The sequence below is a fragment of the Phyllobates terribilis genome, unplaced genomic scaffold (assembly GCF_046119375.1).
Source record: "Phyllobates terribilis strain yellow unplaced genomic scaffold, ASM4611937v1 Scaffold_280__1_contigs__length_2496652, whole genome shotgun sequence".
NCBI lineage: Eukaryota > Metazoa > Chordata > Amphibia > Anura > Dendrobatidae > Phyllobates > Phyllobates terribilis.
Genome location: NW_027363040.1, coordinates 1,135,245 through 1,279,423, shown reverse-complemented (window position 1 = coordinate 1,279,423; position 144,179 = coordinate 1,135,245). Strand labels below are relative to the sequence as shown.

The 144,179-nt window shown below is 44.3% G+C and overlaps 3 protein-coding genes and 1 pseudogene across 3 annotated transcripts; all 4 read left to right on the top strand.

Moving 5' to 3' along the window:
* The first annotated feature begins 35,177 nt into the window (after positions 1-35,177).
* LOC141220308 (oocyte zinc finger protein XlCOF29-like) lies at positions 35,178-42,236 on the top strand. Its single transcript, XM_073666262.1, has 3 exons — positions 35,178-35,238; positions 41,733-41,882; positions 42,012-42,236. The coding sequence occupies exons 2-3, from the start codon at positions 41,790-41,792 to the stop codon at positions 42,234-42,236; spliced, it is 318 nt and encodes a 105-aa protein (XP_073522363.1). The 5' UTR covers positions 35,178-35,238; positions 41,733-41,789.
* A 14-nt stretch (positions 42,237-42,250) lies between these two features.
* Positions 42,251-55,747, top strand: LOC141220317 (uncharacterized). The gene is made up of 4 exons (XM_073666269.1): positions 42,251-42,398; positions 42,482-42,579; positions 42,778-42,868; positions 53,956-55,747. Exons 1-4 carry the CDS (start codon positions 42,266-42,268, stop codon positions 55,401-55,403), a joined length of 1,770 nt encoding a protein of 589 aa, XP_073522370.1. The 5' UTR covers positions 42,251-42,265; the 3' UTR covers positions 55,404-55,747.
* Positions 55,748-56,251: 504 nt separating this feature from the next.
* LOC141220307 (oocyte zinc finger protein XlCOF7.1-like) lies at positions 56,252-90,673 on the top strand. The gene is made up of 6 exons (XM_073666261.1): positions 56,252-56,278; positions 89,532-89,681; positions 89,811-89,990; positions 90,073-90,196; positions 90,280-90,377; positions 90,575-90,673. The coding sequence occupies exons 1-6, from the start codon at positions 56,252-56,254 to the stop codon at positions 90,671-90,673; spliced, it is 678 nt and encodes a 225-aa protein (XP_073522362.1).
* A 3,028-nt stretch (positions 90,674-93,701) lies between these two features.
* On the top strand, positions 93,702-139,723 carry LOC141220319 (uncharacterized; annotated as a pseudogene).
* Positions 139,724-144,179: the final 4,456 nt, after the last annotated feature.

Genomic DNA, 144,179 nt, shown 5'->3' with positions numbered 1-144,179 from the left:
TGAGCTTCCTGAGCTAGCTGCGTTACCAGCGCTTCTGGAACTACTACTTGCCAAGTAACATCAAACTCCCGAGGTAGTTGGATTCTTCGGCATAGCAAGCCATCCTTCAGGAAGAGCCTCTCCCACAGGCCCAGGATTTGTAGGGTAGTTGAAAGTGAAGCGGCCCTGGCTTCTTGGTCGGGTCTTTGACCCAGGGCGACCCATTCTCTCAGCTTTGCCAGCTCAGGTTCGGATTGTTGCAGATGTATCCACTCATCTCTTGAGCGGCAAAGAATTTGAGTGTGCCTCGGCTCCCCCCGGGTCTCCTGGGCGTCAACCATGGCAGCGGCGAACTGGCTGAAATCCAGAATTTCGTCACCTTCAAGCTGCTCATCTCTGTCCCTCTTCGGCCCTGCTTGAGTGACCCGGGACAGGGCAACTGCGTGAGTGTTCAGGGCCTTGGACCGATAGGCGATTTTATACTGGTATTTGGACATCCTTGCGACCCACCGCTGCTCTAACGCACCCAGCTTGGCGTTCTCCAAGTGGGCCAATGGGTTGTTGTCTGTCCGCACTTGCATTTCTGACCCCGACAAGTACTCTGCAAATTTCTCGGTCATGGCCCACACCAGTGCTAGTAGCTCCAGCTTGAACGAACTGTAATTGTCCTGATTCTTCTCCGCATCTTGGAGTGACCTACTTGCATACGCGATCACCCGCTCTTTTCCTCCTTGCACTTGAGCCAGTACTGCTCCCAGTCCATGCAAGCTTTCATCAGTGTACAACACGAAAGGCTGCGAAAAGTCAGCGTAGGCCAGAATTGGGGCATCCGTCAGTGCCATTTTCAATGCTCGGAATGCCTCTTCTTGTCATGGGCCCCACTGAATGGGCTGCCGCTTGGCTCCCCCAGCCGTTCCTCTCAGCAATTCATTGAGCAGAATTGCAATCTTAGCGAAGTCTTTAATGAATCTGCGGTAGTATTCAGCAAGCCCCAGGAATGCCCTCAGTTCTCTTAGATTGGCGGGTGTGGGCCACTTCTGCTACTTTCTCCGCAGTGGGTTGCACTCCCGCACTGGACACAGTGTGCCCTAGATATTCAATTTCTCGCTTGAAGAGACGACACTTACGAGGTTTAATTTTCAGGCCGTGCCTTTGCAGCCGTTTCAACACTTGTTCCAGTCAGCGGAGATGATCTTCAAACGTAGCGGAATAGATAATTATATCATCCAGATATATTAAGGTGGCTTCAAAGTTGAGGTCCCCCAAGCATCTCTCCATCAGTCTTTGGAAGGTTCCTGGTGCATTTGTTAGCCCGAACGGCATCCGATTGAACTCAAACAAACCCATAGGGAGGACAAAAGCTGTTTTCGGACGATCCTTCTCAGCTACTGGGACCTGCCAATAGCCACTGGCAAGGTTAAGGGAAGAGAAGAACTTGGCGCTTCCTAGTGCAGACAGAGACTCTTTAATTCGGGGGAGTGGATAGGAGTCCCGCACTGTACATGCATTCAGCTTCCGATAGTCTACACAGGGTACCATCCTTCTTCTGGACCAGCACGATGGGAGCCTCCCAAGGATTCTGACTTTCGCGGATCACACCGTTCCTCAACATGTGGGCCAACAGTTCTTTCACCTCCTGATACATTTGAGGTGGGATCTGCCGATATCTCTCTCGAATGGGAGCAGTATTTCCGGTGGGTATTTCGTGCTGAATGTCCCAAGTGCACCGAAAATCATCTTCATGTTGTGCAAACACTCTCTGATACCGCTGTAGAAGTTGTTCGATCAGCCTGACTTGTTCAGCAGAAAACTCAGTAAGATTAGCCTCCATTTTCTGCAAGAGATGGCGCCCAGCCAACGGTTCTCTTCTATTCTCTTGGCTGTTGAGGGACACCTCCAGGGTCACGGATCTCCTTCCACCGGTGCCAGCCCTATAGCATCCGCTCTGGTAAGGGCCTCTGGCATTATGCAAACTTGCTCCACCTCTTGTCGGGGCAACAACTGCAAACTCGTGCCACTTAGATTGATGCAGCACACGGGCACTCGACCCTGCTGCACAGTTGCCAGGGTCCGAGCAACCAGGAGCCCAGAGGGTGCTTCCTCTCCCTCCATTGGTTCAATCTGAATGTCCACGCCCTCTAAGGACACATGTGCCAGTACCGGCAAAGTGAGTATACTCTGTCCCACTGTCAATGTCTTTGTGGCTTCGGGCAGTATCGATACCTTACCAAGGTACTGCGAGGCGGCAGGCAATTTTTGAATTTGACTGACTCACACGAGATGCTGGAATACTCTCTTGTTAGCTGGGTTATGAGTGGTGCGGGTCCAGTTGTTTTTGTTAGAGCCTTCAGCCAGGAACTGCTCGACCTCCTTCAGCACATTCATGCCCAGGGTTACAATGGGCCCATCGCCTCCGGGCCCTGTGGTCAGTACTATCCCTTTCCGACTGAGGTCCTTCCCGCATGCCCGGACAGACATCCATACTACTCCCGCTACTGGGATAGGTAGTTGATTAGCCGCCACCAGTTTGACAGTGGGTTCCCGCCAGGAACGAGTAACTTCAGGAAAGTGACTTTGGAAATACGTATCAGGCATAGTGGTCACTTGAGACCCAGTGTCCATAAGACAGCAGATCCGCTGCCCATTAAATTCAGCCCAGATAATGGGCCTCTCGGAGACAATGTCTTCAGAGCTCCCTCTTCCACTCAATGAAGCTCAAGACCCCACGGTATGCTCCACAACCGTGGGGCATCTTAGTTTAACGGCTGCCCCCGCCTCCTCCTTTCTCGGTTTGGATAGTCTTTGGAGATATGCCCCCTACCACCGCAGGTCCAACACTCTGGCCCTCGTTCTACCAATAGGTCAGGTACATGACGTGCTGGGGCCTGGTAGGAACGTCTTTCTCGCTCTGATCTCCGCCCATGTGGGGCAGTGGGATCCATCGGTAAGGAGGCAGCGGGGGCCTTTCTAATAGTATTCAGCTCACCCCGAATATCTCGAATTTCCTGACGTATCTCCCGTACCCAATCGGGCTCTTTGTTGGTGAATCCAGGGGCAATTGCCTCATGACTTCTAACTGTGGCTTTGAGAACAGGAACTTCTTTCTCCAGGACTCTAGCTTCAGCCCCTACCTCCAGGAAGCCCAGATCAGGGCTCAAACGCAGCCGCTCCTTCAAGATCTGCCTCAGGGAAGGGTCTTTCAAGCCAGCAATCAGTTGGTCACGCAACACTTCATCCAATGGTCCCAGTCCTCGGTTCCCATCTTGAGCCTTCTTAGTGATATGGGCCGTCACTTCTTGTAATGCATTAACATATTGATTAATGGTCTCATTTTCCCCTTGGACCCACTGAAATAAGCGTAGGCGCAACTGACTCAAGTTTGTGGTGTCACCGTGCATGTCCTCTAGAATTTTTATCACTTTGTCCACGGTGTCACGGTCCCCAGGTGGGCGGTACATCACAGTTTTCCGGGCCTCTCCATCAAGGGTTAGGAGGGCCAGTTCCGCTTGGGCTAGGGGATCAAGGGGATACATACGTAGCATACTTCTCAGTCTTTCTACTCAGTCCCACAGTGACATGCCATCCCCTGTAAACTTGGGAAGATGGCTGAGAAAGGCCCCCAGGGGTATATGGCTCCGGCCAGACACAGCCACAGACTGCTCCGCTATCTCTGCGTCTGAATGTTGCATCCTGCCGACTACGCCAAATGTAATGCAGGTGCCGGAATGCAACGCTCAGAGACACAAGGCGAGGGCAGTCAGAGATAAATATAAAGTTTATATATATATATATATATATATATATATATATATATATATATAATTTATAACAGGTATTCTGAACAAGGAATTGGCAACAAGGATAATGAACAGTAATTTGAAATATTAGCAAAATACGAAGTCTCTCAAAGTAATGTGGTGCACCCAATCATGGGAGACACCACGTGAGTTCTTTAACTCTGTATATGGCCCTAGCGGGGGTCACCGGTTATTCCCGCTAGGCCGAAAGTCTTTTCCGGACAAAGTCAATTAAATCAAGTTTAGCTTCTTTGGCCCCAACGGTTCCCCTCCCAACCTGAGTACCTAAACCCAATTGGCCCCGGTACTGTGAATGAACAGTAGAAGTGACGGCCCTGTTCACGTATGCAGCTCCTCTGCTTTCACTGGCGTGACTTTCCTGGCTCAGCAGTCTCTCAACTCCTGTACGTTGGAGGCAATTTCTCAACCCGTGAATGGGGGAATCCAGACCTCGTCTGTCGGCGGGTGACATCGGGTTCCGCGAACTCGCTCATCACCGCAAGCAGGTTCCGACTGTCCTCAGTAGGCACAACACTCGGGTCACAGCTGTGAGCGATCCGGAGCTCATCCACCGGTGCCCGGCTGTGGCACCTCACAGGCCTCTGGCTTAGGCCTGCCACGCGGGGCTTCTCAGCATGCTGGGAGCACGTCTGCTCCTCTCTGCTGCTTGGCGCCAAAAGACCCTCAGGCTTGGCGCGCTGGCCTCTTGTATCTCGGAACTCCTTCCTGGAAGTCACCTGACTCGGTCCAGTGTCTAAATCTGCTCCTCCTTCAACTTCCCTTGTACATCTTGGTTCCGCATGACTGTGCCTGACCAGCAGATGGCAATCTCTTTCCATCTTTGAAGCATCCTGTAAAAATCCTCTTAAAGGCTCTTTTGCCTCCATTGCATGTACGTCAGGGACAAAAGCAGAAAGTTGTAAAATAATAAAAATACCATTGCTGATTGGGTTTCTGGGTGATTCTTACTGAAGCAGTGGCCAACTTAGCCAGTGATTGGAAGTATGGAGGAGATGTCTAAGTCAGCAATTCAACTTGTGTTACAGTCCATAAGAGACTAGAGAATACAACATCTACACCTTCTATCTCCTGATATATTTCCCTTATTGTCTCCAGTAATTGTATTAATACACAGAATTCTTTATGATTTTACATTGGCTCTTCTTCTCATTCAGGTCTCTACAATATCGGATCCTCTCAGTGAAGATCTATATTAATAGAATTTTTCTGAATCACCTATCAAGGATGGATATGGACAGAGACAAGATGGCGGAGAGGATATTACACCTCACCCTAGAGATCCTCTTCCGGCTTACTGGAGAGGTGAGAGATTCTGATGACGTCACATTACATCATTCTTATCTATGGGAATAACAGATGGACAGAACTGGAGAGGTGAGGACTCTGGAAATGTCTGTAGTGAGATTTATTAATGTGTCTCTCCATAACCAGGATTACACAGTAGTGAAGAAGACCTCTAGTGAGCGCCGTCAGGACCCTGTGTCTGAGCGATGGGGGAAACCCCTGAGCCCAATCATGGGACCTCCACCTCACCCCCTGATACATGAGGACATCAATGACCAGAAGATCCTAGAATTCACCTTCAAGATGATTGAGCTGCTGACTGGAGAGGTGACACTGCTGGGAATGCTGGGACATTATACAGTAACGCTAGGAAGGGATTGGGGGATGACTGTATCATTGTATGTGTCAGGTTCCTATAAGGTGTCAGGATGTCGCTGTCTATTTCTCCATGGAGGAGTGGGAGTATTTAGAAGGACACAAAGATCTGTACAAGGACGTCATGATGGAGGTTCCCCAGCCCCTCACATCACCAGGTAATAGACAGGACTAAATGCACAACCTGCAATGACCACACTGCCACCTCAACAACACCGGAGCTACTGCATCCCCCCCAGCCTACTGTCTCCTCCCCATTCCTGTAGAATGTAAGCCCGCTAAGGCAGGGTCCTCTTCCCTCCGTACCAGTCTATCATTGTTAGTTTGTTTACTGTAAGTGATATTTTTATTTGGTATGTAACCCCTTCTTATGTACAGCACCATGGAATCAATGGCTCTATATAAATTATTAAAAATAATAATACACACGGCCTATAGTTATCTGTATATAAAGAATGAATTCAGTCCCTGTATGTGTTTCCAGATCTATCCAGTAAGAGGACAACACCAGAGAGATGTCCCCGTCCTCTTCTTCCACAGGACTGTAAACAAGAAGATCCCATTGTTCCTCAGGATCATCAGGTAGATGGAGAGAAGGTGTCATGAGATCTCCCCTATGATGTGTAGACGGCTGTGTAGGTCTTGTGCTCAGTCTTGTTTTATCCACCAGTATTATATGTTTTATACTTGTGTAATGAGAACGGTGGAGATGGCAGGATTAGAGCTGATCATAGATGGGACTCCTCCATCTGTCTGTCACCTTTACAATATTTGTTTCAGGGTGAAGATCTGACCCATATTAATACTACAGAGACATATGTGAGGGGTGATGAGCGGTGTAAAGAGGAGATTCCTACATATGACTACCCAGGTGAGTAGTGACCACTAAATGTTGAGAAGTCACAGATTCTTCTCAGTCACCGGCTGTGGCTGCTTTATCAGTGGTGTAGTCCGTTGTGTCACAATCGTGTGATCACCATTTTGCCTCTAGACCACAACATTTTCTTTCATCCAAAAATGTTCACATTACTTTGTGTAATTGTAAAAGACCTTTTCTGTAGAACTTACAACCTGGAGGATCCACCTACCCCCTGGGATTAGATGATGCTGACCCTTACCTGCCCAGATCTGTAAACTATAAAGCCAAATGACAGCGTACGTAGAATGTGCTGACAAGTGAGAAAATCACTTGAAGAAAAATATTATGATGGACCTCTAAGAGAAAGCGGAGGGTAATGATGCTGTTGGCTTCCTAGATCCCTGATATCTTATTGGATGAATCTACCTTCTCTCCCTTCTGTGCTGCTGAATGTGCTCATATGGTCCCTACAAGACCAGGTCCAGTCTTTCTGACCAAATTTCACTTTTATGATCAACATTAAATGTGCAATGAGGACCAAGTGTGAATTTCTGTACAATAACAGCACAGTTTCCCTTTATTCTGACTTTTCAATTTCTTTTAAAACCAACTAACTTCAAACAGGATTGTGATAAATTTCATAAAAAAAACATTACACCTGTGCCATGATATATCTCTAAGCTGTGCGTGGCTGATGGCTGTAATATACATTTATTCACGCCTGCAGGAGATGTGGTGGCATGGCTCAAGCCCTGGTTTCATGGATTCACTCCACGTCATAAATTCCATTATGTTTTCAATCCTAAGGAGTTCAGATTACTGAACAATCTCTCCTGAAATGGGGGCACTAATACTTTCTCTACTCTCCTGCTCAGGAGTCATAGTAGCTCCAATGGTCCACCATAAATGAGTGTGACTCCGGTTTAGATCTGAAGTTCTCTCCCCTGATACATACATTGTTGTTAGGGATGTAACATATCTTTTATTCTGTATTTTTTTCCAGGTTCATTTTGTATGATAACTTTATTGTGGTGGGAAGAAAGACAGCGAAGATGAGTAGTAATGGCATAAAACAGCAAAATTTTATTAGTCGATTAAAAGTGTACAATAATGATACAAAAGATATATAAATACATGTAAATGTAAAGACAATAGGTGAATATTGGATCAAAAGAAGAAAAACCCCCGTAGCGTCTTCAAAACCCTTCATACATATATGTTCCAGTGTACAATAGGTACAGACGAAATCCACAGGAAATAGAGTAGAGAGGAAGGAGAGAGTAGAGGGGAAAGAACAGATGAGAGGACGCGGGGAGGGTGGAACCAAGAAGAGAGTCAATCAGATGGAAATGATGAGATAACCCTAAATTGTAATTCCCAAGTGGGAGACCATAGTAGCAGATAAGTCAGGGCACTCACCGAGCTGATTGATAACTCTCACCAATGTGGAGTGCACAAAGAGGCAGTCAATGGACATCCACTAGGGGCCTCGACGCGCGTTTCGCGTTTAGCTTTATCAAGAGGCACATAATGCATGGTGGATAAGGACCTAAATATATAGGACCTTAGGGAGTCATGTGAGTGATCATGTGATCGCTTTAATATGGCTGCTGCGAAGGCCGGCCATTTGGGCGCATGTGCCGGGGTCACGGCGACCTCAGCAGTTGCGCGCCGTCCATCATGGTACGCGCACATACCGGAAGTGTCTACTGACAACATCCGGGGGTGCGTCGTTGCCATAGAGATGGACGCGCGCGGGTGACGGCCGCGATTCACCCAGCGCATGCGCACTGCAGGCCATCGTAGCAACGCCACAGTGTGTCCCATAAGAGGCCGCAGAATGTGAGTAATGCGACCAATGACAAAAAATGAAGAAATACAGACAGCATAAGAAAAAAGGGGAGGGGTATACAGAGACAGGAATGTACAATAAGAAGAATGATTGCTATGAGTATAGATTGGACACAATATATAATCAGACATAAAAGTTATATATAAAAAAAGAATTTTTTTAAATACAGAGAAGTAATACAAAACAATCTTCTTAAGGGGAAATCCCAGTTCCAGCTCCGTCATCATGTAGAGGTGATACACAGAACGACTGATCCAATCAAAGACATATAGAGTGCTGGGAAAACAGTAATAAGGAACCCTAAAAATAGAAAGAAATACAGAAAATAAATTTCAGAACACACAACAATTAAAAATCCATAAAACCAAAAGAGAGGATGTTTAACCCCTAGGAAAAAACCTCTAGGGGGAAAGAAAGGACACCATCAAGAGAATGCCAAGAGTGTGCAAAGCAGTCATCAAAGCAAACGGTGGCTACTTTGAAGAACCTAGAATATAAGACATATTTTCAGTTGTTTCACACTTTTTTGTTAAGTATATAATTCCACATGTGTTAATTCCTAGTTTTGATGCCTTCAGTGTGAATGTACAATTTTCATAGTCATGAAAATACAGAAAAATCTTTAAATGAGAAGGTGTGTCCATACTTTTGGTCTGTACTGTACCTTTTCCGGTTGTCTCACTGCGCTGGCTCTCACCATCCTGCCCTGTGCCTCACAATCAGTGTCCCAAGCCAGTAGCCTCGGGTCTTGTCGGGTGACCTGCAGTCCCCTGGACCCTATGCGGCCACCTTTTCGGCGATGTAATTGTGGTTGTTAGCTGCAGCACCTTGAAAATGCAGCAGTTTCCGGTTATCTAGCTGAGCCTGGTTGTTCTCCACTAGTTTAGGGGCCGGTCCCCTCTCTGCGGCCTGATCCCTCCATGTCCGTATAGATTCGGGCACACGGGTGGCATCCGCACTCGCCGTGCCCCTGGGATCTCCTCACTTCCTCTTGGAGCCCTCCTCACCGCTCCTCTATTCTCTTCAGTCTCTCCTCCTGGGCCTCTCAGACTGGGCCCTGCTCATTTCTCCACTCCTCTGAGCAGAGCTCCTCCCAACTCTCTCTCCTCTGAACTGGACTGACTGAACTCCTTCTAGATGGTTCCCCTTCTTCTTATACTCCTTCTCTCGGTGCTCCCTTGATCTTCTTCCTCCTCCCATACTCACTACATGGTTCCACACTCCAGCTAGGGACCAGGGACTGTGCTCTCCCTTAGGAGCAATCTCGCCCTTCCCTACTGAAGTGGAGTGTATTGGATGCGAGTGTGTGGGTCCCAGGTAGTACTCCCTCCTTAACTGAGAGTGGGGTACCACACCTCTGGGTGAGATGCAGTACCTCTGTGGCAACTGAACCCGCAGGGGCGCCACAGAAGCCATGTTGATTCTCAAGAGCCTTTGAGAATCTAATAATGTGGAATTTTTATTGGTATCATTTTTGCCTACTGTAAGAGGGACGCCGGACATGTCCTTGAGGGGAGATATGTGTCGCTGAGGTTGGCAGCTTCAGTGATGTTAAACCGGGAAAGCATGCTCCAGCACACATAGTGCTGAGAGTTTTAATAGGGCGTATCAGGGCCGTTTTTTTCGAGCAGTCATAAGAGATGGGGGGGGATTTGGCTACTCACATATCCCCACCCCAGGGCGTGTGTATAAAATGGAGACCAAGTGTCTCATTCAGTGTCTGTGGCTGGAAGTGTGGAGACCTCCAGAGTGTTTGAGGGTAAAAAGACACTGACTGTGAGCGGGTGAACCCGCCATATTGGATGGACTGTTCCCTTTCTGTTTTGTTACACTGTGCCGGACAAGGTTTTCTTTTGCTTACTTCTGGAAGTGCGGTTTATGCAGCATAATAAACCTGCCTTGGACATTTTTAAAGAGACAGTGTCCCGTGCCTACCTCTAACGTGGCTAAGTGAGTACCGAACCCTACACTACATAGCATGGTTTGATGGCTTCTTATTCCATATTTTGGAGGCAGAATGAACAATCAGTTGGACACCACGCTCTACTGGTTCATCCTGTGAGGTTTTCTATTAGACTGTGAACTGTCATTCTGTCAATAACTTCTCATTTCTACAGACATTTTAAGTACAATTAACACAAGAATCCCATAGAAAAATAAATAAAGATTGCATACCACTTCTAAATCAATCTAAACACACACATCCCTGGGCTACATGCTAGTCCGGGAAAATGAAGAGATATATGCTCAAGTTTAAATATTCCTCAATTTTTTAGATTTGTGTTTAATAAAATTGATTTTGAAACGTGAGCATGTATCTCTTCATTTCCCTGGACTAGCATGTAGCCCAGGAATGTGTGTGTTCAGACATTTTAAGTAGAAATGTTCAAAAATATAAATTTCAATGATATTTTATTCAAAATTAATAATTTTTTCTTTCTTGGCAGATGACTGTACCGGGAGATCAGAGGGACAGGAGATCTTTAAATCTGATGATCTTGAGATCCCACATGATGCAATTGAAGTGAATGCCATTACTCCAGATATACCATCATCCCTTCACAGCAAAGATCTGTCATCTGATCCTATGAAACAGGTTCTGTCTTCTGATTCATTACCAACTACTAAGGAAAATCAAAATAAAATAAGCAGTAAAAAACGAACTGCTCCTAAAGCAAAGAAGCCATTTTCACGTTCAGAAAATGGAAATAGTTTTACCCTCGAAAAGTTTATTCTTAAACATCAAAAAATACACACAGCGGACAATAGATTTTTTTGTTCCAAATGTGGAAAATGTTTTAACCAGAAATCAGTTTTTGTTGATCACCAGAGAACTCACACAGGGGAGAAGCCTTTTTCCTATTCTTTTTTTTTAATCCAATATATTTTTATTGAGATTTTTTCATTAGGTTTTTTTTTTAACAAAACAAGAAACCAGTACATACAATAATAAAATAACATACCATAGGGATGACATACATGCATCTCTCCTATATATCCTGTCAGATTGCCCATTACCGTCTGATACAATATGAGATACTAATAATTTATCTATATAATTTTCCTAGAGAAGAATGGATAGAGACAGAAAGAAGATGGCGGAGAGGATAATGCATCTCACCCTAGAGATCCTCTTCCGGCTTACTGGAGAGGTGAGAGATTCTGATAACGTCACATTACATCATTCTTATCTATGGGAATAACAGATGGACAGAACTGGAGAGGTGAGGACTCTGGAAATGTCTGGAGTGAGATTTATGAATGTGTCTCTCCATAACCAGGATTACACAGTAGTGAAGAAGACCTCTAGTGAGCGCTGTCAGGACCATATGTCTGAGGGATGGAGAAGACCCCTGAGCCCAATCACGGGGCCTCCATCTCACCCCCTGATACATGAGGACATCAATGACCAGAAGATCCTAGAACTCACCTACAAGATGATTGAGCTGCTGACTGGAGAGGTGACACTGCTGGGAATGCTGGGACATTTATACAGTAACGCTATGGAGGGATCGAGGGGATGACTGTATCATTGTATGTGTCAGGTTCCTATAAGGTGTCAGGATGTCGCCGTCTATTTTTCCATGGAGGAGTGGGAGTATTTAGAAGGACTCAAAGATCTGTACAAGGACGTCATGGTGGAGGTTCCCCAGCCCCTCACATCACCAGGTAATAGACAGGACTAAATACACACGGCCTATAATTATCTGTATGTAAAGAATGAATTCAGCCCCTGTATGTGTTTCCTCCAGATCTATCCAGTAAGAGGACAACACCAGAGAGATGTCCCCGTCCTCCTCTTCCACAGGACTGTAAACAAGAAGATCCCAATGTTCCTCGGGATCATCAGGTAGATGGAGAGAAGGTGTCATGAGATCTCCCCTATGATGTGTAGATGGCTGTGAAGGTCTTGTGCTCAGTCTTGTATTATCCACCAGTATTATATGTTTTATACTTGTGTAATGAGAACGGCGGAGATGGCAGGATTAGAGCTGATCATAGATGTGACTTCTCCATCTGTCTGTGACTTTTACAATATTTGTTTCAGGGTGAAGATCTGACCCATATTAATACTACAGAGACATATGTGAGAGGTGATGAGCGGTGTAAAGAGGAGATTCCTACATATGACTACCCAGGTGAGTAGTAACCATTAAATGCAGAGAAGTCACAGATTCTTCTCCGTCACCGGCTGTGGCTGCTTTATCGGTGGTGTAGTCTGGTTGTGTCACAATTGTGTGATCACCATTTTACCTCTAGACCATAACATTTTCCTCCATCCAAAAATGTTCAAATTACTTTTTGTAATTGTGAAAGACCTTTTCTGTAGGACTTACAATCTGGAGGATCCACCTACCCCCTGGGATTAGGAGACGCTGACCGTTACCTGCCCAGATCTGTACACTACAAAGCCAAATGGCAGCGTACGTAGAATGTGCTGACAAGTGAGAAAATCAGTTGAAGAGAAAGCGGAGGGTAATGATGCTGTTGGCTTCCTAGATCCCTGATATCTTATTGGATGAATCTACCTTCTCCCCCTTCTGTGCTGCTGAATGTGCTCATATGGTCCCTACAAGACCAGGTCCAGTCTGTGGCCAAACTTCACTTTTATTTTAGACAGCATTAAATGTGCAGTGAGGGCCAAATGTGAATTTCTGTACAATAACAACAGAGTTTCCCTTTATCCTGACTTTTCAGTTTCTTTTCAAACCAACTAACTTCAAACAGGATTGTGATAAACTATACAGAAAACATTACTCCTGTGCCATGATATATCTCTAAGCTGTGCGTGGCTGATGGCTGTAATATACATTTATTCACGCCTGCAGGAGATGTGTTGGCTCCAGCCCTGGTTTCATGGATTCACTTCACGTCATAAATTCCATTATGTTTTCAATCCTAAGGAATTCAGATTACTGCACAATCTCTCCTGAAATGGAGGCGCTAATACTTTCTCTACTCTTCTGCTCAGGAGTCATAGTAGCTCCAATGGTCCATCATAAATGAGTGTGACTCCAGTTTAGTGTTGGATTTCTCCCTTCATACATACGTTGTTGTTGGGGATGTTACATGTTTTTATATTGTTTCTTTTTTTACAAGTTCATTCTGTATGATAGTTTGATTGTGGTGGGATCGGCCGGCCTCACTTATGTGCGTCTGTAAGTCTTAAAAGAAAAGGTCTTCCTTGCCACTGCCAAATGCCCAAGATCTAAATTTAATCTAAGCTCTGCACTATTATAATAAGTTATTTTTGAACGTCTAATATTTCTTCTTGAAACTCATCTGATAGAAAATATTGTCCCTTATGATAGTTTAGATTGCAAAGAGCCACCGAGCCCCATACTCTAATTACCCCAGAGAGGTTTCACCACTAGTTACTTATTTTTTACTGAAGAAGACTGTTAAGTTTGATCATTTCAGGAGATGTTATTGTCTATAGTCACAGTTTTGCCCATCACCCTTTAACCCCTCTACATAAATCTGGACTTCTACAAAATCAGAAGACACAAGAGTAGTCAGTAAACGGTTCGGGGTCACAACAGGAAACAAATACACAAGCCGGGAGCTGAGCACAGAGGACTGAACCAGAGGAGAACAAGGCTGTATCTGGCAGCTTCCGGCAATATGCTTCCAGCTTTAGTAGGGTGTGGTGCTTTCCAAATGGCTGAAGCAGGGAGCAGATTACTCCAGCTGGACAGCACACACCCATACTGCCAGACTGGATGGTACTACTGGTCCCAGGCATCCTAATCTTAGTGGCTGGACAAAGCCTGCGTCGCCCAGAGCTTCTAATTCTGATGTATCCTCCATCACCAGCGCCGCCTGCAGATTGGATGAGGCGGCACTTGGGGACAGAAGCATAAGAGAAACCTAGGCACTCAGGTAATGGATTTTAGCAAAAGAAATTTTAATTGCAGTCCATAGCAAAAATAACGTTTTGGGCTATGCGACCTTCATTAGTGCACGCCAGACACCAGCAGTGGATACCGCGGTCTTGTCTGTCATTTCTCCTTATCTTCTGGTCCCAAGGAATCACGTGCCTGAGACACTGCGTCCTCACCCTCCTTCTCTATTTCATTCCCAGCAAGTGGTACACTGATGAAGGTCGTATTGACCGAAACGTTATTTTTGCTGTGGACTGCAATTAAAATTTAATTTGCTAAAATCCATTACCTGAGTACCGAGGTTTCTCTTATACTATATACGGTTTTGGACCCTACTCGTGCACCCTGGTCCAGTTGTGCTGCGTTTTCTACCACTATTGGTAACAGAAGCAGACGTCACAGGAGCCGATCCCAGAAAACAATCGAACACAACTTTGTCAGAAGCCTTAATATGACAAAATAACAGAAAACCAGAGCAGTAGAAATCCCCGTAAAGTGACTCCATTTTGGAGATTATAACCCGTCAGTGAATTTAATCTATAGGAGTAGGGACTATTTTGACTCCACAGGCGCTTTCCGGAAATTAGCACGCAGTGGATGTTGGAGAATGAATCTTGTACATTTGCCATTTTATTACCCAACACATAGTGCCCAGATTGTGCTCCAGGAGACACACACCGTAAATTAAGTGGGTTCTTCTCACTATAGTAATGCCAAATACATGGATGCTAAATGTGGTTTGGGCACACTGCAAGGCTCAGAAGCGAGGGGGAGATCTGACTTTGGGAGAGCAGATATTGCTGGATTGGGTTATGGAAGCCATGTTGCATTTCTAGAGTCTTTGAGCCACTAATAATGTGGAAACCTCTGCTTTTCCACTGACAGATGATGGACCTGAGTGGGGACTTGTTTTTTGTGAGATGAGTAGAAGTTTTTATTGGTATTATTTTTGCCTACATATCATTGTTTGGTGGCTTTTTATTCCATATTTTTGGGGGAAGAATGAACAAACAGTTGGACACCACGCTCTACTAAATCATCCAATTAAGTTTTTTATTAGACTGTGAACTGTCATTGTCTTGGTGAATAATTCAATTTTTTTTACATAACTTCTTATTTTTACAGTTTAAGTAGAAATGCTCAAAAATATAAAACTCAAGGATATTTTATTCAAAAATAATAATTGGCTTTATTCTTAACAGATTACTGTACCAGGAGATCAGAGGGACAGCTGACATCTTCAATTTTTAAATCAGATGATCTTGAGATCCCACGGGATGCAATTGAAGTGAATGACATTACTCCAAATATACCATCATCCCTTAACAATGAAGATCTGTCATCTGATCCTATGAAACAGGTCCTGTCTTCTGATTCATTACCAACTACTAAGGAAAATCAATGTCACAAAATAAGCATTAAAAAACAAATTGTTCCTAATGCAACGAAGCCATTTTCACTTTCAGAATATGGAAATAGCTTTTCCCGCGAAAAGTCTACTCTTAAACATCAAAAAATACTCATAGCAGAGAATAGATTTTCTTGTTTCAAGTGTGAGAATAGTTTTAACACGAAATCATCTCTTGTTAGACACCAGAGAACTCACACAGGGGAGAAACCTTTTTCCTGTTCAGAATGTGGAAAATGTTTTAACTATAAACTGAATCTTATTATGCACCAAAGAACTCACACAGGGGAGAAGCCTTATTCATGTTCAGAATGTGTGAAATGTTTTAACAATAAATCAGATTTTGTTAAGCACCAGAGAACCCACACAGGGGAGAAGCCTTTTTCATGTTCAGAATGTGGGAAATGTTTTAACCAAAAATCTAATCTTGTTACACACCAGAAAATTCACACAGGGGAGAAGCCTTTTTCCTGTTCAGAGTGTGGGAAATGTTTTAACCATAAACTGAATCTTATTATACACCAAAGAACTCACACAGGGGAGAAGCCTTTTTCCTGTTCAGAATGTGGAAAATGTTTTAACCAGCAATCATCTCTTGTTAGACACCAGAGAACTCACACAGGGGAGAAGCCTTTTTCCTGTTCAGAATGTGGAAAATGCTTTGTGAAGAAATCATCTCTTCTTAGTCACCAGAGTAATCACACAGGGGAGAAGCCTTTTTCATGTTCTTAATGTGGGAAATGTTTTACATGGAAATTAACTCTTAATAAACTTCTGCTTAATAAACATCAGAGTGTCAAAATTCCTACGCTCAGTGTGTCTTGGACGCTGTGATTGACAGCTCAGTTGTTCAATCTGGTGCAGTTGTAAGCTGAGCTGTCGGTGCTGAGTAGTGTTGAGCGAATTTGTTTGGCATTTCAAATTCGGGTTCGTGTTCAGGGTTCTGGCTGGATTGCACCAAAAAAAAATCGGCTCCACCCACGAACATCCCTGAATTGCCACGCTGATGTTATCTGTGTGACAGTGTGGTAAATCAGGGATGTTCGGGGGCGGAGCCGATTTTTTTTGGCGCGAACAAGCCGAAACCCCGAACACGAACCCGAATTTGAAATGCTCAACAAATTCGCTCAACACTAGTGCTGAGCTTCTTTCAGGTGTTTCCCATTCTAGGTGATTACCCAGTTACTTAGCTGAGCTGTCAGTCTCAAACTTCTTCCAGATGTATCATCTGCTCAGTAGTGTGCTTTGTATTTTTGTGCTCTGTTAATCCTTTGCTGTCTGACTTTGGACCTTGTCCTGACCATCCATTTGTCTAGCCCCTTTGCTCTGATCCGCTATCTTCCTGGTATTCTGACCTCAGATCATGACTTGACTTCGGCTTTGTCTTTTAACTTTAGTTTTCTATGTGTTCTCTTGCTATCTGACCCCAGAAGTTTTGACTACCCTGCTTCACAGCCTGTCCATGAGTTGTGACTAGCGCCACATTACGCATGACCTATACTTTTTTCCCGCACCAATGGATCCAGTTGGCGCACTCTGTGATCAGGTGTAAAATATGACACAGATGGTTCAGGAACTGGCCAGGAAATACCAGAAGCTAGGATCTTCACAGTCCCAGCTGCAGGGTCAGTTTTCTAGTACTATGAGTGCTTCCCAAAGCTCTCCAATACCAACTGTTGTTATGACTTCGGTACTTGCTGACATGCTGTTGGTCTCCCAAACCAGTAGTATGTGGAAAGGAAAGAAAAGTGGAAAATCTGCACTGCTGGTAGATAATAGTAAATCCAGGTCCACACTAGAATATTATGCGTTTTTTTACTGTCTATGCATTACGAAGTACCATACTTCATCCTCAGGACAAAAAACCATATGACAAGTGACAGAATTCAGCCATAGAGTGGGGTTAAAAGTGTTTGCCCCTTCATGATTTCTAATTCTTTTGCATGTTTGTCACACTTAAGTTTTTCAGATCACAAAGCAAATGTAAATTTACTGTAAGTAAAAAATAAGTAAATACCAAATGCAGTTTTTAAATGAAGATCTTTATTATTGATTGTCCCCTAAACACAATAACTGGTTGGTCCACCCTTAGCAGTAACAACTGCAATCAAGTGTTTGCGATAACGGGCAATGAGTCTTTTACAACTATCTGGAGGAATTTGGCCCACTTATATTTGCAAAATTGTTGTAATTCAGCCAATGTTATGCACATGCCCGGACTGGCTGGCGTGTGCGTGATTAGTGATCCCACTGTACCATGAACCGGGGAGTGCTTGAAGGGGCGTAACTAAGTATCAACCCGATCCGACCAAGGTCGCACGGCGGCTCAGTCGACTTCGTGCACCAAGGAGGAACCGTGCAGAGGGACCAGGTGCTACTCCTAGGTCAGACCCCGGACACGGCTGTTGATCCACACCAGGGAATGCAGGAACAGGCAGGTTAGGCTGGCTCACTGACAGGTGGGTATTGGCAGGCACGACTGGTATGCAGACAGGTGGGTACTGGTAAGCACGACTGGTATGCAGACAGGGGGGTACTGGCAAGCACGGCTGGAGTGCAGACAGGGAGGCACTAGCAGGTTGGAGCGCAGGCTGGATAGGGTCCAGTACAGACTGGGATTCAGGAACAGAGCCGCAGATGCGGTAGACAAGCAGAGCAGAGAGGAACCGCTGGAGCGGTGGGCAAGGCAGAGCAGACAGGTACTGCCGGAACGGTGAGCAAGGCAGAACCGAGAGGTACCGCCGGAGGGTTGAGCAAGCAGAGCAGGGCGAAACCGCAGGTGTGGTGGACAAGGCTGAGCAGGGCGAAACCGCCGGAGCGGTGAGCAAGGCAGAGTAGAGAAGAACCGCCGGAGCGGTGAGCAAGGCAGAGTAGAGAGGAACCGCCGGAGCGCTGAGCAAGGCAGAGCAGGGCGAAGCAGCCGGAGCGGTGAGCAAGGCAGGGTAGAGAGAAACCGCCGGAGCGGTGAGCAAGGCAGGGCAGAGAGAAACCGCCGGAGCGGTGAGCAAGGCAGGGCAGAGAGAAACCGCCGGAGCGGTGAGCAAGTCAGAGCAGAGAGCAAAGAGCTCTGTTCACATGGAACAGAATGGAAGGGACAAGCAGAACCAGAAACACACAAGGTACTTGCAATGAAGTAGCGAGTGGACTCTAAACTCACAAACAGAAGTACAGAGACAATGAGTTGGAGTTAGGTGCAAGTTCAGACACTGCAGGAAAAGGGAAGATATGGACATAGAGACAAACAGGCTAGGAGAGTGTTCAGACAGGAACTGACACTGCAACAAGATACAGGAGCGAGTCTGGGTATACGGTCCCCAGAATGGCGGACAAACAGGCTAGGAGAGTGTTCAGACAGGAACTGACACTGCAACGAGATACAGGAGCGAGTCTGGGTATACGGCCCGCAGAAAGGCGGAAACAGGCTAGAAGACACAGATAACAGGTCTGGGAATACAGCCCCCAGAATGGCGGGACAGGCAAGACACAGAACAGGACCTGGCGACTTCAGAGTAGGAGCACACTAAAATTAGTGTTGCTCAGGCCTCTCATACAGGGTGGAGTGGGTTTAAATATCCAGTGACTCACAGCAATAGGCTGGGGACGCATTAGGAGTATACCCACAGCAGCTATAAGAAACAGGAAGTAACCGGGCCGCCGCCCTAAGCAGTCAGACCAGAGGCAAGCACACAGTATGAACAGGAGCAAGACTAGCAGACTGGACTGAAGGTTAAGATTGCGATCTTGCATAGTGAGAGATGGTGCACTATGCAAGCACGCCGCCAGGTATGTTACAGCCACATTGGAGGGTTTCCGAGCATGAATCGCCTTTTTAAGGTCATGCCACTGCACTCAATGTGATTGAGGTCAGTAATTTGACTAGGCCACTCCAAAGTCTTAATTTTGTTTTTCTTAAACCATTCAGAGGTAGACTTGCTGGTGTGTTTTTGGATCATTGCCCTGCTGTGTAATCAAAGTGCGCTTCAGCTTGAGGTCACTAAGAGATGGCCGGACATTCTCCTTTAGGATTTTTTAGTAAACAGCAGAATTCATGGTTCCATTTACCGCAGCAAGTTCTTAACTGAGGCAAGTGGGGCCTGCAGATCTTTAGATGTTGTTGTGGGGTCTTTTGTGACCTCTTGGATGAGTCGTCGCTGTGCTCTTGGGGTAATTTTGGTCGGCCAACCACTCTTGGGAAGGTTCATACTGTTCCATGTTTTTGCCATTTGTGAATAATAGCTCTCACTGTGGCTCGCTAGAATCCCAAAGCTTTAGAAATGGCTTTATAACCTTTTCCAGACTGATAGATCTCATTTACTTTGTTTCTCATTTGTTCCTGAATTTCTTTAGGTTGCAGCATGATGTATAGCTTTTGAGGATCTTTTAGTCCACTTCACATTGTCAGGCAGGTCCTATTTAAGCGATTTCTTGATTTAGAACAGTTGTGGCAGTAATCAGGCCTGTGTGTGTCAAGGGAATTTAACTCATTTCAACTCAGTCATTTTATAGCTAACAAAAGAGGACACTATGTAATAGAGAGGGTGCTGTGAATAACAAAAATAATGAGAATATTCAATGTAAGGGATGGTGAGATAGATGATATGTAATAATTGTCAGTGCCCCAAATAACAGAGGACGCTACATAATAAAGGACGGCACCATACATAAATAGAGAGGATGTTATGTAGTAAGGGACGGCGTTATACATAATAAAAGAGGAAACTGTAATTAATGTGTTTTCATTGGCTGTAAGCCATAATCATCAACCTTAACAGAAATAAACACTTGATATAGATCACTCTGTTTGTAATGATTCTATATAATATGAGTTTCACTTCTTGTATTGAAGAACTGAAATGGATTAACTTTTTGATGATATTCTAATTTTGTGAGAAGCACTTGTATGTATATGTGAAATGCATGGATCTAAATTATTTGGCACAGCACTGTATCCATAGTTTAATGATATATGATAAATTTATGATTATCTATATGTATAAAAACCTGGCATCTACACTTTGTCACTGCTTGAGAAAGGCTCACATTTGGAGCCGAAGCGTTGCATCAGCCCTTATAGGTTAATAATTCGATTTTTTCAAAGAGGACTGTCTTCATTTTTTTGCATATATATATATATATATATATATATATATATATACTGTATATATATATATAATGTATGTATGTGTGTCATGGTGTTACACACACGCCGCTAGGTTCAGATAGGGCAAGACAGGTTTCATGAATTCTTTGGAAGCCAGGGGGAACCGTTATTCAGGGCAAGCATAGACCATGTGCTGCAGCTTCTCTCAGGCACACAGGGGTATTGACCCTCTGGCACAGACACGTAGGTTGTTTCACTTGCTGACCAAACACACTTGACAAGAGTCCTCATAAACGGTAGAAAAGTAGTATTTAATAAGAAGCCGCACAGCCAGTGCAAGTTAAGTCTTATGAGCAACAGGCTCCAGTGACAAACTGTAAAATATTTATCTCTTATGATAAAAAAATACATAAGAAACTTTGAAGCTTTGGTCCGAATCATGTTTAGTTTTAAATATTTTCAGAGAAAGACTGAGTTATTTTGAAGATCTTGGCAGAGACACCTGTTCTGTACGTCAAACCTATAGGGCTCTTGTCTATATGGGTTATTTGGAGATAACTAATGATCCTTTTAAATATGTTTAAAATATGCTAACATGAGGTAACTGTGCACGTAGTCAAAATGCATATTCCATTACTAGGTTTGCCTTAATATGGAGAAGCTACTAATATATCAACAAGTTGCCATATTGGGTTATGAAACTGTAAAAATAATCTTCAATGTATGTCTATGGGGCAAGATGGTATATAAGCAGAGGCAGTTGTATGGAGAGTAGATATCTCATACCTTGAGAATCTCCACCATGGATCATCTCATGCTTCTAAGACTGGATATGTAAGAACTTATAATTGTTTCCTTTCTCTTTTTAACCTGATACTTCTTTTTGTGTGCTATGAACTATTTTTTTTTCCATTTTTGTAATCACTTTTGAATGAACATTGAGTTAAGCTTTTGTTTTATCCACACAACTCAAGATTGCTTTTCTTCCATCTCCACCCTGCCCTTACCTAAAGTAAGGAAGTGTTAGAAAAATTAACATTAATGACGAGCCACAGCCAGTTCTGACATTTTTTTGTGCTATTTTTGTGTGGAATCCTTCTCCTTGCACAAAAGGGGGGAGAGTTTGTGCTAAAAATACAGTACAGACCAAAAGTTTGGACACACCTTCTCATTTAAAGATTTTTTTGTATTTTCATGACTATGAAAATTGTACATTCACACTGAAGGCATCAAAACTATGAATTAACACAAGTGGAATTATATACTTAACAAAAAAGTGTGAAACAACTGAAAATATGTCTTATATTCTAGGTTCTTCAAAGTAGCCACCTTTTGCTTTGATGACTGCTTTGCACACTCTTGGCATTCTCTTGATGAGCTTCAAGAGGTAGTCACCGGAAATGGTCTTCCAACAATCTTGAAGGAGTTCCCAGAGATGCTTAGCACTTGTTGGCCCTTTTGCCTTCACTCTGTGGTCCAGCTCACCCCAAACCATCTCGATTGGGTTCAGTCTGGTGACTGTGGAGGCCAGGTCATCTGGCGTAGCACCCCATCACTCTCCTTCTTGGTCAAATAGCCCTTACACAGCCTGAAGGTGTGTTTGGGGTCATTGTCCTGTTGAAAAATAAATGATGGTCCAACTAAACGCAAACTGGATGGAATAGCATGCCGCTGCAAGATGCTGTGGTAGCCATGCTGGTTCAGTATGCCTTCAATTTTGAATAAATTCCCAACAGTGTCACCAGCAAAGCACCCCAACACCATCACACCTCCTCCTCCATGCTTCATGGTGGGAACCAGGCATGTAGAGTCCATCTGTTCACCTTTTCTGCGTCGCACAAAGACACAGTGGTTGGAACAAAAGATCTCAAATTTGGACTCATTAGACCAAAGCACAGATTTCCACTGGTCTAATGTCCATTCCTTGTGTTCTTTAGCCCAAACAAGTCTCTTCTGCTTGTTGCCTGTCCTTAACAGTGGTTTCCTAGCAGCTATTTTACCATGAAGGCCTGCTGCACAAAGTCTCCTCTTAACAGTTGTTGAAGAGATTTGTCTGCTGCAAGAACTCTGTGTGGCATTGACCTGGTCTCTAATCTGAGCTGCTGTTAACCTGCGATTTCTGAGGCTGGTGACTCGGATAAACTTATCCTCAGAAGCAGAGGTGACTCTTGGTCTTCCTTTCCTGGGGCGGTCCTCATGTGAGCCAGTTTCTTTGTAGCGCTTGATGGTTTTTGCAACTGCATTTGTGGACACTTTCAAAGTTTTCCCAATTTTTTGCACTGACTGACCTTCATTTCTTAAAGTAATGATGGCCACTAGTTTTTCTTTACTTAGCTGCTTTTTTCTTGCCATAATACAAATTCTAACAGTCTTTTCAGTAGGACTATCAGCTCTGTATCAACCTGACTTCTGTACAACACAACTGATGGTCCCAACCCCATTTATAAGGCAATAAATCCCACTTATTAAACCTGACAGGACACACCTGTGAAGTGAAAACCATTTCCGGTGACTACCTCTTGAAGCTCATCAAGAGAATGCCAAGAGTGTGCAAAGCAGTCATCAAAGCAAAAGGTGGCTACTTTGAAGAACCTAGAATATAAGACATATTTTCAGTTGTTTCACACTTTTTTGTTAAGTATATAATTCCAAATGTGTTAATTCATAGTTTTGATGCCTTCAGTGTGAAGGTAAAATTTTCATAGTCATGAAAATACAGAAAAATCTTTAAATGAGAAGGTGTGTCCAAACTTTTGGTCTGTACTGTATATGTTGTACAAGTCTCAGGAATTCCACATATTCACAAGGATCAGACGGAATCTACAGGACGGTGAGGAGTTTGTCTCCAAAGCATACAACCACGTTGAGGTCTGCGGAACACAGAAAAGCCACAAAGAACCATCCATTGACTGTTGGATCAATCCAGGAGAGAAAAAGCCATTCAATAGGTGAGAAATGGATTTTATTCATGACTATTCTAAGAAAAGTAACATACAATTTAAGTTTGTTCATAGCCATACAGATGCACAATTATGGTCTAGTTTGTATAGCCAATGTGAAGCAGAGAATCTTAGTACTGATAAAAGTTTTTTTTCTGTAAAAAAGTTACAGAGAAGGCTTCAAAATGTGATGCAAATGGTCTGTGTGTACAATAATTTGGTTTTTGAAAAAACTGACACATAGAAAGCCTGGATTATCACACAGGACATCAGTCATTCTGACAAACAGGTGGACATACAAGAGACCAGTCATACTGAGACACAGGACACTGACGGGGATTACTTTGATTGTCCAAATTGTTTGATTTTGGCAGAACATATTGAACAATTGGAGGATCAAATTGATACTCGGACAGAGTTATTGTCCAAATTACACCAAGACATAAAAAAGGTTTCTGTTCATACAAGATCCAATAGTAAAAGTGAAGATAATGCCTCCACATCATTTGTACCAGACACACAAGATCCAGATATTTCAGTAGAAGGTTTACAGGGAAATGAATTACAAAGGAAAAAATTACATGACAGAGCAGCACGAATCAATCTTAAAATACACGATCAATTAATGAAAATTGTAAAAGACTTTCCAAAGTACAATGAGAAGGTGGATGATTTTGATAATGCCGACATTTTTGAATCTAATACAAATAAATAAATTCAATCTTAATGATGAACAAAAAAACAAGACATTCAGAGTTTGGTTACCCTCACATATGGCAAAAATATTACAGACCACACCCAGATTAAATGAGGATAATGAACAGATACATAGTACAAAAGAAGACAGACTTAGACAATTGCTATTATTTACCACAGGAGACTCGCCCTCTCTTGACATTTTGCAACAATTGAGTGCGAGTGTCCATGATGACCCGTTTGCTTTTTTGATCAAATTTGAACAGGCCTATAGAATGGTGATGCCTGTTGGGCCTAATGAGGAACCTAATGATCAAATTGTATGTAACAAAATTCAAGTACCTAGATCCTGTTCCGGCACCATTGACTAGTGTTCAGACATCATTGCAGGAGGCAACACCTTTTATCGACAAAATTAGGAAATCCATGAAGCGGAACCAGGTGAAGGCAAAAATAGCTGTAGTTCATGAGGAAAAAGATAGACAGCTGACATCAGAGAAAACTCAACCAAAACCTAAACCCACATTAACATCTAGGAACAGAGATTACGCTGAACATAGAGGTAAAAATATCAGACAAAGTAACAATATACGTTGTTATTTTTGTGGTATACCTGGACACTTAAAGTGGCAAGGCAGGAAATTTTGGAGAGCAGAATCAGAGGCAGGTACACCTGGAACAGGCAAGCTTGGAAGAGAAAACTGACTTATTCCAAAATCATCCAACAAACCTTCCGCCCCTCCGTTCAATTGTCTCACATACCCTCACACTGACAATAGACAAACACAGTCACCATATGCTCCATTAATCAGACAGATCAGAGAAATGACAGTGAAGGAGTCAAATTGCAGGGACAGTGCGTTTAAAAGACACACTGGTCTGCTCCCATCTCCTCCATCTCTCTGACTAGCAAAGAATGCTCCCACACCCCATCCATTGGAATTTGTGACTTGAGTTACATTGGATGACTGTGGAAGACCATTTCTCAATGTGATTTTGGCAGAACAAAGTGCAGTGTTTCTTATTGATACAGGGGCACAATTAAGTGTTACTAACCTTGATTTGATGGTAAAACCAGAATCTTCAAGTTGTAATATTATCGGATTCAGCGGAAAAGGAAAAACAAACGCAAAGCTCGTTCCCAATGTTATGTTGGAAATACCAGGTTCTTTCAAAACAGAAATTGACACTTGGTATTGTTGTGATTCTGAGAATATACTTGGCACAGATTTTATGCAGAGATTAGGATGGGTAATTGATCTAGGGAATCAAGTGATCTGGAAAGATTCTACTGAACGTAAACCTGTAGTCATTGACCCTAGTGAATATAGCCATGTTGGAAGTATTTGCTTGAATGATGTTTTGTGTCATCAGATAATTTATGGCCTGAAACTGGCGGTGATGAAGTACAGACTGAAATTGTACAATGTTTTCCTTCTCTTTAGGCTCAGTTCAGGAATAAGGTGGGTACAATGAAGGATGTAATTGTGAATGTAGAAGGACGTGATCCTCCTCCACAGTGTCAGTATAAATTGCCTCCAGATTCAATTGGTTCTATGTCTAAGATCGTACAGGAATTGTTAGCTCAAGGTGTCATACGTAAGGCTAACTCTGTAAGTAACAATCCTTTATGGTGTGTATTGAAATCTGATGGTACATATCGAATCATATTGGATTTGCGGATGCTTAATAAACATACTCCCAATGTTGCATCCATTGTTGCCAATACTTATGACATGATGGCAAGGCTAAATGCAAAGGCAAAATATTTCTCTGTACTAGACATCAGTAATGTTTTTTTCAGTATACCTCTTGAAAAGAGTTGTCAGTACAAGTTTGCATTCACTTTCTTGGATGAACAATATCTGTTTTGCAGGTTACCTCAAGGAGCACATTTGTCACCTAGTGTTTTTCATCAGGCATTGGTGAAGGTATTATCCAGATTTTCTAGGCCTGATTGCATACTGCTATATGTGGATGATATTCTGTTGTCTACTGAGAATAAGGAGTCATGTGTTTCTCTTTTGACAGAATTGTTTGAACTGTTGTATGACGCAGGGTTGAAATTTAACACTAAAAAGGTCAAATTGATGCAGACCGAGGTCAGGTTTCTGGGAGTGTTGTTGAGTCCAGGAAAAAGACAGCCATTGCTGGAAAGAATAGAGGCAATCGCTTCTCTCCCAATCCCAACCACACACAAGGCATTGTGACATTTTTTGGGTCTTGTAAACTATTCTAGGAATTTCATTGAGGATTTTGCTGATAAGGCCAGGCCTTTGTACGATCTTTTGAAAGGTGAAAATAATGATTATTTTGGTCCTTGGGATGTTGAACAACAAACCTCATTTGAACAATTGAAAATGAATTTACATAATGCACCTGCTTTGTCCACAGTAGATCCTTCAGCTCCATTTGCTTTGCAAGTTCACACATCAGAGACAGTGGTGTCTGCTGTTCTGTTAAAATTGCAGGGAGAAGAGTGGAGAATTTTGGGCTATTTTTCTAAGCTTCTCTCATCTGTAGAAAGAGGTTTTGACATTTGTGCAAGACACTTGGTAGGCGTCTACTTTGCAGTCAAAGCAACTGAACACATTGTTGGTTTCAACCAAATTATTCTGCAAACTCCTCATTCTACACTAAAGCTTCTCTTTGAGAAAAATATCCCAGGTATCCCACATCAGAGATTTGCCCATTGGTTACTGTCATTGTCTTCCAATCAAATTGAGGTAGATTATAAGGCCAAATATGTTCTTCCTCAGTTGATGCAATATGAAGGGCAAACTCATGATTGTCTCCATTCTTTTCAGGATCCGATTCTATCACTTTTCAGACGGTAGGCCGAGGTAAGAGATGAAGCAGTCTTTGTAGATGGTTCCAGATTCTATTCAGATGGGCACTATTATACAGGATATGCCATTTTTTATCCCACAAGAAGACAGGTGGTAAAACAAAAGTTACTGAGTCATTTTCAGCTCAGAGGGTAGAGCTAGAAGCAGTAAGAATGGTGCTACAGCTGAATGAGGCTGACGATCAGTGTCCCATTGTAATCTACAGTGATAGCTCCTATGTTGTGAGATCATTGACAGATTACCTGTCAGTTTTGGAAAAAAGAGGCTGTAGATTCTTCTAACAAGACTCTTGTACATAGTGACACACTGAAAACAATTTTTGAGATAGCTTCAAAAACCCCTAACGGTTTTGCAATTGTCAAAGTTCATGCCCATAAAAAGTCTGATGATGATGATCTGTTGGAAATGCAACTGCAGATACGTTAGCCAAAGAGGCAGCCCTGATAGAAGTGTTTGAGCCTGAACCTCTCGAGGTTTCAGCAGTTCAAAGAACAGACACGCATATCCCTTCTTTTGCGGAAGAACAAGAAAAAGATACAAGTCTTGTTGCTTCCCGGGTTTTGTGTCATGACCTAAATGGGGACTTGCGTCCTGTTGTACCAAAACATCTACAGGATGAGTTCACGAGATATAATCATGACAGCTTGGGTCATTTGGGCCAACAGAAATTGTTAGGCATTCTCAGAGAGATTTTACTGGGAAAAGATGGAAGAGACTGTATGAAATATTGTTCAATCATGCCTCATTTGTGCCCAAATTAATCCAAGACAAAAAGGACAGAAATCGCCACTACTGCGAACCGCACCTGCAGATGGTCCATGGTCTACGTTACAAATAGACTATATTGGTTCATTACCATCAGGTAAAAATGGTCTCAGGTATGCATTGGTTGTAGTAGATGTTTTTTCTAAATGGGTTGAAATTTTACCTGTCAGGAAAGATGATGCTTTGTCTATAGCTAGAGCATTAGTTAATCGTGTCTTTTGTACTTGGGGGATCCCAAGAAAGATTACCTCTGATCGAGGAAGTCACTTCACAGGAAGAATCATGCGAGCAGTTTGTACTATTCTAGGGGTACAATAGTTTCATGTGCCTTACCATCCACAGTCTGCTGGTATTGTGGAAAGGATGAATAGGACAATAAAATCCAGAATTGCCAAAATGTTATTGGACAAAGGTAATACTTGGGTGGATGCCTTTTGTACTGTTGAGTGTTAGAGGAACAACTTCCTCCACAACTCCATTTACTCCTTTTGAACTATTGACAGGAAGGAAAATGCCATTAATTTTCCCACATGAACCATTTTTGTCCACACCTCAAAAAGATGCTGTTCCAAGGTCCAAATGGTTGCAATTGTTGCAGGAAAACTTGAAAACCTTTCTTCCACATGAATGCAGAGGATGGAGCCACCATATGAATCCAAATTCAAAAAAGGGGCTCTAGTCATGATTAAATCTTTCAGGAAGAGTGGACCTTGGGAAAGTAACTGGGAGGGTCCCTTTGAAATAATCGACACCATGGGACAAGTTATGATCCTAGTGCAACCAGCATCCAACATGGTTAAAAATATCCGCAGACAACAAAAGTTGTGGGTACACGTTGATCAATGCAAATTGTATATTGCAAAATAATGATACTGCATTTCTTTTAGGAAGAAATGGATTCCAATAAGAGCTGGAATACGGAATACCATGTCCTTGATGGAAGGGATTCAACACCAATCCTTCAAGAAAAGAAAAGGTTTCCCAGGAAAAGCTACTATCTGATGGGAACCACATTTCTGCTACTTTGTACTATTTCAATTCTGATCTACACAGAAGACATTTTATATCATGGAACAAATACTAGTGAAGTGAATGGACATATCAAAGGAACTTTACATTCACGGAAACCAAGAGGATCAAGTATACAAAATCTAATAGATGAAGATAAGCCAGACGATTCAGTAGATATTACTGGGAACATTTGCATGGGTTATGATGTAAAATGCTGAATTGAGCTACACTTCATACACGACACTTAATATTACATGCTGCCATAGGACCTAAGTCTAAATTTACACAATTACAAGGAGATTAGATACATTATTAGATACATTATGTATCACATGGCATGACAGGCATATGGGAATGTAATCCTACAGATGTGTTATACTGGAATATAGAGATAAGAGGTGAAGAGAAAGCTGTGTGGTCGGGTGATATTCCTAATGATATGCTTGCAAAAGGGAAAGTTAGAACATCCGAAACAGAGATTATGTTAAAGACACAACTTTTGGGGAAATTTTTTATCCTTCATTACTTTCTATTACAGAAGGAGATGAAGATTGGGTAAAAACATGGAACTTCCAGCTAACCAGAGAATCAGTACAAGTATCTGTAGTTTTTACAGTAACAAATACTATCGCTCCAGAAGTAAGGGTTGCACCACAAGCAGTACATAGTCAAGAAAATATGTCGTCTCTTTTATTGAAATGCAACACAAGGTTAGAGTTACCTCCCGAGTCTTTGTTAACATGGACCAGAAACAAAATATTTTTGGGAAGTTTTTCAAATGGTCCAACAAATGTTATACATAGAAGTCAATATGGGAATGTGAGATGGTTGCATAAGAATTTTGATTTTTCTCTAGATAATCCATCTCCTAAGGATTCGGGACTTTACCAATGTTGTGTTTTAAGTAAAAATAATTACAAACAATGTAAAGATGTAAATGTTTGGTCAGCAGTAGATAATGTATGTACACAGACAAGGTTTCAACCATCTACTCCTTTCCAAATCAATCAATTCCAATCTAAACCTCTATTAAGGGATGGAGTGTTTATGACTATGGTCTGGACTTTTAACATGTGTAGTTGGAAAATCTCATCCAGATATCCCCAGTGTCAATCACATCTCATTAACATGGAAATGGGAATAGAACAATGGTTTGGGAGAAGAACGTCAACACAGGTTAGAAGTAAGAGGGGGATATTAGAAGGTATTTTGGGGGGATTAGGAACAGTGGGAAGTTTAATTAACACTATGGACATCCGACATACATACACTTAAATCAGATTTAGAAAATATTGGGTATATTGGAGGCAAAGGAGTAAAACATTTGAAAAGTTTGCATCAACTCCTTGAGAAGATGGTTTTGAACACTGCTGCTGTGTTGGGATCTTCAGTGTCACATCTACAAGATGCTACTTTAGCTCTAATAGAAAGTGAACAGGAATCCCAAGTGGCCAGAGCATGTCTAGAAATTCAGATTGAATACTCCACCAATCTGAAAATGATTGCACAGGCATTGCAAAGTAGAATTACACCTTTAGGAATAATGTGAAATTTGCCTACAGAATATAATTTTGCGTTAAATCACACAGATTTGTGGGTAAATAAGTGGTTAGGATGTGAACAGAACATTTGTATAGGAACACTAATCCCAATATCGGGAAGAGAAGAAACCATGGTTCCTATTACTGTTCTGGGCATTCCTGTTAGTAATACACAATTACTATATTATCTATTACAGTACACAGATTTTGCATTTGATGGTACCAACACTGGACAATTAGACATTTCTTCATACTTACATTTTGTTTCTAAGGTAATGTGTCTACCTGGACAGGATAAAGTCATTTATAACTTGTGTTTCCATAATCATACCTCATGTCATGCCAGAGTTGAGAATGTGCACACGATACATGACTTGGTGACTCCAATAAGCTCAAACAAAATTTGTTTCCAAGTTATGTCAGAAAAAGAAGTTGTTTCTGTATTCTTCTCATCTTGTGTACATGCTGAAAATCTGACCATAGTTTTCACACTTCCCTCCGTACAATATAAACCTATCTCCAAGAAGGAAGTATTAATATTACGTCAATAGGGACAAGAAATCTGAAAATCCTTCCTATACAGTTCAGTTTGTCACAAATACACTGCTCAAAAAAATAAAGGGAACACTTAAACAACAGAATATAACTCCAAGTAAATCAAACTTCTGTGAAATCAAACTGTCCACTTAGGAAGCAACACTGATTGACAATCAATTTCACATGCTGTTGTGCAAATGGAATAGACAATAGATGAAAATTATGGGCAATTATCAAGACACCCTCAATAAAGGAGTGGTTCTGCAGGTGGGGACCACAGACCACATCTCAGTACCAATGCTTTCTGGCTGATGTTTTGGTCATTTTTGAATGTTGGTTGTGCTTTCACACTCGTGATAGCACGAGACGGACTCTACAATCCACAGAAGTTGCTCAGGTAGTGCAGCTCATCCAGGATGGCACATCAATGCGAGCTGTGGCAAGAAGGTTTGCTCTGTCTGTCAGCTTAGTGTCCAGAGGCTGGAGGCACTACCAGGAGACAGGCCTGTACACCAGGAGATGTGGAAGGGGCCGTAGGAGGGCAACAACCCAGCAGCAGGACTGCTACCTCCGCCTTTGTGCAAGGAGGAACAGGAGGAGCACTGCCAGAACCCTGCAAAATGACCTCCAGCAGGCCACAAATGTGCATGTGTCTGCAAAAACGGTTAGAAACCGACTCCATGAGGGTGGTATGAGGGCCCGATGTCCACAGATGGGTGTTGCACTCACAGCCTAACACCGTGCAGGACGCTTGGCATTTGCCACAGAACACAACACCAGGATTAGCAAAGTATCAACTGGCGCCCTGTGCTCTTCACAGATGAAAGCAGGTTCACACTGAGCACATGTGACAGACGTGACAGAGTCTGGAGACGCTGTAGAGAGTGATCTGCTGCTTGCAACATCCTTCAGCATGACCGGTTTGGCAGTGGGTCAGTAATGCTGTGGGATGGCATTTCTTTGGAAGGACTTACAGCCCTCCATGTGCTCGCCAGAGGTAGCCTGACTGCCATTAGGTACCGAGATGAGATCCTCAGACCCCTTGTGAGACCATATGCTGGTGCGGTTGGCCCTGGGTTCCTCCTAATGCAGGACAATGCCAGACCTCATGTGGCTGGAGGGTTTCAGCAGTTCCTGCAAGATGAAGGCATTGAAGCTATGGACTGGCCCGCCCGTTCCCCACACCTGAATCCAATTGAGCACATCTGGGACATCATGTCTCTCTCCATCCACCAATGTCACGTTGCACCACAGACTGTCCAGGAGTTGGCGGATGCTTTAGTCCAGATCTGGGAGGAGATCCCACAGGAGACCATCCGCAACCTCATCAGGAGCATGCCCACGTGTTGTAGAGAGGTCATACAGGCACGTGGAGGCCACATAGAATACTGAGCCTCATTTTGACTTGTTTTAAGGTCGTTACATCAAAGTTGGATCAGCCTGTAGTGTGTTTTACTACTTTAATTTTGGGGGTGACTCCAAATCCAGGCCTCCATTGGTTAATAAATTTGATTTCCATTGATGATTTTTGTGTGATTTTGTTGTCAGCACCTTCAACTTTGTACAGAACAAAGTATTCAATGAGAATATTTCATTCATTCAGATCTAGGATGTGTTATTTGAGTGTTCCCTTTATTTTTTTGAGCAGTGTATATAATTTCCCTTGGGATATGTGGACAAATGAGATAAAGACAAAGGTTTGTTAAATTTGTTAACAAAACAACTAAAAGAAGCTGAAATTGTATTCCGACATGAACAAGGCCATTTAAATGATATTGAACATGAATGGACAAGTATGTCAGGCTCATCTTGGTGGAAAAATCTAGGAAGATCAGTAACTAGTTGGTCACAGTCTTCAGCAAAAATGGCTGCAGGAAGCGTATTAACAAATCCAATCATAATCATATTTATTTTGATCTTGCTGTGCATTTTTTATCAGATTTTTGTGTGTAAAATTAAGAAAATATATTAAAAGATAAAGACAGAAATGAAAAAGGAAGATGGTCTTTATTTTTAATTTAGAAGTTTTTGGGAACTCAGATGACATTCAATACAGGAGTTGATACCAGGTTATCAGAATAAAGAATGAATGTGATACGAATGGTGAGAGAATGAGTTTAGGATTGATTATGATATTTCTTAAATCATAATCAGGGGGGACTGTAAAATATTAATCTCTAATGATAAAATAAATACATAATAAGAAACTTTGAAGCTCTGGTTCGAACCATATTCAGTTTTAAACATTTTTAGAGCGAGACTGAGGGGTTATTTTGAAGATCTTGGCAGAGACACCTGTTCTGTACGTCAAACCTATAGGGCTCTTGTCAATATGGGTTATTTGGAGATAACTAATGATCCTTAAAGGTCACTAGCCATATGTTTAAAATATACCAACATAAAGTAATTGTGCACGTAGCCAAAAGGCATATTCCATGAGTTACTAGTTTTGTTCTAACATGGTAGAAGTTACTAATATACCTGAAAGCCGCCATATTGGGTTATGAAACTGTAAAAATAATCTCCAATGTATGTCTATGAGGCGAGATGGTATATAAGGAGAGCCAGACATGAATGGGAAGCTGTCTCATACCTTGAGAATCTCCACCACGGACCATCTCATGCTGTATACTTAAGAACTTATGAATGTTGTTTTCTCTCTTATAACCTGATACTTCTTTCTGTGCTATCAACTATTTTTTTCCTTATTTTGTAACCACTTTTGAATAAACCTTAAACAAGCTTTTGTTTTATCCACACAATTCAATATTGCTTTCCTTCCTATCCTCACTGTACTCTTACTCCAATGTAAGCGTTATATTTGTAACAGTGATGGAAAAGTATCATAGTCTTTAGTAAGTGGGCAGCTCCTCACACATCGTACACACGCGGCTCCGCTCCGTACACACGGCTCCGCTCCATACACCTCAAACACATGGCTCCGCACACCTCGTACATGCGCGCCTCCGCTCCGCACACCTCGTACAAGCGCGCCTCCACTCCGTACACGTGCGCCTCCGCTCCGTACACCTCGTACACACACGCCTCCACTCTGTACACCTCAAACACATGGCTCCTCACACCTCGTACACACGGCTCCGCTCCATACACCTCAAACACATGGCTCCGCACACCTCGTACATGCGCACCTCCGCTCCGTACACCTCGTACACACACGCCTCCGCTCCGTACACCTCAAACACACACGGCTCCGCTCCGTACACCTCAAACACACACGCCTCCGCTCCATACACCTCAAACACATGGCTCCTCACACTTCATACACACGGCTCCGCTCCATACACCTCAAACACATGGCTCCTCACACCTCATACACATGCGCCGTCGCACACCTCATACAAACGCGCCTCCACTCCGTACACCTCAAACACACACGGCTCCGCTCCGTACACCTCAAACACACACGGCTCCGCTCCATACACCTCAAACACATGGCTCCTCACACCTCGTACATGCGCGCCTCCGCTCCGTACACCTCGTACACACACGCCTCCGCTCCATACACCTCAAACACATGGCTCCTCACACTTCATACACACGGCTCCGCTCCATACACCTCAAACACATGGCTCCTCACACCTCATACACATGCGCCGTCGCACACCTCATACAAACGCGCCTCCACTCCGTACACCTCAAACACATGGCTCCTCACACCTCGTACACATGCGCCTCCGCTCCGCACACCTCGTACACACACGGCTCCGCTCCGTACACGCGCGCTTCCGCTCCATACGCCTCATACACGCGTGCCTCCGTTCCCTACACCTCGTACACACGCGGCTCCGCACCGTACACCTCGTACACACGCGGCTCAGCTCCGTACACCTCGTACACACGCGGCTCAGCTCCGTACACCTCGTACACACGCGGCTCAGCTCCGTACACCTCGTACACACGCGGCTCAGCTCCGTACACCTCGTACACACGCGACTCCGCTCCGTACACCTCGTACACATGCGACTCCGCTCCGTACACCTCGTACACACGCGGCTCCGCTCCGTACACCTCGTACACACGCGGCTCTGCTCCGTACACCTCCTACACACGCGGCTCTGCTCCGTACACCTCCTACACACGCGACTCTGCTCCGTACACCTCGTACACACGCGGCTCTGCTACATCCACACTGTAAACCCCTCCTGACCCCACACATAAACTTCAGCTCATCCAGCACCATGACAACCAGCACAGCAGAGTCCTGCATCCACTGAGGCCCCTGATCATGTGACCCCTGACTCCTCCCCTCCTGTGACCTCATCACAGGTCCTGTGCGCACAGAGCAGCCATATACGTGGTGGCGGCTCTGCAGGTGGAGGTATGTGGAGATTCCCCATTATTGGGCGCAGGGGGCATTAACCCCTTCAGCACAGAGACTCTTTTTGGGTCTTGTGTTGCCCCTTTATAAGAATCATAAGGTTTTTGTTCTGTTTCCTGTAATAGATACATACGACCCAACTATGGAGACAAGAAGGGAGGAAACATATTGTTCTCATAGTACAGGGCCCCTTTACTGGCCCCACAGTGTAATGCCCCCATTATGCCCCTTATGCAGGATGTATGATGCCCCCACAAGTGTAATGCCCCCATTATGCTACTTATACAGTATGAATGATGCACCCACACAGTGTAATGCCCCCATTATGCCCCTTATGCAGTATGTATGGTGCCCCACACAGTGTAAAGCCCCCATTATTATTATTATTATTATTATTTATTATTATAGCGCCATTTATTCCATGGCGCTTTACATTATGCCCCTTATGCAGTGTGTATGATGCCCCCCACAGTATAATGTTCCCCCAGTACCACCTGAGGTTTTACATGTGGAATAATCCCTCTGGAGTTGGTTTTCCCTTTTCCTGCTCCCCTCCATGTATACCCTCGAGCATGTATACAGGCATGTAGGGGAGCAGGCCTTACTAGATATCGAGGCTTTGTACAGTAATATACCACATGAGGATGGTATCAGAGGAGCAAGACGTTTCTTGAAATCGAGATCAATAGAGTGTAGCAGACATAATGACTTCATGGAGGATCTTCTAAAATTCACTCTTACTCATAACTTCTTTCTTTTTGACAGGAAGTACTTCCACCAGCTCAGGGGTACTGCGATGGGGAGCCCCTGTGCCCCCTCGTATGCTAATCTATTCCTGTGCTGGTGGGAGGAAACCACAATATTCAGGGATGATCATAAGTGGTGGCATCCATATATTGGGGTATGGTATAGATATATTCACAAAATTTTTCTAATCTGGTCAGGGACGAGTGAAAAGTTTATTGAATTTGTTAGGGAACTCAACGTCAATAGAGTGGGCCTGAGATTTATATCAGAATTCAACTATTACCAGTTGCCTTTCCTGAATGTACCAATCAAGAAAGTACGGGATAAGACCATAGGGACACTCATCTATCAAAAACCTGCAAGCACTAATAAACTATTGAAGTGGGATAGTCACCACCCCATCCTCCTTAAAAAAAAGCAATATCCAAGGGCCAATTTTTACGGTTGAGAAGAGACTGCTCTAATGTCACAGATTTTAATATACAGGCAATAGACATGAACACCAGATTCATGAAAAAAGGGTACCAACAGTACATTTTGGATTCCGCACCATTGTTTGCAGAAAATCGGGAGAGACAGACATTCCTCTATAGCTACCCAAGAGAGCAAGAAAAAGATGGGATAACACGAGTAATAGGAACTTAAAAGAATCAGAGTGACCATATCTTTAATATCCTCAGAAAACCCTGGCCGACCTGGACCTGAGGGTGCTGTGGGATCTACTCCCACAATAAGTTTCAGAAAGGGTTGGTCAATTAGGGACTGTTTAGTGCATATTTTCGATAAAAACCTGCACCCAAGTGGACTTGGCTGGATAGAAGAACCCCGAGAAAGTTGTATATGTAATTGGATGAGACCATGTAAATATTTCTCGAGTTCCTCTACAGGTAAAATCTTTTTCCAGAGGGATTATTCCAACTGTAAAACCTCAGGACTTTTATATATGGCCACATGCACCTGTCCCCTAGATTATGTATGCACGACCAAGAGTTAGTATAAGAGGAAGGTGGGGGGCATTTGGGCAAAATACACCATGGTTGGGACACCCCATTAGTGAGACACATGAACAGTGCACATTGAGGTGAAACAAGAGACATCTCCTTTTGCATCATTGAGATGGTTAAACCCAATGTGAGAGGAGGTGATCTCAATACATGTATAGTCAAAAAGGAAAGTGAGTGGATTTCCAGACTGGATTCACTAGCCCCTAAGGGACTGAATGAACAAATTTCCTATGCCTGTTTTGTATGAATACAGCCCCATTCTGGATTACATTTTTGGATTTTATACTCTACCCATTTCTACTCAAGTCCCTGTGAATATGGTTCACATATTGTTTTACTTCATCAAGAGATCTGAGCTTCTATATCAGAATTATTTCTTATCAGTTATATCCCACTTATACTATTAAGTAACTAACAAGTGTGGTGTTCCTTGTGTATGTCTAATTATGTAATGGGGGTTAAATTTGACCATTTAGGAATATACTGTGGGCCACCATCCCATATTTTCTGTAGTGATAAAGTAGATCTACATGCCTATTGCATGATGGGAGGATGTGCAATACTTGTTTTTAGTCTCCCATGACGCTGATCTCAGAGATAGGATTTTTCTGTTGGTGGAATGCAATCCAATACCATATGTGCTCCGGTGTGGAGCGCAGACATCTGGGCATGCGCAATCGTGGACAATGATCCTAGATGCACTCCGGTGTGGAATTATAACTACGGCCATGCGCAGTCACAGGTATGAGTGGCGCGGCCACAATCAGTTTATCTGGCATTTCAGTGTAAAGCACGTCACTTCCCAACATGCACACTAGGGGATGGACATTATCGGTCCTCTAGCTCAGTGGTCCCCAACCTTTTTTGCACCAGGGACCGGCTTGAAGCAAGATCATTTTTCCATGGCCCAGCAAGGAGGGGGTGGGGTGGGCGGGGCTTTGGTCATATGGGGGCGGGGTAATGGAGGGATTTGGAGTTTAGTGCATACTTATCATATAGTGTAGACCAGGTCCCCGCCAGGAGCTATGCCAGGAGCCCCACATAATGTGCTGTGCCAGGAGCCGCATCACTGAGGCCCCATCACGCCCTGCAGCAGGACAGGGCAGCTGTCCTGACAGCTGCTGTTCAGCTGCATTTACTTCATCCCAGGGGCGGACACAGACTGTAGTGGGCCCCTGTGCAAGAAATTTTTGGGGGCCCCCCCCCGCCCTTCATAAGGCAACAAAGTTATGTAAACATAACCCCCCCATGTGCATCTCTCACCCCCCCATGTGCAGCTCACCCCCGTGCATCTCTCATCCCCCTCCGTGCATCTCTCATCCCCCTCCGTGCATCTCTCATCCCCCTCCGTGCATCTCTCATCCACCCCCCGTGCATCTCTCATCCCCTCCGTGCATCTCTCATCCCCCCCGTGCATCTCTCATCCCCCCCGTGCATCTCTCACCCCCCCGTGCATCTCTCACCCCCCCGTGCATCTCTCATCCACCCCCCGTGCATCTCTCACCCCCCCCGTGCATCTCTCACCCCCCCCGTGCATCTCTCATCCACCCCCCGTGCATCTCTCATCTCTCCCCTCCCTCCCATGTGCATCTCTCATCTCTCCCCTCCCCCCATGTGCATCTCTCATCTCTCCCCTCCCTCCCATGTGCATCTCTCATCTCTCCCCTCCCCCCCATGTGGATCTCTCATCTCTCCCCTCCCCCATGTGCATCTCTCATCTCTCCCCTCCCCCCCATGTGGATCTCTCATCTCTCCCCTCCCCCATGTGCATCTCTCATCTCTCCCCTCCCCCCCATGTGGATCTCTCATCTCTCCCCTCCCCCCCATGTGGATCTCTCATCTCTCCCCTCCCCCCATGTGCATCTCCCATTCCCCCCACTCCTAGTTAATTGTATTTAAAAAAAAATAAAACTTGTTATACTTACCCCCATGCGATCCCTGCAGAATCCTGGCGCTCGTCCAAATCGCTGACACCAGGTTCTCCTGACTTCCGGCCATGTGACGGCGCCGTCACATGACCGGAAGTCAGGGGAATCATGAAGGTGCTGCTGCAGCAGCGCAGCGCTAAGATGTCCCGGACCCGGCGCTTAGCATGCGGCCGGGGGCCCCATGAGGAGAGAGACGCACAAGAGGGGGGCTCCGAGGGGGCTCCTACCGGCCGGGCCCCATACTGGAGTCAGGGCAGTCATGCCCTGATGGCGGCCCTGCTGGAGGCTGGAGGGGCCCCCTCTCCCCGCGGACCGGCTGAAAAACCCCAACGGCCCGGTCCTGGTCCGCGGACCGGCGGTTGGGGACCTCTGCTCTAGCTCATGAGAAGTAGCGTAGGTGCAGTACATTATTGTAGACAGACTCCATTCTGTATATCCTGTGACAATTCACCTCTAGGAATGAGAATGGGCCTCCTAGTCTGGGAGGGGTTTTGGATGAATTGGGCTATTTAAACATGGACACCTGGCTATTAGGCACACTATGCTCAACATCATGAATTATCATCCCTGTATCAAGCCTCCTGATGAACCTGTTGGGGGAAATGCGTTGAGGTGGATTATTGAAACATTTTCTGAGTACCATACCCTTTTCTTTATACATATAGTAGGGGTTTTACTCACTTGCATGCGACGGGAGGAAAATATGAGGCATGTTCCTTTAAAAGTTCATGTGGGTTTATTGCTTCATAAACCCAGAAGCCAAACAGAAAAGCAAATAGCCTTTAGATCAGGCAAACAAAGTATATGTCCTTAGCAGGTCTCTGCTCAGCCAGGCCTGTGTGCCACACAAGCTGGGGTAGCGTCCAGTGTCCTGGCTTGATCTGAAGACAAACATACACAGGAGGCCTTCTCCCTCCAAACACACAGACCATGTGCCAAACAACAGCCTTCATTTTATAGGCTGTTAACCACATCCAGAGGTGAGGTATGTGGGTAGCTGGACCCGCCCATTCTCTCCTAGCTACCCGTAACCCGACTCCCAGGTGCACCAACCGATCCTCTTAGTGCTTATGTGCCCTAGAGAAACACTCCGGGTTACATCACAGAGACCAGCCATCTCTGTGACACATACCTCCCATCGACTACGAGACCATTAGCCACCTTACAATACCTTGATATGTATCTGGTTTTATGATTACCCCACAGCTGATTAAAGGGAATCTGTCACCCCCTGGGACTTATCTGACTTCTACTATGGGCATACAGGTGATAGCAATGTGAATCTATACATCTATGCCTCATATTAGAGGTCTGTTTGCTGTGACATGGCTCTTAATTCAGTGAAGATTCCAATGCTTGCTTGCCGGGGGACGGGAAGAAATCCCCGCCTACTGTGTTAATTAAAATATTTCCCACCTCCCCTGCACGTCACAGTGCCCTGTGACGTGCAGTCACCATGTCCAGATCCCACGACTGCGCGCTTTTTACGGTAGTGACGAACTTGTACTGTGTACTAAGCAGTTATAGTACTGAAGGGATCTTGTGCCCAGGCGCCGGGAAGTCACCATGACTCTCCCGTGCCTGTGCACAAGATCCCTGCAGCACTATGATTGCCTAGTACACAGTACCACTGTGCCTTCCGTAAGAAGTGAAGTGCGCGGGACCTGGACATGGTGACTACACGTCACAGGGCATTTCTTCCCGGCCCGCAAGCATCGGAATCTTCACTGAATAAAAAGCCTTTTCACAGCAAACAGACCTCTAATATGGGCCATACAGGTAAGTATAGATTCACATTTCTATCACCTGTATGCCCATATTAGAGGTCAGATAAGTCCCAGTGAGTGACAGATTCCCTTTAATCAGCCGTGGGGTAGTCGTTTAAGTGGATTCCCTTTAATAAATACTCACTTAGCCCCATTCTTGGTGCAGGTACTAATGAATCCAGGACCTATGAGATTTTTACCAAATGATAGTTGGATAGTTAGGGGGTGTATCATCCATAGCGTCGGCCCATACGGCCACTATGGTGCCCGTGAAAAAACACAGATTTTGAGCTTGGTTTAAATTGGTATCCATGCAGCACATAGACGCATGTTTACTATGGCCATAAATCAGAAAAAAACTATAAAGAAAAATTATCATAAACCCTACTGTAAATAAATAAATAAAAAGCAAAAGTGCATTTAAATAAATTAGGGTTCTTATCAACACTGTTTTTGATCAAAAATAGCATGAAAGCTATCCCACCATAGCAAGGTGCACCCATTCGAGATAGTCCTACTCTGTATAATATTAAAAACCTTACTATGTGTGAAAGCCTCAAACTTCTGTGTGTGAATTAGACATGAGATCTAACGTGATAGAAGATTACAGTCCGGGGAAGACGGAAAACATTCATATAGACGACCGGTGGAGATGTAGTCAGTAAAGCACTCTAGCCAAATATCTTTCTACAGCCGTAGTAGAAGATGAAGATGTCGTCCTATTCATGAAGTAATTATTTCTCATGTCACGTGTAATGAATATCTCCTGCAGTATTGCTAATGCCGACTGCAGTGTCGGTAAATGAGACGAGAATTAGCATTATGGAAGATGAGTCTTTGAGAAACGAGTTCAGCTACAGACTCCAAGGAAGAAACTGCTTGTTGTCTGTGGCCTAAAATATATAGGTTTTATTACTAGATGTAAAGAAGAAAACTAAATACTGTAAAATGATATATCTCCTCATATGTTTTCCCTTATTATCTCCAGTAATTGTGTAATTACACAGTATTTTTATGATGTTACATCGGCTCATCATCTTCTCATTCAGGTCCCTACAATATCGGATGCTCTCAGTGAAGATCTTCTATTTAAGAGAATTTTCCTTATGGACCCATCAAAGATGGGTATGGACAGAGACAAGATGGCGGAGAGGATATTGTGCCTCACCCTAGAGATCCTCTTCCGACTTACTGGAGAGGTGAGAGATTCTGATGACGTCACATTACCTCATTCTTATCTATGGGAGTTACAGATGGACAGAACTTGAGAGGTGAGGACTCTGGAAATGTCTGTAGTGAGATTTAATAATTTGTCTCTCCATAACCAGCATTACACAATAGTGAAGAAGACCTCTAGTGGGCGCTGTCAGGCCCCTGTGTCTGAGGGATGGGGAAGACCACAGAGCCCAATCACCGGGGCTCCATCTCACCCCCTGATACATGAGAACATCAATGACCAGAAGATCCTAGAACTCACCTACAAGATGATTGAGCTGCTGACTGGAGAGGTGACACAGCTGGGAATGCTGGGACATTATACAGTAACGCTATGAAGGGATCGGGGGGATGACTGTATCATTGTATGTGTCAGGTTCCTATAAGATGTCAGGATGTCGCTGTCTATTTCTCCATGGAGGAGTGGGAGTATTTAGAAGGACACAAAGATTTGTACAAAGACATCATGATGGAGGTTCCCCAGCCCCTCACATCTCCACGTAAGAGACAGGACTAAATACACACGGCCTATAATTATCTGTATGTAAAGAATGAATTCAGTCCCTGTATGTGTTTCCTCCAGATCTATCCAGTAAGAGGACAACACCAGACAGATGTCCCCGTCCTCTTCTTCAACATGCCTGTAAACAAGAAGATCCCAATGTTCCTCAGGATCATCAGGTAGATGGAGAGAAGGTGTCATGAGATCTCCCCTATGATGTGTAGATGGCTGTGAAGGTCTTGTGTTCAGTCTTGTTTTATCCACCAGTATTATATGTTTTATACTTGTGTAATGAGAACGGTGGAGATGGCAGGATTAGAGCTGATCATAGATGGGACTTCTCCATCTGTCTGTGACTTTTACAATATTTGTTTCAGGGTGAAGATCAGACCCATATTAATACTACAGAGACATATGTATGGGGTGATGAGTGGTGTAAGGAGGAGATTCCTACATATGACTACCCAGGTGAGTAGTAACCACTAGTAACGAGCGAGTGTATTTGTTAATATTCGCTTTTCACACTTATAGTACGGTATTCGGGTTACTCGTTATTCTGCGAGTATTTGTGTTCTCGCCTCGCTATATTCGGATGTCCCGCCCTGCAGTTTTGGCGCCTTCTCTGCTGCCACTAAACATGCTGGGCTTCTTAACCAATCAAAGTAATGCCGCAGACATCTTGGTTGTGGCATTACTGTGATTGGCTGGCTGCCCAGCGTCATGGGGTCTATTTAAGCCTTGCCGCCGCCATTTTGTGCATATTGGATCTGGAGCCTGCATTGTAATAGCCTATGGTAAGATCGCTGAGCTGCTAGGGAGAGTGTTTATGCCTCTTGATAAAACAAAAGCCCTTTTAAGGGCTGCCTGCAGTGTATACTAGTTTTGTGTTTAAAGGAGCCGCTCACTAGCTCCATAATGCCACCAAAAAATAGCTCTTTTCAGAGCTGAAGGCACACAACAAAGTCATAGAACACGGAGGGAGAGATTGTGTATTAGGTAGGGAGTGTATTAGCTAGTGTTCTTTCAGTGTCCATCTTAAAACAGCTCTTGTCAGAGGCAAAGCAATATTTTTCCAGCACACACAGAAGTAGCATTTTGTGCTGCTTTTTTTTTTTTTAGCACCGGTCTATTTTCCCTGCTGTTTCAGGGGTCAGAGCCTGGCTTCTGCAGTCCACATTAGTCCACTTAAAAAGGTGTTTTGTGCTCTACGCAAAGCAGTAGTCCAAACATTTCCTACTGCCTGCTACAAAAGAAGCATGCACCAGCCCATTTTAACCGCTATTTTGGGGTGTCAGCCTGCCTTCTGTCCATATTAGTCCACTTAAAAAGGCATTTTGTGCCCTACACAAAGCAGTAGTCCAAACTTTTCCTACCGCCTGCTATAAAGCACGCACCAGGCCATTTTAACCACTATTTTGGAAGCCACCATCCCAAGGGCCACCAATCACAAATAGTAGTTAGGCTGGAGTAGGAATACTGTCCTGGTTTGTCCACTGCACATTCTGCATAGGGTTTGTAAAAATTAGCCCTATGGGCTGAATCATGGTTGACGCAGGAAGCCGTCATCCCAAGGGCCTCCAATCACAAATAGTAGTTAGGCTAGAGTAGGAATACTGTCCTGGTTTGTCCACTGCACAATCTGCATAGAGTTTGTAAAAATTAGCCCTATGGGCTGAGTCATGGTTGACGAAGGAAGGAAACGGGTTCTTATGGGAAGGGGTTGACGTTAACAGCTGTAGCATGAATCTGCATTTTTGGTGAATTTAGGTTGGCTTGCTCTCATCTGGAGGGATTACAAACTGTGGAGATATCCAGTCCTTTTTGAATTTAATCAGAGTAAGTCTGTCTGCATTCTCCGTGGTGAGGCGTGTGTGCCTATCAGTGATGATTGCCCCAGCGGCACTGAAAACACGCTCAGACACCACACTAGCAGCCGGGCAGGCCAGCACCTCCAAGGCATATAAGGAGAGGTCGGCCAAGTGTTTAGCTTAGACACCCAATAATTAAAGGGAACTGAAGTGTCAGAAAGGACGCACGGATGGTCACTTAAGTACCCCTTGACCATGTTCTGCAACTTATTCCTCTTTGGCATTGTTACAGGCACAGATAGCCTTTACTGTTGTGCTGGTCTATATAAATAAAAATTATTATTATTATTATTATTATTATTACTGTTGGATAAAATGTGTATCACGCGAGGGTCTTGCCACAGATACTTATACATGAACTGTGCCATGTGGGTCAAGCTGCAAAAAGGCAAATGTTCTGTGTCCCCAACAGTAGAAACAGTACCCACCCTCTCCTCACGCTGACTCGCCTCCTCCTCCTCCACCACCTCCTCCTCTCCAGCCCATCCAGGCTGGGCAGACATGAAGCTTGGGTTGGGTGTCCCCTCTGTAGCATTACCCCTCGGTAGCACAGAAAAACAAGTCCTCTCCCTCCTCATCCTCCCCCTCTTCACCCAATGTTGCCTCAGAATATTGGCTGGGCTGGGTAGTATCACCCATTGGGAAATCTGGCTCCATATCAACATTCTGGGCACTTAAAGCTTTCTCTTTGAGATTATGCAGTGATTGTTTCAAGAGACACAGTAGCGGGATGGTTACGCTGATAATAGCCTGATCGCTGCTCACAAGGCTGGTGCAGTACTCAAAGTTCTCAACAACCTCACAAATGTCAGCGATCCACACCCACTCAACAGATGTTATGTGTGGTGGCTGACTCTCAGTCTGACCGGCATGCTGAAGCTGGTATTCAGCTACTGCCCTCTGCTGTTCACTAATCCTCGCAAACCTAAGATAGGTGGAGTTCCACTGCGTGGGCAGGCCGCAAATGAGTCGGTGACTTGGCAAATTCAAGCGCTTATGCAGCACTGTAAAAGCAGCAAAAGCAGTAGAGGAATGGCGGAAATGGGTACTAATATGGCTCACCTTGTCAAGTAGGTACAGGAAGTCACGGAAAGTTTTCAGAAATTTCTGAACAACTATGTCCAGCACGTGAGCCATGCATGGAACGTGTACCAGCTTGCCGATCTTTAAAGCCGCCACCAGGTTACGCCCATTATCGCAGACGACCGGAGGCCACTGATTGGTCTGTTGTTTTACAGCTTGTCGCAGCTCTGTTGCAGTGTGTGCTTTCTGACCTAAACAGATCAGCTTCAGCAGAGCGTCTTGCCACTTTGCCGATGCACTACTGCACAGGTCCCAGCTTGGCAGTGATGGGGAGAATAATTCAGCAGAGGATTAGGAGCAGGAGAAGGGGAGAGAGGAAGTGGAATTTGAATAGGTGGAGACCCTGACAGAAGTTGGAACCGCTATTCTTAGCGTGGGTGGGATGTGTGATGTTCCAGTTTGCGCCTTTGTCCCACCCTCCACCAGGTTCCCCCAGTGTGGCATGACAGAAATGTATCATCCCTGTACACAACAATTTGTCCAGGTGTCTGTTATTAGGTGGACCTTCCCGGTTACGGTGTTGGTGAGAGCACGGTTCAGATTGTTTAACACGTGCTTGTGTAACGCAGGGACGACACATCGGGCAAAATAGTGGCGGCTGGGAACACTGTATCGTGGGGCAGCCACAGCCAAGAGATCATGGAAGACTGTGTTCCCACAAGCCCAACATCTCCATAGCTAGCAATTTGGCAATGTGCGAGTTTAGTATTTGTACCTGTGGGTGCGTGGCTGGGCATTTACGCATTCTTTCCAAGCTCTCAGGCACGGACAATTGGACACTTTGCTGGAACAAGGAAGTGGATGTGGTTGATGTTTGTTGTGTGTGAGCAACTGCAGCTTGTGGGCAGGAGGTATGAGCGCCTGCTTCTTGAACAGCAGATTCTGAAGGACATAGCCCAGGCGACATGGCATAAGTTTCCACGGAACCCAAAAGCACTACAGATACTGGCTGGTGATCAGCTTATGCAACCTTTATCTATCCCTCATCCCCTCAAGATGACTGGACCATCATTGTAAATAAGTCCCTGTCCTTTGTGTCACCCCCCACCTCATTGTACATCGTAAGCTCTTATGAGCAGGGTCATCATTATTTTTCCTTTAATTATTATATTATCTTTAGCTATGTTACTTATGACTGTTGAATATGAACCTCTGAATTGTAAAGCGCTGCGGAATAGGTTGTTGCTATATAAATAAAGAGTATTATTATTATTGGTTTGACCCGCAGACGCAGATTTGGTACCTTGGTGTTCCGTCCACCTACTCGGCTGCTTGGCTGCCATGTGGTTTCTCATACTCTTTGTGCTCAGGTTGCCTTTGCCCTGGCCTCTGCTCAACTTGGTATTGCAGATGCTACAGACAACAATGTTTTTCTCTAAAGGACTTTTAGAAAAAAAAATTCCACACAGCAGCTGAACGCCCTCTTGCCCTGACTTGGCGCACAGCGGGGGTGCTCTTGGGAACAGTTGACCCAGTTTTTACTCTGGGCAAACCACGACCCCTTGGTGCCTGTGTTGGTCCATCTTCCTCTGTGTTGCTGCCAACGGTCCAGGTCGGATCAGTGGACTCATCATCGACCACCTCGTCTTCTATCTCATCCTCCTTCCCAGTTGATATTGTAGGCTGACCTGATGGCAACTGTGTCTCATCATCATCAGCCTCCGCCTCTGGAGACAGTAAATGACGTTCCTCCAAGTGGCTTTCTTCTGGTTGTAGGTCCTAAAATACTTGAGCATCAACGCACGCCGCCACCTCTTGTCCCTCTTCAATGCTGCATGGTGATAGGCCAGAGCCAACCAAAGGATACGTACCAAACAGATCCTCGGAGTGGCCAAGCTTGGGGTCATATGTCTCCTGTGACTGATAATGGTGGGAGGAAGGAGAACCAGCTTCAGGATTGGAAGGGCCAGCCTTCTGTGTATCCACAGTAGACTGTGTGGTCGTGGAAGTTTTGGTGCTGCTTGACAAATGCGTAGAGGCCTTGTCTGCTATTCAAGACAGAATCTGCTCTCGCTCTTGTGGCTTCCACACATGTTTACGTTCCAGACCGGGAACTTTTTCCAGGAACATTGTGGATGCATCAAGCTTCTTCTGACCTGACACAGACTGAGTGGCTTCTCGCGCACCACTGACAACACCACGTCCACGTCCCTTAACAACAGGCTTTTTTGGCATTTTGGGTTTTGTTGACAGATTTTCAGATGTTGATGGCACAAGCCAAGCTAGCTGTCAAAGGCACAGCCAAAATAATGAGTCAACCGGGACACAGCCAATAGGGCTAATTTTTACAAATCCTATGTACATTGTGCCGTGGACAAACCAGGACAGTATTCCTACTCCAACCTAACTACTATTTGTGATTGGAGGCCCTTGGGATGGTGGCTTCCTGCGTCAACCATGACTTAGCCAATAGGCCTAATTTTCACAAACCATATGCACATTGTGCAGTGGACAAATCTGGAATGTACAGTAGTCCTTCCAAACTAATATTTGTCATTGGAGGCCCTTCTCACATGTTGTGTCACATTGTGAGATAGGGGATACATATTCAATAGAAATTTACACTGATTGTTGATGACCGACTGATGGCCCTCTGAAAACTTAAATTGAGGATCACAACTACTACAATACTCCATCGTAGGTAATGTTTGTCAAGGGAGGCCCTTGTCATGCAATCTTCCTGCACCTATGACACAGCCCCCAGCCCCAGGAGTAATTTTTGGAAATACGATGCACATTCTACTGGACCAAGTAGTACAGTATCAATAAGTCTTCTCCTGCTATATAATCTGGGGAATATTGACAATCAAAATCTCTAAGCCAATCTCTAAGAAGCTTCACCAACCCATCCTGGAGGGGGGGCACCATAAATACTTTGTCCCGTGACTTGCACAAGTGATATATTTGAGCTTGTCATCCAGTTGACTAGTGCAGTTTTATTTTTACGGTTCACTGAGTTCAGCCATACCTGAGGGTCGTAGTCCGCACTCACTGCTACCTTCTAGTACTCCATGTATCTTGGCCATTTTCTCTGTAGTCTCTGCCCTTAAATTAGTTAAATAATAATGAGGGCCCTACAGTATGAATAAGTGAGGGCACTCTCAAGTGTACACAAGAGGCAACTCCAAAATTTCTAGAGGAGGGCACTTCAAAATGTTTGTTACAGGGCCACACAAGGGCTCTCACAAAACTCAGCTTTCCTGCTTACTGCAGGCGATCTGAACATTTGAATTTAGGGCCCGAGTCTCACATGGTGGTGGAGGAGGAGGGTCAAGCCCAATGCTGCAATGAACATATTGTAAACTGCTATGGAATGTGTATTCCACTATCTGAGTGTCAATGATGGAGGGACCGCCCAAATGTCTAAGTAATAGCTGTCCCTCCAAAACGCATGTTACAGAGCCACCTGAGGCCTCTCAGGTCAAATTTCTACATACATACTGATACTTTCTAGCTGTGCTTGTAAAGTGCTGGGGAATAGCGCACTAAAGATGATGTATGACAGACGGACCTACAAAATGTATAAGTCCGGGCCCTCCCAATTATAAAAGGCGAAAAAAAAAGCCACAACAGTATGTGTGAACAAACGCTAAAAGGGGTATTTTTTGGTTTCTCTGATTTATTTAGCCTTATTTAGGTTAAGTTTGGTAGTTGTTCTTGTGTGACTGTAAAAGTGGTGTAACACTGCGACAAACTTATCCCCAGAAACCATATGTGAGGCAGAAATGCATTCAGGCACATTCTACAGGCTCTTCCCATTCTGTTTCATCACTTTCCCATCCATTTCACTTTCCCATCATCTTTTCCTCAGGCCCCTTTGTAGGGTCCAGCAGAAAATTATTCGCATTTCCCATTGACTTACATTGTACTCGCTATTCTGAACGAATACGCAATTATTACAAAGTACTATATATATAGCGAGTATAGCGATTACGAATAGTACGGTACTCGCTCATCACTAGTAAACACTAAATGCAGAGAAGTCACAGATTCTTCTTAGTCACCGGCTGTGGTTGCTTGATCGGTGGTGTAGTCCGGCTGTATCACAATCGTGTGATCACCATTTTGCCTCTAGACCACAACATTCTCCTCCACCCAAAACTGTTCAGATGATTTTGGGCACTGAAAGCCCTTTTCTATAGAACTTACAACCTGGAGGATCCACCTCCCCCCTGGGATTAGAAGATGCTGACCGTTACCTGATGACAAGTTAGAAAATCACTTGAAGTAAAATATTATGATGGATCTGTAAGAGAAAGCGGAGGGTAATGATGTTGTTGGCTTCCTAGATCCCTGATATCTTATTGGATGAATCCACCTTCTCTCCCTTCTGTGCTGATGAATGTGCTCATATGGTCCCTACAAGACCAGGTCCAGTCTTTCTGGCCAAACTTCACTTTTATGATCGACAACATTAAATATGCAGTGAGGGACACGTGTGAATTTCTGTACAATAACAGCAGAGTTTCCCTTTATCCTGACTTTTCAATTTTTTTTAAAACTAACTTCAAACAGGATTGTGACAAACTAAGCAAAAAAACATTACACCTGTGCCATGATATATCTCTAAGCTAAATTTAAGACGCCTCAGCTCTGCATTATTACAAAAAGTTCTCTTTGAGTGTCTAATATTTCTTCTTGAAACTCATCTGACAGAAAATAATGTCCCTTACAAGAGTTTAGATTCTCAAGAGCCACCGAGCCCCATACTCCAATTACCAGAGAGAGGTTTCACCGCTAGTTACTCACTACTTACTGATGGAAACTGTTGAGTTTGATCATTTCAGTAGATGTGTTATTGTCTATAGTCACAGTTTTGACTACAGTAGTTAGTGCCCAAAATACTCTGATTTAACCCCTTCTTGTAGCCAGTTTTGTGTTCCTATCTGGGCCCATTTTTCAAATCTGACGTGTGTCACTTTATCTGGTGATAACTTTGGAATTCTTCACAAAGAATAATAGGAAACAAATGGACCTTACAAATTTTTTTCCAACTTCTCTTGAATCCGACAATCCCCTATATACGGTTACACACTACTGTGTGGGCACATGGCAGGTTAAGAAGGGAAGGAGCGACATTTAGCTATTTGAATGCAGATCTTGCTCGAATAGTTTGCAGACACAATATATTGGGGACACTGTTCATGGTCACCTGGCAGCGCAAAAGATGGCTACCACAAACAGGCTTGGCGCTATCTACTCCATTTTCCAGATCCCAGGGTTTGCCTTGCTCATCACCCTTTAACCCCTCTACATGGATTTGGACTTAGACAGAGACCCCTAGGCTTGGGCCACAGTGTTTCCTGCTGTTCTATTGAGTGAAATGGCAAGAAGAATAGTCACTTAACCGGGTCACAACATGGAGGTCAATGAAAATAGAAAATCACACAAGAGTAGTCAGTAAATGGGCCGAGGTCACAACAGGAAGCAAATACACAAGCCGAGAGCTGAGCACAGAGGACTGAACCAGAGGAGAACAAGGCTGCATCTGGCAGCTTCTGGTAATATGCACAAAAAGCAAAGCCACACTAAGAAGAATTAAAATTCCCCCAATATTCAAGAAGAAACACAGCAAAAAAGGGCAGCAATGTTTACCTGCCCAGATGTTCAGAACTAAATGCACTACCAGGGTGCAGTATACCCACATACAGATGGCGGCTACACGGGTGCAAAATACTGATGAGACAATCATTCACAACCAACCTACAATCACTCACAACCTACCATTTCATGGAGGGGTGACTGCTTAGTATTTGAATTACTCACAAAAAGGTTTGTATAGGGTGCTGTTCACACTTGGGTAGTGCACAGTATCGGCTTACAGCCTATTAGTTACGCCCATACTATTAGATTAGGCGGGCTGCCCGGTACTATCCATATATTATATATATGCATTTTTGCACTTTTTTATCCCAGGGTGCAGCCAGACCCATCAGTGCGGGCATTGTAAACTGTGTCTGTTCTCATGGAGTGCACTTGGATAGTACCGGGCAGCCCACCTAATCTAATAGTATGACCGTAACTAATAGACTGTAAGTCGGATACTGTGCACTATCCAAGTGTGAACAGCTCCATATACAAGCCTTTTCTTGTGCAATTCAAATACTACGCAGTCACCCCTCCATGAAATGGTAGGTTGTGAGTGATTGTCTCATCAGTATTCTGCACCTGTGTAGCCGCCATCTTTATGTGGGTTTGCAGCACCCTGGTAGTGCATTTAATTCTGAAGATCTGGGCAGGTAAACACTGCTGCCCTATTTGGCTGTGTTTTAGCTTCCGGCAATATGCTTTGAGCTTTAGTAGGGTGTGGTGCTTTCCAATTGGCTAAAGCAGGGAGCAGATTACTCCAGCTGGACAGCACACACACCCATACTGCCAGACTGGATGGTACTACAGGTCCCAGATACCCTAATCTTAGTGGCTGGACAGAAGCTGTACCGCCTAGTAGCTTCTGGTTCTGACGTCTCCTCCATGACCAGCGCCGCCTGCAGGATGAATAAGGCGGCTCTTGGTGAGAGAAGCAGACGTCGCTGGAGCAGATCCCAGAGGAGATGGGACCCACCATTTACAGAAGCCCTAATGTGACCAAATTGCAGAAAACCAGAACAGTACAAATTCCCATAAAGTGACTCCATTTTGGAAATTATAACCTTCAGTGAAATAATCTATAGGAGTAGTGACTATTTTGATTCCACAGGCACTTTCCGGAAATTAGCACGTAGTGGATGATGGAGAGTGAAAATTACAAATATATAATTTCATTACCCAACACATAGTGCCCAGATTGTACTCCAGGAGACACACACCGTAAATTAAGTGGGTTCTTCTCACTATAGAAATGCCAAATACATGGAGGCTAAATGTGGTTTGGGCACACTGCAAGGCTCAGAAACGAGGGGGAGATTTGACTTTGGGAGAGCGGATATTGCTGGATTGGTTTATGGAAGCCATGTTGCTTTTCAAAAGCCTTTGAGCCACTAATAATGTGGAAACCTCTGGTTTTCCATTGACAGATGGGCAGATTGACAGTCCTTGAGTGGGGACTTGTTTTTTGTGAGATGAGTAGAAGTTTTTATTGATATTATTTCACCTACATAACATTGTTTGGTGGCTTTTTATATTTGGGAGACAGAATGAACAAACAGTTGGACACCACGGCTCTACTGGTTCATCTTATGAGGTTTTCTATTAGACTGTGAACTGTTATTGTCCTGGTGAATAATGACGGCTAACATAAGGCAAAATATAACAAAAATCACAGAAAAAGATACAGCCTTACCAACACCAAATCATATAACAAATGCACTAGCAGGATGCCACAGACCCCCATGATAAAGGGGTGTGGGGGGCAGCACAGGTGCAAAATACTTTATGGAGCAACTACTCACAAACCTACCAATTCATGGAGAGGGTGATTACTTAGTATTAAAGATGCACACAGATGAAGCTTGCATAGGACGCCAGTCACACAGGCAGGTTTGATGCACAGTGTCTGGCTTAGCCTATATGCAAATTGCCTCTTCAGAGAAAAAGAGGACTAGGACTCAATAGCGCCACCTATTGAAAGCAGCAATCCTTCAAGTCACAATCAACCCTTTAACACGTCATGCAATATGACTTAGGATAAAAGCCAAATCAGAATCTCAATTTGCAGACATGGTGTTTCAGGCTGTTGGCCCTCGTCAGTGCAAAGTATGAGAACTGATTTGGCTAGGTGAGAGGCTCTGGACTGAGGTCTAAGGGGTAATGTTTCTCCTTGCAGAGAGTGAGATACCAGCTCTGGCACGTCAAGGTAAGGAGGCTTATTCACCAAGCAATGCTCTTATGGGAAATTTAATATGCAAATTGCCTCTTCAGAGGAAAAGAGGACTTGAACTCTATAGCGCCACCTATTGGAAGCAGCAATCTTACAAGTCGCAATCAACCCTTTAACGAGTCGTGCAATATGACTTAGGATAAAAGCCAAATCAGAATCTCAATTTGCAGACATGGTGTTTCAGGCTGTTGGCCCTCGTCAGTGCAAAGTATGAGAACTGATTTGGCTAGGTGAGAGGCTCTGGACTGAGGTCTAAGGGGTAATGTTTCTCCTTGCAGAGAGTGAGATACCAGCTCTGGCACGTCAAGGTAAGGAGGCTTATTCACCAAGCAATGCTCTTATGGGAAATTTAATATGCAAATTGCCTCTTCAGAGAAAAAGAGGACTTGAACTCTATAGCGCCACCTATTGGAAGCAGCAATCTTACAAGTCGCAATCAACCCTTTAACGAGTCGTGCAATATGACTTAGGATAAAAGCCAAATCAGAATCTCAATTTGCAGACGCGGAGTTTCGGGCTGTTGGCCCTCGTCAGTGCAAAGTATGAGAACTGATTTGGATAGATGAGAGGCTCTGGACTGAGGTCTAAGGGGTAACATTTCTCCTTGTGGAGAGTGACTAGTGATGTTGCCCATACTATTAGATCAGGAGGGCTGCCTAGCACTATATAAGTGCACCCCACATAGACAGACACCCCAGTACACGCAAGAAACACTAAAATGCTAGTGCATTTGTTATCTGATTTGGTGTTAGTAAGGCTGATTTTTTTCTTGGTTTTCTTCTTGGCAGATGACTGTACCAGGAGATCAGAGGAACAGCTGACATCTGCAATTTTTAAATCAGATGACCTTGAGATCACACAGGATACAATTGAAGTGAATGCCATTTCTCCAGATATACCATCATCCCTTCACAGCAAAGATCAGTCATCTGATACTTTGAAACAGGTCCTGTCTTCTGATTCATTACCGAACACTAAGGAAAATCAAAGTCACGAAATAAGCATTAAAAAACAAACTGCTCCTAAAGCAAAGAAGTCATTTTTCTGTTCAGAATATGGAAATAGTTTTTTCCTTGAAAAGTCTTTTCTTACACATCAAAACATTCACACAGCAGAGAATAGATTTTTTTGTTTCAAGTGTGGGAAATGTTTTAACCAGAAATCAAATCTTGTTAATCACCAGAGAAGTCACACACAGAAGAAGCCATTTTCTTGTTCAGAATGTGGAAAATGTTTTACAGATAATTCAAGTTTAATCAGACATCAGAGAACTCACACAGGGGAGAAGCCTTTTTCATGCTCAGAATGTGGGAAATGTTTTACAGATAATTCAAGTTTAATCAGACATCAGAGAACTCACACAGGGGAGAAGCCTTTTTCCTGTTCAGAATGTGGGAAATGTTTTAAACAGAAAGTGCATCTTGATAACCATCAGACAACTCACACAGGAGAGAAGCCATTTTTTTGTTCAGAATGTGGAAAATGTTTTACAGATAATTCAAGTTTTATTAGACATCAGATGACTCACACAGGGGAGAAGCATTTTTCCTGTTCAGAATGTGGAAAATGTTTTATCCAGAAATCAGCTTTGGTTAATCACCAGAGAACTCATACAGGAGAGAAGCCTTTTTCCTGTTCAGAATGTGGGAAATGTTTTAGCCAGAAATCAGATTTGCTTAAGCACCAGAGAACTCACACAGGAGAGAAGCCTTTTTCCTGTTCAGAATGTGGGAAATGTTTTAAACAGAAATCAGATTTGATTAATCACCAGAGAACTCACACAGGGGAGAAGCCTTTTTCCTGTTCAGAATGTGGAAAATGTTTTATCCAGAAATCAGATTTGGTTAGTCACCAGAGAACCCACACAGGGGAGAAGCCTTTTTCCTGTTCAGAATGTGGAAATTGTTATAACCAGAAAACAAATCTTGTTAATCACCAGAGAAGTCACACAGGGGAGAAGCCTTTTTCTTGTTCAGAATGTGGAAAATGTTTTACAAATAAATCAAGTTTAATCAGACATCAGAGAACTCACACAGGGGAGAAGCCTTTTTCTTGCTCAGAATGTGGGAAATGTTTTAAACAGAAAGTGCATCTTGATAACCACCAGACAACCCACACAGGAGAGAAGCCTTTTTCTTGTTCAGAATGTGGAAAATGTTTTAAATTGAAATCACGTTTTATCAGACATCAGAGAAATCACACAGGGGAGAAGTCTTTTTCCTGTTTCGAATGTTGAAACTGTTTTAGCCAGAAATCAGATTTGGTTAAGCACCAGAGAATTCACTCAGAGGAGAAGCCTTTTTCGTGTTCAGAATGTGGAAAATGTTTTGTGAAGAAATCATCACTTCTTAGTCACCAGAGAACTCACACAGGGGAGAAGTCATTTTCATGTTCTTAATGTGGGAAATGTTTTACACGGAAATCAACTCTTATTAAACTTCCGAGAACTCACACAGGGGAGAAGCCTTTTTCATTTTTAACCGAAAATTGTATCTTCTTAAAGGGTTTGTCCACTACTAGGACAACTATTTCTCATTCCTCATGTTTGGCCTTGTTAAAATAAAAACACTCATATACAGGTCCCGATCTGGCACTGTTCCATTGGTGCCACAACTTGCGTTCCCGGGGCACACATAAGGATAGGGCATCAATGTATTATTGGTTGGGGTCCCGTACGTGCCTCCCCTGACGATCAGCTGTTATCTGTGCAGGTGGCGGCTGCTGCCGGCTGGAAGTCCTTATCTGCAGTGCTTGGCCGTCAAGTTGTAGTGGCCGCCGCTTGTAACTGCACATCAGCCTCCCGTTCAATTGAATGGAAGGCGGATGCGAAGTACCCCACGGCGGCCACTACTAATGGACGGCCAAGCGGCACAGGTAAGGACTTCTGGAGGGCGGTAGCCGCTGCCGACACCGATAACAGCTGATCGGCGGGGGTGCCGTGTGCAATGACTCATCCTCAAAATGAAATGTATAAAATATGTAGAAGATTTCATATATGTTACAAGCCATATCAGATGATACAAAAGTCAATTTCTTCAGAAAGAGTTAAAAATTCAAAACTATGACTTCTCTCTAAAAAACAAAATGGCCGAAATAGACAGACAGAGGCAGGTGAGACGACCAGGTCACAGTGACATCATGGAATGTAGACTGAAGAACAGGCAATTATCTGAGCTTTTAAAAGATAGAAAAATGTCTTTTCTAAATAGAGCTTTTCTGGAGATTTTTGACAAGAGACATAATTGGTTTAGGGAGTGGCTAAGGAAAAACTGTAATTATATGTTGTATAAAAGTATTACAATGTATCATTAGTTATTTATTATTTTATACAGTAAAATTGTGAAGTTATATAGTTTTTGTATATATATATATATATATATATATATATATACACTTGTATACAGTAGAGATTGTATATAATTGTATTTATATATATTTATTGTAATAATTAAAAATAAATTAATAAATTAGAACGTCATATATAAATTAAAGCGGCAATATTTTGTATTACATTAGAATCAATATATGCATAAGATATTTAAATAATTATGTTTCTGCATGAATTTGATATTTAATATTCTCTTTTATGTACCCTTAGAGTTTTCATTCCAAAGCAGGATTTAATCAAACAACTCTAAAATTGGTTTATTTCTTTATTCACACAGGAAGTTGGAAAAAATTGCATGATTTTATGTGTATAACATTTTAAAATAATAACATAACTAGTTGAACTATATTATGTGTAACACTTATTAATTAGATCTTTTGTGCTGCTAATATTTTTTGTGCATGAATTATTTGTGCTTTATAACTAAAGTAACTTTACAGCATGACGTGTGTGACAGCTGCAGCCTTTGAACTTTGAGCAAATAATATGGATTTCCATTCATCCTATTTTTAGTTGGTGTAATTTAAACCTGGTAGCCAGTAAAAAAAAATAATCTAAGGCATTTCTATTTTAGCAAGTCAAGAGCAATTTTTTTTTCAAGTGTCCTAAATTTCAGAAAAATATTATATCATATTATATGTACTTAGGGAATATTCAAAGAAATATTAAGATATTACATTTAATAGTTTACAATGTGCATTGATAATTAGGATACTAAAAAATTGGGTTAAATAAATAAATATATATATATATATATATATATATATGTTCATACCTTTGTATGTGGAATGTATGGTTCAACAAATTTGTGAATGTCAGAGTAAAATAGCAGCTGCTCATTTACTTCATCTGCTAAGGGTGATTTGTGTGACAGAGGCCTCATTTCATGTATGTTTGAAAAAAAATGTTTCTTTATGTGAAGGTACACAAATATATTTAATTCTGAGAAAATTATGATACATAAATAAGTATTATCTATATAATATACAGTACAGACCAAAAGTTTGGACACACCTTCTCATTTAAAGATTTTTCTGTATTTTCATGACTATGAAAATTGTACATTCACACTGAAGGCATCAAAACTATGAATTACCACATGTGGAATTATATACTTAACAAAAAAGTGTGAAACAACTGAAAATATGTCTTATATTCTAGGTTCTTCAAAGTAGCCACCTTTTGCTTTGATGACTGCTTTGCACACTCTTGGCATTCTCTTGATGAGCTTCAAGAGGTAGTCACCGGAAATGGTCTTCCAACAATCTTGAAGGAGTTCCCAGAGATGCTTAGCACTTGTTTCCCCTTTTGCCTTCACTCTGCGGTCCAGCTCACCCCAAACCATCTCGATTAGGTTCAGGTCTGCTGACTGTGTTGGCTAGGTCATCTGGCGTAGCACCCCATCTCTCTCTTTCTTGGTCAAATAGCCCTTACACAGCCTGGAGGTGTGTTTGAGGTCATTGTCCTGTTGAAAAATAAATGATCGTCCAACTAAACGCAAACCGGATGGAATAGCATGCTGCTGCAAGGTGCTGTGGTAGCCATGCTGGTTCAGTATGCCTTCAATTTTGAATAAATCCCCAACAGTGTCACCAGCAAAGCACCCCCACACCATCACACCTCCTCCTCCATGCTTCACGGTGGGAACCAGGCATGTAGAGTCCATCCGTTCACCTTTTCTGCGTTGCACAAAGACACGGTGGTTGGAACCAAAGATCTCAAATTTGGACTCATCAGACCAAAGCACAGATTTCCACTGGTCTAATGTCCATTCCTTGTGTTCTTTAGCCCAAACAAGTCTCTTCTGCTTGTTGCCTGTCCTTAGCAGTGGTTTCCTAGCAGCTATTTTACCATGAAGGCCTGCTGCACAAAGTCTCCTCTTAACAGTTGTTGAAGAGATGTATCTGCTGATAGAACTCTGTGTGGCATTGACCTGGTCTCTAATCTGAGCTGCTGTTAACCTGCGATTTCTGAGGCTGGTGACTCGGATAAACTTATCCTTAGAAGCAGAGGTGACTCTTGGTCTTCCTTTCCTGGGGCGGTCCTCATGTGAGACAGTTTCTTTGTAGTGCTTGATGGTTTTTGCAACTGCACTTGGGGACACTCAAAGTTTTCTCAATTTTTCGGACTGACTGACCTTCATTTCTTAAAGTAATGATGGCCACTCGTTTTTCTTTACTTAGCTGCTTTTTTTCTCACCATAATACAAATTCTAACAGTCTATTCAGTAGGACTATCAGCTGTGTATCCACCAGACTTCTGCACAACACAACTGATGGTCCTAACCCCATTTATAAGGCAAGAAATCCCACTTATTAAACCTGACAGGGCACACCTGTGAAGTGAAAACCATTTCCGGTGACTACCTCTTGAAGCTCATCAAGAGAATGCCAAGAGTGTGCAAAGCAGTCATCAAAGCAAAAGGTGGCTACTTTGAAGAACCTAGAATATAAGACATATTTTCAGTTGTTTCACACTTTTTTGTTAAGTATATAATTCCACATGTGTTAATTCATAGTTTTGATGCCTTCAGTGTGAAAGTACAATTTTCATAGTCATGAAAATACAGAAAAATCTTTAAATGAGCAGGTGTGTCCAAACTTTTGGTCTGTACTGTATATATATACATTTCTATATTTCTTTGGTAATTATTATTTCTTGATTTAGCTAATAGTGGATAATGGCAACCACACATCAAAATGGTTTATAAAGCAAATTTACATTTACAATAATTTTTCCAAATGATAATTTTATAGTATTCAAGGTTATTATTTTTTAATGGTTACCTAAATATGTACACATCTCTTCAGACAAATATATGCTACACATTGATATGAAATTTATGAAAAATATTTATAGAAGAATAATTATTTTTAATTTGGTTCTGATATATAAATTATTTTCTAAAATAATATTTTTTGGCCTTAAGGGGGAATGTGTTTTTGATCCTGATTACATAATTACATTTGATCGATACTTATTTTTCACAAATTTTTAATAAAGGAAAAATAGTAATAAGGTACAATGGTATAACAAAGAAGGGGTTATATGCAAAGCTGCATAATTTAATCATTTTTGGTAATACAAGGTTATGACAAATATGAAATCATCCAGATAATTGAAATATAAGAGTATTTTTATGGAGAATATAATTACTCTGCATTTGTAATTAACATAAAAAGGCATTATTATTATTATTATTATTATTATTTTTAGTCTTAATTTTAATCTTCATTTTTACATTTTATTCTTACTTTCTTATTTTTCCATTTTTCATTTTTAATTCTCATTTTTTGATTTTATTTCAGCTCAATATCTCAATTGAGAAAGCACATTAATATTTAATAAAGTAATGCCTAGTACAAGAATATTGCTTCATTAAATACAATGATATGGTTCCAATATAAGAAGAAAAAATGTTTCAATTTTCTGAGTAAACACAACAAGTCATTCTTGCATTCATTCATTCTTATATTTATTCATTTTGGTTCATGAGTATACATTCTTTGGTATTATTGGTTTAATAAAGATATAAACACTTGTTGTTTCAAAACACACTGACACCTATGGGTTGGAAAAGGTAATTACACCTATGGCACAAAAATATTCTATCACATTAAGAACTTGATTAATAATGAATTATTTATTATTCCTAACATAATTTATTTTAATCTTTTGATAATAATTAGATGGATATTATTGATTGCTATGGTACGCTGTGATATTATAGGTTAGGAAAATTGCCAGATTTGGTATCAGATTAGGGAATGAAGACTTCAATCAAGACATCGCAATTATGAATTCTATCTTAATAAAGACTTTCATATTTAAAAATCATAGAGACTCTCAAAAGTTACAAGAAGAAGCAACCGATATCCGGAAATCTCAGAAGTTAAAGATGTTGTGAATGCTGAGTGTTATAATAGACTGTGTCAAATGCATTCACACAGTGGCGTTCCCCAAGCAGCCTGGGAACGAGGAGGATAGGTGAGTAGGAGGTTGCGGCGGCAGAGGAGCGGGTTGCGGTAGTGGAGGAGCAGGGCACACGCAGTAGCCCCTGCCGCAGCTACTACATGTGCCCGCTGTTAAAGGAACATGAATATTCCCTCTTCTCCACGCCCATGGGCATGTAGAAGAGGGAATATTCATTCTCTTCAGCAGTGGGCACGGAGGAGCGCTGAGCCGCGGCTCCTGTCAGTGCCCGCTGCTAAAGAGGAAGCATATTCACGCACATAGTTCCGGCGTGGAGAGGAGTGAATGTGCCGGCAGCAGCAGCAGCTCACCTCGACAACTGAGAGCGCGCGCTGCTCAGATACCAACATGAGCTGCTGCAGACAGGACTCAGCGATGGAGCAGAGGTGAGGAAGGAAGGTGAGTATAAGTGTTTATTGTTTTATGTGTGCAGTGATTGGGGATTGAGGAGGCCACACATACCAGGATACTTGCATTGAGGAGGCCACACATACCAGGATTGGGGGATTGAGGAGGCCACACTTACCAGGATTGGGGGATTGAGGAGGCCACACTTACCAGGATTGGGGGATTGAGGAGGCCACACATACCAGGATTGGGGGATTGAGGAGGCCACACATACCAGGGATTGTGGGGGCCACACATACCAGGGATTGTGGGATTGAGGGGGCCACACATACCAGGATGGGGAAATTTACCAGTAGCTGCTGCATTTCCCATCCTAGGCTTATACTCAAGTCAATAGGTTTTCCCATTTTTATGTGGTAAAATTAGGGGCCTCGGCTTATTTTCGGGTCGGCTTATTTAAAATATACAGTATTTTAAAATCAGTGAGTACGTGGTGCCCATAATACTGCAGGACTGTGGCATTATACTATATGGGCTGCATTTTACCCTATGGGGTGTGTAATATACTGTATGGAGGACTATGGGCAGTGCATTATATTCTATGGAGGACAATATGAAGTTCATTATACTATATGGAGGATTATGGGGGGCACATTATACTATATGGGGGGAGCATTATACTATATGGAAGATTATGGGGGAGCCTTATACTATATGGAGGATTATGGGGGCGCATTATACTATATGGAAGATTATCGGTGGTGTATTATACTATATGGAAGGCTATGTTGGGCCATCATAATATTTGAGGGCTATGTGGGGGGGCCATTATACTGTATGAAAGCAATTATACAGTGTGAAGGTGTGTGTGGGGTCCATTATACTGTTTGGAGGGCTGTGTGGGGGCCATGAGAGTGTATGGAGGCTAATGTGGAGGAATGCACCATGGGGGTATCATACTGTGTTTGGGGGGCACTTTTGTTGGCATCATACTTTATGGGGCAATGAAAGAGGAATCTACAACTTCAAAAGGAGGAAAATTACTATGTAAAGGCTGGAAAGTTATGAGATCTTCTCTTCTGTGACACAGACAAATATATATATTTTTTTTTGGTGGGGGGGTCCAATTAGAGCTTCTGCTATGGGGCCCCATGACTTCTATGTACGCCCCTGCATTCACACCACTGATAACCACGACTACAGAGGACGATGATCCTATATGAACTGGGTTGTGTTCAAGTTTTCATCACGTTCCAGTGGTTTCCTATCACATGAAAGCTGCTGAATAATGAAGGAGTGTCAGAAAGCTGCCAGCCTGACATATGTGTCCTGTACATTAAGGACTGAGTACTGGTTATGGTGCTATATAAAGCAGGGAAGTGTCAAGTTAACCCTTGCTTTGCTGACCAAAGACGTCACATCTGTTCCAAAAGTGACACGAGACCAGTGCGGATGACAAGGAGGATTCCAGAATGATCCAAAGACAATCCAGTGTAAGTCCAGGTGACATCGCACAGATATTAAAGCTACATTTCATCCATGGACTTTGTTTTCTTATCAATTGACACATGATCTTTCTAATAAAGAGAACAGTTTATGGACTGAACAATAATGAATACAATTATGAACTGTACAATAGCTACACGCTATAATTTATTTCAAAGGAGTTTTCATCTAAAGACTGTGTTATAAAAGAACCAAGAAGAAGACGAGACGACGACCCGATGACATCAGACGATGACGATGGGACCCGCGATTGCTTCAATTTAGATATAGGGAAGTATAATTATACATATTAAATGAATATTAGTCACGGCTTACCATAACATGAATTCATATCATTATGCTATTGAATACATATAACAATAAACTGATATTGATATTAATATTATTATTATGGACATTAAATTATATTGTCAAGGAAGAAGAAAAGAAAAATGATCCTGTTATCCTAATGATGAACCTATCTACTTTGAGGATTTCAGTTGATGTCTGTCATCCTCAAAAAGGGGGAATTGTTAAATATTAATTATGGATATTCATTTTATTCTAAATTCTGTACCATATACTGCATAAGAATGCATCAGCCATCGTGCTAGGGTTTCTAGATGACATGTGCTATTTGTGTATTTTTAGTTCAGTGCCATATGCAGAAAACAGGTGTTATATGACCAGTTATAAAAGCCCATGTTAGAGACAAGTGGGGCTCGTGCCATTTCACAGGACAAGAATCTATGTGTGAAGAAAACAGCTGCTGATGTAGGCCCAAGGAGACATGTTCTTTACCCGGACACATGGTGTCATCCGGACACACGTGCTGGACACAGGCAGAAGCAATCTACCATCCAGGATCCCAGGGAAAGATGGGTGACTCTCAACAATTAAGCTAATTATGGACAAATGGACAATCACTTTGTAACTAACTATTTTATGTAACTATTTCAATCATTCTTTTTAATGGACAATCCGAGAATAAATCAATATTTTTTTTTCATAAGAATATCGTGCTATAGTTTTTGATCAATCGCATCTAATAAGAAGTCCTCAATAGAAAATTATACGGAAATAAGTATTTTTTTACAGATTACCGTCAGAACTGGGGTGAGTATATAATTTAAATGATTAAAGAATGCGTCTGTTGTATTTCAAATAAAGTGTTTACTCTGTGTGTTTATTTAACTCTTTACTTTAATTAGGTTTGGTCATGAAAGGGTCTGTTTGACACCTTGTCATCACCAAACAAAAGAGCTAGGTGTCAGCTAATTCCATTCCAATCTTCATTAGCATTTCTATTCATGTAGTTTCTGGGGCAGCAGCAAGCTGCTATTTTTAGCCTGGGAAGGTGCTATTTGCAAACATGGTCCCTGGCTATTATTAACAGCTCACAGCTGTTACATTAGCCGCTACGTCACCACGAACAGCAAGAAGCAGCGCTTTGGATGCAGCATATTCTTGCGTCCAAGATGAGGTGTTCTAATGCTGCACTTTTGTTGTCGGTACATGTGAATCCACCACATACAATAACACTTCAATTGGTCAAAATCTGCAGCGAAGTCCTGTGTCAAATAAATCAAAAATGCCATCAGTGTAAACAAAGCAAAAAAGTGGGCAACCACCTGTACTATTACAGATGATTGTCCACATGCATGCTGAGAATAGCATAAACAAAGGAGGAGAAAGAACTCAGCAAATATTGCAAGAAATATTTATTTAGTTATACACAATAAAAGGGTACAAATAGAAATTAAGACAATGAGGTAGTGTCAGATGATAAAGTGCTTTCAAGTAGGGTAGATGTAATATATTTAAAATGAATCCATGAGACTGCGAAATTGCACATTGCCCACAGAAATAATTTAGTTATAGGTAATAGTAAATTGAAATGAAAAAAATGGGACAAAAATCACAGGATTATCATGATTCACATAATCTCACTGAGATATAAATGGAACAAGATGAAGATGTTAAATGTTCTTAGTATATAGCTATATGCCCATCTCCATAACCAAAAATAAATCAAACCAGCGAGATAATTACCTGACAGGAAAGCACAGCAGAGGGGGAGGTAGAAAGATGATGAGAGTGATGGCCCAACGTACGTTTCGCTGCGTTCCAAGCCGCTTTTTCAAAGTAAAAAAGTAATGCCATCATAGTGACCCAGAAAGTATATATATACGTCTATCCCCATGGAGCCTGGAATGCAGACAACTGGTCGGCGGGGCACGCATCCGGAAGTGGCCAGCTAAGCCGGGGGCGGTCTCCACGGACCACGTGACATGGGGTCAAAGACACCAGGTACGGCGCATGCATGTGGCTGAGGGAGTACGCCGCGCGCGCGCCCCGGCCGTCACACCGCCAAACTGCACATGCGCCGGAATTAATTCTGATGCAGGCGCAGGGCAGCCTTCAGATGGCCACGCGCACGGGCGCCACGATCCCCACCGCGGGCACGCGCTCAGCCATGTCAGAAAGCAGTGTAACAGAGCTCATTCTGGAGAAGTTGGGATCACATAACGGAGCAACAGTGAAACAAAAGGGGGGAAGGGGGAACTTAATAGTCAAAAATAGGGAGAAGGCCATAGAAATAGATGCTGCATACAACAAAAATTAATTAATCAAAGTATATATGTAAATATAAATATTAAAGTCGCATATGTATAATAGCAGCAATCATAGATCTTGATAATCATATCTCCCGTCTGGACATGAGGTCAAATGTATATATCCGAATCTCGCTGGTCTCCAAACGTGAGCAGGGTCACAAGGACTTCATAAATATGGACTGGGAAGAGGAAGGAAAGAAAAAGAAATAAAATGAAAACATTGGAATTAAAACCACATAAAAAATAATTCCTCTTATAATCACCCGCCCCACATGTGTTAATACAAACATGTGGGGATAAAGGTATACAAGATAAGCTTACTGTTACAAAAATGAGGAAAAGCTTAGCGACTCATTCAGGCCATTAGGTGTTACTGTGTTCAGGCGCATGATCCATTGTGACTCTTTCTGGGCAAGTCTCTTCCTGACATTGCCCCCCCGAATCCCCATATGTATTACGTCAATACCCCGCACAATGAAGGAACGGGGATTGCAATCATGTTTAGCCTTAAAATGGCGTGGTATCGTCTTGAGTTGAGTTGGATCATTTGCCGAACTGGCAGCCATAATGTCCCTCACATGCTCCCGTATGCGTACCCGCAGCTCTCTCGATGTCAAACCGACATAAATCAATGAACAGCTGCAGGTAGCATAATAGATGACATTAGAAGTACCACAGGTGATATAATGTCTGATATCAAATTTCTTTGTGCCATCTGTCGAGCAAAAGCTGGTACAGCGTAGGACATTGGGGCATGCCACACAGTGTCCACCATAGGCGGATTATAATGAGGGCAATCCGGGCGACCGCCCGGGGCCCCGAGCCGGCAGGGGGCCCTCGGCTCCAGGCGGGGTGTCTAATGCCGGATTGCCCTCATTATATGTGCGGGCCGCCGCGGCACATAGCGGTAGCAGTGGCGGGAGGGGGGGGCCCGGACCGCTCCCCCAGCAGCTGCCGCCGCTACTTCTTCATCGGCCGGGCCAGCACTGCAGCAGTTAACTTCCCTGTGCTGGCCCGGCCGCGTCACTGCTAGGAGACACGGCCCTGTGCGCGGCCGTGTCTCCTAGCTGTGACGTCATGCAGTGCGCCCCGGCCTGCACTGCTGCAACGGAGAAGAGAGAGCAGGCAGGAAGAATGGAGCCGGGGGATGGTGAGTGTGTGTGTGTGTGGGCAGATGTGTGTGTGGGCAGGTGTGTGTGTGTTTGTGGGCAGGTGTCTGTGTGGGCAGGTGTGTGTGTATATGTGTGTGTGTGTGTGGGCAGGTGTGTGTGTGTGTTTGTGGGCAGGTGTGTGTGTGTGTGTATATGTGTGTGTGTGTATATGTGTGTGTGTGTGGGCAGGTGTGTGTGTGGGCAGGTGTGTGTGTGTGTGTTTGTGGGAAGGTGTGTGTGTGTATATATGTGTGTGTGTGTGTGTATATGTGTGTGTGTGGGCAGGTGTGTGTGTGTGTTTGCGGGCAGGTGTGTGTGTGTGTGTATATGTGTGTGTGTGTGGGGACAGGTGTGTGTGGGCAGGTGTGTGTGTGTGTGTGGGCAGGTGTGTGTGTATGTGTGTGGGCAGGTGTGTGTGTGTGTGTGGGTAGGTGTGTGTGTGTGGGCAGGTGTGTGTGTGGGCAGGTGTGTGTGTGTGGGCAGGTGTGTGTGTGTGTGGGCAGGTGTGTGTGTGTGTGTGTGGGCAGGTGTGTGTGTATATGTGTGTGTGTGTGTGGGCAGGTGTGTGTGTGTGGGCAGGTGTGTGTGTGGGCAGGTGTGTGTGTGTGTGTGGGCAGGTGTGTGTGGGCAGGTGTGTGTGTGTGTGTATATGTGTGTGTGTGTATATGTGTGTGTGTATATGTGTGTGTGTGTGGGCAGGTGTGTGTGTGTATGTATGTGTGGGCAGGTGTGTGTGTGGGCAGGTGTGTGTGGGCAGGTGTGTGGGGGCAGGTGTGTGTGGGCAGGTGTGTGTGTGGGCAGGTGTGTGTGTATATATGTGTGTGTGGGCAGGTGTGTGTATATGTGTGTGTCTGTGGGCAGGTGTGTGTGTGTGTGTGTGGGCAGGTGTATGTGTGTGGGCAGGTGTGTGTGTGTGGGCAGGTGTGTGTGTGGGCAGGTGTGTGTGTGTGGGCAGGTGTGTGTGTGTGTGTGGGCAGGTGTGTGTGTGTGGGCAGGTGTGTGTGTGTGTGGGCAGGTGTGTGTGTGTGTGTGTCTGTGTGGGCAGGTGTGTGTATGTGTGTGTGTGGGGGGGGGGCAGGTTAGAAAGTCTTGCCCTGTTGAACACTACACCTGACTTGAGGCCACCACCTCTTGGTTGTCCAATGTTCTTGCTTCTCTAGGGCTCTTCTCAGATATTCATTATACCAGCTCCCCAGAATACCAAAGCTAGGGTGGGTGACCGCGAGCCCTGGTGGTGGTCATAACTGCGGCCACCCAGGGGCAATACTCCATAACAACAATCCCCTGAGGTGGTGTAGGATGTAAGGACCTATTCACACTACATTCAGCGCTGCATTCAGGTCTTTACACAAGGCTTACAACTGAATCCCTGAAATTCAGGATTGTGCTGTCTGAAATGAGACATCTGAAAGCAGAGCAAATGGAGCCTAAAGATTCAGACTTTAGCCTCGGTTTGCCTTTGTTCAAATCAATGGCTATGTCAAGGCACATCTGAATGCCATTTTTCAGGGATTTAGATAGAAGCCTGGAAAGAGGAGATGAATGCATTGCAAAATTCAGTGTGAATAGGCCCTTATATCTGGAGTCTTGATATTGATGCCACATGCATTTTACTTGTTTTTAACTTAAAAAAAAAATACACACACACAAATTATACACACACACATACACACACACTATACATACACACACACATTATACACACTATACATACACACACACTATACATACACACACATTATACACACACACACATTATACACACACACACACACACTATACATACATACACACACACAGATGTGTGTGTGGGCAGGTGTGTGTGTGTGTGGGCAGGTGTGTGTGTGTGTGTGTGTGTGGGCAGGTGTGTGTGTGTGTGTGATGTCTGTCTGTTTGTGTGTGTGTGGGCAGATGTCATTGTGTGATGTCTGTTTGTATGTATTTTTGTGTTTCAAATGTGTTTATGCGTGTCTGTATATGTTTGTGTGTGTGTATGACTGCATGTGGCCTCCTGCTGAGTATAGTTGGCGCCGTGCGGCCTCCTGATGTCTCTGGGGAGGGCGCAGTGTGGCCTCCCGCTGTGTATAGATGGCTACGTGCGGCCCCCCGCTGTGTATAGATGGCTACGTGCGGCCCCCCGCTGTGTATAGACGGCGCCGTGCGGCCCCCCGCTGTGTATAGATGGCTACGTGTGCCCCCCGCTGTGTATAGATGGCTATGTGCGGCCCCCCGCTGAGTATAGATGTCGCCGTGTGGCCTCCTGCTGTGTATAGACGGCTACGTGCGGTCTCCCGCTGAGTATAGATGGCGCTGTGCGGCCTCCTGATGTCTCTGGGGGGAGCGCCGTGCGGCATCTGTACTCAGCAGGAGGCCGCACGTAGCCATCTATACACGTATACTCAGCAGGAGGCCGCACGTAGCCATCTATACGGCGCCATCTATACACAGCGGGAGCCCGCACGGCGCCATCTATACACAGCGGGAGGCCGCACGGCGCCATCTATACACTGCGGGAGTCTCAGTGCTTTGCAACAGCAGTCAATAAATTCTGCTTGACTAATTCTGAGCACCATAAAGTCTGGTTCGCTTCTAACCTGCTGTCTTCATTTTCAGCTTGCTGAATTCTAACTCATTTACTGTCATTCGAGACGATGCCTTTGCTGGTCTCTTTCACCTTGAATACCTGTAAGTGTTCCACTTAATGTCATATTTTTGATTCTGTTCTTCTTCATCTTTTGGCATGTGCAATTGTATGAGCAAGTATTCATATGAATTTATGACCTACTTAAACCTTGGAGGACCTTAAATTTTATTCAATCAAATTTTTTTCCAGTTTAAAACTATGGGACATATATGTGCCTTGGTCCTCAAAGGGTTTTTAAAGGGGCTGCAAACATAAATACGAAAAAAATAATTCAATTAGTGCTTTTTGTGTTCATTTAATTTTTATTTGAAGTCCATTTTTTTTATATACCTTGAAATTAAGCCCTACCCCATGGAATGAAGCCCTACCTACATGACATCTGAGAGCTACATGGATCCCGCTTGTGAGGTGCCTGTCCGTCACTACTATTCAGTTTTAGGGTCCACTCACTAAGCCATATATTCTCTCATGCAAGAGAATAGGGCCAATTATGCTAGACACTCGGCTCAAACTCTGTCAGAGCTTCAACTGAGTGTGATCCGATTCTCTCGCAGCACAGATATGGAGAAGATGGAGAACTTAATTTCTCCATCTTCTCCATAGTCTCTGTGAGTGTTCATCGGACTGCACTTGGATGACATCCGAGTGCAGTCCAATGTTTTACGTGCACCCGTAGACTTGTATGGGTGCACATGGTCCGAATATCGAATGAGATTATTTTCTCATGCCAATAATCGCAGATCTGCACTGTCCCATAGTATAACATAGGGCCGAGTCCTATCCGATAAAACATCACATAGCATTCGGCCGTGTTATACGACAGTGTGAGCGAGCCCTTAGAGTCAAGAAATATTTACATGCAGATGATGATATTACTCTCCAAGTGCATATTTTTTTAGGCGAGTTCATAGTAAATGCTTTGCATTTTTGACATGTGATCAACTAAAGAACAAGAAAGATTTAGGACCTCCCCTATACAGAAACGGAAAATAGTTTAGAGGACTTGCATGTCCTTTTTTATTTATTATAAGAAAATCATAAAAGATCCCGTTTTTTAACCATGCTGTGACTTTCTGCTGAGGGAGAGGGAGAGAGCTGCCCTATTCAGAGTCTGTAATAAGACCTGCTGACAAAAGTGTTGAAGATACAGTCTAATGTGAATTAACAATGAAAAAAAGTTAATTTCACAAATGGCTTGTATTTTTTTTAATACAAACTTTTTTGTGTTTACAGCTCCTTTAAAGGGAATCTGTCATCAGGTTTTTGCCACCTAATCTGAGAGCAGCATAATGTAGGGTTAGAGGCACTGATTCCAGTAATGTGTCACTTACTGGGCTGCTTAGTGTTGTTTTGATAAAATCATTGATTTGTTAGAAGGTAATTGACTAGTAAGTTCTGTAGGACCCCACCCCCATCACTGATCAGTAGATTTCTGTGTACACTGAGCATGGGCAGAAAGCTGCCAATCAGTGGTGTGGGCGGGGCTATACAGAGCGCAGCATTCAGAGAGCTGCTAGATCTGCAGCAGATAAAACGGTGATTTTCTCAAAATGACAACAAGCAGCTGAAAAAGTGACACATCGCTGGAATCATGGTATCTGCCCCTATATTGTGCTGCTCTCAGATGGGGTAGCACAATTAATATTGTGCCAAATTAATTTCCCGTGAACTATCACATGATCTATCACAGGGGATCATGTGACATGTCACGTGATAAATCAGGTGTGTGGAGGGGGCCCGCGCCTTCTAAACTGCCCGGGGCCCTTGCTACTCTTAATCCACCCCTGGTGTCCACATTTGAAATTACCTACCATCGGACCACTTGAGCCAAATAGACGTGGACCAGTGTGTCCGCTACAGAAATTGACATGCTGCGGGTGAGTTTGGGTACATGGCCATGATCAGGAGCCGCTTGTTTATACAGCGTCAAACCCGCAGCATTCAGATGTTACACATAGTGGATGGGATCTCTAGAAATCCCATGTTCACTATGCGTGCATCAGAGGCTGCGGATCATCCATGGACACTGACATGGGGCGCGTCTTTCAGGACTGCAGCATGTCAAATTCTCTTGCGGAGTCGCTAGTCTCCGCAATATAAATTGGACTACTAGAAAGTATTGAATGCGGTAAATCCGCATGGTTCAGTTAACACATGCGGATTTACCTTAAAAAAAAACAACAAAACAATATATGCCTCACCATGCATTTAATCCATCCTGCTGTTCATATCTTCTGAGTTCAGACCCATAATGCCGTGACTCGTGGCCAGTATAAAGAGAAAGTGGGAAAAGTCTCCAATAAAAAATAATTCTCACTTTATTTGTGCAAAATATTAAAATATATAAAAGTCCGTGATAGCGGAGATGCAATCTCAAAGCGTTTCTGGCTTACGCACCTTAGTCAGTGATGATCACTGACCAAGGGCGTAAGCCAGAAATGCGTCGAGATTGTATCTCCGCTATCATGGACTTTTATATATTTTAATATTTTGCACAAATAAAGTGAGAATTATTTTTTATTGGAGACTTTTCCCAATTTCTTTTTATGCGGATTTACCTGTGCTCAATAGAACGCAGTGTTTTGGACACAGCAAAAAATATGCATCCAAAACGCTGCTACATCCGGATCATGGGCACAGAGCCTAAAATTTAAAAAAAAAAATGGCGTGGGCTCCTGCGTCGTTTTTATAACCAGCAGAAGGAAAGCCGACCACTGCTATTAGTAGCTGGGGAAGGGGCCATTACCCAACAATGTTCCCTGGCTATTAATATCAGTCCACAGCTGTTTGTTTAGTCTTTATTGGCTAGATTACAGGGGGACCTCAGAAAAAAATAGGGGTCTCCCTATAAAAATCGAACCAGAAAAGGCTAAACAGATAGCTGCGGGCTGACAGTAATAGCCAGGGAAGGGGCCATGAATACTAGCCCCCTAAGCGGCCTTTAATATCACCCCTCAGCAGTCCCAGAAATGGCGCATCCATAAGATGCACCAAATCTGGTGTTTAGCCTCCGCTCTTCCCACTGCCCTGTAGCAGTGGCGAGTGGGGTAATGGGGTTGGGGTTCATGTCAGCCTTGTATTGCGGCTGACGTGAAGCCCAGATTAGTAATGGAGGGTGTCTATAAGACGCCCCCATTACTAACTGCGTAGTAGAGTGGTTGCCGCTTTATCAATAAATACACGGCCAGAATAAAGTATTTTAATGAAATAGAAAACACACGGTTCTAAAAATTTTTTTATTACACTCTCAGTCCCCGAATCCCTCGTCTCCTGAAAAAATACAACAAACAACCAACCATATCCCTCACCTGTCCGCCGCCATGATATAGTCCACGATTACCGTCAATGATTGTCCCTCAGCGATCCATGTCACTTCTATAGCAGCGACATCAGCAATCACTGATGTCACTACTGTAGAAGACAGCAATGTGTACTGACAGGGGTGTAAAATCACTTCTGTCAGTGTACATTGCTGCTGCAGGAGGTCACTGAGGTTCATCAGCTGAAGATCAGCTGATCAGCCCCGTTGAGCTTACCACCATGGGAACATTCTTGAGAATGTTCCTACGGTGAGGTCAAGTGAGCGATCAGCTGATCGCTCACGAGACCGCAGGTCCATAGAGCGCAGTACACTGCTGGGAGCGAGCGTGCTCCCTGCAGTGTATCGCCAGCCACCGGGAGGAGAACATCGCTGGGGGACATCGGGAGGACATCGGGGGCGCCAGACAGGTGAGTATAGTGTTTTTTTTTCTTTTTTTAACTACTGGTGGTTCCCTGCTCGGCTGAGGAGAATTACTGATCTCTTCAGCTGCGCCGCTGACACTGTTATGAGCAGGAACGGTGGTCGGATGAGAGGAGTAGTAGTCCTCCCCAGCCAACCTGGGTACCACTCGCAGCGGATTTCCGGAGCGTTTCAAGTCTATTGGTTTTAATTGAAACGCAGCAAATCCGCAGGTATAAATATTATACCTGTGGATTTTCTGCGTTTCAATTAAAGTCAATGGGCGGGAAACACTCCGGAAACTCTGGGCATAATGGTCATGCTGCGTTTGTTTCCGCAATGGTAATTTCCGCATCATGTGCACAGCATATCAGGATTACCATTGCAATAGCTGGTAGAGTGTTTTTGATGCGTTTTCGCACTGAAAAACTGCCGCAAAAACGCATTAAAAATGCTACGTGTCCACTTAACCTTAGTGTGTCAGCGTCACAAGGCACATCCGTCCCTCGGATAGGGATTGATGTACAACTAATCCCTTTTGTTATGAGAGTGGCAGTAGCCCTGGATGTTCTTTTATCCTGTGAAGGTGCTCAACTTTGCAACATTATTACATTCTTTCATTTTGAAACATGTTGCCTTTCATTTCAATGCAATTTTTTTCCAGCACTAATGAAATAACTGTGGTATGCTCTGTGAGTATAGTTGCATTTACTGGCAAATGTGATGCTGGGGACATTGTACCCCATATATATGAATTTATGACCCCCAGCTCTTTCAGCTGCTCGTATAACCCGGCCCTTTAATCCGGGCCCATTAACTCCCTCTCAGCACTATGTGTGCTGGAGCCTGCTTCTTCGGGTCCTACATCACCGAAGCTTGGTACTTCGGGGACACATACCTCCCATCCATGACCTGTCCGGAAGCCACCTTACAGTGCACAGATATGCACACCTCGTACATGCACGACTCCGCTCCGTACACCTCGTACACGCACGGCTCCGCTCCGTGCACCTCGTACACGCACGGCTCCGCTCCATACACCTCGTTCACACGCTGTTCCTCTCTGTACACCTCGTACATACACGGTTCCGCTCCGTACACCTTGCGCGCGCGCGGCTCCGCTCCGTACACCTCATACACACGCGGCTCCGCACACCTCGTAAACACGCGGTTCCGCTCCGTACACACACGGCTCCCCTCCGTACACCTCGTAGACACGCAGCTCCGCTCCGTACACCTCGTACACACGCGGCTCCGCTCCGTACACTTCGTACACAGGCGGCTCCGATCCGTACACCTCGTACACACGCGGCTCCGCTCCGTACACCTCGTACACACGCGGCTCCGCTCCGTACACCTCGTACACACGCGGTTCCGCTCCGTACACACACGGCTCCCCTCCGTACACCTCGTACACACGCGGCTCCGCTCCGTACACCTCGTACACACGCGGCTCCGCTCCGTACACCTCGTACACACGCGGCTCCGATCCGTACACCTCGTACACACGCGGCTCCGATCCGTACACCTCGTACACACGCGGCTCCGATCCGTACACCTCATACACACGCGGCTCCGCTCCGTACACCTCGTACACACGCGGCTCCGCTCCGTACACCTCGTACACGCGCGGCTCCGCTCCATACACCTCGTACACGCGCGGTTCCGCTCCGTACACCTCGTACACGCGCGGCTCCGCTCCGTACACCTTGTACACGTGCGGCTCCGCTCCGTACACCTCGTACACGCGCGGCTCCGCTCCGTACACCTCGTACACGCGCGGCTCCGCTCCGTACACCTCGTACACGCGCGGCTCCGCTCCGTACACCTCGTACACGCGCGGCTCCGCTCCGTACACCTCGTACACGCGCGGCTCCGCTCCGTACACACACGGCTCCGCTCCGTACACCTCGTATGCACGCAGCTCCGATCCTTACACACACGGCTCCGCTCCGTACACCTCGTACATGCGCGGCTCCGCTCCGTACGCTTCGTACACGCGCGGCTCAGCTCCGTACGCCTCGCACACGCTCGGCTCCGTACGCCTCGCACACGCTCGGCTCCGCATGCCTCGCACACGCTCGGCTCCGCACCGTACGCCTCGCAAAAGCGCGGCTCCGCTCTGTACGCCTCGTACACGCGCGGCTCCGCTCCTTACGCCTCGTACACGCGCGGCTCCGCTCCGTACGCCTCGTACACGCGCGGCTCCGCTCCTTACGCCTCGTACACGCGCGGCTCCGCTCCGTACGCCTCGTACACACGGCTCTGCTCCGTACACCTCGTACACGCGCTGCTCCGCTCCGTACACCTCGTACACACGCGGCTCTGCTCCGTACACCTCGTACACACACGGCTCTGCTCCGTACACCTCGTACACACGGCTACGCTCCGTACACACACGGCTCCGCTCCGTACACCTCGTACACACGCGGCTCTGCTCCGTACACACACGGCACTGCTCCGTACACCTCGTACACACGCGGCTCCGCTCCGTACACCTCGTACACGCGGCTCCGCTCCGTACACCTCGTACACACGCGGCTCTGCTCCGTACACCTCGTACACACGTGGCTCTGCTCCGTACACCTCGTACACACACGGCTCTGCTCCGTACACCTCGTACACACACGGCTCTGCTCCGTACACCTCGTACACACGCGGCTCTGCTCCGTACACCTCGTACACACGCGGCTCTGCTCCGTACACCTCGTACACACGTGGCTCCGCTCCGTACACCTCGTACACACGCGGCTCTGCTCCGTACACCTCGTACACACGCGGCTCTGCTACATCCACACTGTAAACCCCTCCTGACCCCACACATAAACTTCAGCTCATCCAGCACCATGACAACCAGCACAGCAGAGTCCTGCATCCACTGAGGCCCCTGATCATGTGACCCCTGACTCCTCCCCTCCTGTGACCTCATCACAGCTCCTGTGCGCTAGTGATGGGTAAAATGTGATTTTTTGGTGAGCCGGCTCTTTTGGCTCCGAAAATGGCTCTTCATTTCCTATTACCTTTGGCTTTAAATTTGAAGCCAAATTCTGGTATGTTTTAACCAATGATTGTATACCTTTTAGTAAAAATCTACACATGTGCCAATTTATGACATAAAACAGAATAGTTTCCAGAATAACCAGATTTTATATTATTTGCTGTAAAAACTTTAACAAACACAAAATGAACATGCAAAATACCAACAAGATCCTAATTATCAGTGCCACATTTTAAAGCTACCTTCACACTTGGCGAGTTCGCTGTGGGCTGTCTGCAGTGTCAAATGTGGCATCTGCATCCAGGCGGATTTAGATAAGGAATTTGCTGCGGAATTCACCCGTCCATTGACTGCAATGAATTTCGCATATCGGATATTCGGCACATATTGACATGCTGCTGCTGAAGCCAATTTCACACCTCATGTCAGATTCTGAATTTTTCCACGAAGTGAGAATGTGTTTTGGATAAAAGCCATTGCCACTGTTGGCTTCTGTAAATGCCATGGAATTTCCACGCTGATGATCTGCATGGAAACTCCGCTGCAAATCCACAAAGTGTGAAGGCAGCCTAAAATTGTCTTTAGGGCCCATTGGATAGATAAACTAAGTGCCATAGCTTGGATGGACTGATTCAGTTTATTTCTTCTGTTATTATCTGTTTTGGAAAAGACTGTTTTTTTGGTGTCCCATCAAGGACCAATGTCTTTTGCCATCACTAATATAATGTCATTAAAGGGGTTGGATCACATGGGCATTAGTGCCATTAATTGAAGAGAACTTTTTAAAATAGGTATATTCTCCATATACTTATTTTAAAAATTCTGCTTCAATCCTGCTGGTATTCCATAAAAACCTATGTAACTGTTTACATGGGTTTCCATGGAAGTTGTCCTGTGCCGGAGCCCTATTCAGCAAAAGACACACAGGATGCGACCATGTTGTCGGCCAGCGCTCGCTGACTGACCGCATGGACCATGCAGCACCCGAGCCTGCGATCCAGTGATGCTCAATCCAGCGATGGTATGTTTGCAGAGGAGATCCTTATCTGCCCATATGCATCGCTGGATCATTTGTTCTCTTCCATTCAAGTGAATGAGAGAGAACAAGAGACGCACATTTACATCTGCTGTTTCTCCCTCGCTCAGCGAGGATTTACAAGCTGGCGGTAAATAACTATAATCAGGCTAAATCCAGATGTCAGTGTTCCTTTAATAAAGTGCCTGACTGCTGCTTGCTTGTCACAGATTGGAGGGGGCGGGGCTGTGAGTCAGTGCTATGTGCGGCAGCAGGAGGAGCAGGCATTCTCAGTCTCCTGGATAAGATCAGAGCGACTACTGCCGGGAGGGATGGGCGGGGCCAGAGGGGAGGGAGGGGGCGGGGCTGTGAGTCAGTGCTATGTGCGGCAGCAGGAGGAGCAGGCATTCTCAGTCTCCTGGATAAGATCAGAGCGACTACTGCCGGGAGGGAGGGGCCGGGAGGGAGGGGCCGGGAGGGGCGGGGCCAGAGGGGAGAGAGGGGCCGGGAGGGGCGGGGCTGTGAGTCAGTGCTATGTGCGGCAGCAGGAGGAGCAGGCATTCTCAGTCTCCTGGATAAGATCAGAGTGACTACTGCCGGGAGGGAGGGGGGGGGGGGGGCTGGGAGGGGCGGGGCCAGAGGGGACTGACTGTGGAACGTGAACTGGCAAAGAGCCGTTTAAATTTCAATTGGCTCCCTGCCAGGAGCCGACTCATATGATTCACTATAAAGAGCCGGCTCTTAGAGCCGGCTCGTTCAGGAGCTACCCATCACTACTGTGCGCACAGAGCAGCCATATATGTGGTGGCGGCTCTGCAGGTGGAGGTATGTGGAGACCCCATTACTGGGCGCAGGGGGCATTAACCCCTTCAGCACCGAGACTCTTTTGGGGTCTTGTGTTGCCCCTTTATAAGAATCATAAGGTTTTTGTTCTGTTTCCTGTAATAGATACATACGACCCAACTATGGAGACAGGAAGGGAGGAAACGTATTGTTCTCATAGTACAGGGCCCCTTTACTGACCCCACAGTGTAATGCCCCCATTATGCCCCTTATGCAGGATGTATGATGCCCCCACACAGTGTAATGCCCCCATTATACCCCTTATGCAGGATGTATGATGCCCCCACACAGTGTAATGCCCCCATTATGCCCCTTATGCAGCATGTATGATGCCCCCACACAGTGTAATGCCCCCATTATGCCCCTTATGCAGTATGTATGATGCCCCCACACAGTGTAATGCCCCCATTATGCTCCTTTTGCAATATGTATGATGCCCCCCACACAGAGTAATGTTCCTACAGTACCACCATCCCCCCACACACAGTATAAAGTTCCCATAGTATCGCCTGAGGTCCTGCAGTTGGAATAAGTCCTGAGGTTTTACAGTTTGAATACTCCCTCCGGCAATGGTTTTCCCTCTGCCTGCTCCCCTACATGTAGACCCTCGAGCATGTATACATGCATGTAGGGGAGCAGGCCTTACTAGATATCGAGGCTTTGTACAGTAATATACCGCATGAGGATGGTATCAGAGGAGTAAGACGTTTATTGAAATCAAGATCAATAGAGTGTAGCAGACATAATGACTTCATGGAGGATCTTCTAAAATTCACTCTTACTCATAACATCTTTCTTTTTGACAGGAAGTACTTACCCAAGCTCAGGGGTACTGCGATGGGGAGCCCCTGTACCCCCTCATCTGCTAACCTATTCCTGGGCTGGTGGAAGGAAACCACAATATTCAGGGATGATAATAAGTGGTGGCGTCCATATATTGGGGCATGGGATAGATATATTGACAACATTTTTATCATCTGGTCAAGGACGAGTGAACAATTTCTTGAATTTGTCAGGGAACTCAATATCCATAGAGTAGGCCTTAGATTTACATCAGAGTTTAAGTATTACCAGTTGCCTTTCCTGGATGTACCAATCAAGAAAGAACGGGATGGGAGCCAGGGCTATGGAGTCGGTAAGCGAAACCTTCGACTCCTACGCCTCAATTTCCATGACACCGACTCCCTCATACATGGCTCATTTTAAGTGATAAATTTACGGTGGGGCACATTTTGCTCAGCTAAAAGCCTAGACCCTTAGATCAGGACTAGGACAGACATTTATAGGACATTTCATAACTTTCCCAAATTCTTATGAAAAAATATTCCTCACAAACTACATTGAACTACTGTACCCAATTTATTTATTTTAGGAGTCGGAGTCGGTCCATTTTATACCGACTCCATCAATATGGGCACCGACTCCACGACTCCGACTCCACTGCCCTGGATGGGACCCTAGGGACACTCATCTACCATAAAGTATTAAAGTGGGATAGCAACCACTCCAGCCTCCTAAAAAAAAAAAAAACAAGCATTATCCAAGGGCCAATTTTTACAGTTGAGAAGAAACTGCTCTAGTGTCACAGATATTAATAAAGAGGCGATAGACATAAACACCAGATTCAAGGAAAAAGGTACCCACAGTACATTTTGGATTCCGCACGATTGTTTGCAGAAAAACAGGAGAGAGACACTCCTCAATACCTAACCAAGAGAGCAAGAAAAATATGGGATGACATAAGTAATAGGAACTTGTGACAATCAGAGTGACCATATCTTTAATATCTTCAGAAAACACTAGGATGTACTTGTGGCTGAGCAGGACCTGAGGGTGCTGTGGGATCTATTCCCACAATAACTTTCAGAAAGGGTTGGTCAATTAGGGACTGTTTAGTGCATAGTTTCTATAAAAACCTGCACCGAAGCGGACATGGCTGGATGGAAGAATCTGTGGTTTCTTTAGATGTGGAGAAAGTTGTACATGTAATTGGATGAGACCATGTAAATCTTTCTCGCGTTCCTCTACAGGTGAAACCTTTTTCCAGAGGGATTATTCCAACTGTAAAACCTTAGGACTTGTATATGTGGCCACATGCACCTGCCTCCTAGATTATGTATGCACGACCAAGAGGCAGTCTAGGAGGAGTGTGGGGGGGCATTTGGGCGAAATACCCCATGGTCGGGACACCCCATTAGTAAGACACATGAACAGTGCACATTGAGGTGAAACAAGTGACATCTCATTTTGCATCATTGAGGTGGTTAAACCCAATGTGAGAGGGGGTGATCTCAATAGATGTATCCTCAAAAAGGAAAGCGAGCCCCTACGGGACTGAATGAGCAAATTTCCTATGCTTGTTTTGTATGCATACTGCCCCATTCTGGATTACATTTTTGGATTTTATTCTCTCCCCATTGCTACTCAGTTCCCTGTGAATGAGGTTCACATTGTTTTACTTCATCAAGAGATCTGAGCTTCTATATCAGAATTATTTCTTATCAGTTATATCCCACTTATACTATTTAGTAACTAACAAGTGTGGTGATCCTTGTGTATCTCTAATTATGCAATAGGGCTCAAATATGACCATTTAGGAATATTCTGTGGGCCACCATCTCATATTTTTTGTAGTGATAAAGTAGATCTACGTGCCTATTGCATGATGGGAGGATGTGCAATACTTGTTTTTAGTCTCCCATGATACTGATCTCAGAAAGAGGATTTTTCTGTTGGAATGCAATCCAATACCATATGCTCAGGTGTGGAACGCAGACATCTGGGCATGTGCATTTGTGGACAATGATCTTGGATGTGCTCCGTCGTGGAATGATAACTACGGGCATGCGCAGTCACAGGTATGAGTGGCGCGGAGGCAATCAGTTTATCTGGCGTTTCAGTGTAAAGCACGTCACTTCCGGACATGCACACTAGGGGATGGACATTATCGAACCTCTAGCTCATGAGAAGTAGCGTAGGCGCGGTACAGTATATCCTGTGACAATTCACCTCTAGGAATTGGAATGGGCCTCCTAGTCTGGGGTTTTGGATGAAGTGGGATATTTAAACATGGACACCTGACTATTAGGCACACTATGCTGAACATCATGAATTATCATCCCTGTATCAAGCCTCCTAATGAACCTGTTGGGGAAACGCTTTGTGGCGGATTATTGAAACATTCTCTGAGTACCATACCCTTTTCTTTATACATATTGTAGGGGTTTTACTCACTTGGGCACAACGGGAGGAAAACAGGAGGCATGTTCCTTTAAAAGTTCATGTGGGTTTATTGCTTCATAAACCCAGAAGCCAAACAGAAAAGAAAATAGCCTTTAGATCAGACAAACAAAGTAAATGTCCTTAGCATGTTTCTGCTCAGCCAGGCTTGTGTGGCACACAAGCTGGGGTAGTGTCCAGTGTCCTGGCTTGGTCTGAAACAAACATACACAGGAGGCCATCTACCTCCAAACACATAGACCATGTGCCAAACAACAGCCTTCATTTTAACCACACCCAGAGGTGAGGTAAGTGGGTTGCTGGACCCGCCCATTCTCTCCCAGCTATCCGTAACCCGGCTCCCAGGTGCACCAAACAATCCTCTTAGTGCTTATGTGCCCTAGAGAAACACTCCGGGTTACATCACATAGACCAGCCATCTCTGTGACACATACCTCCCATCGACTACGTGACCAATAGCCACCTTACATATCTCCCCCCTCTGCCTAAAGTTGTGGGACTTGGCACCTTCTACTACCAGACAGGGGATTCTCGAGAGGGCATGGACATTACCATGTAGCTTCCATGCTCTATGTTCTACATGGAAGTAGAAGTCCTGTAGGGCTAAAAACAAGAGGGTGACCCCTCATCCATTCCAGTGGGGCATAGTCGGATACTATCTAAATTTTCAACCTAACAGATAGTACCGTAAAGTGTCCACCGCCCACTTTATAGCCCACAGCATTCCTTCTCTATGACCTAATAATTTTTCTCACAGGATGACAGCTTTCTACTCAGGTAGAGGACAAGGTGCTCCTCCCCGTTTATCTCCTGGGAAAGGACTGCTCCTAAACCGACATCTGAGGCATCTTTCTGGAGTATAAACTCTTTCTTGAAGTCCGTGGCAACCAGGACCGGTTGATTACACAGAGCCAGTTTCATCTCTTGAAAGGCCGTCTCCGCCTCTGCCGTCCACTTGGCCATGGCTGGTTTTGTCCCTTTAAGGAGGTCAGTCAGGGGTGCGGCCATCATGGTGAAGTTTGGGATGAATTTCCTGTAGTATCCCACGATTCCCAGGAAGGCTCTGACTTGCTTTTTCGACAGCTGTCTATGCCAATTTTGGATTGCTTCTACTTTAGTAATTTTTTTTTTTTTTCTCGTCTCTACCCACTACATATCCTAGGTACTTGGCTTCTTCTTTCCCCATGCTACATTTCTTCTGGTTTATTGAAAACCCCACCTTCCTCAGAGCATCAAACACAGCCTGGATTTTTTCCAGATGACTCTACCAGTCTGGACTGAAGATAATAATATTGTCCAGGTATGTTGCGCCATATTTCTTATGGGATGCAAGGATGCGATCCATGGCTCTCTGGAAGGTTGCAGGGGCCCCCTGCAGTCCAAACAGCATCCGGACATACTGGAAGCATTCGTCAAGTGTAGAAAATGCAATTTTCTTTGTCTACCTGTGCCATGGGGATCTGCCAATATCCCTTCGTCAGATCCAAGGTGGTTATGTGCCTTGCTGGCCCAAGCCTATTGATCAGCTGATCGACGCATGGCATGGGATATGTGTCAAATTTGAAGACCTCATTCAACTTCCGATAGTCGTTTCAGAATCTCCACTCACCATCGGGATTTTGGACCAAGACGATCGGGCTCGACCAACCGCCTTTGGATTCTTCAGTGACACCGAGCTTCAGCATACAAGCCACCTCTTTGGAGATCAACTCTCTTTGGGCCTCAGGTATTTGATAGGGCTTCAAGTTTACCCGCACATGAACCTCCGTCAGAACCTCGTGTTCTATGATACTTGTGCATCCCGGCAATTGCGAGAACAGATCCCGTTTCTTCTGCATCAACTCCCAACACTGCTGTTTCTGGGCCTTTGTTAGCGTTTCCACTATTGCGACTCTTCCAACATCACCTTCTGGCTTGCCCAGCAAGCATGGAGCTTCCACAGCCTCTCTGTCTTGCCACAGCTTGATATCTGGTGCACCTTACGTCGTCCCGGTTGATGAACCTTGTAGTTCACTTCACCCACTTTTTCCACCACCTCATGCGGCCCTTGCCACTTGGCCAAGAACTTACTTTCCATCGTAGGAATTAGCACGAGGACTCGGTCTCCCGGATTGAATTGCCTCACTCTGGCTAACTGGTTGTAGACTCTGGCATGAGCTTCTTGTGCCTGGAGGAGATGTTCTTTTACAATGGGCATCACCTTCGCAATCCTCTCCTGCATCAGAGCAACGTTCTCGATGACGCTCTTGTGGGAGGTGACCTTGGCTTCCAAGGTTTCCTTTGTGACATCCAGGAGACTCCGCGAATGTCAGCCATACAGGAGTTTGAATGGCGAGAACCCCGTAGAGGCCTGTGAAACCTCTCGGTTAGAGAACAACAGATATGGTAGGAGACAATCCCAGTCATTACCATCCCTCTCTATGGCCTTCCTCAGCATACTCTTCAGATTCTTGTTAAACCTTTCGACTAGGCCATCTGTCTGAGGATGGTATACTGAAGTCCTCAGTTGGGAGATTTGAAGGGCTTTGCATAACTCCATCATCACCTTACTCATAGAGGGAATTCCCTGATCGGTGAGTATCTCCCTTTGGTAAGCCTGTTCGGGGAAAAAACGTGGACCAACTCACAGGCTATACATTTTGCGGAGGAGTTTCTCAGTGGAAAGCTTCAGGATAGCGTGTGGCATAGTCCAGGATAACCAATATATATTGATGCCCACGAGCTGATTCAACCAGGAGACCGACCAAGTCCATAGCAATTCTTTCGAACGGCACTTCAATAATGGGCAATGGCACAAGGGGACTTCGAAAGTGAGAGGTGGGGGTGGTTAACTAGCATGTAGGGCAAGACCTGCAATACTTAAATATTTCCCCGTGACAACCAGGCCAATAGAACCTTTGCATGATCTGTTCCTGTGTTTTTTCCACTCCCAGATGTCCCCCCAGGACATGTGAATGGGCCATGTCCAACACCTTCCTTGTAAAGGGGCCTGGCACTATTAACTGCTCCACACACTCCTCCCTCACTTTCTTGACCCAGTACAACAACTCCCCACTCATAATAAAATTGGGAAACCTTGTGTTAGCCTCGGCTCCTGTGCAACCCCATTTATAACAGTGACATTAGTAAAGGCTTCCTTCAGAGTTAGGTCCCTATGTTGGGCAGACCCAAAATTCTCGCTGGTCACCCCTAACTCCGGAATGGCAGACACAGGGGGCACTACCTCCTCATCCCCCACAAGGACACAAAAGGGAAACCTGTCTGACTCTGGGTGTGGTGATGCCTCATTAGGGTTAACTGTTTTCTTATCTGAGCCAGCGAACCCAGAACCCTTCCCCAACAGATCCCAAAACAAACAAAAGTCCCAGCCTATAATAATAGTTACATAGTTACATAGTTACATAGTTTATAAGGCCGAAAAAAGACAAGCGTCCATCCAGTTCAGCCTATTTCTTGTGCACTGCAGCTATTCCGCAGCGTTGATCCAGGGGAACGCAAAAAAAACAAAAACAAAACAAAAAAAAAAAACATGCGGTATAGGCCAATTGACATCATTGAGGAAAAAATTCACTTCCCGACACCAATCTGGATTAATTAACTATCACTAAGCATAAGATGTAATTTTATTGTTCTCAAGAAAGGCGTCCAGGCCTCTCTTGAACTCATTAAGTGAGTTGGACATCACCACTTCCTCTCCCAGAGAGTTCCAGAGTCTCACGGCTCTGACCGTAAAGAATCCCCTTCTATGCTGGTGCAGGAACCTCCTTTCCTCCAGACGCATAGTGTGCCCCCTCGTCTTAGTCACCATCCTTGGTATAAACAGGTCATGGGAGAGATCTCTGTACTGCCCCCTGATGTATTTATACATGTTTATGAGGTCTCCCCTAAGCCTTCTCTTTTCCAACGTAAATAGGCCTAATTTTGACAACCTCTCTGGGTATTCTAGTCCCTCCATTCCCTTTATTACCTTAGTCGCCCTCCTTTGTACCCTCTCTAGCTCCAATATGTCTTTCCTGAGCACCGGAGCCCAGAACTGTGCACAATATTCTAAGTGCGGCCTTACCAGCGCTTTATACAGAGGAAGAACAATGTTCTCATCATATGCCCCTATTCCTCTTCTGATGCATGCCATGACTCTATTTGCCTTCGCAGCTGCTGCCTGACACTGGGCACTCCAATTTAATTTGCTATTAACCAAGACGCCCAGGTCCTTCTCCATGTCAGATTTCCCCAACGGTTTCCCATTTAATATGTATGGGTGACTGCTGTTTTTCTTTCCCATGTGCATGACCTTACATTTATCGGCATTGAACCCCATTTGCCATTTTTTGGCCCAACTCCCCAATTTATCTAAATCCTCCTGTAGCTGTGCCCTATCCTCATCTGTATTAACTACTTTACAAAGTTTAGTATCATCTGCAAATATTGCTATTTTACTATGCAACCCTTCCACTAGATCATTAATAAATATATTAAATAATATAGGGCCCAAGACAGACCCTTGAGGCACCCCGCTAGTAACCCTGACACACCCTGAGCTTACTCCATTGATAACCACCCTCTGCTTTCTATCACTCAGCCAGCTATTTACCCACTTGCACACATTATCCCCCAGACCAAGCATTCTCATTTTATATACCAATCTTTTGTGTGGCACGGTATCAAACGCTTTGGAGAAGTCAAGGTATACAACATCCACTGACTCTCCCCGGTCCAGCTGTGAGCTCACCTCCTCGTAGAAGGCAATCAGGTTTGTTTGGCAGGAGCGATCTCTCATGAATCCATGTTGATATGGAGTTAGACAGTTATTATCATTAAGATATTCTACAATAGCATCTCTAAGAAATCCTTCAAACAATTTACCCACAACAGACGTTAAGCTGACTGGTCTATAGTTCCCAGGGTCACTTTTAGACCCCTTTTTGAATATTGGTACCACATTTGCTTGGCGCCAGTCTAGTGGGGCAGTCCCTGTCCATAAAGAGTGCTTGAATATAAGATACAGCGGTCTGTCTATCACATTACTTAATTCTTTTAGTACCCGGGGGTGTATGCCATCTGGGCCTGGTGACTTGTCTATTTTGATATTATTTAGGCGTTTCTGAACTTCCTCCTGGGTTAGGTGGGTGATATTTAGCGGAGGGTTTACTTTATCACTTTGCATTTCCTCCGATAAATTGTTTTCTTTTGTGAAAACAGTGGAGAAGAAGCTATTGAGTAGGTTTGCTTTACCCTCATCGCCCTCTATGATTTTACCCAGGTTATTTTTCAATGGGCCAACTCCATCAGTTTTAATCCTTTTACTGTTTATATAGTTAAAGAACAGTTTGGGATTCGTTTTACTTTCTTTGGCAATTAGTCTCTCTGTCTCCTCTTTTGCTATTCTTATTTGTTTCTTACAGATTTTGTTTTTTTCCCTATAAGTTATTAGCGCTTCCTCGCTGCCTTCTTGTTTAAGTTTACCGAAAGCCCTTTTTTTGTTTTTCATTGCCCTCTTGACTTCCTTATTTAGCCACATTGGCTTCCTCCTATTCCTAGCCCTTTTATTCCCATAAGGTATGTACCTTCTACAGTGACTATGTAGGACTGTTTTGAAAATTTCCCATTTTCTCTCCGTGCTCCTATTACTGAAGATACTATCCCAGTCTATAAGGTGAAGGGCATCTCTTAGCTGATCAAACTTTGCCCTCCTGAAGTTCAGTGTTTTTGTGACTCCCTTGCTGGGCACCCTACTGAAGCACATGTGGAATTGTATAATGTTGTGGTCACTATTTCCCAGGTGCCCCCCAACCTGCACCTCAGTTATTCTGTCTGGCCTGTTAGTTAATATTAAGTCTAAAAGGGCCGTCCCTCTAGTTGGTTCCTGCACAAGTTGTGACAAATAATTGTCTTTGATAATTGACAGAAACCTGTTTCCTTTCTGAGATCTACAGCTTTCGGTTTCCCAGTCTATATCGGGGTAGTTGAATAGGGTGCAACAAGTCCAGAATGATGCCGACTTTGTGGGACTCAGTACCGTGGGCATTTCAAGGTCCACTCTGGCCATGGGTTGTCCTTAGCATCACCATGAATGCACCGAACGACGACTTTTTTCCCAGGGATCATTTGTAGAGGAACGGTGGCCCTCATAAGGGTCACCAGACTCCCCGAGTCTAGTAGTGCCGTTACCTCCCGTCCGTTCACCTTCACGGGACATGCTTGTGGCCCCTCACTGGGTGGACAGTTCACGCTGCAGGCTGAATAATATGAACAACGATGTCCTATACTGCAGTCCATCGGCTCAAGGGTCAGGGGACAACAGGCGGCTATATGCCCTGGGCCGTGGCACCTCCAGCAAACAACATCACCCGTATGGACCTTGGGCACCACCTCCCTCGTCCCTTTGGGCCTTGGAAGTCCCACCACCTTTTGGGCCTCCACCCCCTGTTGGGACACACAGTATGGAGAGGGCAGCCTTCCCAAGGAACCTTCAACCCCCTGGTATCTCTCGACCAGTCCGCCAGTTCATCCGCATTCTGGGGATCACCCTGGGCAACCCAAGGCTGTATGGGCCTCGGCAGGGAGTGCACAAACCGGTCCATCACCATCCACTCTACCATCTGCGCAGGCATTGAGGACTCCGGCTGCAGCCACTTCTGGACCAGGTGCAACAGGTCAAACATTTGGGAGCGAGGTGGTACGAACCTGCTGTGCCCTGATAGTCACTGTTATCGCCAAACGCACAACAATCTCAGTCTTTAGCTTGCCATACTCTTTGGCGTCCTGCAAAGCTAAATCATAGTACGCCTTTTGGGCGTACTATGCAAAGCTAAATAGGGCGTCCTGCAAAGCTAAATCATAGTACGCCTACTAGGTGTACTTCTGGGGCTCTCCCGTCAAGTATGGCACCAGTACCTCTGCCCACTGCTCTTGCGGAAATTTCTCCCTCTCTGCGATCTTTCTAAACACCGTCAGGAAGGCCTCGACGTCATCTCCCGGGGTCATTTTATGCAAACCCCTTCATATCACCTTCCGGACATGGGAGCCATCAGTCGGACCTGGGGTTGGAGCGCTCATCCTGCCCTGGATAGTGGTTGCCAGAAGCTGCATCTGCTGCCATTGTTCCTGCTAGTGCTGCTGGATCTGCTGTAACAACAGCCTGTTGGTCTCCTGTTGATGCTTCTGTGACTGGACCAGGTGTTTCAGCAGGTCCTCCATTTTGTCTGGTGATGCTTGCTAGCTTGCGACAGACTTCACCCAGGACATACAGTCCATGCTGTAGCAGTCACACATCTCTGCTTGTAACGCTGCCCGCAAGTCTAACGCCAATTGTGGAGGTTTTACTCACTTGGGTGCGACGGGAGGAAAACAGGAGGCATGTTCCTTTAAAAGTTCATGTGGGTTTATTGCTTCATAAACCCAGAAGCCAAACAGAAAAGCAAATAGCCTTTAGATCAGGCAAACAAAGTAAATGTCTTTAGCAGGTCTCTGCTCAGTCAGGCCTGTGTGGCACACAAGCTGGGGTAGCGTCCAGTGTCCTGGCTTGGTCTGAAGACAATCATACACAGGAGGCCTTCTCCCTCCAAACACACAGACCATGTGCCAAACAACAGCCTCCATTTTATAGGCTGTTAACCACACCCAGAGGTGAGGTATGTAGGTAGCTGGACCCGCCCATTCTCTCCTAGCTACCCGTAACCCGGCTCCCAGGTGCTTATCTGCCCTAGAGAAGCACTCCGGGTTACATCAGAGACCAGCCATCTCTGTGACACATACCTCCCATCGACTACGTAACCATTAACCACCTTACAATACTTTGATACATATCTGGTTTTATGATTACCCCACGGCTGATGAAAGGGAATCGGTCACCCCCTGGGACTTATCTGACCTCTAATATTGGTATACAGGTGATAGAAATGTGAATCTATACATACCTGTAGGCCTCATATTAGAGGTCTGTTTGCTGAGAAATGGCTTTTTATTCAGTGAAGATTCTGATGCTTGCTGGCCGTGGGGTAGTCCGTGGAGTGGATTTCCTTTAATAAATACTCACTTAGTCCCATTCTTGTTGCAGATACTAATAAATCCAGGACCTATGAGATTTTTACCATATGATAGTTGGATAGTTAGGGGTGTATCATCCATAGCAGCAGCCCACAGGGCCACTATGGTGCGCGTGAAAAAACGCAGAATTTGAGCTTGGTTTAAGTTGGTATCCATTCAGCACATAAATGCATGTTTACTATGGCCATAAATCAGAAAAAAACTATAAGAAGAAAAATGATCATAAACCCTGCTGTAAATAAATAAATAAAAAGCAAAAGTGCATTTAAATAAAATAGGGTTCTTAGCAACACTGTTTTTGATCAAAAATAGCATGAAAGCTATCCCATCATGGCAAGATGAACCCATTCGGGATAGTCATACTCTGTTTAATATTAAAAACCTTACCATGTATCAAAGCCTCAAACTTCTGTGTGTGAATCAGACATGAGATCTAACGTGATAGAAGATTACAGTCCGGGGAAGACGGGAAACATTCATATAGACGACCGGAGGAGATGTAGTTAGTGAAGAAATCTGGCTAAATATGTTTCTAGAGCCGTAGTAGAAGATGAAGATGTCATCCTCATCATGAAGTAGTTATTTCTCATATTATGTGTAATTAATATCTCCTGCAGTATTGCTAATGCCGATTGCAGTGTCGGTAAATGAGACGAGAATTTAGCTTTATGGAAGATGAGTCTTTGAGAAACGTATTCAGCTACAGACTCCAAGGAAGAAACTGCTTGTTGTCTGTGGCCTAAAATATAAAGGTTTTATTACTAGATGTAAAGCAGAAAACTAAATACTGTAAAATAATATATCTCCTCATATGTTTCCCCTTATTATCTCCAGTAATTGTATTATTACACAGGATTTTTATGATGTTACATCGGCTCATCATCTTCTCATTCAGGTCCCTACAATATCAGATCCTCTCAGTGAAGATTTTCTATTTAAGATAATTTTCCTTATGGACCCATCAAAGATGAATATGGACAGAGACAAGATGGCGGAGAGGATATTACACCTCACCCTAGAGATCCTCTTCCGGCTTACTGGAGAGGTGAGAGATTCTGATGACGTCACATTACATCATTCTTATCTATGGGAATAACAGATGGACAGAACTGGAGAGGTGAGGACTCTGGAAATGTCTGGAGTGAGATTTATTTATATGTCTTTCCATAACCAGGATTACATATTAGTGAAGAAGACCACTAGTGAGCGCTGTCAGGTCCATGTGTCTGAGGGATGGGAAAGACCCCTGAGCCCAATCACAGGGCTTCCATCTCACCCCTTCATACATGATGACATCAATGACCAGAAGATCCTAGAACTCACCTACAAAATGATTGAGCTGCTGACTGGAGAGGTGACACTGCTGGGAATGCTGGGACATTATACAGTAACACTATGAAGGGATCGGTGAATGACGGTATGATTGTATGTGTCAGGTTCCTATAAGGTGTCAGGATGTCGCTGTCTATTTCTCCATGGAGGAGTGGGAGTATTTAGAAGGACACAAAGATCTGTACAAGGTCGTCATGATGGAGGTTCCCCAGCCCCTCACATCACCAGGTAATAGACAGGACTAAATACACACGGCCTATAATTATCTGTATGTAAAGAATAAATTCAGTCCCTGTATGTGTTTCTTCCAGATCTATCCAGTAAGAGGACAACACCAGACAGATGTCCCCATCCTTTTCTTCCACATGACTGTAAACAAGAAGATCCCAATGTTCCTCAGGATCATCAGGTAGATGGAGAGAAGGTGTCATGAGATCTCCCCTATGATGTGTAGACGGCTGTGAGGGTCTTGTGTTCAACCTAGTTTTATCCACCAGTATTATGTGTTTTCTATTTGTGTAATGACAACGGTGGAGATGTCAGGATTAGAGTTGATCATAGATGTGACTTCTCATCTGTTTGTGACTTTTACAATATTTGTTTCAGGGTGAAGATCTGACCCATATTAATACTACAGAGACATATGTGAGGGGTGATGAGTGGGGTAAAGAGAAGATTCCTACATATAACTACCCAGGTGAGTAGTAACCACTAAATGCTGAGAAGTCACATATTCTTCTCAGTCACCGGCTGTGGCTGCTTTATCGGTGGTGTAGTCCGGCCGTATCACAATCATGTGATCACCATTTTGCCTCTAGACCACAACATTCTCTTCCACCCAAAACTGTTCAAATGATTTTGGGCATTGAAACCCTTTTCCATAGAACTTACAACCTGGAGGATCCACCTACTCACTGTGATTAGGAGACGTTACCTGCCCAGATCTGTAAACCACAAAGCCAGAAAATCACTTGAAGAAAAATATTATGATGGATCTGTAAGAGAAAGCGGAGGGCAATGATGCTGTTGGCTTCCTAGACCCCTGATATCTTATTGGATGAATCTGCCTTCCCTCCCTTCTGAGCTGCTGAATGTGCTCATATGGTCCCTACAAGACCAGGTCCAGTCTTTCTGGCCAAACTTCACATTTATGATCTACAACATTAAATGTGCAGTGAGGGCCAAGTGTGAATTTCTGTACAATAACAACAGAGTTTCCCTTTATCCTGACTTTTCAATTTCTTTTAAAACCGACTAACTTCAAACCAGATTGTGATAAACTAAACAAAAAAAAAACATTACACTTGTGACATGATATAGCTTTAAGCTAAATTTAAGACGTCTCAGCTCTGCAGTATTATAAAAAGTTCTCTTTGAACGTCTAATATTTCTTCTTGAAACTCTTCTGATAGAAAATATTGTCTCTTATGATAGTTTAGATTCCCAAGAGCCACCGAGCCCCATACTCCAATTACCCCAGAGAGGTTTCACCACTAGTTACTCACTACTTACTGATGGAGACTGTTGAGTTTGATCATTTCAGTAGATGTTATTGTCTATACTCACAGTTTTGACTATACTAGTTAGTGACCAAAATACTCTGATTTAACCCCTTCCTGCAGCCAGTTTTGTGTTCCTATCTGGGCCCATTTTTCAAATCTGACATGTGTCACTTTATATGGTGATAACTTTGGAATTCTTCACAAAGGATAATAGGAAACAAATGGACCTTACAAATAATATTCCAACTTCTCTTGAATCTGACAATACCCCATATACGGTTGTACACTACTGTCTGGCACATGGCAGGTTAAGAAGGGAAGGAGCGACATTTAGCTATTTGAATGCAGATCTTGCTGGAATAGTTTGCAGACACAATGTATTGGGGACACTGTTCATTGTCACCTGGCAGCTCAAAAGATGGCCACCACAAACAGGCTTGGCACTATCTACTCCATTTTCCAGATCCCAGGGTTTGCCTTGCTCATCATCCTTTAATCCCTCTACATGGATCTGGACTTAGACAGAGACCCCCTAAGCTTGGGCCACAGTGTAACCTAATGTTCTGTGGTGTGAGATGGCAAGAAGAATAGTCAGATAGCCGGGTCAGAACATGGAGGTCAGAGAAAATATAAAATCCCACAAAAGTAGTCAGTGCACGGGCCGAGGTCACAACAGAAACAAATACACAAGTCGGGAGCTGAGCACAGAGGACTGAACCAGAGGAGAACAAGGCTGTATCTGGCAGCTTCCTGCAATATGCTTCCAGCTTTAGTAGGGTGTGGTGCTTTCCAAATGGCTGAAGCAGGGAGCAGATTACTCCAGCTGGACAGCACACACACCCATACTGCCAGACTGGATGGTACTAATGGTCCCAGGCTCCCTAATCTTAGTGGCTGGACAGAGCCTGCGCCGCCCAGAGCTTCTGGTTCTGATGTCTCCTCCATCACCAGCGCCGCCTGCAGGATGAGTAAGGCGGCTCCTGGTGACAGAAGCAGACGGCGCATGAGCAGATCCCAAAGGAGATGGGACCCACCATTTACAGAAGCCCTAATGTGACCAAATTGCAGAAAACCAGAGCAGTAGAAATCCCCATAAAGTGAATCCATTTTGGACATTATAACCCTCAGTGAAATAATCTATAGGAGTAGTGACTATTTTGATTCGACAGGCACTTTCCGGAAATTAGCACACAGTGGATGTTGGAGAGTGAAAATTACAAATTTATAATTTCAGTACCCAACACATAGTGTCCAGATTGTGCTCCAGGAGACACACAACATCAATTAAGTGGGTTCTTCTCACTATAGTAATGTCATATACATGGATGCTAAATGTGTTTTGGGCACACTGCAAGGCTCAGAAGCGAGGGGGAGATCTGACTTTGGGAGAGTGGATATTGCTGGATTGGTTTATGGAAGCCATGTTGTTTTTCAAAAGCCTTTGAGCCACTAATAATGTGGAAACTTCTGATTTTCCATTGACTGATGATGGACCTGAGTGGGGACTTGTTTTTTGTGAGATGAGTAGAAGTTTTTATTGATATTATTTTCCCCTACATAACATTGTTTGATGGCTTTTTATTCCATATTTGGGAGGCAGAATGAACAAACAGTTGAACACCACGCTCTACTGGTTCATCCTATGAGGTTTTCTATTAGACTGTGAACTGTCATTGTCTTGGTGAATAATGACGGCTAACATAGGGCAAAATTTAAAAAAAATCACAGAAAAACATACAGCCTTACCAGCACCAAATCATATAACAGATGCACTAGCAGGATGCCGCAGACCCCCATGATAAAGGTGGGGGCAGCGCAGGTGCAAAATACTGATGGAGCAACCACTCCCAGACCTACCAAATTCATGGAGGGTGTGGTTGCCTAGTATTAAAGATGCACACAGAAGAAGCTTGCATAGGACGCCAGTCACACAGGTAGGTGTGATGCACAGTGTCTGGCTTAGGATAGTGATGATGCCCATACTATTAGATCAGGAGGGCTGCCCAGCACTATATAAGTGCACCCCACATGGACAGACACCCCAGTACACCCAACCAACACTAAAATGCTAATGCATTTATCTGATTTGGTGTTGGTAAGGCTGATTTTTTTCTGTGATGTTTTCTTGGTAAATAATGATACTTTTACATAAAGTACATTTTTATGGAGACTTTAAGTAGAAATATTCAACAATATAAATTTTAAGGATATGTTATTCATAAATAATAATTGGTTTTATTCTTGGCAGATGACTGTACCAGGAGATCAGAGGGACAGCTGACATCTTCAATTTTTAAATCAGATGATCTTGAGATCCCGCAGGATACAATTGAAGTGAATGCCATTACTCCAGATATACCATCATCCCTTCACAGCAAAGATCTGTCATCTGATCCTATGAAACAGATCCGGTCTTCTGATTCATTGCCGACTACTAAGGAAAATCAAAGTCACAAAATAAGCATTAAAAAACAAATTGCTCCTAAAGCAAAGAAGCCATTTTCATGTTCAGAATATGGAAATAGTTTTTCCCTCGAAAAGTCTTTTCTTAAACATCAAAGCATTCACACAGCAGAGAATAGATTTTTTTGTTTCAAGTGTGGGAAATTTTTTAACCAGAAAGCACAACTTGTTAATCACCAGAGAAGTCACATAGAGGAGAAGCCATTTTCTTGTTCAGAAAGTGGAAAATGTTTTACAGAGAAATCAAGTTTAATCAGACATCAGAGAACTCACACAGGGGAGAAGCCTTTTTCATGCTCAGAATGTGGGAAATGTTTTAGCTACAAATCACATTTGGTTGAACACAAGAAAACTCACACAGGGGAGAAGCCTTTTTCCTGTTCAGAATGTGGAAAATGTTTTAGCTGCAAATCAGATTTGGTTAAGCACCAGAGAATTCACACAGGGGAGAAGCCTTTTTCCTGTTCAGAATGTAGAAAATGTTTTAGCCGGAAAAAAGATTTGGTTGAGCACAAGAGAATTCACACAGGGGAGAAGCCTTTTTTTCTGTTCAGAATGTGGAAAATATTTTAGCTGGAAATCAGGTTTTGTTACACACAAGAGAATTCACAGAGGGGAGAAGCCTTTTTCCTGTTCAGAATGTGGAAAATGTTTTAGCCAGAAATCAGGTTTGGTTATACACCAGAGAAATCACACAGGGGAAAAGCCTTTTTGCTGTTCAGAATGTGGGAAATGTTTTATCCAGAAATCAGATTTGGTTATACACCAGAGAAATCACACAGGGGAGAAGCCTTTTTCCTGTTCAGAATGTGGGAAATGTTTTATCCATAAATCAGGTTTGGTTAAGCACAAGAGAACTCACACAGGGGAAAAGCCTTTTTCTTGTTCAGAATGTGGGAAATGTTTTAGCCAGAAATCAGATTTGGTTAAGCACAAGAGAAATCACACATGGGAGAAACCTTTTTCCTGTTCAGAATGTGGGAAATGTTTTGTGAAGAAATCATCACTTCTTAGTCACCAGAGAACTCACACAGACGAGAAGCCATTTTCATGTTCTTAATGCAGGAAATGTTTTACACGGAAATCAACCCTTAACAAACTTAAGAGAAACAGGGGAGAATACTTTTTCATTTTTAACCAAAAATTATATCTTCATAAAGGGGTTGTCCACTACTAGGACAACTCCTTCTCATTCCTCATGTTTGGCCTTTTTAAAATAAAAACACTCATACGCACTTCCTGTTCTGGCGCCGTTCCATTGGTGTCACAACTCGCATTTCCGTAAGGATGTTACATCACACAAGATTGTTACATCACACAATCCTGCTTCCAATCAACGCCACCTTCAGACGTATTGTACATCAACAAGAAGGACATGGCCTGGACACAGCACCAAGAGAATGCACACACTGAAAGCACTCTCTTCAGACCGTGTTCCTGGGGGAATTATAAGCAATTTACAGCCTCAAACATGACTTTCGATATGGGAAAGAAAAGAGATCAGAGGTTAATCTGAGGTCCTCCACCTCTGTCAGCATGTCTGGTATGCAGCGTTTCTTATGGAACGTCTTATCTTCCTGCTCCGGAGCTATTACTGCCTCACCTCAGCGTGGAAAAAGAAGCAGTCTTAACCCTCATGATGCCAGACAGCTCCAGACTGTAAGTCCTGCACCAACTTCTCTCTTAATGTCGGCCTCACAAGAAAACAGCTCCACAAATCTCCCTGTACTCTCACCAAAGCCCCCATACTGTGCAGTGCTTGCTTCACAGGGACATTTACCCCCCAACCACAGGTTATTCTGATATGGGGAACAACATAACTTATTTGTATATCAGATTGCGTTTATCCCGACTAAAGAAGACATGGAGCAATATATTCAGAGGCTGGAGACCACATACAATACTGAAATACGTCCCCTCACTTCTATCCTGTCACAGCTTACTGATAAGGTACAGAGATTAGAGGATAATCTCATCCAAGTTAGAGGCCATCATAATGCTCAGAAACTAAAGGCCCCGTCACACTTAGCGACACTGCAACGATCCCGACAACGATACGACCTGTCAGGGATCGTTGCTGCGTCGCTATGTGGTCGCTGGTGAGCTGTCAAACAGGCATCATTCCACGATGTCCTGCTCCTGGTTACGAGCCTGCTGAAGCAGGAGCAGGCTGGTAACTATGGTAAACATCGGGTTACTAGGGGCACACGCGCTCCTAGTAACCCGTTGTTTATCATGGTTACCACTCTGCTACAGTGAGCGGGAGGTTACCGCTCACTTTAGCAAACTCATAACCATGATAAACAGCGGGTTACTAGGTGCGCGTGTGCCCCTAGTAACCCGATGTTTACCATAGTTACCAGCCTGATCGCTGCTCCCGCTGGTCACACACAGCGATGTGTGCTGACCAGCGGGAGAGCAACGACCAAAAAATGGTCCAGGACACTTTGCAGCGATCAGCGACCTCACAGCAGGGGCCTGATCGTTGCAAAGTGTCACACATAGCGACATCGCTGGTGAGGTCGCTGTTGCGTCACCAAAACCATGACACAGCAGCGATCTCGCTATGTGAGACGGGGGCTTAACACTGGATCTTCACAGCCAGTAAATAAACCATCTGGTTGATGATCAAGAAAATCACAATAATATCTGGATAAGGGGTATACCTGAAAGCATCAATGCACAAGTGATTATGCCAACACTGCGATCATTATTCATAATGTCCTTGGTGATTCTATTGATAAGGAGGTGGAGATTTAAAAGGGGCACCGTACAATAGGCAATCATGGCCCAGATCCTGAGTGTCCAAGGGACATTATCTGTCGCATACTTTTTTTCAATGTAAAAGATGCCATTGTGAGGAAAGCAGAAGAGTTGGGTCCTGGTGATTTCAATGGAAAACGCATATAATTGCTCACATATCTATCCTGAATGACACTTGCTAAAAGAATGGTATTGAAACCACTACTTGATGCCATCCGGGAAAATGGCCTGATGTACTCCTGGGGGTACCCATTACAGCTGTATATTTTCAAAGATCCAAGCAACATGAGACCTTTCTGTGATGTCCTGGACATTCCATATATCTGACTGGCCACCTGCTCCACCATTGCCACAGAGAGTTCCAGCACGTCACAGAAGGTGTTCAATGGATCAGGAACTTGATGGTGATGCAGCCAGATGGGAAAGGAACCTGCCAATCATATGAGCTCCTGAAATGAATCTTGTCTTCCCTGATGAGAGACAGTTTGCAGATGCTTACTTATTTCTTTAAGCATATAATTAGATGTATCTAAATAGAGCATTAGGTGCCACTCTTCCACTATATAGAATGTCTAAGTTCATATAACATCTTAGACCAGCATATAAGTTGAGTTCACATGATACTACTGTAATATCTGGCTGTATTACTTTACTTGCTTTATATTCCATGGTTCCACCTAATAGGAATCCTAGAACTGAAAGTTTGACTTACGCCTGTAGAGACAACCCCCAGTTAGGGACTTGCATTGGGATCTGCTTGTTTCACAATTTCCTACTGTTTTGATATATTCATAATCTATACTTCTTAGACACAGAGAGGTAGACATTACTATCTACCATCTATAAATCCTCTTTTCTCTTAACCTTTCTCTCTTCCATTCCCCCTTTTTTTCATATAATCTGGCACAACTCAAACCTTGCGCATTGAATGTCAGAGGACTTAATGTTCCAGAGAAAAGAGCTCAAGTGTTTTATCGTAGGCATAAACAGCACGTACATTTTCTCTTTCTTCAGGAGTCACACTTTAGAGGCGATCATATACTGTACCTCAGTTTACTAATAGATAGCATTTTTCTGGGATGCCAAGATGATTAATGTTTTGAAGTCTAGGGTGCTGAGTATAGGCCGCCACAGATCACTGCTGCATACTATTGTAGAAACACTGTCTGACACGAAGAGGAGGTTCGTGTTTGTTAAGATCTCCGTCTACTCCAAAATTTTGACTTTGGAAAACTTCTATCTCCCTAATTGTGACCAAATTAAGACATGCCGTCATTACTTAAACAAACTAAAATATTTTGCGGAGGACCTTATCATCATTGGAGGTGACATTAATTTTGTCTTGGAACCTTCTTTAGACGCGTCCCGGGGCTGGTGTCACCAATCTAAAACACAAACAAAAGCTTTGCTAAACGTGCTCCGGTCTCAATCGGTCGATATATGGAGGATACTACATGCAGACGTAAAGGATTATACCTATTATTCTCCTTTACACAATATGCATAGCCATATAGTCCTTTTCTTAATTAGCCGTCACTTGCCTACGTTACAACCTACATCTCAGGTAGGAACTGCTGTATGGTCAGACCATGCTCCTGTATATTGTAATCTGACTATGCCGGACTCCACCAAGACTTCAGATGTTGGATCCTAAATGATAATCTGCTGAAAGACTCACTCTGTGTCTCAGACCTTCTTGAGACTATAGACTGCTTCAAATATATGAGCATGATGAAACTGCCTTACCATTTAAATGGGAAGCACTCACATGCGTCCTCAGAGGGATAATAATAAAACTTAGATAAAGGCTAAAAAAAGGAGAGAACAGCTAAAGTCTCCCATTTGCTTGAGCGGATTGATCTCCTTGACAAACAACATAAATGATCTGCTTCCCTCCAGGTATATGCAGACCTGCTTAACGCTAGAAGGGAGCTAAAGTAGTTTCATGGATGGGGTACTTGCAAATATTGTGTAATTTCAGGGCACCTACTTATGGAAGGAACCAAGTGGAAACTTCCATTCTCGGTACTAGATATGGGGCCTCCTCGAGAAAATGACTTAAAATGTCGTACACTAAAGTTAATATATAAGGCGCAGGATAGGGGTAAAAATATTCTGGGAATTGGAAAGTACACAAATTATACTCCTTTATGGCACAACTATAACTTACCAGAACTACATAAACTAAAAAATGTTAGTGAGTGTGAGGATAGGGGTATACGTTTGGTGTCACAACTCTTGAGGGATGGATTATTCAAGAGGTTTGAACAAATAAAGGCAGATTTTAACCTTCCGCATAGGGTGTTTTATCAATATCTGCAAATACATCTTGCATATAGTACACAACTAAAATAAACGCCATACTGATTTATAGACATCACCCAATAGATACCATTACTACATCGTTGGATACAAAAGGTCTAATATCCATTATTTATAAGCGGTTACTGGCCCTACATTTGGATAAATATCCTTTGATAGTTAAGACATGGGAGGGGGGTGAGGGTCCCTTATCTGAGGAGCAATGGGGGAAGTACTGGATTTGACAACGAAACTTTCATTGTCAGTCACAAAGATTGTCCCGAATTCTTCTCATTCATAGGGTATATAGATCCCCAAGTATTTTATTTGAAATTGAAATACAAATGGATGACACATGTCCTAGATGTGGTCTAAAGGACGCCCACCTGATGCATGTGACGTGGGAATGTGTAAATATTGGCGACTACTGGAAGGGGGTGATCGCTCTTGTACGATCTGTATCTAGGATACAACTTCAGTTGGAACCTAAAATCTGTATCCTAGGACTCCTGGGAGCGGACGTAGACCCAGACTCCATATGGCAGTAGCTAGCTCAAGAATATTATTCCAAGCCAGAAACTTGTTGGCACTACATTGGATAGACAATTCTCCCCCAACGATAACAGAACTAAAATCCAGGATAAATAACACTCTATGCTTGGAAAGTGGATCTTATATTAAAGGAACGCTCTCAAGAAATCCATACAAATATGGGAGCAATGGTTAATTACCCCAGATATTGCTTCAGAAATACTATACTGGACCATTTGTACATATCCCTGCAGTAAACCAGGAATTTATATCCTTATACCTAAGGTGTCAGCAAATAATAATTGTCTCAGTCCACACAATTGCCCCTTCTTAGATAGATTCTTTTTCTTTTGATGTCCCAATAGGGAAAAAAAGCCGTCAGGAAGTATTCAGATATTTATGTACAAATGTAAAATTACTATTCCAAAACATTGTACTATAGAGCGATATTGGGATTTATATCATTGTAAACCGGTTCTTGTATTCTTTACTGTTTTTTCTTTCTTTTTATTTTTTTTTTTGTCACAAAGTTTATATGACAAAAACAAAATGTTGGTCTTTCTTTCTTTTGTTAAATAAAAATTATCTGATTGAAAAAAAGAAAGGAGCGAAGGTCTTTACTAGATCAAACGTACACAAAATATCAAGATCGCATGTGAAGGTACTCGTACGAATTCACAGATAAATGTGGTCTCTCATTGACAAGGAAGTTACATCCACGGATGCAAAGGACATACGGCTCCGGCAAAAATTAAGAGACCACTGAACAGTTTTCTATTGGAAAGCATGGAAAGACTGGTGGAAAGCATGGCAAGAGGAATGAAAGCTGTGATTAAAAATCATGGTTAGTCCACCAAATATTGATTTCACATTATAAACATGAGTAATTTGAGGTCTGAAAGCACTGTGTTTCTCTGTTTCTTTTTTAGTATTTTGACACTTTATCATTTGCTGCAAATAAATTCAACATTTTTAGCTTTGAATTTCGGAGACCTGTTGTCAGTAGTTTATAGACTAAAACATCAATGTACATTTTACTCTATAATATACCTATAAAGAGAAAAATCAGAGAAAATTTTGCAGTGGTCTCTTAATTTTTGCCAGAGATGTATGTATCCAAAACAAAAGGAGCACGACTGCTATAAATTCATAACCCCACTGGCATAGCTGACGCATTTCATTGCTGTTATAGCTCACTACATAATATTCATGGAAAATACCACGACATGCCACCTAATATTCTTGAAACAAAAAATGACAAATATATTAAGGACACTGCCGTTCCTTCCTTACAGACCCCTGAGCAGGAGATACTAGACAAAGCTTTCACTGAACAAGAGATAGGAGAGGCCATTAAATCATTCCCTATCGGGAAGAGCCCTGGGCCAGATGGATTCAATAATAGATTTTATAACATGTTTGCACCTCTGTTATTACCATTAGTGTTCAATAATATCTCAGAAGACTCCCCCTTTGCCCTCCAATCACTTGAGGCTCACATAACAGTTTTATCAAAGCCTGGAAAAGAACTAAATACCTGCCCTAATGTTCATCCAATTTCATTAATATATACATCAAAATATTCTCTAATATAATTGCACCATGGCTCTCCCACTACCTACCCTCAATTGTTACAATGATCAGGTTGGCTTCGTTAAGGGTAGAGAAGTGCGTGATAATACAAGTAAAACATTGTTAGTTTTCACGTGCAAAAAAATCGGGGATCCCAATGTGCCTTGTTTATGTGGACGCTGAAAAAGTGTTTGACACAATGCACTGGACTTTCTTGAAGAGCACCTTATGACAAAATGGGTTAGGCTCTTTCTTGTTACCTAAAATTCTATCCTTCTACACTGACCCTAAAGCGATAGGGTAAACGCCTTCTATATGACACATTTTCTATTAAAAATGAGACAAAGCAAGGGTGTCCCTTATCACCTCTCCTATACACATTAGTGATGGAACATTTTGCGGTAGCATTACATAAAAATCCAGATATTAGTGGAGTTACTATAGGCTCACATCACTATAAACTAGCTCTATACGCAGATGACTTGTTGTTCTGTTTGAAACCAAATTATTTCATTTCCTTCTATACTAAAGGAATTCAAAGAATTTGGCAAAGTAAGCGATTTTAAAGCCAACTACTCTAAATAAGAAGCCATGAACATAAGACAAAAGCTAATTTTTAACTTTCCCTTTAAGTGGCAGAAAGACACACCTAAGTACCTCGGTACACAAATTCCAAGCAACATGGATGATCAGTATAGTTAAAATTTAGTGTTGAGCGAGCACTAAAATGCTCGGGTGCTCGAAGCTCGGGCCGAGCTCGCCGTGATACTCGGGTGGTCGACCCGAGCAACGAGCCCAATGTTAGTCTATGGGAGACTCGAGCATTTTTGCAGTGGCACCCCCAGCAGTCTGTAGAAAGCCTAAAAAGTGCCCAAAACGATAGTGACAGTGCTCAAAAGACATGGGGACAGCATGGGGATCACCCCAGGAAGCATTTCTAACCCCCAGGTCACTGCTGTCAACAACATGGTCAGAGGTATTAAGCCACTTTTACGGGCTCACAATAAAACGTTCAAAAACGAAAGTGAAACTTTTTTCCTGTGAAATATGTTAAGGATAGTGTTGAGCGATACCTTCCGATATCAGGAAATATCGTATCAGATTGGATCGGACCGATACCCAAAAAGTATCGGATATCGCTGATTCCGATACCGGAAACCAATGCAAGTCAATGGGACACAAATATCGGAATGAAAATAAACCCTTTCTTTCCTTGTAGGTTAATTCTACATGAAGTAAAACAACTAAGAATAATGTAGAATGTATTACATGAAAAGCCGGCAATTCATCAGCGGCATACACCGGTACCCGACAATTTAGAATAGAAAGAATAGAGCATCACACATAGATTAGATAGATAGAAACATGTCAGTCACATATATATGAAGTACAGTGACAGTGTTGCTTACTGTACTTGTCATTTAGTGTAAAGGATTTATTAAAAAAAATAATTGTGTTTTCATGCACTGTCTCTTTAAAAAAGCCGGCCGGCAATTCAGCAACGGTACCCGACAATTTATAACAGACAGAATAAAGCTTCACACATAGATTAGATAGATAGAAACATGTCAGCCACATATATAAGAAGTACAGTGATAGTGTTGATTACTGTACTTGTCATTTAGTGTTAAAATAAAGGATTTATTTTAAAAAAAATTGGCGTGGGGTTCCCCTTAATGTTAGTCTCTAGCGGAGGTTAAGCAGACGGTTGGGGCAGATGTTTGAAGCCTGGGAAGGGGGTAATACCCACGGAGCTTCCCAGACTACTAATATGAGCCCCCAGCTGAATACCTAGCCTTTACTAGCTATTAAAATGGGGGACCCCCTCAAAAAAATGACGTGGGGTCCCCCCTAATTTAATAGCTAGCAAAGGCTAGGCAGACAGCTGGGGGCTGATATTAATAGCCCAGGAAGGGTGCCATGAATATTGGCCCCCTCCCAGGCTAGAAACACCAGCCGTCAGCCGCCCCAGAAATTGCGCATCCATAGGAAGCGCCAATTCTGGCACTTAGCCTCGCTCTTCCCACTGCCCTGTAGCGGTGGCAGTGCGGTAATAGGGCTGGGGTTGATGTCAGCTTATAATGCCAGCTGACATCAAGCCCAGGTTAGTAATGGAGAGGCGTCTATAAGACACCCCCATTACTAACCCCATAGTCAAAGTTAAAAAAAAAAAACACAAACACCCAGAATAAAGTCCTTTAATTGAAATAAACACACAATTCTTTATTGTTCTAAATTAAACCATACTTACAGTCACGCCCATTCCAGCTGAAGCCAACGATCCCCTGCAATAAAAGAAAAATAATAAAGCAACATAATCCTTACCTTCCCATGGTTCGCACGACAGCTTCAGCTCTGCTACATCGAGATGACAGGCTGGACCGCAGCAGAATGCTGCCATCCAGCCTGTCATCCCGCAGACACTGAGAAGCGCAGGCATGCTTGCGCTCCTCAGTGTCTCTCTGTGACGGCATCCAGATGAGCCAAGTTCATGTCCAATGAACTCAGCTCACCTCATGCACGTCACTGACAGCGTGGGAGAATTCTCCTGCACTCAGCGCTTCAGCGTGAGAATTTTCCCACGCTGTCAGTGACGTGCATGAGGTGAGCTGAGTTCATTGGACATGACCTCACCTCATTCACGTCACTGACAGCGTGGGAAAATTCTCACGCTGAAGCGCTGAGTGCAGGAGAATTTTCTCACGCTGTCAGTGACGTGCATGAGGTGAGCCGAGTTCATTGGACATGACCTCAGCTCATCTTTATGCCGTCACAGAGAGACACTGAGGAGCGCAAGCATGCCTGCGCTTCTCAGTGTCTGCGGGATGACAGGCTGGATGGCAACGTTCTGCTGCGGTCCAGCCTGTCATCTCGATGTAGCAGAGCTGAAGCTGTCGTGGGAACCATGGAAAGGTAAGGATGAGGTTGCTTTATTATTTTTCTTTTATTGCAGGAGATCGTTGGCTTCAGCTGGAATGGGCGTGATGGTAAGTATAGTTTAATTTAGAACAATAAAGAATTGTGTGTTTATTTCAATTAAAGGACTTTTTTCTGGGTGTTGTGTTTTTTTTAAATACTTTACTAGAAATTCATGGTGGTCATGTCTAATATTGGCGTGACCCCATGAATTTCGGGCTTAGGGCCAGCTGATAATGCCAAGCTGGCCTTAACCCCTTTATTACCCAGTGAGCCACCGCATCAGGGCCCTGGATGAGTTGGGTACAGCGCCAGAAGATGGCGCTTCTATGAACGCGCCATTTTCCGGGGTGGCTGCGGACTGCAATTTGCAGCGGGTGGGGCCCAGAAAGCTTGGGCCTCCCTGCGCTGCGGATTCCAGCCCCCAGCTGCCTAGTTGTACCTGGCTGGACACAAAAATAGGGCGAAGCCCCACGTATTTTTTTTTAAATTATTTCATGAAATTCATGAAATAATTAAGAAAAAAAGGGCTTCCCTATATTGTTGTGTCCAACCAAGTACAAATAGGCAGCTGGTGGTTGGGGGCAGCCCGTTCCTGCCTGCTGTACCTGGCTGGACACAAATATAGGGCGAAGCCCCAATCAATTTTTTTTTAATTATTTCATGAATTTCATGAAATAATTTAAAAAAAAAATACGTGGGGCTTCTCCCTATTTGTGTGTCCAGCCAGGTACAACTAGGCAGCTGGGGGCTGGAATCTGCAGCGCAGGGAGACCCAAGCTGTCTGCCCCCCCCCCCCGGTGCAAATTGCAGTCTGCAGCTACCCCGGAAAATGGCGCGTTCATAGAAGCTGGATGCTGTACCTGGCTGGCATACAAAAATATGGCAAAGCCCACGTCAAAATTTTTGGGAAAAATTAATTAAAAAATAAATAATAATTTGGGGACTGCATCTTTATTAACTCCTCAAATGTCATTTAGTGTTAAAATAAAGGATTTATTTAAAAAAAAAATTGGCGTGGGATTCCCCGTAATTTTAGTCTCTTAAGCAGACGGCTGGGGCAGATGTTTGAAGCCTGGGAAGTGGGTAATACCCACGGAGCTTCCCAGACTACTAATATCAGCCCCCAGCTGAATACCTAGCCTTTACTAGCTATTAAAATGGGGGACCCCCCCAAAAAAATGACGTGGGGTACCCCCTATTTAATAGCTAGCAAAGGCTAGGCAGACAGCTGGGGGCTGATATTAATAGCCCAGGAAGGGTGCCATGAATATTGGTCCCCTCCCAGGCTAGAAACACCAGCCGTCAGCCGCCCCAGAAATGGCGCATCCATAGGATGCGCCAATTTTGGCACTTAGCCTCGCTCTTCCACGCTGCCCTGGTGCGGTGGCAGGGGGTAATATGGTTGGGGTTCATGTCAGCGCCAGCTGCCATGAAGCCCAGGTTAGTAATGATGGGCGTCTATAAGACACCCCCATTACTAACCTACAAAGTGTTAAAAAGAAAAAACACACTACACCCAGAAAAAAATAATTTATTTGAAATAAAACACACCATTTTATTTAATTCTTAGTTTACTTAAAAAAAATAGTTACCTGTCCACGTTCCTGCGCTGATCTCCCATGCACAGCTGTCACATCTGGAGATGGTGACAGCTGTGCATGGCTGCTGTAAGCTCACACTGCCGGGAACACGTCCGCTCCCGGCAGCGGGAGCCACTGACTGAGGTCACCGGAGTGCATTCAGGCAGCGCAGCTCCGGAGACCTCCTTTACGGCACTGCTGTACCATGGGAATTTCTCACGATACAGCAGGGCCGTAAAGGAGCTAACCGGAGCAGCGCTGCCTGAACTCCGGCGAACCCGCTTATGCAATGACAGGGCTGCTTTACGGCCCCGTCATTCTAGCGGCGGCAGCGGTTCAGAGCGGTCACATTCTATGTGGCTGCTCTGAACTGGAGATCTTCGTGGGACACTCGTGGACTACTACAGAGGGGTAAGGATAAGGTTGTGGTTTATTATTTTATATTTTATTACAGGAGATCGATGGCTTCGGGGAATTAGGTGTCTAGGTGAGTATAGGTGTAGTTTTTTATTTTTTACTTTATTTTAGGTGGCGATCAGCGGGGACAGGTAATGTATAAACTAATTTATTGTAGGTAACCACTGGCCACCAATGACATGTATTTAACATTTATTGGGGACACAGTAGGGCAATTTATATAGCAGGATCAGGCTGATGGGAACTACTGCTCCCATTGAGCTGATCCTGCTGGCAGGAGTGGACGGGGGACAGACATAGGCCGATGGGAGTAGTAGTGTCACATCGGCCTATGTCTGCTTGCACGCACACACCCGCACACATCGCACAGACACCGCACACACCCGCAGACATCGCACAGACACCCCGCTCACACTCGCAGACACACGCACAGACACCCCGCACACACCAATCATGATGGGTCTGATCGTCTGGGAGGTGAGGCTGACCTGTGCGGCCGTAGGAAAGTTCATGTGAGTTCATGCAATGCAGTCAAGCATGAACTCACATGAACCCTCTGAGGGCACCGCGGCTACTTCAAATGAACAGCTGATCGGCATCACCTGATACCTCAGCTGTTCATTTGAAATAACCGGCGGGAAAGCGCAGCACAGAACGGGAAAGCCGGCGGTGAAGTCTTTTCACTTCCGGCTTCCCCGCCCGGGTCCTTCGCTCCCCGCTCCTTGGTGCTGCGCTCCCCGCCCGGTCCTAACTTACGATCGGGATGGGAGGTGGCGAGGGGAGCGGAGGATCGGGGTGGGAGGCTGCGGGGAAGCAGTATGGGGCTGTGCGATTGTTTAAAAGCCGGCGGCTTTTTACCGCCCGCCGGCTTTTAAACGATCAGGAGAATTCTCCCACGCTGGGATGGCATTCTGATGACAGGCTGGATCTCAGCTGAGCGCTGCCATCCAGCTTGTCATCCTTCAGAGACACTGCAGAGCGCAGGCATTATGGGAACTTCCGATTCCGGTATTCGATATTGTAAAAGTATCGGAATTAAGTATCGGAATTCCGATACCGCGAATATCGGCCGATACCCGATATTTCAGTATCGGAATGCTCAACACTAATGACAAGTCATTGTAGGGTACCGATTACACGCGGTGGGGTCTATCAACAGCATGGGACAAAGATATTCTAGAAGTACCTAATATGGTCTGCTTTCTTTAAGGGGTTGCCCACTACCTTGATATTGATCACTTACCCATTGGATAGGTCATTAATATGGAATCAGTGGGGGCCATCTTCACAAGTGAATAGGAGCATGCGGCTCCCTCTCTGGGGGGCTGTCAGAACCCCATCAATTTGATATTGATACCCAATGCTGATGTTATCAATAGCAAAGTAGAGGACAATCCCTTTAATTCCCATTAGGTTCACATTTAATAACCCCAACAAATGCAACGTAAACTCTCAACTAAGACAATAGCACCCCGTGTCACTTAAATATTGATGCTGATGGTGAAGTTCTTAAAGGTGATTGGCAGTCTGTACTCCACATCTTTCTGAATTTCAGTAATACTGGAAAGATAAAAAAAAGAAAACAGTAATGATGACAATTCTACAAACTGCTGTGTCCCAAAAGAAAACACAACAGGTGGATATGTGTAAACCTAACCGATGCTCCAGTATTGTGGGTGCTGGAGCGTGCAGTCTCACAAGACACGATTTGTCTACCGTCTTGAATTGGAGGTGCCCCAGCCCCCAATAATGATCTAGGTCTGATTCGGCAGAACAGCATGAGGTCCGGCAAATCTGACCGCTTTATGGATACAACATGCTCCATATTACGACCACAAGAAAAAAGCCAAATAAAGAAGTGTGAGAACAGGACGGCGATGGGTGTACGGAGGATGGCAGAGAGATGACTGCAGAACGCAGCATAAAGCACTCAGACATTAATCATCCCTGACAAAACGTAATACAAGTCCTGCTTCATGCTGGGTACGCGTCTCAGGTAACCCTATACTGAAGGACTTGTACTGTTCATAGACCTAACATACAACACATTACATACAAGTTATCCCGCAGCAAGAGACACATGACATAAAATAATAACCATCCTAGACATCAAGTTCCCCTTTGAGAGGTCACAAGGTAATATCCGATGGCTCTAAAATGGAATCTGCCACCAGGTTTTGCTATCCCATCTGCATGATGTAAGGGCAGAAACCTGATTCCAGAAATGTGTCCCTTATTTCACTGCAGTTTTGATAAATTTTAGTTTTATCTACTGCAGATCTAGCAGTGCTCTGAATGCTGAGCTCCGTATAACCGGCTGCACCACTGATTGGCAGCTTTCTGTGTACACTGTGCATAGGCAGAAGGCTGCTATACAGACCTTGTGAAAAATGAGAAAAGAGAAAGGGAGAAAAAGCGCGCCATGTACCACCTGAGGAAGATAGTTCACTATCGAAACGCTTTGTGGAAAGGGCTCATTAAATTTATTTTTTAGTCCTAAAATTTTTTTCACTTCTAGTGTTCATTCTTTTAGCGCCCTATAGACCGCTTTTTTATTTAATTTGGACCACTCCTGAAAAATGAGGGATACCTGGTTGCAGGTTTACTAGTCTTCTAGTCACAACCTCCTACTGATAAAACAAAGATTTTATCAAAACACCAGCAAGCAGCCCAGAAAGTGACACATCGCTGGAATCAGGGTCTCTGTCTCTACATCATGCTGCTCTCGGAATATATGGCAAAAACCTAGTGACAGATTCCCTTTAAGCTCTCATCTCTAGTGATCAGGACCCTAGAATTTTCTTCTGAGGTGGGTTTCCCTTTAGCTCTGCACCTACCTAGCGTCACTGCATGGCTGCGGAAATAAAAAAATAAATAAATAAAAAAATCTTTCTGAATTCTGAAGAGAAGGAGCAGTTGTGGAGTGTCTATATAATAGATGTAGAGAAGTGGGATGACGGCGGCCTGTGCTGAGCATTGCCCGGCTGATCGGGTGATGACTGATGGGTCACATGAATGAGTTATTACAGCAGAAACCGCACCCGTCCTGATAACTATTCCTGCAAGGAACCGGCCGTCCCTAACCCTGCAGCTACATAATAGAGATGCAAAGAAACAAGGAGAAAGAAAGGATGCAATGACCGGGATCACCAAGGAATAGCAAAAATATAGAATTTTATTAAAGACTAAACATACAAGACATGTTAAAAAAAACAACTAAAAAGCAACAATTGCCCCAATGAATAACAAAACCATTGCAAGGTACTGATATGGTTAATCCTCACATATATATGCCCAACTAGTCACAGAAAATCTCAATATATGACTACAGACGGCCCACCACAATATAATAAAGAGCAAGGTAGCAGCAAAGTATCTATTCACAAAGGCATTAATATCCAAATAAGCCTATAAAAATAGTGTCCATTATATAACCCCACAATGAAACCTGCTGCTGACACAATCGCCCCAAATGTGAAACAATACAATTGGATTGCTAAAAGAGCAAGCTAACGCTGTTAGGTCGGGCAGTAGAAAAAAATGATGTAAATACACCTGAACCATCAGGCAACCTACAGAAATGTGCATGGAGGATGTTGTTTTTACATAAGAGTTATGTATACAGAAAAGCTATATGTCCTATACAGGAAAAGTGTGGGATGAGGAGCTTACAAGACCACTAAAGTAAGACATTCACAAGCTCCTTCTGTATACTCCCTGGTGCCGGGGGTCCGACCCCACTGATCTTACACTGAGAATGTATGGAACTCCTGTAATGTCACCCTTCTTTTCTACAATGTAATCAAGGCAGATTTATATGTCTGAACAAGACTTGTATCGACCCATAAAAGAAAAGAGCCCCAGCTCCACCATACTGAATCCCTGCACAGCGACGCTATCAGCCGTGCAGGGACACAACGCAGCTGCCGTCACTTATATAATGGCCGAATGTGCAGGGGAAAGCCACAACGGACCTCATTGTTCTGAAGGCTGCAGCGTATCCGAGCTATATGTGATACTACTCTGACATAGGGAAAGGGACAAAAACCCTTCAAATAGCAGGGAGTGACGTCTGATTAATATTTAGATTTGTATCGAACATAAAACCACAATCTTAGGACCATTACATACATTACCAGACTACTTTATAGATGATCAATTGCCAGCACAAGTTATATTACGCCCAAAATATCTCTGCAGCACCACCAAATTGCTGTATGAAAAATATGAGGAGTTATATAAGTGTATTATCTGTACAGGTCCATATATCAGCCACTATTATGTGAAATATGTAATAAAATACACTATTATACATTATTAATGTTCTGTCCCTTTAACATTCTGTCACCATGGTAACGACAGTCATACTCAGCCAATAGGATTGCTCAGTTTGAATTTGAAAAAAAAAAAAAACTCCTATGTGGTCAGTTTGTTCCATCTGATCTGAGTGTGAAGACAGACACCTGCGATCAGCGAGAGATTATAGGTATAAGACGTGATATAATATAATGGACGCAGCCACATCCCATCACACGCACTCAGCGACCACAACTGACAGCAATCAGCCCATTTACCAGAGGAGAAGTCATTATTCCCCAACACATGATACGCTGAGACACCAGTGGGGGGCGCCGCACTCATCACATCTCCCATCTGGAAGGATCCAGCGATCACTTCTAATGGGGGTCACTGCCCTTTTTTGGTGATTGCTGGAGTTTCCCGTGGTCGGACCCCACTGATCTATCAGTCGTCACCGAGCCCAGGGATAAGGGGATGACTTGTTCCATCTGATAATTCCCCTTTAATGAAGCTCAGATACAGAACAGTAAATATCCTCCACATTTCCCAATTTGCCCTTTCCCCAGCAGAGCCCCCGAATTATTTATAGCCAATGTTTCTAAGACCAAAGAAATATCAGCCAATCCCCAAACCCTCTGCTGACGCCTCCTGAGGTTTTATAGATTGTGGATACATTTCTACAAGAGAAGATATCAGCGGACACCATGGGGATGGAGTATTCTGCCAGCGTTGGACCCGGTAGTATCCATCACTCACTCACCGTTCTCTATACTCTTGTTACATGGCTTTCTGGGGCTTTCATTAAACAGACTCATCTGTGGGGACATTTTCTTTCCTTTAATGCATATACTTGGTGGTAAATATTTTTCTGAGTTTTATTGAAAATTGTGCACAGTTTGCCTCCTGTACCCTCTGTGCTGTACTGTCTATTGCTGGCTGCAGAACTAGTTAACTGAGAATCCATCAGTGAGCTCCTTCTGACAGTCTTAACATACATACGTCCTCTTTGTACGGTGAGGATTGCTCCTAATATCTGGTTGTGTTTTCTGCAGATTACATCAGTCCTGAGGAACAGCTGAGGAGACTGGCATATTGTGTGAAGTTTCTCCCTTCTCCCCTCTACAAGAAGGAGGTCAGTGAGACGACTCAGGGCAACGCTACGGCCTCTTCTATAAGGTAGCTGTGTATTCGGATCTTCCTTGTAGCCTCCTAACTTCATCTCTTCTCTTCCAGCGCCTTATGCCGACCAACCCCATTGCCCAAAGAAGATGCATCGAAGAGTATAAAGCCAGGGAGAAAAGGAAGAGGGAAGAAAGGCGCAAGGAACTAAAAGAACGGCGCAAGTACCTGGATGAAGAGGAAGACGAGGAAGAAGAGAAGGAAGAAGAGGAGAAAGCAGCAAAGAAGATAAAGCTGGACATCATGGATTTAAGACAGAAGACACTAAAAGAACTGTGCGCCTACCTGGATGAAGAGGAAGAAGAGGAAGAAGAGAAAGAAGAGAAAGAAGAGAAAGCAAAGAAGATGAAACTCCACATCAAGATCCCTAGGGGGGAAGTGACGGCCAAAGGCCAGAAAAGAAGACAACCGATCCCAACAACAAGAAGGAAGAAGGAGAACCACACCAACTTCCGCCAGTACATCAACCGGTAATTGAGAGGAAAGAGGAACATCATGTGGACCATCCTGCTGGAACCTCTCTGCCGATAACATCACATGCGGCAATACCGGCTGGTAAGTATCAGACCACCAAATAACAGCAGGATAGTGTAATATAGTGGTAGTGTATCAGTATTAGTGTAATAAGAGTAATAATACTAGTGACAATAGTAAGAAATAAATAAAATAGTAATAAAATAACAGTAGTAATAGTAGTAGGTAGAATAGCAGTGTGATCCAGGGTCCTAGGACTGATCGCCTTTTCTCGGGGTCAAGAAGGAATTTTTCCCCTGTGACACAAATTGGCTGAAGGTGTCCAGGGGTCTTTGCCTTCTTCTGGATCAATACTGTAGTTATAGGGTAGTATTAGTAGTGATAGGAAAGTAGAATAATAATGTAAAAATATAGCAGGTTATTAATAGTAAGAAGAATATTAAATAGCTATATTTATAAAAATAAAAACATAAATTAAAATAACTCCAGTAGTACAATAAGTAATATATTAATTATACAGCTAATAATAACATTATTAGGTTTGATCCAGGGTCCTAGGACTGATCGCCTTTTCTCGGGGTCAAGAAGGAATTTTTCCCCAGTGACACAAATTGGCTGAAGGTGTCCTGGGGTTTTTGCCTTCTTCTGGATCAACACTCTAGGTATAGGGTAGTATTAGTAGTGATAGGAAAGTAGAATAATACTGTAATAAGATAGCAGGATGTTAATAATAGTAAGAATATAAAAATAATTATAGTGTTGTTTTGATTATTTTAAGTAGTTATAGAAAAGTTAGAATAGCAAAGTAATAAGATAGCAGGACATAAATAATATATAATCTATAAAAAGTACAAAAACCTAAATTAAAATACTAATAACTACAGTAGCAGTACAATTAGTTGTGTAATATTAATACGAATTATTAATAACTAGTAATAACATTATTAGATTTGATCCAGGGTCCTAGGACTGATCGCCTTTTCTCGGGGTCAAGAAGGAATTTTTCCCCTGTGACACAAATTGGCTGAAGGTGTCCTGGGGTTTTTGCCTTCTTCTGGATCAACACTAAGTATAGGGATTTTAGTAATACCATTATCATAAACACAAGAGTAATAAAAAATTATAAAACTAATTAAAAAAATGAATTATAACAGGTACAATTGATTGCATTAGTACAGTAATAATAAACATTAAAAATGGTGGTCCCAGTTAGTAAGTTAGTGTAGTGTTAGTGTAGGGACCCATCTGAAGAGGTCGCCTTGACGTTGGCAGATGGGCTCGCACAATTTGCTCAAAGTGTGCGCTAAGAACCTCATATTTCTATGTACAGGAGATCTAGCAGTAATACCATTCAGGAGATAGGTATTTGTGTACACACATTTTGTTATATACTTTTGTGCCGCACACAGGGCAGGTATACAGGTACAGGACGCTCATATGTAGTGAGAGTGTTGCAGTAATATTATAACTGGGCCTTAAGGGTAAAATGTTGATAACTACAGGTCCTGGAAACACATCAGAAACTAGAACCTGTAAGTAACTGGTTCCCAGCTAGTGATTAATATGTAAAGGGCAGTCTGGTACCAGGACCCGCGTTATAGGACACATTATCATCAGGCAGGTGCAGTCAGGGCTCTTACAAGATCTGCGTCAGTCGTGTGGCGGTATAACACAGTCCCGCTCCTGCCTCAGGCGCCAGCAGTGGAGCCAACCCTGATCCTGGCAGCTTAACCCCTTATATGACACAGTCAGTGGCTTTCACAGCATTTAGGCACTTAAGACCAGAGAGGGAGGCGCGATCATGGTGCCGATGAGTTTCTATGGCAGCCGAGATCTAACAATGGACCCCATGACGGCCATCTTACTGCTCTTATTAGACCCCGGCTGAGGAGAGGTCTATGAGGACACCGGTCAGAGTTATGTCGCCTGCTCTGCAGCTATTAGAAATATCTAGGGCTGATTAGTTTGCTATCTGTAAATCGGATCTAGCCCTGCCCTCCCCCAGCAGCACTGGGCTACCACTGGTGTGATCAGGGCTATTGGGCTTCTAGATTGGGCAGAGGAGCTCAGTCTTCAGCAGGAGCTGGCTGAGGAGAGCGGAGCGACTTGCATGGGGCTGCTGCACAAGAAGCAGCTCACAAGGTGGAGATTTATCCGGAGATGCGGTACCCGGGCTGTGATCTGCTTTGCAGGCTGCATAGTCGCTGCCTCCTAGGACCCGAACTTCACCCCTAACAGGCACAGCAGAGCTCGGACAGCTGCAAGTGCCGGAGAGTGGCTGATTAGTGACTGCTGTGTCTCCTGCACTCAGATAAGAGCGGTACAGAGCGGGGGCTCAGTAATGGTGAATACGGGAAGTGTCCACCCCTCACATGCCCTATATGTGGCCCCCAGAGGTAAAGTCTTCCCTGTACGTAGAAGATGCCCCCTTGTCCCCGTCTCTGGCCTCAGAGTAGAAAGATCAGTAGAAAGGTCTTTGTACTGTCCCCTCATATACTTGTACATAGTAATAAGATCACCCCTAAGCCTTCTTTTTTCCACAGTAAATAACCCCAAGTGTAATAACCTGTCTTGGTATTGCAGACCCCCCAGTCCTCTAATAACCTTGGTCGCTCTTCTCTGCACCCTCTCTAGTTCAGCTATGTCTTTCTTATACACCGGAGACCAGAACTGTACACAGTATTCTAAGTGTGGTCGCACTAATGACTTGTATAGAGGTAAAATTATCTTCTCCTCATGAGTAGAGATGAGCGTTGTTCTACTCGAACTGTTCGCCAATCTCAAATTCGAGCTGTTTTGGGCGGTGTTCGAGCCGTTCGGCGAACACGAACAATTTGAGAAAAATTCGGCTGTTCGAGGTTATGTTCGATAACTGTTCGTGCACCAAAATCATAACTGGATTTTTTCTCAGTAATGATGAAAATTAATGTTAATACGCAGTTTGAGTGTACAGCGGGGCGGGGGGAGGGGCAGGGGATGGATCTCTGCAGGAACAATGAAGATCTCCATTTTTTTTTCTCTTTCCCGCATTTACAGTGGGGAGGTGCAATCTGTCAGCCTATCAGCAGCGCACACACGGAGCGAAGTGCTTTTTTTCACACAAGCAAGGGCATGTGTCATTGGCAGTGTATGTCACATGTCCTTGCCCTATAAGACCAAGCCATTTTCCCCGTCGCCACCATTTTCTCACTGCTGCAGCTGCGTGTTAGACGGCACCGCTGTTGCTGTGTGCGCTATACCTTGTTAATTTCAAGCCAATTTTCGCACAAATCTACAGATAGCTTGGGAGTAGGGAATAGTTGTGATTGCAGTCCTTTTAAGGACTAGGTTACAGCATTTCCTACGACTTTTATCAGGCAGGTCTGTGCTCTTAAATAGATAGATTGTGGGAGTAAAGACTAATTGTAATTGGAGTCCTTTTCAGGACTAGGTTACATCAGTTCCTATCAGTTTTTGCCAGGCAGGTCTGTGCCAGTGCTGTGCAAGTTTTTTTCACAGCATTTGGCTGAATCTAGCAAAGCTAATCCTTTTTGGCCTATTGCAGAGTGTGTTAGTCAGTGGAGTAGCCTATCTGTGTTGCAAGATATACCACCTGTGTATACAATACCAATTTTTTTACTGCACCTAGTGAAGTAAAATCTTTTGGGCATAGCATCATTCTATTAGTCCATCTATACTGACCTCCATCAGGTTGCAAATTAAAAATAATTTTTTTCTGCATCTAGCTCTGAAAAAATATTTGGGCTTCTAGCAGTGTGTGGGACTTGGTCTATTAGTCCATCTATACTGACCTCCATCAGGTTGCAAATTGAATAAAAAAAATTTCTGCATCTAGCTCTGAAAAAATATTTGGGCTTCTAGCGGTGTGTGGGACTTGGTCTATTAGTCCATCTATACTGACCTCCATCAGGTTGCAAATTAAAAATAATTTTTTTCTGCATCTAACCCAGCCAATAGTTTTGGCCTAATACCACAGTTTGGCCACTCAGCTCTGCTCGGTTACCATCCATTGTTTTTTTGTGCAAACAACTCCAGAGTTGTGAATTAGTTAACCACCAAAATGAGTGGAAAAAGGCCTGCTGCTGGTGGAAAGGGGAATAGGCGTGTTGGGAAGGGGAAAAAAGGTTGTGTCCGTGGGGTAGGTGCAGAAGAAAGACCATCTTCCAGCCAAACTAAAATGTCTACTTCTTTTAGCGGACAATGTGATAAGATCCCTTTCTTACGGCCACGCCAATCGCTACAAATTCCAGATGAGGCACAAAAACAGCAGGTGCTTCAACGGATATCAAGTGCTCCTTTAAGTGGGCTCTCCTCCACATCAACTTCAACATCACAAATACTCCAGTCCTCAAAGGTGTCACCCAAATCGCACTTGCTTCCTCACAGCTCCCAAATCTCCAGCTGCCCGTCTGAGTATGAGGTAGAACAGATGGTTGAGTCTGCAGAGCTGTTTACTCATACTATAGCCTGGGAATCAGAGGTCGACTCCAGCGCTTCTGTGAATCCAGACGAGGAAATGATCTGCACTGATGCCCAGAATCTTTATGAGTCGGATCCAGGACCAGACGCAGAAGGTTCTGACCATAATGTAGACCCTCATTCCCAAACTGTAACTCCTGTTGGTGGAGACAATGAGGAAGACGATGATAAGACTCAAATACCTGATTGGAGCGACAACTTTAGTTTTTTGTCAGGGCAGGAACAGGTTGGCTCTGAGGACGACGGGTGTGATAACGCACAGGGTGATGATGATGAGGTCGGAGATCCCACTTACTGTCAACCCACAGTCAGCCAAGAGATGAGGTCAGCAGAGGAGGTGGAGGAAGATGCTAGTGACGACGAGGTCAGGTTGCGCCTTCCTGGACAGAGACGTAGTACTGGAAGCACGTCAACAACTGCATCCTCAAACACAACTCTGCCTCTCACCACAAGTCGTGGTGGCTCTTCAGGTCGCATGGGTGCTAAGCCTTGCATAGCCTGGGCATTTTTTCAGATCGATAAAGATGACCCAACTCGTGTTATCTGTAACATTTGTCAGCAAAAGCTAAGTAGAGGCCAAAAAATACATAGTTTGAGTACTTCATGCATGAACCGGCACATGGACATGAAGCATAAGTTGCAGTGGGAAGCTCAGTGTGCTACAATGCGGTCTAGCCGGCCGGGCCAACCACCGTCTGCCATATCTTGTGCATCCGCGGCCTCTTCATCCTCTGTGACTGGGGGGACAGCAGTCACACCTGTTTTGGGGCGCAGACCTGCCACCTCTTTACCCGCAACAGCCAGCGTGATTGGCAGGTCATCATTTTCTTTGGAGGTGGTAACACCAGCTGGTCTTGAGCGCTGTCCGACATCGATAGCACCACCTTTGGATCAAGGCAACCTAACATGTCCGCCTGCATCTTCCTCACAGACCGGCAGTTTGCCGGGGACACCCTTATCAACCCCGTCTAAGCACAATAGCCAGCCCTCGGTCCCTCAGATGTGGACAAGTAAAAGACCATTTCCTCCTAGCCATGAGAAAGCTAAGAGGTTGAATTTCACCATCTGCAAGCTCTTGGCTACAGAAATGCTGCCTTTCCGCCTGGTGGACACAGAGGATTTTCGAGACCTTATGTCCGTCGCAATGCCCCAGTACCAGATGCCCAGTCGGCACTACTTCTCAAAGAAAGGTGTGCCTGCGCTCCACCAGCATGTCGCACACAACATCACCGCTTCTTTGAGAAACTCTGTGTGTGACAGGGTGCATTTCACCACAGACACTTGGACGAGTAGGCATGGACAGGGGCGTTACATGTCGCTGACTGGGCACTGGGTAACTATGGTGACAGCAGGACAAGGGGCTGCTGTCCAAGTCTTGCCGTCCCCACGAGTTGTGCGTCAATCCTCTTTATGTCATTTTTCCTCCACTGCTTCTGCCTCCTCAACCTCCTCTCGGTCTTCCACCTGCACCCAAAGCCTGTCTGGTCATGCCACAAGCTTTCTAACTGCGCAGAAGGGATCCTGCACACCTCCTTACTATGCTGGCAGTAGGGCTCAACGTCATCAGGCGGTTTTTACATTGAAATGTCTGGGAAATGTGAGTCACACAGCTGAGGAGTTGTGGTCAGCTCTGGAGAACCAATTTCATGAATGGTTGTCTCCACTGGACCTGAAACCAGGGAAGGCCGTGTGCGACAATGCTGCAAACCTGGGTGCGGCCCTTCGCCGGGGCAATGTCACACACGTGCCTTGTATGGCTCACGTGTTGAACCTGGTTGTCCAGCAATTTTTAGCCCACTATCCCAGACTAGATGGCCTTCTGCAGAGGGCACGGTCGCTGTGTGCTCACTTCCGCCGTTCGCATCCCGCAGCTCAGCGACTTACATCTCTACAGAAGTCGTTGGGCCTGCCACTTCACCGGCTAAAATGCGATGTGCCTACCCGGTGGAATTCAACTCTGCACATGTTGCAGCGACTGTGGCAGCACCGACAAGCCCTGGTGCAATACGTTCTGACGTATAGCCTGGGCCAACGAGATTCAGAGGTGGGGCAAATCACGCTGGAGGAGTGGTCTCAGATCAGGGACCTATGCACCCTTCTGCACAGTTTTGAAATGGCGACGAAGATGTTTAGTGCTGACGATGCCATTATCAGCATGACTATTCCGGTGATTTACATGCTGGAGCACATGTTAAACAGAATTCGGAGTCAGGTGGTGGCACAAGAGGAGGTGGAGGAAGTAGAGGAGGAGGAGTTGTATGCGGAAGGGCTAACATCTGCAAGGTCCAGACGGTCGGCAGCACCAAGGCGGCAGGCATGTGAGGGTGGGGGAGATGATTTTACCAGGGCGCATGGTAGCAGCCAAACTAGTGAGGAAGGTGCAGGAGCCCAGGAAGAAGTGGAGGACGAACTGATGGAAGACTCATCAGATGAGGGAGACCTTGATCACATTTCTGTTGTGCGAGGTTGGGGGGAGAGGACAGAGGAAGGAAGCATGATTGCTACCTCGCCACCAACACAACAGGGACTTGGTGCTCCTGGATGCGCAACACACATGAGTGCCTTCTTGCTGCACTACCTGCAACATGACCCTCGAATTGTGAGAATTAGAAATAATCCTGACTACTGGGTTGCCACACTGTTAGATCCCCGGTACAAAAGTAAATTTGCAGAAATTATTCCTGCCATAGAAAGGGATGCACGCATGCAGGAGTATCAGCAGAGACTGTTGCAGAATCTTACATGTGCTTTTCCACAAAATACCAGTGGTGCACGTAGTGAATCTCACAGTTCCAACTTGCCAACCGTGGGACCGTCAAGTGTTCAGCACTCAAACCGTAACAGAACCACAGTATCTGCTGGTAACATCAATTTTGCGGAATCATTTCACCACTTTTTTAGCCCATCCTTTGCAAGGCCACAGGAGACAAGAAGTCTGACACATAGTCAACGCCTAGAGACGATGGTACAGGAGTATCTCCAAGTAAACATTGAAGCCACGACTGTGTCACTGGACCCTTGCTCTTTTTGGGCTTCCAATCTGGATAAATGGCCGGAGCTAGCCACTTACGCCTTGGAGATCTTGTCATGCCCCGCAGCCAGCGTTCTGTCTGAACGTGTGTTCAGCGCTGCTGGTGGTGTGCTGACAGATAAGCGCACGCGGCTCTCCACTGATAATGTAGACAGACTCACGTTCATAAAGATGAACAAATCATGGATCCGAAACGACTTTTCTACCCCTGTGTCATCCTGGGGAGAGTAAAAGCTTGATGATTGGTTAAAATCACCCTACCAACCGTTTTAAGCTTTCAAATTACTAATCATGTTTATCTGTATCTTGACTGGAAAATAATTTGGGCTTTGTAGCAGTGTGCAGCACTGATCCTATTAGGCCATCTATAATAAGCTTCACCAGATTTAAAATTAAAAATAATTTTTAGCTGCATCTAGCCCGGAAAATAATTTTGGGGCTCCGAGATGCGCAAGACACATAAGTGCCTTCTTGCTGCACTACCTGCAGCATGACCCTCATATTGTCAGAATTCGAAGTAATCATGACTACTGGGTTGCCACACTCTTAGATCCCCCAAACTTTTCGATCAACCTTTTCATTTTAATAAAGACCAAAAAAATGGTCATTTTTGAAATTATAAGCATTAGCAGGTTGTTAGAAACTGAAATCAAACAGTTTTCAACTCAAAACTTTATTCTAGGTGATGTTACATTTTCACATAGGACCCCTTGTTCGAAAGGAGCTTCTGAACTCTCTCGTCCATTGAATTTGTCAGGTTTTGGATGGTTTCTGCTTCAATTGTTTTGCATGAGGACAGAATACCCTCCCAGAGCTGTTGCTTAGATGTGAACTGCCTCCCGCCATCATAGACACTCCTTTTAATGATGCTCCAAAGGTTCTGAATGGGGTAGAGGTCAGGGGAGCATGGGGGTCACACCATAAGTTTGTCCCCTTTTATGCCCATATCAGCCAGAGATGCAGATGTTTTATGTGCAGCATGAGATGGTGCATTATCATGCAGAAAAATGATCTTGCTGTGAAATACACGGTTCTTCTTCTTGAACCATGGCAGGAAGTGCTGTTTGAGAAAATCCACATACATTATGGAGTTCATCTTTAGCGCCTTCAGGGATCCTAAAGGGGCCGACAATCTCTCTCCCCATGATTCCAGCCCAAAACATTACTCCACCTCCTCCTTGTTTGCGCTGTAGCCGTGTTTGCGTGGGGTGTCCATCAACCAGCCATCCTCCACTCCATTCATCTGGACCATCGAGCGCTGCACGGCACTCATCCGTGAACAAAACAGTTTTGAAATCAGTCTTCATGTAATGTTTGGCCCACTGGAGCCGTTTCTGCTTGTGTGAAGTGGATAGAGGAGGTCGACAGGATGGCATATGCACAGCTGCAAACCTCTGAAGGACCCTGCATCTTGTTGTTCGGGGGACGTTGGAGGCACAAGCAGCTTCAAAAACTTGTCTGCTGCTATGACAAGGCTTTTTTGCCGCTGCTGTTTCAACCTGACGTAATTGCCTGTAGGAAAGAGTCCTCAATTTGCCCTTATCAGCACGCACACGTGTGTACTGTGAATCAGCTACATACTTCTTGATTGCCAAGACACTTCATCCTGATCATCGCACAATGTTGATTGTAGTCATGCCTTGACCTAAACACTCCACAATTTGTTGCTTCTCAGCAGCCGACACATCCTTTTTCTTTCCCATTTTGGCAGAAAATGTAGGCTGCTTAATAATGTGAGAGAGCCTTCTTAAGTAGTCTTGCCTTTCATTGGACACACCTGCCAAACTAATTAGCGCAGGTGTCTGCAATTGCTTACAGTGATATAAAGAGCCCTGACACACATCACCATCAATGAGTTTAACTGACAAACAAACAAATTCTTCCCTTATCACTCCTAAACACTTTTTGCATAATAATTTGGAACGCAGTGTACATGTGCTTTTCCACAAAACACCAGTGGTTCACGTAGTGAATCTTACAGTTCTAACTTGCCAACCGTGGTCTGTATGGAATTGTTCAATAAAGGGCCCAAAATTAAGATAACATAGATGGGAGAGGTCTCTATGAATAGGAATTCCTAAGTATTTGATACCCTGTGAGGGCCAGGCAAAGGGAAAGTTGGACTGGATGGAATCCTATATGGATTTAGGGAGGGAGACATCGAGGGCCTCAGACTTCGCTGCATTGATTTTAAAATTTTACCATGTAACAAAGTGATCTATTTCAGCCATAACAGCAGGGATGGATATATGTGATTGAGTGATATATACTAGGACATCATCAGCAAATAGAGAGCACTTGTACTCGGTGCCTCCCACCTCAATCCACCTAATATTGGGGTTATGGCGAATTGATGAGAGCAGGTGCTCCGTCACTAGGATGTATAAGAGAGGGGACAGAGGACATCCCTGCCTTGTCCCATTGGTGATTGTGAAAGGTGATGAAAATGTTCTGACGCACCCCCTGGGCCTTGGGACACCCGGAGCCGGACCCTTTTTGGTGGATGCTGGTGGTTGTAGTCTTCGTGGCGGCGACCCAGTTCCGTGGCTCAGGGCGGTCAAACCAGTGGCGGAACTATTTATGTGGTTTTGATGTTTAAATGTCCGACTACGCCACCCGTGGATTGCGGTCAGAGTGAACCGCCGCTACAGGGCAGACCGCTAAGGCTGGTGTTGTGGGTGCAGCAGAGCGTAGCATAACTCCCCACGGGAGGAGTATAGCCTCAGGGCAGTGTATGCGGAGGATGGGGGTGATGGTGCAGGGCAGCAGCAGTAACGACACGGAGTCAGTGATGCAGTTCAGGGCCTTTACTCACAGTTCTTATTATCCAGACCACGTCTGCAGGTAACGGCTGCCCACGTCGTACTGTGCTCACCAGGTGAGGGGCTCAGACAACTCCCAGATAACTTTGGAGCGCTTCACAGGACCCCCTTTGTGTGTCCTTTGTCTGGCCTTTCTTACCAACACTTCTGTCCGGCTGCCTCGGGCCTCCTCTTGGTAAACTTGGCGCCAGTTTCCCTGACCCTATGTGGTGCCTTCCTAGCGGGTGGAGCAAGGGGCTGCGCCACATAAAATGTCAGAGCCTCCGGTTTCTAGCTGAGGGTCGTTTCCTGCCTCCACTAGTTCGGGGACCGGTCTCCCCCTTTGGCCTGACCCCTCCACGCAGGTGGATTCGGGCGTGCGGTGGCGACTCGCCCGTCTGCACCCCTGGGATCCCTTCATTCCTCGTTCCTGGAGCCTTCTCCGCTCCTCTTCCTTCCTTCTCCCTCTTGCAGGCCTGGGCCTCTGTTACTAGGCCCGCCTCCGGAGCAGAGCTCATGCAGAGCCCCTGCTCCCTGCCACTTCTGCTCAGACTTCTCTGCACTGAACTAAGATGGTGCCCACCTTTTATACTCCCTTCTCAATGCACCCAGGAACTGCTTCCTCCCTGCTCCTGCACTGCAGGGTTCCCCTTCCTCAGTGTTCCCTCCCCCCACTCCAGCCAGGGACAGGGACTGTGGTGCCCATCTCAGGGGCATATTGGTCGCCCTGCCCCACGGCAATGTGGTGTAATGCATGCAGGTGTCGGGTCCTGATCCACACTCCATCCTTATCTGAGAGTGAGATATCACACCTCTGGGTGAGGTGCAATACGTCTGTAGCAACCGAGCCCTCGGTGCTACAGTTCCATTTATCTTCAGCCTAGGTGACGTATTGTGATACAGGGCCGTGATTTTGGCTATAAAAGGGTCCCCTAGACCCCTACCCCAAGCTTTTTAAGAGAATCATATATGGCGTGCCAGGAGACTCTATGGAATGTTTTCTCAGCATCCAACGAGAGTATCTACTTACAAATTTTTAACTGCATCTAGCCCAGGAAATACTTTGTGCCTAGTAGCAGTGTCTGCTAGTCAGCGGATTATCCCAGCTGTTAAGCAAGCTACACCACCTGTAGTTTGGACACTTAATTTTTTCAAAGGAAATGCTTCGGGACCACGGGATACTTAGTGAAGAGCATCAGGAGGCACCCCAAGGCATAGGGGCTGGGACTGGCACTAGGATGCCTTGCGGTGGACAGCCGAGCTCGATCCTTATAAAAGCTTTTTAACTGCAGCAGCTTTAGTGGACGCTACTGGAGCTGGAATTACGCGGCTGCTGGCATGAGACTTGCCCTCCAATAGATCCTTGTAAATGGATTTAAAGTGTATTCATTCTAATTAGAGGGACAATTTAAATTAAAAAGCTTAGAGCTGCCTCCACCACAGGGGGGCTCTCTCAACCCACCAGCGGACAGGCACCAGTATTGGGAGAGGGGGGCTGGCCGTCAGGGTTCACCGCGGCTCTGGCACAAACCCGGCGACACGGAGGTGGCACGGGCAGGAGCGGACTGGCCGTCTCGGCTTCTCACTTTTTGGATTTTAGAAGGGCATGACATGCCTATATCTGTGTCTCCCCCTCCTTTTACTCCTCCACCTCTTTTCTTTTCGCATGACTATATGTACTTGTCACTTTTCCATGTGTTAGTTGTGTCTTCTGAGCAGTTTGTCAGCTTTTGGACACCTTTGAAGGTGTTTTCTATGTGTTTCTATGTGTTTTTGTTTGCCTGCCATTGGTTTTAACGGTGTTCGAAGGTGTTCGACGAACAGTTCGACGAACAGTTCGGCGAACACACGGGTGTTCGACGAACCGAACCGAACTCGAACACTACGGGGGTGGCTCAACACTACTCAGGACTGATGTAATCTGCAGAAAACACAACCAGATATTAGGAGCAATCCTCACCGTACAAAGAGGACGTATGTATGTTAAGACTGTCAGAAGGAGCTCACTGATGGATTCTCAGTTAACTAGTTCTGCAGCCAGCAATAGACAGTACAGCACAGAGGGTACAGGAGGCAAACTGTGCACAATTTTCAATAAAACTCAGAAAAATATTTACCACCAAGTATATGCATTAAAGGAAAGACAATGTCCCCACAGATGAGTCTGTTTAATGAAAGTCCCAGAAACCCATGTAACAAGAGTATAGAGAACGGTGAGTGAGTGATGGATACTACCTGCTCCAACGCTGGCAGAATACTCCATCCCCATGGTGTCCGCTGATATCTGCTCTTGTAGAAATGTCTCCACAATCTATAAAACCTCAGGAGGCGTCAGCAGAGGGTTTGGTGATTGGCTGATAGATCAGTGGGGTCCGACCGCGGGAAACTCCAGCAATCACCAAAAAAGGGCAGTGACCCCCATTAGAAGTGATGGCTGGATCCTTCCAGATGGGAGATGTGATGAGTGTGGCGCCCCCCACTGGTGTCTCAGCGTATCATGTGTTGGGGAATAATGACTTCTCCTCTGGTAAATGGGCTGATTTCTGTCAGTTGTGCTCGCTGAGTGCGTGTGATGGGATGTGGCTCCGTCCATTATATTCTATCACGTCTTATACCTATAATCTCTCGCTGATCGCAGGTGTCTGTCTTCACACTCAGATGAGATGGAACAAACTGACCACATAGGAGGTTTTTTTTTTTTCAAATTCAAACCGAGCAATCCTATTGGCTGAGTATGACTGTCGTTACCATGGTGACAGAATTTTAAAGGGACAGAACATTAATAATGTATAATAGTGTATTTTATGACATATTTCCCATAATAGTGGCTGATATATGGACCTGTACAGATAATATGTGGGCGCACACTTCTATAACTCCTCATATTTTTCATACAGCAATTTGGTGGTGCTGCAGAGATATTTTGGGCGTAATATAACTTGTGCTGGCAATTGATCATCTATAAAGTAGTCTGGTAATGTATGTAATGGTCCTAAGATTGTGCTTTTATGTTCAATACAAATCTAAATATTAATCAGACGTCACTCCCTGCTATTTGAAGGGTTTTTGTCCCTTTCCCTATGTCAGAGTAGTATCACATATAGCTCGGATACGCTGCAGCCTTCAGAACAATGAGGTCCGTTGTGGCTTTTCCCTGCACATTCGGCCATTATATAAGTGACGGCAGCTGCGTTGTGTCCCTGCACGGCTGATAGCGTCGCTGTGCAGGGATTCAGTATGGTGGAGCTGGGGCTCTTTTCTTTTATGGGTCGATACAAGTCTTGTTCAGACATATAAATATGCCTTGATTACATTGTAGAAAAGAAGGGTGACATTACAGGAGTTCCATACATTCTCAGTGTAAGATCAGTGGGGTCGGACCCCCGGCACCAGGGAGTATACAGAAGGAGCTTGTGAATGTCTTACTGACGCGCCCCTGGGCCTGTGTCGCGCTGCGTTGCACACGCGGGAGCTTACCCGGAGCCGGATCTGTTGAGGGTTGTAGTCTCGTGGCGGTGACCCGGTCCGTGCCCAGGGAGTCAAACTGAGCGGCGATGTATTAGCGGTAGATGTTGGACGACTACGCCACCCGTTGAATGCAGCGAAGGAGCTGCCGCTGCAGGGCAGACCGCTGAGGCCGGTGGTAGGATTGTGCAGCGTGATAGTATCACCCCCAACGGGAGGGGTATGGCCTCAGGGCAGCAGATGTGGATGATGGGGGTAGCAGGAACCACTCGGAGACGGTACGGTGTAGTTCAGGGTCTTTACTGGTGACAACGATAGACCCTCCCGGAGTACTGGCTAGCGATTGGGGCCTGGTCAGTCCTTGAGCAGATGGGATCTCCCCTGGCCAGGCGGAGTTGTAGGCCTCCCAAACTAACGATACTCTTCTGGCTACCTTGCTAGAGGCGGGTATAAGTAGCCCACGTCCCTGAGTGTACCGTGTGGTGCTCACCCGTATGGCCGGTGACTCGGGGCCTTCTAGTAGCTTCCGCTCCACGATGGCGGTGCTGGTCCCATGCGTGTGACCGTGCCTTCGGGTTTCTTGGCCAGAGGACCTGAAATCCCCTGCCTGACGGATTCTGCTGCTGGGTAGGAGTTAGTCCCCACAGCCTCGGACTCCGGGTCCGGTAAGAAATCTTCTCAGTCAGGGCGAGCTCTGCAGCTGCCAGCCCCTGACTCCTTATAGCACTGCTCCCACAGAGCTCCTGATGTTCTTTTCCTAGATCTGCTTCTCTTCTCTGTCTCTACTTCTTCTCTACTCACTAACCCTGCCTCAGCCCTAGTTTTATATAGGGGAAGTTCTTCCCCTCCCAGGACTGGGCAGGAGGTGTGGCATGCACAGCATCCCTGACCAAGAGACCTCCCACCTGCTCTCAGACATAACATTGCTGTTACTGTGGAAACCAGACCCCTGGGGTGCCACATTCCCCCCTAGTGAAATTTAGTACTCCGGGACTAAACATATTTTTAGAAAAACATAACAAGGTATAAACAATAATAATACAATAAGAAAAACACAATAAGATGGTTACGGCGTGTCCGCAACCGGGTGCAGTTTTGAAGAAAAGCAAGGTGTCCATTTCACCAAAACAGGGAGACGTAACCAGGTAGGGGTCTGTCCTGCCCCGAGTCCTTAACAGTCTTTAGTCCATTCCTGGGTTACGCTCCAACCATGTACAAAGGATTCCCGGTAAATCCACCAAAGACTCCCATAAATTACTAGAAACACATAATTATTTACAGGATATGGCCGCTCTCAGTCCTCGGCCAGTGGGGATAAGGATTGGCTGCTCACAGTCCTCAGCCTGGTAAGGGATAGGGACACACGGGGAACAATTCACTAATCCCAACGGGGACCATATTTTAATTAGCAGCAGTCCTTGTACCCTAACGGGTAACTATGTACAGCTCTTTATTCACGCTACTTCCCTTCAGTAGCTATGTCCTCTTTGTGCTCCCTCCTGAGGGCAGTCCTCAGACCCGTCCGGGTCCTCTTGGCTTTCCTCGTATTGGTAGTACTGCAGCTCCTCCTCGGTTAGCTGGGTTAGTATCTCTGCGACAGTCCTCCTCCCAGGTGGCCAGGACTTTACCTCCCTTTGGGCTGCCCCGGTTAATTGGGCCACCAGGATGCTCACTTTTTGCTCCTCTGTGAGGGGGTACACCTGGAAGAGGCTATCCAGCTTTTCTCTAAAGTCATGCAGGGTATGTGACTCCCCTGAGTACTGGGGTAGCCAGGCTGCCCCCGGGATATAGGGCATGGTGAAAGGCATGACCGCAACAGCGGTGGCGCTGGCGGGGGTTGAAGCGGTGAAGCTCTCCTCCGTATCCGGCATCCTTCTCCCCCCTAGTGGACCGTGGCCTACCTTGCGATGATCCTCTTCCGTAGGCCGCGGCTCCGCAGTGGATCGTCAGGGTTGAGGGCCTTCCGTCGCGCTCCTGTGACGTCGGCGTCTGCTGGGCTCCTTCCAGGACCTTACGCAACGTCCGGACGTGAGGCGGGGCTTCAGTTCTCGCGCGCTTTCGGAGTCCACGCCCCTCTTCTTCCCGCGCGGCGTCCTCAAGATGGCGTCCAATGGCGGGAAAACTCCACGTATGGCGGGAAGAAGGCTGAAGATGGCGCCGGATGGCGGGAAAACTCCACCGATGGCGGGAAGGAAGCGGAAGATGGCGCCGGATGGCGGGAATCTTCACCACAGGTAAGTTTGAACAGTCTTTTTCAGGCACGCAGTACCCGGTGGTTGCGGGCACGAAATCCTGCCGACTACGCCAAAAGTTGACGCGCCCCTGGGCCTGTGTCGCGCTGCGTTGCGCACGCGGGAGCTTACCCGGAGCCGGATCTGTTGAGGGTTGTAGTCTCGTGGCGGTGACCCGGTCCGTGCCCAGGGAGTCAAACTGAGCGGCGATGTATTAGCGGTAGATGTTGGACGACTACGCCACCCGTTGAATGCAGCGAAGGAGCTGCCGCTGCAGGGCAGACCGCTGAGGCCGGTGGTAGGATTGTGCAGCGTGATAGTATCACCCCCAACGGGAGGGGTATGGCCTCAGGGCAGCAGATGTGGATGATGGGGGTAGCAGGAACCACTCGGAGACGGTACGGTGTAGTTCAGGGTCTTTACTGGTGACAACGATAGACCCTCCCGGAGTACTGGCTAGCGATTGGGGCCTGGTCAGTCCTTGAGCAGATGGGATCTCCCCTGGCCAGGCGGAGTTGTAGGCCTCCCAAACTGACGATACTCTTCTGGCTACCTTGCTAGAGGCGGGTATAAGTAGCCCACGTCCCTGAGTGTACCGTGTGGTGCTCACCCGTATGGCCGGTGACTCGGGGCCTTCTAGTAGCTTCCGCTCCACGATGGCGGTGCTGGTCCCATGCGTGTGACCGTGCCTTCGGGTTTCTTGGCCAGAGGACCTGAAATCCCCTGCCTGACGGATTCTGCTGCTGGGTAGGAGTTAGTCCCCACAGCCTCGGACTCCGGGTCCGGTAAGAAATCTTCTCAGTCAGGGCGAGCTCTGCAGCTGCCAGCCCCTGACTCCTTATAGCACTGCTCCCACAGAGCTCCTGATGTTCTTTTCCTAGATCTGCTTCTCTTCTCTGTCTCTACTTCTTCTCTACTCACTAACCCTGCCTCAGCCCTAGGTTTATATAGGGGAAGTTCTTCCCCTCCCAGGACTGGGCAGGAGGTGTGGCATGCACAGGATCCCTGACCAAGAGACCTCCCACCTGCTCTCAGACATAACATTGCTGTTACTGTGGAAACCAGACCCCTGGGGTGCCACATTACTTTAGTGGTCTTGTAAGCTCCTCATCCCACACTTTTCCTGTATAGGACATATAGCTTTTCTGTATACATAACTCTTATGTAAAAACAACATCCTCCATGCACATTTCTGTAGGTTGCCTGATGGTTCAGGTGTATTTACATCATTTTTTTCTACTGCCCGACCTAACAGCGTTAGCTTGCTCTTTCAGCAATCCAATTGTATTGTTTCACATTTGGGGCGATTGTGTCAGCAGCAGGTTTCATTGTGGGGTTATATAATGGGCACTATTTTTATAGGCTTATTTGGATATTAATGCCTTTGTGAATAGATACTTTGCTGCTACCTTGCTCTTTATTATATTGTGGTGGGCAGTCTGTAGTCATATACTGAGATTTTCTGTGACTAAATGGGCATATATATGTGAGGATTAACCATATCAGTACCTTGCAATGGTTTTGTTATTCATTGGGGCAATTGTTGCTTTTTAGTTTTTTTTTTAACATGTCTTGTATGTTTAGTCTTTAATAAAATTCTATATTTTTGCTATTCCTTGGTGATCCCTGTCATTGCATCCTTTCTTTCTCCTTGTTTCTTTGCATCTCTATTATGTAGCTGCAGGGTTAGGGACGGCCGGTTCCTTGCAGGAATAGTTATCAGGACGGCTGCGGTTTCTGCTGTAATAACTCATTCATGTGACCCATCAGTCATCACCCGATCAGCCGGGCAATGCTCAGCACAGGCCGCCGTCATCCCACTTCTCTACATCTATTATATAGACACTCCACAACTGCTCCTTCTCTTCACAATTCAGAAAGATTTTTTTTTTTATTTATTTATTTTTTTATTTCCGCAGCCATGCAGTGACGCTAGGTAGGTGCAGAGCTAAAGGGAAACCCACCTCAGAAGAAAATTCTAGGGTCCTGATCACTAGAGATGAGAGCTTAAAGGGAATCTGTCACTAGGTTTTTGCCATATATTCCGAGAGCAGCATGATGTAGAGACAGAGACCCTGATTCCAGCGATGTGTGACTTTCTGGGCTGCTTGCTGGTGTTTTGATAAAATCTTTGTTTTATCAGTAGGAGGTTGTGACTAGAAGACTAGTAAACCTGCAACCAGGTATCCCTCATTTTTCAGGAGTGGTCCAAATTAAATAAAAAAGCGGTCTATAGGGCGCTAAAAGAATGAACACTAGAAGTGAAAAAAATTTTAGGACTAAAAAATAAATTTAATGAGCCCTTTCCACAAAGCGTTTCGATAGTGAACTATCTTCCTCAGGTGGTACATGGCGCGCTTTTTCTCCCTTTCTCTTTTCTCATTTTTCACAAGGTCTGTATAGCAGCCTTCTGCCTATGCACAGTGTACACAGAAAGCTGCCAATCAGTGGTGCAGCCGGTTATACGGAGCTCAGCATTCAGAGCACTGCTAGATCTGCAGTAGATAAAACTAAAATTTATCAAAACTGCAGCGAAATAAGGGACACATTTCTGGAATCAGGTTTCTGCCCTTACATCATGCAGATGGGATAGCAAAACCTGGTGGCAGATTCCATTTTAGAGCCATCGGATATTACCTTGTGACCTCTCAAAGGGGAACTTGATGTCTAGGATGGTTATTATTTTATGTCATGTGTCTCTTGATGCGGGATAACTTGTATGTAATGTGTTGTATGTTAGGTCTATGAACAGTACAAGTCCTTCAGTACAGGGTTACCTGAGAAGCGTACCCAGCATGAAGCAGGACTTGTATTATGTTTTGTCAGGGATGATTAATGTCTGAGTGCTTTATGCTGCGTTCTGCAGTCATCTCTCTGCCATCCTCCGTACACCCATCGCCGTCCTGTTCTCACACTTCTTTATTTGGCTTTTTTCTTGTGGTCGTAATATGGAGCATGTTGTATCCATAAAGCGGTCAGATTTGCCGGACCTCATGCTGTTCTGCCGAATCAGACCTAGATCATTATTGGGGGCTGGGGCACCTCCAATTCAAGACGGTAGACAAATCGTGTCTTGTGAGACTGCACGCTCCAGCACCCACAATACTGGAGCATCGGTTAGGTTTACACATATCCACCTGTTGTGTTTTCTTTTGGGACACAGCAGTTTGTAGAATTGTCATCATTAATGTTTTCTTTTTTTTATCTTTCCAGTATTACTGAAATTCAGAAAGATGTGGAGTACAGACTGCCAATCACCTTTAAGAACTTCACCATCAGCATCAATATGTAAGTGACACGGGGTGCTATTGTCTTAGTTGAGAGATTACGTTGCATTTGTTGGGGTTATTAAATGTGAACCTAATGGGAATTAAAGGGATTGTCCTCTACTTTGAAATTGATAACATCAGCATTGGGTATCAATATCAAATCGATGGGGTTCTGACAGCCCCCCAGAGAGGGAGCCGCATGCTCCTATTCACTTGTGAAGATGGCCCCCACTGATTCCATATTAATGACCTATCCAATGGGTAAGTGATCAATATCAAGGTAGTGGGCAACCCCTTAAAGAAAGCAGACCATATTAGGTACTTCTAGAATATCTTTGTCCCATGCTGTTGATAGACCCCACCGCGTGTAATCGGTACCCTACAATGACTTGTCATCCATAGTCATGTCTTGTAGCACTGGAGCCATTAAATGATGTTGCTTGGCGGCTCATGACGTCACTATAGATGATGTGTATTAATGCAAGTTGTTTAATTGCTACTAATAAGAAATCACTTTAAATCAATATGGAGGCTTATAGGGTCCTCTCAGCTTCCTTTTACATATGGAAGTAGTGGTAGAACAGTATCGTCGATTGTCCCTCCCCAGAAAAATTATCCTTTTTTTTTTTGCAGAGCTCCGATGTGCCAGTCAAAAGGAAATGGAGTGTCTGCAGATTGGTGTGGGAGTGCAGAGGGGCGTGTCCGAGCACTTGAAAGGAGCTGTCTAAGTGCAGGGATACGCCCCAGTGCACTTCCAGCCGGATTTGCAGATGTTTTCCACACTAGATTTGTCATGATGGACTCATCAGATCTCTTATAACACCATTACGATCATATGTCAAGGTGCTGACGTCCCTTTATGCCTTACGCTACGTGCCACCTAAATGGATTTTCCATTGAGATGAGATGAGGGTGTTGGGTATTTTCCCCGGACCTGTCACGTTTCTGTAGGCTGCAGTCATGTATCCCGCGTCTTGCTCTAATACTTTGTTTTTATTGCAGTTTACTTCCGCCACAATTTCCTCAAGACAAACCTCTCATCACAGTCTTTCCACCGATAAGACATCACCTGGTGGACAAGCAAGGCCCCAATGTCACCTGTCCTTTACTGCATAATGTAAGGAGACTTGGGAGATTTTGAGCACTGGACTTAGGAATGTTGTAATTTAACCTTTCAATGACTGAGGTGTTTTTTTTTTATAAAGTGGATCTGTGTGGTCTCCTGACACATCTGTTTTAGTAATCTTATAAACCCTATAAAATCACAAATGTGCAGAGTTTGTGTTTCAGACCACTGTGCAGTGCCTTTGAAGGCTATGTTCACACATTGCGTTTTTTTCAGCGTTTTTTTAATGCAAATTTTCAGCTGTATTTTACAGTACAAGCAAAGTCTATGAGATTTCAGAAATCTCATGCTCACACCCTGGTTTTTGTATGATCAGTATTTTGTGATTTGCATTGTTTTTTGCTGAATAGAGCACGTCACTTCTTTCAGTGTATTTCACCCATTGAAAGTTATGTGCAGTGAAAAAACGCCTAGTGTGAACATAGCCTTACATCTAATTGACAATGGGGTGTTACCTTACTCCTTGTCCATGTCTAATCAGTTTGGACAGTAGGCATAATCACTACGACCAGGGGCCTGGCAGTGGCCAGTTGTCAATGTATCCACACATTTCCAGAAGATTGGCACAACGCAGAGGACCTGGGAAGAAGAGATGCCACGGTATTGTTACTTCATAGGGAATACACCTCTTTATTTTGGTAGATGAGGTCTTTGTCAAACACATCTTCAGCAAAGGAGAATGAAATGAAAGGATTAATGTATGTGTTAATGACCCGGTTCTGCGTGTGCTCTACGTAAAATGTGGCTGCAGATGGCTGTGCTGCATCGACACGTGAGGTTTGGGAGCCACCTTACATCTAATGGGTGGGGGTCTTACATTGAGGTCCCCACTTCAGACATTTCTGATATTTCCAGTGAATTTTCCAAGGAAGTTTCAGATGAAAATACCATAAGAAAATGTGGTCAACCTTGTTTTAGTTTTTTTTTTTAATATATAAGATTTTTAGTTATAGTCTTTGTTATGTTCACATAGAAGAGCGGTGGGTTTTTTCTTTTTTAGTAACAAAGTATATCCAGTGGCGAAAATAAGTATTGGATACACTGACGATTTTGCAAGTTTTCCCACCTACAAAGAATGGAGAGGGCTGTAATTTTTATCGTAGGTACACTTCACCTGTGAGAGACAGAATCTAAAAATAAAAAACAGAAAATAACATTTTATAATTTTTACATACTTATTTCATGCAATTATGCAAATTAATTATTTGATACAATAGAAAAACAGATCTTAATATTTGGTACGGAAACCTTTGTTTGCAATTACAGAGGTCAGACGTTTCCTGTAGTTCTTGACCAAGTTTGCAGACACTGCAGCAGGAATTTTGGACCACTCCTCCATACAGATCTTCTCCAGATCTTTCAAGTTTCGGGACTGTTGCTGGGTGCAGTTGTCCTGTCCCCTTTGCAGAAAAGCACCCCCAAAGTATAAGGTTTCCCCCAGCATGCTTCTCAGTTGGGACGGTGTTCTTGGGGTTGTACTCATCCTTCTTCTTTCTCCAAACACGGCAAGTGGAGTTGATACCAAAAAGTCCTATTTTGGTCTCATCTGACCACATGACCCTCTCCCATGCCTCCTCTGGATCACCCAGATGGTCATTGGCGAACTTCAAACGGGCCTGGACATGTGCTGGCGTGAGCAGGGGACCTTGCGTGCCCTGCAGGAGTTTAATCCATGACGGCATAGTGTGTTACTAATGGTAATGTTTGAGACTGTAGTCTCGGCTCTCTTCAGGTCATTGACCAGGTCCTCCTGTGTAGTTCTGGGCTGATTCCTGACCTTTCTCAGAATCATCCTTATCCCACGGGTCGAGATCTTGCATGGAGCCCCAGACCGAGGAAGATTGACAGTCATCTTGTGTTTCTTCCGTTTTCTAATAATTGTGCCAACAGTTGTTGCCTTCTCACCAAGATGCTTGCATATTGTCCTGTAGCCAATCCCAGCCTGGAGCTGGTCTACAATTTTGTCCCTGGTGTCCTTAGATAGCTCTTTGGTCTTAACCATGGTGGATAGGTTGGAGTGTGATTGATTGAGTGTGTGGACAGGTGTCTTTTATACAGGTAACGAGTTCAAACAGGTACAATAAATACAGGTGAGGAGTGCAGAGTAGGAGGGCTTCTGAAAGAAAAACTAACAGGTCTGTGAGAGGCAGATTTCTTGCTGGTTGGTAGGTGATCAAATACTTATTTCATGCAATGAAATGCGATTTCATTATTTAAAAATCATACAATGTGATTTTTTGGGGGATTTTATTTTTAGATTCTGTCTCTCACAGGTGAAGTGTACCTATGATAAAAATGACAGACCTCTCCATTCTTTGTAGGTGGGAAAACTTGCAAAATCGGCAGTGTATCAAATACTTATTTTCCCTACTGCGTGCGTGTATGTATATATATATGTGTGTGTGTGTGTGTGTGTACAGTACAGACCAAAAGTTTGGACACACCTTCTCATTTAAAGACTTTTTATGTATTTTCATGACTATGAAAATTGTACATTCACACTGAAGGCATCAAAACTATGAATTAACACATGTGGAATTATATACTTAACAAAAAAGTGTGAAACAACTGAAAATATGTCTTATATTCTAGGTTCTTCAAAGTAGCCACCTTTTGCTTTGATGACTGCTTTGCACACTCTTGGCATTCTCTTGATGCGCTTCAAGTGGTAGTCACCGGAAATGGTCTTCCAACAATCTTGAAGGAGTTCCCGGAGATACGTAGCACTTGTTGGCCCTTTTGCCTTCACTCGGCAGTCCAGCTCACCCCAAACCATCTCGATTGGGTTCAGGTCTGGTGACTGTGGAGGCCAGATCATCTGGCGTAGCACCCCATCACTCGCCTTCTTGGTCAAATAGCCCTTACACAGCCTGGAGGTGTGTTTGGGGTCATTGTCCTTTTGAAAAATAAATGATGGTCCAACTAAACGCAAACCGGATGGAATAGCATGCCGCTGCAAGATGCTGTGGTAGCCATGCTGTTTTAGTATGCCTTCAATTTTGAATAAATCTCCAACAGTGTCACCAGCAAAGCACCCCCACACCATCACTCCTCCTCCTCCATGCTTCACTGTGTGAACCAGGCATGTAGAGTCCATCCGTTCACCTTTTCTGCGTCGCACAAAGACGCGGTGGTTGGAACCAAAGATCTCAAATTTGGACTCATCAGACCAAAGCACAGATTTCCACTGGTCTAATGTCCATTCCTTGTGTTCTTTAGCCCAAACAAGTCTCTTCTGCTTGTTGCCTGTCCTTAGCAGTGGTTTCCTAGCAGCTATTTTACCATGAAGGCCTGCTGCACAAAGTCTCCTCTTAACAGTTGTTGAAGAGATGTTTCTGCTGCTAGAACTCTGTGTGGCATTGACCTGGTCTCTAATCTGAGCTGCTGTTAACCTGCGATTTCTGAGGCTGGTGACTCGGATAAACTTATCCTCAGAAGCAGAGGTGACTCTTGGTCTTCCTTTCCTGGGGCGGTCCTCATGTGAGCCAGTTTCTTTGTAGCGCTTGATGGTTTTTGCAACTGCACTTGGGGACTTTCAAAGTTTTCCCAATTTTTTGCACTGACTGACCTTCATTTCTTAAAGTAATGATGGCCACTCATTTTTCTTTACTAAGCTGCTTTTTTCTTGCCATAATACAAATTCTAACAGTCTATTCAGTAGGACTATCAGCTGTGTATCCACCAGACTTCTGCACAACAGAACTGATGGTCCCAACCCCATTTATGAGGCAAGAAATCCCACTTATTAAACCTGACAGGGCACACCTGTGAAGTGAAAACCATTTCCGGTGACTACCTCTTGAAGCTCATCAAGAGAATGCCAAGAGTGTGCAAAGCAGTCATCAAAGCAAAAGGTGGCTACTTTGAAGAACCTAGAATATAAGACATATTTTCAGTTGTTTCACACTTTTTTGTTAAGCATATAATTCAACATGTGTTAATTCATAGTTTTGATGCCTTCAGTGTGAATGTACAATTTTCATAGTCATTAAAATACAGAAAAATATTTAAATGAGGTGTGTAAAAAAAACATGGTTGAGGGGTATATTAAAACATTACCTTTATTACTGTTTTACTAAAATGTGGTAAAGAAGTAAATTAAAACTACACTAGTTTGTCTGTGCCCTTACTATAATAATCAAGAAATAAAGAATTGTGCGGTGTTAGGGAAGTGCTAGAACAACTAGACAGGGGATTAGGTTATAACACACAAACCTTTTATTGTTTAATACGCTCTCTAACGCCACGACGAGTTTCGATAGCAGAAGCTATCTTCCTCAGGTAGATCAGATAGTATCTAGCTGAGGAAGATAGCTTCTGCTATCGAAACGCGTCGTGGCGTTAGAGAGCGTATTAAACAATAAAAGGTTGGTGTGTTATAACCTAATCCCCTGTCTAGTTGTTCTAGCGCTTCCCTAACACCGCACAATTCTTTCTTTCTTGATTGCTAATCTCCCCTGTGGAGAGCGGTGGAAGCTGCTCTGTTTACAACTAGCCTACTGCAGGACCTGCCGTGATGTCATTGTGGAACGCCCACTTTGGTCACATGGTCCTGGTCATGTGACCGCTGAAGCAGACAGAAACTCCTTACAGCAGTCTCTGCTAAGCTGCGGTCATCTTACAGACTCCCACCTGGAAGCTTTTTCCCTTGTTGTGCGGGGCCCCTTTGCACAACAGGACCAGGTGAGTGGTCATAACATCCTCCCCCTTCATTCCCCCCAAACGTCAGGCTCTTCCCCATTGGCACTCCAACTGCTTTTGTTTTCCTTACTATAATAATAAGTCTCTTGAAACTGTATAGTATTAGAATACATCTGATATCATGAGCTCATTATATTCATTATAGTCTTACTCTATGCCTGTAGTTCATAGATTGGTTGGTCAGATTATTTAGGACATACACAGGATTCCATAGTGCTAACTAAAATATATGCATATCCTCCCCAACAAGTTTCGCCATGTCTGGCTTCCTCAGGGGGCTAGGGCTATTAGTGGCTGAACAGAGCCTGCACCGCCCAGAGCTTCTTTTTCTGATGTCTCCTCCAGCGCCGCCTACATATTGAATAAGACGCTTCCTGGTGACAGAAACAGACGTCGCACAAGGAGATCCCAGAGGAGATGAGACACACCATTTTCAGAAGCCCTAATGTTACAAAATGGCCTAAAACCAGAGCAGTATAAATCACCATGAAGTGACTCCATTTTGGAAATTATAATCCTCAGTGAATTAATCTATCGGAGTAATGACTATTTTGACTCCACAGGCACTTTCCTGAAATTAGCACGCAGTGGATGTTCTAGAGTGAAAATTGCACATTTGTCGTTTTATAACCCAACACATTGTGCCCAGATTGTGCTCCAGGAGACACACAAACCGTAAATTAAGTGGGTTCTTCTCATTATAGTAATGCCGAATACATAGATGCTAAATGTGGTTTGGGCACACTGCAAGGCTCTGAAATGAGGGGGAGATTCGACTTTGGGAGAGCGGATATTGCTGGATTGGTTTATGGAAGCCATGTTTCTTTTCAAAAGCCTTTGAGCCACTAATAATGTGGAAACCTCTGTTTTTCCATTGACAGATGGTGGACCTGAGTGGGGACTTGTTTTTTTGTGAGATGAGTAGAAGTTTTTATTGGTATTATTTTCGCCTACATAACATTGGTGGCTTTTTATTCCATATTTGGGAGGCAGAATGAACAAACAATTAAACACCACATTCTACTGGTTCATGCTATGAGGTTGTCTATTAGACTGTGAACTGTCATTGTCGAGGTGAGGAGTAAATTTTTTTTGCAAAACTTGCCATTTTTTCAGACAGTTTAAGTAGAGATGTTCAAAAATATAAAATTCAACAATTTTTTATTAAAAAATAATAATTGTTTTTATTCTTGGCAGATGTCTGTACCAGGAGATCAGAGGGACAGCTGACATCTTCAATTTTCAAATCAGATAATTTTGATATCCAACAGAATACAATTGAAATTAATGCCATTTCTCCAGATTTACCATCATCCCTTCACAGCAAAGATCTGTCATCTGATCCTTTGAAACAGGTTCTATCTTCTGATTCATTACAGACTACTCAGGAAAATGAAATGAAAGTCACAAAATAAGCATTAAAAAACGAACTGCTCCTAAAGCAAATAAGTCATTTTCAGGTTCAGAATATAGAAATAGTTTTTCCCTTAAAAAGTGTTTTCATAAACATAAAAAAATTCACACAGCGAAGAATAGATTTTCTTGTTCCACATGTTGGAGATGTTTTAATCAGAAATCAGATCTTGTTAGGCACCAGAGAACTCACACAGGGGAGAAGCCTTTTTCATGTTCAGAATGTGAAAAATGTTTTAACCAGAAATCAGATCTTTTTAGGCACCAGAGAACCCACACAGGAGAGAAGCCATTTTCATGTTCCGAATGTGGGAACTGCTTTACAGAGAAATCAAATCTTATTACACATCAGAGAACTCACACAGGGGAGAAGCCATTTTCATGTTCAGAATGTGAAAAATGTTTTAAGCAGAAATCGGATCTTGTTAGGCACCAGAGAACTCAAACAGGGGAGAAGCCATTTTCATGTTCAGAATGTGGGAAATGTTTTTCAAAGAAATCAAATCTCACCAAACATCAGAGAACTCACACAGGGAAGAAGCCTTTTCCATGTTCAGAATGTGGAAAATGTTTTAACCAGAAATCAGATTTTGTTAAGCACCAAAGAACTCACACAGGGGAAAAGCCTTTATCATGTTCAGATTGTGGAAAATGTTTTGTACAGAAATCACAACTTAATACACATCAGAGAACCCACACAGGGGAAAAGCTTTTTTCATGTTCAGTATGTGGAAAATGTTTTAACCAGTAAGGGCATCTTGATAGCCACCGGAGAAACCACGCAGGTAAGAATGCTGCAGCCACATCCAGTCTCTGTACAGACTAGAAAGGCCCTAGCTGCACAACTAAAAACGCCACCACGGACCTAACTCCCTAATAGGCCGTTGATGAGTTTCTCGTGCCTCCTGAGGAACCAGAGGGGAGGTCGCAACACTGTGAACAAGGGGAAAGGAAAGTATGAAGAAATATATGAAAACCCTGAGTGAGAAACTAAAACATATTCATATAGGGCAAAGAAGGCAAGCTAAGGAGAACCTAAAATAAAAGGAACAAGTATAATCTCCCAGAAACCTAACATTGTTAGAATGAAAAGGTACTGGGAGGGAAAGCAAACTGACCGGGAGGATAGTTTCACTTTTGTTGTGAAACTTACAAAATTCATCCTCACCAACTGTAAATGTAAAACCTGTCCATTTATAATGACCACGGACAAGATAAAGATTCTCAACTCACATCAGGACCACAAGATCCCAGGGACTTTCAGATGCATCACATCTAATGTAGTGTACTTAATTATATGTACCAAATGTACAACTGGGGGTCTGTAAGTAGGGGAGACAGGGCAAAAACTTAGAACACGGATGAATTCTCATTGCCATACAATTAAAGAATAGACCTACTTGTTACAAAATATTTTTGTATCCCTGATCACGGCATCATGGACATGAAACTAATTGTATTAAAAGGTAACTTCAAATCTCAGAGAGACAGAGTTATGACAACCTTTGACACAGAGCAGGAATGAATGTGACACATGGATTTGTCTTTTTACTTCAGCTAAGGAATGTGCTCCTCAGACCATTTAAGGGCATCACAATCATGAACCAAACCTCAGACACAGGACAATAAAACTTTCGCACTCTTTATCTTTGAACTGTTCCAATATTTACGGCCACAACTGCTTCTCCCTCTCCCATACTGATAGTTCTGCTTCACGTCACTTGTCTTATCTATTGCATTTTTCCTGTGCCCTGTTGTGTATAAATATGAGACTTCAGATTTCGTGTTGATAAAGAGACCTAAGTAGTCTCGAAAGCTTGCAATTTGCAATCTTTTCAGTTAGCCATTAAAAGGTATCAACCACTGAGGACTCCCAAATTTTAATATTTTTCTCCAAACAGCAATTTTAAGATCTTTCCACATGTGTTCAATGGGATATAGCTCCTGACTCCTTGCTGGCCAGAACGCTCCAGCACTTTGTTTCCACCCATTTCTAGGTTCTTCTTGAAGTATGTCATTGTCATGCTGGAAGACACATGACCTAGGACACAAACCCAGCTTTCTGACACTAGGCACTACATTGTGACCCCAAATCCTTTGCTAATCTTCAGATTTTATGATGCCTTGCACACAGTCAGGGTGCCAAGTGCCAGAGGCAGAAAAACAACCCCAAAACATCTTTGAACCTCCACCCTATTTGACTGTATGAATTGTAAATGTATTGATTATATTGCGCACCATGGACAAAGGAACATCCGGATCTCTGAAGATGGACTTGTAATCTTGAAATTGTTGATATTTTTCAACAATTTTGGTTCTCAAGTCCTCAGACAGTTCTTTTCTTCTTCTGTTTTCTCCATGCTTAGTGTGGCACATGCATGTACACAATGCAAAGATTGAATCAACTTCTCCCTTTTTTATCTGGTTTTAGGTGTGATTTTCACATTGCCCACACCTGTTACTTGCCACAATTGCGTTTGAACAAGCTTCACGTGCTTGAAAAAAAGTTGTTTACCCACAATTTTGGCAAGGTGCCAACAATTTTTTCAGGCCCATTTTATGTGGTTTTGTGTGAAATTATGTTCAATTTGCCTTTTTTTCTCTGTTTTCTTGTGTTGTTCCAATACACGCAAAGAAAATAAACGTGTATAACAAAACGTGTAATTGCAATAATTTTCTGGGAGAATTACTTCATTTTCTGGAACAATTTCAAGGGAGCCAACACTTTTGAACATGACTTGTTTTTGTTTCCTTTTTAATTTGTTGCGGCATATCATCCTCTACGTGTTCAGCTATATTAGGAGGCTTGTAGCAAAGTCCAATTAGCAGCTTTCCATTATTGCCATTTCCATGTACATTACCCCAACTGATTTTACATCAGGAATGTAAAACTCAAAACACGCAGAGGGCCAAATTGAAAAACTTGAACAAAGTCGTGGGCCAACCAGTGTACAGTATAACGGACCCCACATAGTCCTCCATACAGTTTAGTGGGCCCCGTATAGCTTTCCATACAGTATAATGGGCCCTACATAGCTTTCCATACAGTATAATGGGCTACACAAAGTCCTCTATGCAGAATAATAACCCCACATAGGTGTGGTGGTTCTGGTATCGCAGGCCAAATATAATCACCCAAAGTCTGGCATGTGTGCTCTACATTGTCGAAGCTTCCCCCTATGTTGTCATTGAGCTAAAAGGTCTTAAGTTGGATTTAACAAAATTACCCACCCCTCTACCTTCTTTTCTTTCCTATCCTTTTGAATGTAGTGTAACCCTCTCTGTTTGTCACCCAAGCTTTCATCCAGCCAGGTTTCCGTAATGGCCACTACATCGTAATCTGTGGCTGACATAAGAGTCTCTAATTCATTCATTTTGTTTTCAAGACTTCTTGCTTTTGTCTGCAGACATTTAATACTATTAGCACATTTATTACTCCTACTCACCTTCTTTCTTTCCTTTAATGTTCCAGCCCCCCTAAATCCTCATTGACCCCTACTGTCACTCTGTCTACTCTACCCCCTTATTTGCACAGCTACCCTCCCTCCCCCACATCCTAGTTTGAAAGCTCCTCCATCCATCTAACCAGTTTTTCCCCAGCACAGCTGCACCCTCCCCATTAGAACTGCAGCCTGTCTCTATCGTAGAGCCTGTAGCTGACAGAAAAGTCAGCCTAGTTCTCCATGAACCCAAACCCTTTCTTCCTGCTACTTAATTATTTCCTTAAGCTCCCTCTAGGAATTATCTTAAGGACCATTATCTTTTACTTAATGAGATAATGCAGACAGCACCTGACCCACCTGGAACCAAGAACTCGCCCTACCTCATACTCCCGATACCCTTCCAAATCCACCTCAATTATGTCTTGAGGTGCCCTCAAATTTTTTTTAAAAGAGAAGAATGGAAAGAATTATTGATTTTCCAGGCAATAGGAAGTTGCAACTTAAATATCACAGGATTTAAAGTTTTAATTTTATAAGAACTTACAAATTTAAGTGCAAACTTTCTAGATGTGATCTTTAAGCGCAGAGTTTTTGAGGACAACCACACAAAATCCCCCCACCCTAAAGACAGGAGCCTTCCTACGTCTGCGATTAGCACCTCTTTTGGCCTGGTCACCAGTTACCAAAAGATACCTTTCGACCTCCCTCCACACCTTAATTAATTGGGAACAAAATCTCTCCTCCTCTGGCATAGAGGACTGTAATCCTGAAAAATTCCCAAACACTGGATGAAAACTACCGCAGCTAAAAAAAGCAAGGTCTAAGTACCCTTTGAGGTATGTTTATTTAGCGCACACTTTGTAAGGGGCAGAAATTCCACCCAGTCTTCCTGATTAGAGGAGACAAAACATCCCTAATTCCCTAATACTGCTCTATTCCCTGGTTCATTCTTTCCGTTTGTTCATTAGTCTCGGGATGATAGACTGCGAGAAAAGACAGCTTGATACCCAAGCAGCTTTTGAAGAGGGACCAAAAGAACCATTTTGCTAAAACTGTTCACCACCAACAACACTACAGTATTACTACCAGTGTTCAGCAAATCGGTGACAAAGTACATGGACGTGGGTCCAGGGCTGCGACGGAACATCGTTAGGAAAGAGATAACCCGCTGACCTTGATGAGAGGCTTTAGCCCTGGCACAGACTTTGTATTTACAGACATACCCTTCAATATCCTTAAGAGCATTCTGAAACCAAAAGGACCTAGAGAGAGATCTCCAAGTGGCAGACGAACCCACATAGCTAAAACGGAATCATGTACTTCATTAAGAAGATCTACGCGTAAAGAGGGAGGTACATAAAGTTTGTTTATAGGTAAACCTTCCTTCACACTGTCCTCAGCATCCTGAATATGGTGCCTGAGATCTTCACACTGTCCTCAGCATCCTGAATATGGTGCCTGAGATCTTCACCACCTCACTAAGAATCTTGACTGGAATTTCGTGTTAGCATTCTTAGATCTGGGGAGATAAGTAATGGCAAAATCTAAGCGGGCAAAAAATACAGGGCCCACCAAGCCTGTCTGGTGTTTATGCACTTAGCACCATCAATATACAACAGGTTCTTATGATCGGTCAAGACAGTCACCATATGTGCTGGATCTCAAATTTACATTTCTCCAGTTTGGCAAATAAATGGTTGTCATATGGAACCTGGAGAAACTGTCTGACATGCTCACAATGCTCCTCCAGAGTATGTGAATTAATCAATGTCATCTGGGTAAATCACCACAAGTCTACCCACCAATGAGCAAAAAATGTATGAAATTTTGAAAGACGGCCAGAGCATTGGTTAACCCAAATTACATCACTAAATTTTCAAAATTACACTGAGGAGTATTGAACAGGGCTGTGGAGTCAGAGTCCGATTCCATTTTGATGGAGTCAGTATAAAATGAACTGACTCCAACTCCTAAAATATATAATAAATTGGGTACAGTAGTTCAATGCAGTTTGTGGGGAATATTTTTTTCATAAGAATTTGGGAAAGTTATGAAATGTCCTGTAAATATCTGTCCTATTCCTGATCTAAGGGTCTAGACTTTTAGCTGAGATAAATCTGTGCTACAGTAAATTAAACATGAGCCATGTATGAGGGAGTCGGAGTTGGTGTCATGGAAATTGAGGAGTCTGAGTCAGAGGTTTAGCTTATCGACTCCACAGCCCTGGTATTGAATGCGGTCTTCCATTCGTC

Coding starts and splice junctions, on each gene's coding strand:
- LOC141220308 (XM_073666262.1), top strand. CDS start 41,790: ATGGACCCATCAAAGATGGGTATGGACAGAGACAAGATGGCGGAGAGG. Junction 41,883..42,011: donor TCTTCCGACTTACTGGAGAG/GTGAGAGATTCT, acceptor CTCCATAACCAG/CATTACACAATAGTGAAGAA.
- LOC141220317 (XM_073666269.1), top strand. CDS start 42,266: ATGTGTCAGGTTCCTATAAGATGTCAGGATGTCGCTGTCTATTTCTCC. Junction 42,399..42,481: donor CCAGCCCCTCACATCTCCAC/GTAAGAGACAGG, acceptor TGTTTCCTCCAG/ATCTATCCAGTAAGAGGACA. Junction 42,869..53,955: donor TCCTACATATGACTACCCAG/GTGAGTAGTAAC, acceptor TCTTCTTGGCAG/ATGACTGTACCAGGAGATCA.
- LOC141220307 (XM_073666261.1), top strand. CDS start 56,252: ATGGCCGAAATAGACAGACAGAGGCAG. Junction 89,682..89,810: donor TCTTCCGGCTTACTGGAGAG/GTGAGAGATTCT, acceptor TTCCATAACCAG/GATTACATATTAGTGAAGAA. Junction 90,197..90,279: donor CCAGCCCCTCACATCACCAG/GTAATAGACAGG, acceptor TGTTTCTTCCAG/ATCTATCCAGTAAGAGGACA.